At 34.7% G+C, this 144179-nt stretch overlaps 8 protein-coding genes, 1 long non-coding RNA gene and 1 pseudogene across 17 annotated transcripts; 4 read left to right on the top strand and 6 right to left on the bottom strand.

Moving 5' to 3' along the window:
- The first annotated feature begins 7717 nt into the window (after positions 1-7717).
- On the top strand, positions 7718-13009 carry LOC147405747 (uncharacterized). The gene is made up of 6 exons (XM_086433581.1): positions 7718-7873; positions 7948-8038; positions 10290-10644; positions 11948-12395; positions 12483-12538; positions 12703-13009. Exons 1-6 carry the CDS (start codon positions 7843-7845, stop codon positions 12745-12747), a joined length of 1026 nt encoding a protein of 341 aa, XP_086289707.1. The 5' UTR covers positions 7718-7842; the 3' UTR covers positions 12748-13009.
- A 382-nt stretch (positions 13010-13391) lies between these two features.
- On the bottom strand, positions 13392-19718 carry LOC147405746 (serine carboxypeptidase-like 46; annotated as a pseudogene). The gene is made up of 10 exons (XR_015176836.1): positions 19499-19718; positions 19307-19410; positions 18105-18200; positions 17904-17996; positions 17174-17259; positions 15844-16143; positions 14403-14536; positions 14112-14204; positions 13899-14016; positions 13392-13758 (listed from the first exon to the last, which is right to left on the bottom strand). The product of XR_015176836.1 is annotated as a serine carboxypeptidase-like 46 (transcript).
- A 4731-nt stretch (positions 19719-24449) lies between these two features.
- Positions 24450-29834, bottom strand: LOC147405745 (plant cysteine oxidase 2-like). Of its 4 annotated transcripts, none has more exons than XM_086433577.1 (6): positions 29387-29834; positions 29004-29294; positions 27070-27188; positions 26796-26958; positions 25991-26209; positions 24450-24894 (listed from the first exon to the last, which is right to left on the bottom strand). In XM_086433577.1, exons 2-6 carry the CDS (start codon positions 29221-29223, stop codon positions 24770-24772), a joined length of 846 nt encoding a protein of 281 aa, XP_086289703.1. In that variant the 5' UTR covers positions 29224-29294; positions 29387-29834; the 3' UTR covers positions 24450-24769. The 4 variants fall into 4 exon arrangements, with proteins under 4 accessions (XP_086289703.1, XP_086289704.1, XP_086289705.1 ...); XM_086433578.1 differs by having other exon boundaries at positions 29482-29834; XM_086433579.1 differs by having other exon boundaries at positions 29592-29834.
- Positions 29835-48346: 18512 nt separating this feature from the next.
- Positions 48347-57332, bottom strand: LOC147405744 (5-methyltetrahydropteroyltriglutamate--homocysteine methyltransferase 1-like). Of its 2 annotated transcripts, none has more exons than XM_086433574.1 (14): positions 57185-57332; positions 54080-54457; positions 53348-53435; positions 53099-53226; positions 52815-53006; positions 52133-52335; positions 51399-51562; positions 51234-51314; positions 50641-50807; positions 50245-50350; positions 49901-50151; positions 49735-49807; positions 49015-49143; positions 48347-48917 (listed from the first exon to the last, which is right to left on the bottom strand). In XM_086433574.1, exons 1-14 carry the CDS (start codon positions 57271-57273, stop codon positions 48549-48551), a joined length of 2418 nt encoding a protein of 805 aa, XP_086289700.1. In that variant the 5' UTR covers positions 57274-57332; the 3' UTR covers positions 48347-48548. The 2 variants fall into 2 exon arrangements, with proteins under 2 accessions (XP_086289700.1, XP_086289702.1); XM_086433576.1 differs by having other exon boundaries at positions 57181-57204.
- Positions 57333-70641: 13309 nt separating this feature from the next.
- On the top strand, positions 70642-79679 carry LOC147405743 (uncharacterized). Its single transcript, XM_086433573.1, has 13 exons — positions 70642-70880; positions 70998-71059; positions 71258-71335; positions 72981-73062; positions 73386-73456; positions 73672-73773; positions 75794-75883; positions 76175-76249; positions 76978-77010; positions 77995-78072; positions 78567-78632; positions 79048-79163; positions 79475-79679. Exons 1-13 carry the CDS (start codon positions 70826-70828, stop codon positions 79494-79496), a joined length of 930 nt encoding a protein of 309 aa, XP_086289699.1. The 5' UTR covers positions 70642-70825; the 3' UTR covers positions 79497-79679.
- Positions 79680-81969: 2290 nt separating this feature from the next.
- On the bottom strand, positions 81970-86769 carry LOC147405742 (AP2-like ethylene-responsive transcription factor BBM2). The gene is made up of 7 exons (XM_086435998.1): positions 86531-86769; positions 84973-85055; positions 84643-84731; positions 84474-84547; positions 83697-83747; positions 83520-83596; positions 81970-82547 (listed from the first exon to the last, which is right to left on the bottom strand). The coding sequence occupies exons 1-7, from the start codon at positions 86767-86769 to the stop codon at positions 81970-81972; spliced, it is 1191 nt and encodes a 396-aa protein (XP_086292124.1).
- Positions 86770-95175: 8406 nt separating this feature from the next.
- Positions 95176-114183, top strand: LOC147405741 (P-loop containing nucleoside triphosphate hydrolases superfamily protein). The gene is made up of 12 exons (XM_086433572.1): positions 95176-97077; positions 102581-102693; positions 102820-102921; positions 103533-103602; positions 104205-104260; positions 105795-105845; positions 106489-106593; positions 106757-106801; positions 109700-109805; positions 112073-112275; positions 113386-113472; positions 113775-114183. Exons 1-12 carry the CDS (start codon positions 95313-95315, stop codon positions 113943-113945), a joined length of 2874 nt encoding a protein of 957 aa, XP_086289698.1. The 5' UTR covers positions 95176-95312; the 3' UTR covers positions 113946-114183.
- A 2426-nt stretch (positions 114184-116609) lies between these two features.
- LOC147405740 (FACT complex subunit SSRP1-like) lies at positions 116610-127014 on the top strand. 3 transcript variants are annotated; one of them, XM_086433568.1, is made up of 16 exons: positions 116610-116771; positions 117594-117779; positions 119252-119357; positions 121276-121412; positions 122656-122739; positions 122829-122923; positions 123101-123209; positions 123423-123509; positions 123608-123700; positions 123880-124077; positions 124193-124338; positions 124429-124576; positions 125429-125527; positions 125637-125816; positions 126204-126282; positions 126743-127014. In XM_086433568.1, the coding sequence occupies exons 1-16, from the start codon at positions 116718-116720 to the stop codon at positions 126865-126867; spliced, it is 1926 nt and encodes a 641-aa protein (XP_086289694.1). In that variant the 5' UTR covers positions 116610-116717; the 3' UTR covers positions 126868-127014. The 3 variants fall into 3 exon arrangements, with proteins under 3 accessions (XP_086289694.1, XP_086289693.1, XP_086289695.1); XM_086433567.1 differs by having other exon boundaries at positions 125634-125816; XM_086433569.1 differs by having other exon boundaries at positions 125634-125816; positions 126727-126937.
- Positions 127015-127844: 830 nt separating this feature from the next.
- LOC147405739 (pectate lyase-like) lies at positions 127845-130336 on the bottom strand. 2 transcript variants are annotated; one of them, XM_086433571.1, is made up of 4 exons: positions 129973-130336; positions 129215-129844; positions 128728-128970; positions 127845-128347 (listed from the first exon to the last, which is right to left on the bottom strand). In XM_086433571.1, the coding sequence occupies exons 1-4, from the start codon at positions 130156-130158 to the stop codon at positions 128123-128125; spliced, it is 1284 nt and encodes a 427-aa protein (XP_086289697.1). In that variant the 5' UTR covers positions 130159-130336; the 3' UTR covers positions 127845-128122. The 2 variants fall into 2 exon arrangements, with proteins under 2 accessions (XP_086289697.1, XP_086289696.1); XM_086433570.1 differs by having other exon boundaries at positions 129215-129865; positions 129965-130105.
- A 4173-nt stretch (positions 130337-134509) lies between these two features.
- Positions 134510-138643, bottom strand: LOC147405738 (uncharacterized). The gene is made up of 2 exons (XR_015176049.1): positions 138441-138643; positions 134510-134943 (listed from the first exon to the last, which is right to left on the bottom strand). It is a non-coding gene; the product is annotated as an uncharacterized LOC147405738 (long non-coding RNA).
- Between the last annotated feature and the right edge of the window lie 5536 nt (positions 138644-144179).

The following is a 144179-nucleotide window of genomic DNA, read 5'->3' as shown; positions in this document are numbered from 1 at the left end:
GTCATCATTTGGATATCATTATGTGACTCATCTCTTTAGGATATGTGGGTTTTACATCCAAATAAAATAGACTCTTCTTATAAATCTTTCTATTATGTTTAGTTTTCGATAAGAATGTTGGAGGTATTAAATAAAGTTTTATTTTCAAGTGTGCTCAATAAGATAAAAAATATTGTAAAACATGTCATTCATACTAAATTTTTTAAATTTTAAATGGAAAGCACTTCACAATTTTTTAGTTATAAAAGATAATGTAGAAGAGACAAATGAATTTAATATCTCAATGCATTTTTTCAATGAAAATAAATCAACAAAACATATATTTTTCTTATGTCCTTATGCAACAAAATTTTTGTTGGATTGTTCTAATTCTATTATCAATTTTTTCAAGCATAGCCTATCATTTATTACTAACAAATGGGTCAGGCTTTCAAAGAACATTTAATCTCTTTGGATTTGTTCAGACTTCTTAGTATAATGATGTGGAAAATTTGGCTAGCTGTAATTAAGTAATTTTTTCTAACTTCAAGCCATATTGCATAAGTATTCTCTAATCAATTTTACACTTGGGTAACAAATGTTCATGTAACTGTCTTATTCTTGGTGATATTTTCTTTCATTACCCAATTCATAATATTAACTTTATCATGTTGAAAAAGAGATTATTTTTTTCATGCTATGATAGTGTTATCTTATAATGAGATTGCGTAAGACTTGGATGTTCGACAATTGATGATTTTAGTCAGGTGATTCTTAAGGTTGGGATTTGTTTGCGGAGGCACGTGTTCTTGAGAAAGCTATTAAGATTGTATTGTAAAATTATTGGAAGAAAATTATCTTCTACACTTACTAAGTACTCAAAGTGAAAGTCGTGAATGAAAACAACATTAATTGTCTTTGAAATTTTTTTATTACAATTCATACTATCAAAGATAATCTTTTGTGATTTGAACAATTTCAAGTGTTTCGAGTGGAAAGAAATTTAAATCATAATGCTCACTATTTAGCTATTAGAAGTTTATAGAATATCATCACAATGTTATTAATGTTAATAATTATGGTGTATATGATATTATTGATATTGATATTGTAAAGTTCAATCAATAAATCTCATTTATCCTTGACAAAAAAAATATAGTGGCTACACATGTAGGTGACATTATCAATGCATTAATGAATTCCTTGTTTGAAATCTACTAATGAATCAAATTCGTAATAAAATTTTGGGATTCGCTCTAAAATAAATTAAAAATTGAGGTTGGTTATCACTTTTACATAGTTGGTTAGTTATTTAAAATTAAATTAAATTAGTTGATAATAATTTAATTTCGATCAATTTTATAAAGTAATTATAAATTACATGTTTATAAAATAATATCTTTAATGAAGTTTTTTTTTTTAAATTAGTTTCATAATCATTGAGAAACTTTTTTTTTTTCTTATAATGATTATTATTATTATTATAAAATCTTCACATTATAGAAATAAGAAGTTAATGTAAAAAAACTTTTCAACATGTATAAATGGAGAAAGAGTTATGATTAAGATATAAGTATATAAATCAAATGAAAAAAAAACATCTATGACTAATTTAATAATATCAAAAGTCAATATTGATTTAACAAAAAAAAATGAATAGCAATAACTTAAATTCAGTAAACAAAGAACACTAAGAAAGGGAAATCGAATAAATAAGCATACGTTATTGCTACGAAAAAATCAATCACTTAAAATGAGATTGTTGCTATTTAAATAAAACGAAAGAAAAAAGCAAATGAGTAGTGTGTTGACACCAGTATCATCAGACATGACTGTAAGAATCAAAACATGTTTATTTTTATGAAAAAATCAATGATGATCCAAATCTCAACATATAAATTCGTCTATTAAAAAAAATCATTAGATATAGGAACCTCGATTTGAATTTCTTTTTTAATTTTTTACTATTACATTAGTTAATGTTCTTCATGTACCTGAAATTCAAAAGACCTTTGTATCAATTGAATTATCTGTCAAGCATGATTTTAGGTTAATATTTGAGACGGATAAACTAATTTTATTTAAGAATGGTGTATTAAATTTATAAAAAAAAAATCTTTATAACAATATTCAAATCAAGTATAGTAAATAATTTTTTTCATTCTAACTTTTTTTGTCTTTCTAATTTATAATATGATAGATTTGACCATTTTGCCACTCTTTTGTCCCATTCTCTTAAAAAAAATTCATCCATTTTAAGTTTTTGAGTGATTTAAAAACTCCTTTACCTCTTGTGAATATTTGAGATAAAGCTACCTCTATTTTCCAATTGATGACATACCCCTTTTGACTCTTTTGTCCCCTCCCTTTTCAATGTTTTTTGTAAGTTAGACACCTCTCTATCAAATTGATAAATATTTTAGATAATCCTATATTTTTACATGTCTCCTTTGATCTTGTTATTATTTTTCTTTAGTAAAAAATAACCTAATGCATTCGTTTAAAAAAAAAAATCCTTAATTTTTCTTATTCAAATCCGTTATCTTCTACCTCTATAGAAATTACTTTTTAACTTAGTAATTTTATATTTAATCAATCGTTTTAAACATCGCCTAATCTTTTGTAGAAAATCCAATAAATTTCTATAAAAAAAATCTCATCAACTTCTACTTCAAAAATCTTATATTTAGCAAAAAAAATATTTGAAGGTCGAACTAAAACAATCTTAATATTGAAAAATAGGGTAAAAAATCACCTAAAAGATTGAAGATGACTTATTTTGGGAAGATAAATCAAAAGATTTTTAATTTCAGGCTGAAGACGATGGTAATGAGATCATTTTGTATTAATCTATTGGAGAAAATCGAGATTAAGAGACATGTATGCATTCAAGAAATATTTGAGATACCCTATATTTTTAAACTAGTGAAATTGCCCTTTGACCTGAGTCTTTTTCTCACAGACTAATGAAAAATGATCAAAATATTTTTTTTTAATCTCTAGCAAAAGTACTTGAATTTTCTCCCCCAAAAAAGTTACATTCAAGTTATTCAACCTTACTTATAGTTCACCCCTCGATTTGAAAATCTTGTCTCCACTTGTACCTTGAACTTTTCAATTCTCTATATACAACGTAAAGTGGCAACAACTTCTATCCTTAACAAGTGTTTGCAACTTTATAATACATCTTAGTGGCTGAAATACCTTGTAAAACTTTCAAAACATCATACTTTCATCAACGCAATTATAACACTCACTAAAACATGGTATTTATAGCCAGATAAATAAATAAAAACTAGGTAAACAAAATATTTCACAAATTGAAAAAAAAAAACTAATTCGACAGTGTAGACACCTCAATTTGAACGGGCCACTTCTCGAAAGGGCCCAAAAATATCGATTTTCCAAATAAATGGGCCAACGGGCCTTAAGGGCCCAACTCATTGAAAAGGGACATTTTTACCAAACCGAGGCCCCTAAGACCTCTCAATGGTTTAGGAGGCCACCAAAAGGACTCGGCCTACCTTACGACTTCCCAACATTCACCGCTCCGCTTCCAAAATAAAAAACGTCAAATTTTCGATAAATTTTACCAACGGGCCTAAAAAGCCCGATTCGCCAACACGTGGCATTTTTGATCAAATTAATGATTGTAAAAAATCTAAAAAAATTAATTAAAAATTAAAAAGGTGAGACTTGAGATGCCTACCCCTCTTCTACTATCACCGCTCCGCCTCCGTATTCGTAAAAACCATTTCTAAAACCCAAGCCCAACACTACAAAGCCCACAAATCATTAACCATATCCAATTCATTATCCAACCCACAACCCACAACCCTAACCCATAAACCACAACCCACATCAACCAATCACTCTTTTATCATCAAAAGATGACACATGTCATCACCCCATCTCACCTCCCTCACCCAACTACCTACCCCATTAATTTACTTTAAATCTCATCTACCCACACATCAACCCATCACCTTTTCTCTCAAATCAAACACATCTACCCACACCCCTAACCTATACCTCCCCTAATCTACCCTCATCATTCCCTACAAAACCTACATCTACAACCTAAACCTACACCATCCTCTCAAGTCAAACACTCAACCTCTCCCATCAACCTATCCCAACCCTTCATTTTCACCCACTTTAACACATGGCATCATCTCCTTCATCCTCCCAAAATATCATCAACCACCTCTTTAAATCCTCCATTCTCTTAAACCAAACACCATTTAATCTCAACCACCATCTTAAACTTACCTCACCAAACACTCCACCCAAATGGGTTGGGTAGGATCCAAACCATTTGGGTCAAAACTCACCCATTTAACCCCCCTTCCCTAAATACCCTCCAATCTCCTCTAAATTACACCCACTTCTCTCTCAAACTCATAACCATTCTACCCATTTTCTTCACTTCACCCCATTATATCCCTAAAATAACTCCTAAACATCTATAAATACCCTCATCCTCTTCCCAAAAATGGCCCCCAACTTCTCATTACAAAACTTCTCCCCAACACTCTCTCTACTAACAACCATCACCAATTCTCACCAAGTTTACCAACTCTCTCTCACAAATCCTCTACAAGTCTCACTAAAACAAAAGAAATCCCTACTCTCTCTAATCACCTCTTCCCATCCTCATACTCTCATATTATACTAAGGACTCAAGAAGACTCAAGCAAGAAGAAGAAAAGAAGAAACAAGATACAAGGTGGGTTTGAAGCACACCCCCCTCTCTTTCTCTAACCTTCTACTCTTTCCCTCTTCTAACACCCCCTTCTTCTATTTTATTTTACCCTTTTTGATGGTTGGGCCCCAAGGCTAAGGTTCATATGGGTCATTTTCATTAATGAAATGACCCTATGATCAAGCCGAAAATGAATCCCTACTTAGGGAACAAATGCACCCACGTGGCACATTTTTCACCTTCTTTTAAAAAAACAAAATGATCGAATTATTTGAGGTTACCGCCACGTGGCGGGGAGGAAAGGGTGCCTAACACCTTCCCTTTTCTTCAACCGAGCCGCTTACCCAAATCTCGAGGTTTGACTACCCCTTTATCCATCGTGAGTCACTAAACGCCAAAATGTCACATTTTCTAAAAAAATGCACATCGGGTGACCATTCACACCCACTTACAAAATGAATGGTGGCGACTCCAAACCATTGTAGATGTGGTCGTCGTAATGGCGAAATCCCGCGTCTACAGACAGTATTACCTATGCTTGTTTAATATTGAAATAAATAAAAAGTAATATTTATGGTTTTATTATGTATCGTTTTGGTGACACTTATAATATTTATGAAACACTAGATAATATAGTTGAGGGGGGTGAAGAGGAAAAGTAATGAAGTAGATTAATGTGGACTCAATATACTGTAGCTAAAGGTGCAACTTGGTTCGGTTAGGAACAAGTTGCGGTTTGGTTTCGGATTACAAAAATGGAGAATCGATCAATTTGGTTCGATTTTCGGATTAAGATTGTATAAAACCGAACCAAACCAAAAATCGAATCCTTATCCTTATGTAATATATATATATATAATATAATAATTATTATGAATTATTATAGGAGTTGAGACTTAGATTAATGATATTTTATGGATAAACTAATGACTTTTTATGGATAGACTAATGATTTATTTTATGAAATTTTATGTTTATTATAAGATTGTTTATTTATTAAAAAATGCTACTTATAATTTATGAAATATTGGCAAGTCATATACCCGAACCAACCTAAATCGACTGTAGTTTGGTTTGGGTTGGTTTGGTTCTAATTCTTATTTAATAAAATCGACCTATGTCAGTTCGGTTTTAATTTTAGCTCATACTTAACTCAACTGAACTAAGTTGCACCTTAACTGTAGTTGGAGTGACAAATATACCCACAACTATAGTTAGAGTTAGATTCACCATATATATATATATAATTTGCATCATTATAAAACACTAGACGAAGCTCCCCTACATTTCACATCCACATGGTTAATATGCAATGCAATGAAGCACAACCCTTTGATAGGCCTTCATGTACTACTATGTAGTGTAGTAGGGATCGGAGGTGTTTCTTTCTATATATTATTGACTTTTAAACCACCCATTTCTCATCTTCTTCACATACTTGAAATTTTCAACGATGATCACAATTATTTTCGACTCTTTTTTTATGGTGAATTAAGAGTGAAGAATAATATACTCCTTATTTTGAACATTTAGATGTGTTTTTTTTTTTTATTTATTTATTTCTACAAGTTATTAAAAAAATCACAAACAATATCGAAATTTTAAATTTCGCAACTATGCTATATGCATTTTAGATATTCTGAGAAGAATTATTAAGTGTCTACGTGAAAATAAAAAAGAATCATAATTATATTTGCAATATCAAGCTCAACATTATTTTGTTGTCGAATTCAACATGTTTATTGTTGTTGAGATCAACAATTTTATCATTGACATCAATATTTTTATTGCCGAGGTTAACAAATTTATTGTTGATTGGAATAAAATTGAGAGATTTACACGACAGACCCAACTGTTACAATTTTATTACAAAAACTTCCTTGGGTTTTTGACAACTCCTAGGGAACCTTGTATTATGAAGTTTGTTATCCACCAAACCTCACTTTATCAAGTTTGTTACCTAGCAAATCCTTATTGTGGAGCCACGTCCTAAAATTCAAATTTATGACATTAACTTGTTACTTAACATACCTTGGAGTGGCTTCTAATTGCATCAATTTGTGGCATTTAAAAACATGATCTAACGTCATCGGGTTATGAAAGACAAAATTCTAAGAACTATAAAAATATATATAAAAAAAAGGTTAATTTTCAACGTTGAATTTTAGTTTTAAATTTGAGAGTATTGTAACCATCAACTTTCAAACACCAATGATCAAGCTAAAAAACAATTTTATTTTTGAATTTCTTCTTTTGAATCTGAGTTTTTCGATGAAACCTAAAAGGTTATGTTGTTGGATTTCTAATTTGACAATCCATGTTGGGCAAAAGACTCTTAGTAAGATTTGTAATCTTACTAAGTTATTCATTGTAACATGACTCATAAAGTAAAGTTTGTTCATGTAACAAACTTCATAAACTAACATAGTTTTTATAATAAAATTGCAATAGATAGGTCTGTTTGATAAATCTCTCATAAAAATTTGTAATAGTTCCAATTTTAATTTTACTAAGATCCAAAGCATCAACATCCTATTATAAATAAGAGTCGTGTTGGAATAACCTCAGCAAAACACATGGAGGACACCTTGACGTGGTGATACATGCATGTCTATAGATGTATTTTACTTGTATCTCGAAGAAATATATCTACGGGCATGCACGCCTCCACATTAAGATGTTCCCATGTATCTCACACTGATCATCAAATCAAGCAATCCAAGATTCCTATAATCAAAACGAGGAGAAAGATCAAAGAGTAGGATTTGAGGAGCCCACACCAACCATCTTATCGGATGACTTTCTCTCACTTTTAAGTTTTCAAAGGTAATAGCGACCTGGTAACGGACTAACGGTAGTATATAACGGCAAGTTACGTTTGAAATTTGAAATTCGAACTCTGGACAGTTGGCATATTAAGTGGGACCCAAGACGCGGGAGAGGTTTCGGCTTTGTTTTTAATTTTAACTGTTTCTAATCATTTTTGACCGTTGGATTTCTTTATTTTGAGTTTGTAGGATTCCTAATTTTCCCGCTCATAGACGCCATGGCTCTTTAGTTTCTATAAATTCTCATTTGTTGCTCTGTTTCTCAATTCTCATTCATCATCTCTTTGTTTAATTTGGTTTTTTTTTCTGATCGCGAGAACAGTGTGAGATATGGACGCCATTACAGATCAATCTGCTGTTGGTGAGAAACATTTTGTGCCCTAATCTCTCTCTCTCTCTCTCTCAGATCTTTCTCACTGATTTGTCCTTTTTCAGCAAACTCGACGAGATCGAGGCTGCGATATCCTCTGAGATCTGCAAGTAAGCCTAAGGAGGACACATCGACGACTGCTTCTGTGCCAAAGAGGTCTCTTACATCTTTACCCATCTCTTCGTGTTTTAGTTTTAGGGATTGTTGGAATTTCTAGGGTTTTTGTTTGGTGCTAAATTGGCGATCCAAATTGTGGCCTTCAATTTTTTGTTTGATTCTGTGCTAAGGTGTTTACGATCCTTTTTTTATTTTTCTTCTTCCTGAAATATCATTAATTGATGAATAATTCTTTTTCTCGTATATGGGTTTAATTCGTGAAAGGATCTAAAAGAACAAAAAGAAAAAAAAAATCATTAAAAAAAGAAGAAGATATCTCTCACTATTCATTTTGGATTACTTGTTAAATTAAAAATAATAATCAATTTAGAAAGTAATTATTTGGGGAATCCTATTTATTTTTGTGATTTGATTAGCACAACAACAGCAACAACAACAACAACAACAATGATTTAAAGCTTCCATTACATGTTAATTGTAAAATGTATGAAATAAATTTTAAATTATGGCTCATATAAGACCAAACTCCAGTCCCAAATCAACAAGAAAAAAAACCAATAACAAATTTTTCTCGAAAAACATTTAATTTAATTTTTTATAGTGCAAGTACTCTTCTTTTAGGTACTTTGGTGCCTCATCCACTCTTGTTTATAAGACCCCCAAATCACAGATCCCAAAATCCCCTGTGAGTAGGTTTCTGTTTGATAAAGTATAAACTTCAACGGTTTGACTCACTATTGGTTGATCCATGTCAGACCAACCCAGAGTTGGTTTATCGAACCCGAACTCTGTTATCTATCTCTTTATTGTCTTAATCCCTTTCCACAAGCGTCTTTGTTTTCAGAACATGTTTCATTGAAGATAAAAATAAGACCCTTTGAACAGGCACAATCAGTGACATAAGCAGCTCTTCTAAAACTATAAACATGATTATTGTGGAGAATCTGACGATGAGGAGAACAATTGTCTCCACATTCACACAGTATGGGTGGCCCATTATTTATGTGGGAACTACATGTCCTTGGAGATCTTTAAAGCTTAACTGCCTCATTTTCTGCTTGTTAAGAGTAATAAGTTATTATTAGTAGGGGTAGTATCGCCTATTTCTTTACGATATATAATAAATTGTGCCGCTAGGGTTGGAGTTAATTTCAACTCCTCCCATGTTTCTCCAATCTTCTCTTCTATTCTCCTCTTCAATCCCTTAATCTACACTGCTTTACCCACACCATCATCTCTTGTAGTTCCTGATAGCTAGAGCAAGCCCCTGATGTTAGGGTGTACTATCTCATATTTATATGCATTTGGTGGTAATGGCTATAACACCATTCAATATCTGTTAAATGTGATTCATTTCCGTAATAATTATTGAAGAAAATAAGCCATGATAGGATAAAACTAGTTGTGCAAATAATGCAAAACTTTTCTAACTTGCACGAAACATGATTCAGATGATCAAATATAATCTGACACCTTGAAACTAAATAAAGGAAAATCTTTTAAGTTAACATAGGATAAAATTTACTGTGTGATGAGTACACCAATTTTCAAACTAACATGTAACTTGATTTAAAGGACCAAATGATCTGAATTATTTTGATACTAAAGCATTGTTGGAGAAGTCACCATAGGATTAAACTGATTGCATGAATAGCAAATTTTTTTGAACTAACATTAAGCATAACTCGGATGGTCAAAAAATCTGAAAATATGGCATTGTTTTGATTTTGGTTTCACCGTTCTGTGTTTTCCTAAAGATAGGAGGACTATTAGTGTTTGAATCTCCCAGTACTCTCTGATCTTTTATGGATTTTGGTAAGATGTGATCAGTTCCATCTTTGAAAATCAGTATTATGTGACCTATCGATGATTTTTTGGTTCATTGCAAATTGCAACACTCATCCAAGATGAGAATTGTGGGATTAGTAAAAGAAAGATTAAAGGGTTTGATGGCTAATCCAGAAGTCTTCACTTCTATGGTCCTTTCTGTAGAGTGTTTTCTTGTAAACTTGCTATGTAGCAAATATCAAGAATGCTCAGAAGAAAGACAAGGAGAAACACATAACCCATTTTTGTTATAATCTCCCTTAACCATTGAAATCCATACTAGACTTGGACTCAAAACTGTGGTATAATTCTAAAATTCTTTGTGCCCAATTGCATATTTTTCACACCCAACACTGTAAATGTCTACTATCTAATGCTTCATGCTATTGTTTAATAGCATATGCAATCATTACTACTTGCGAAGCACATTTAATGATTGATTTCTCTCTGATGTGTTTTTTAGGGTGAAACCTGCATCAAATGTAAGTAAAAGTGTGAGTGTTCTTGATCTCTCTGGCAAGGAAAAGTCTGCCAAGCCACCTAGAAGGCTCTCTATTCCTGCCAAATCTGCTGTCAGCCCACTTCCTAGACCAACCAGCACCACCATAACTCCAATATCAGAGACCAGAATGAAAAGGTCAAATCAAGGGAAGAGTGGAACACCAGCTTCTGATGTTTCGAAATCCATGATTCAGCGGAAGTTCAGTGTCCTGTCCTCAGCATCATATTGGCTATCACAGATTAAGCTATCCGAATCTGCTGCTAAGCACTCAATTTCACTTGGGTTCTTCAAGCTTGCCTTGGAATCCGGATGTGAGGTACTTAAGCTGACAACTTCTGCCTGTTTGAATGTGTAAGGACATTTTATGAGACTATGTCAGTGAAAGCGATCCATTTGGATAGTTCAAAGTTGTAACAATATAACCCATTTAGTATATATATATATATATATAGAACAGCGTTCCTAAGACTCATATTGGGACTCACATTGCGACACACCGTTTTGTCTTATATGGGCAAAAATTTTTGGATTGGGCTGATTTTTTGTGAGGATGATCTCTATGGTGAGGAGATCATCCTTGCCAAAAATCAGCTCATTATGAAACTTCTAGACCGTCCAATTTTTGTTGAAAAATTATAGACCGTCCAATTTTTGTAAATCAATTTTGATGGGGTTAGAAGTTTTGGAATGGGATGATTTTTTGCCAGGATGATCCCCTCATCACAGAGATCATCCTCACAAAAAATCAGCTCATTCCAAACATTTTTGCCCATATAAGACAAAACGGTGTGTCGCAATGTGAGTCTCAATATGAGTCTTAGGAACGTGACCCATATATATATATATATGTATGGGAAATGTTCAGCACCCTAAGTTTTACCACACACTTTAACAAACGTTTTTTGTCCTACATGGGTTAGAAGTTTTGGAATGAGCTGATTTTTGGTGAGGATGATCTCTATGATTAGAAGATCATCCTCCTCAAAAATCAGCCCATTCCGAAATGTTTAGCCCCATGTTTACACGTTGAAAAATCGTGGACCGTCCATTTTTTGTAAATCAATTTTGATGGGGTTAGAAGTTTTGGAATGAGCTGATTTTTGGTGAGGATGATCTCCTCACCATAGAGATCATCCTCACCAAAAATCAGCTCATTCCGAAACTTCTAACCTATGTAAGACAAAACGCGTTTGTTAAAGTGTGTGGTAAAACTTAGGGGGCCGAACGGGACCCTATATGTATATAGGGTTTTGTTAACCTGTGCCCTAAGGGCGCAGGGCACACGTTTAGGTCATTAAATGTGGAAATTGAATTTCCTACCAAAAATGCCCTCAAAAGATATTTTTTATTACCAGATATACCCTCAAATGGTTATTTCCAAGGTGTATTTAATGCACCTTAACGTGTGCCCTTAGGGCACATGTTAACAAAACCCATATGTGTGTGTATGCGTGCTTGTGTGTGCGTGCGTGTGCATTACATGTTTATTTACATGCACATAGTGCCTAGTAGGCTGTGTATGTGTTATTTGCATTTTCCACTAATTCCTAGTGTTTGTGATTCTTTAGTGAGTGTGAGATATTTATATGTTTTTTTTTATATATATATCAAATGTGCAGCCCCTTCAGAAAATGCGTGATGAGCTGAAATCTTATGTACGTCGACACAACCTTGTTGAACTTGGAGAACCCGTGAAGGAATTATTTCGAAGCTACATGTTGGGTGATTTAGAGCAGGTACAAGTCTCTGAGGCCTGTTCCCAAATACCCGAGGGAACTCAATCCTCCGACGAAGATGTTCACAGCTCTTCTACTACGGGAGCCAGGAAACTGAAACCCAAGTCCTTGAATTCAGAAACCTTTCAAGTTTCCACAGTGGCCGAACCAGCTAAGAAGGAGAATAGTCAAAAGAAACTTCCTGCAAATAAAAGCAAGGGATCATTGATCAGGAACTCTGCAAATTTGAAATCTGATATACATAAGAACTCTGAGAGGCCAAGTAAGCAAGAAGTGAAGAAAGAGAAGGGGAAGATCAAGAATCAGGGAAAGAAATCTGCCGCTGAAAAGGGTGAATAAAAGCTTTGGAGTATCTTTTATAATCACTATATTGTTCAACTTGGTGTGCAACTCATATGGTTTATTTGTTTTCTTTCAGATCCAGCTGACTCTTTGCCCATTGAGAAGACACAGAAAGAAGACAAAGAAAATATGGTAAAGTAAAATTGTCATTTTTGAATGATAGGATGGTTTTGCTCATTAGATTAATGGGGTGTTTGTAGGTGTTACAATAGAGTTAATCACTTTAGTGTTTACATATATGAACTGGAATTATTGGTTTAACTCTTATATTCAATCCCCCGTTTTAATTTTTGTAGGACGCTCAACAAATGGAAGAGATCAGCTTGGCTGAAGTTGTATAATTCAATCTGCACCATACATACTGAATTAAAATTGAATACAACTACTTTGTTTTATTGGTGTTTGTCTTCAAGTTTTATTAATGGGGATTTTGTAGAGAAGGATGGATGGGTTGGAGGGGAAAGTGTTTCAGACTAGTGGAGTGAGAACTTCTTCGTTGTTGTTGGGAAGTTATTGCTTTCCAGTTCTTTTATTTTGTGTGGTGATTGCACAATTTACTGTATTATATCATAGTTTTTCAAACATGAATGATGTTTTTCTACCTCTTTGATTGTTTGTTCCATATATTTTATTCGATGCTCTCATTTTATTGTGTATTAAGGAAGAAATAAACTGTCAAATATACTTCTGAATACCCAAATTGTGCAGGCTCTCATGCAATTTGTACTTCGTTCTGACTCTGAGGAACTTAGATTCTTTTTTCTGACTTCAAATTGTTTGTGATCAAATTAACTCATTCTATGTTAAATAATTGGTAAGTCAAACTAGTTCCATTGATTAAGCTACCTATCTAAGTCATTAATTTTTCTATTGATCCCCAAAACCTGCATTCATCTCAAATTGTACTAAATTTTCAGTAATTCAGTCAACTTAAACAAAACCTAATTAACATCGATGAAATGGTGGTATTGGCAAGATTGTGCTTGAATCCTTAATGATTAATGAATTTCATTTTTCGAGACCCACTTACATCCTCTTACATCATCTTAACAGTACATTATAAATCTTGTTACAAAGCATATTTCACTTAATATTATTCTTTTATGAGGGGAACAAACATTAGACCACAATAATGCAAATCTGACTAACTGCTGCTTCCAAAAACACTCAAACCATTAAGTATGAGGTGTAGGTAATGGAGATCCACTAAGAAATGCTTGGAACAAAGTCAGGGCCTGTGATGGAGATGTAAAGGGAACTTCATGTGCCGCACCTCTAACTGTTGCAAATGTTAGGTAGGTCACATTCTTTCCGTCTTTTAATGCACCAAACGATTGAGCCCACCCGCCAATCTGCGATAGAGACAATTTTTATTGGATCATTACATTTGCTCAAATCACATTCTTTCCTTGTTTATAACAATTTGGGTCAAATAAACAAGACTATGGTATTGTCCTCCTGAAGTGTTATAAGGTTATATGAGTATATATACCTGCTTCTTATTGAACCAATTACCATATTTGGTGAAGGGGACAAGCTTTAAATTTTGAGCAAGCATGTTAGCAATGATCCTTGTTTGTGTGAGTGGAATCTTTGTATCTTGGTCTCCACTGCAGTAACAATGAGAAAATATGAACTTAGCTTCCATTAATACAAATAGAACCAAAACACTTGAAATATGCACATAAGATATGTGATCACAGACCTGTAAAGCATGATGGGGATGCCTGCTTTGAGAAGATCTGTGACGAGGGGTATGAGGTTCATATCGAAGTTATCTTCTTGGTAGACAAGAGGCCTACAACATAAATGTTTCTTTACTACATTATTCACTTGTATTATTATTATTTTTTCCATATAAGCAAGCGAGTTAGTGTTTAGTAATTAGTAGGTGAAGGTGGGTTTTGAATCCAAATTGTTGCTTAGCAAGTTGGCTCCTTCGACATACCCAAATGAATTATAAATTATTAGAGAATGAGAAAAAAGAGACCCATACCCAAGGCAAAAATCCCAATGGAATGGAAGATGAGTTGTGTTGGCATAAAGTGCTTTTTGAACCTGAGGCTTGTTAAGGTAGGTGAATATTCTATCTGTAAGGCATGGATCTCCACTGGTACTTTTCCTTGCAAGCTGTCCACATTCACCATTAAAAAAAAAAAAAAACCCACAATTATAACTTAAAAGTGCTTTCAGGAACTACAAAAGATAATTTGTGTCGATGAAGTTTGGCTTGAGTGGTCAAAGATGCTTATGATTGAAACTGCCTCATGACCCAATGCCCCCCCCCCCCCCAAAGAACAACTAACACACTTCAACCCTACAATCGTAAGTGTCGTGTATTCTGTCGGTGGTACGCAGTGTTGCGGGGGTGCAGGGGTAATCACTCCCCGACCCAAATGTTTTAGGGTTACTAAAAGGGCAATCATGTTTTTAAGGGGTTTTTTGCATTTTGGGGAGATAGATGCGTTTTAACAACTCTCAATTTTTTAAGTAAATATCTCTAGGACTGTAAAACCAAGGGGAAAAGGGAAATAGTAATTGAGCTGTGATTTTCTGGCTTGAAAATTTTCACTTGGTCGACATGGCAAGTGCATAGAACCATAGATTTTTCTTCGGGATACACAAGGAAAAGATCTGCAGCTCTGTGCACTTGCCACGTTAACTGAGTGGAAATTTTCAAGTTCGAAATTCATTAGTGATAGTAATTTTCTTGATCTGATCCATGGATGTAGGTTGGCACACTGCCGAACCACATAAATCTTGTGTGTGTGTGTGTGTTTTCTCTTTACCGTTTCATTGTTTCACAGTAGAGTCTTCGTAGGGGCATGTGTGAAAAACTAAACAACAAAAGAGAAAAAATTGTATCGAACACAAGGATTTACATGGTTCGGTAGTGTGCCTACGTTTACGAATCAGATCAAGAACAATTATTATTTTCTTATAAGTTTTAAAGTCCTAGAGATCTCTATTTAAAAAAAATGGGAGTAGAAAAAATGTGTCCCTCCCCAAAAACAAAAACCCTCAAAATAGAAAATTCTTAAGAAAATATTACATAATCGCTCTTTCCAAAACCTTAAACGCAAGGGGCAACGCCCCTGCACCCCCCCAGCTCAGCATACCCCCAATAGAATACAAGACATTTACGCAACAACATCAGTTTGTTCCATTAGTCTTTGGCCCAACAAATGGAGGCCCTCCATTAGGGGGTTCAAGCGTGTCAAGTTGAATCTTTGGTAGACGGATAGGGGTAGTAAACTCCTCTCTCCCCCTTTCCGACAATCCAAAAAGAAGTGACACACTTTAACCTAACAAGCGTACGGGACCGAAGCGTGTCAAGTTGAAATATTGGTAGTAAGTGGGAAGGGGGCAGTGTGACTCAAATAAAACAAGGTTGTGGATTCAAAACTTATTAAAAGAAATTAACTCGAATGCAATACCGTAGCGTGTATACTAGCGTGCTTTCCTTTAGTTCTAAATTGCTGGGCATTATTTGACGACAAGCATATAGGCAATAGTAGGTCACTACGATCGATATTTTCGCCAATTTCATCTCCAACTCTATTAAAGACATCGTTGCAGCCTTGGGACCATTGATCATGGAAATACTCCCTAAGGTATCTCGAGTCGTTACACACTGTCCTCTCCAACAATAAGGTCTCATCTGATATTGCTCCATGAGACCACAAGTAATCAGCTGCATTCACACTTATGTCCAAGTCTAGAAGTGGATTCCCCAACTACACACATAGAAAAACAAAAATTAAAAATTAAAATAAAGGATCGAATTGGTAACAAATTTATACCAATCTGATAAAACATTTATGAGACCGAGACCCATGCGGATTCATTTTAAATCCAGACTCGATCCAATATGATATGCATTATCCTAGATCCAATCGAAAAAATCAGTACTAATCGATTTAATTTAATAAAAGTATATATAAAATATACATCATTTATATATATCAAACACATTATTCCTTTCAGATTGGAAGAATGGTTGATCCAAAGCTATTCTGATAAGTTATATAAGAGCTAGACTAGCCTTACCAACTTAGTAAGGGAAAATGACCTTACTAAGGCTCATCCACCGTCAAAAGAAAACCTCAAGATTCATCACAAATCTTGAAAAGTAACTTTTTTTTTTTTTTTTACTTTTGAAAGTAAGAAAGTTAAAAAAAAAAAAGATCGTTTGGATTCATTTAAAAAAATTACTTTTTAAAAGTAAAAATTTTAATATTTTAAAATACAAAAGGAAACTACTTTTTACTTTCTAGAATTTACTTTCTACCAAAGTAAATTTCTTTCTAATTACTTTCTACTTTCTATCCAAACAGGCTTTAAATTAATCAGGAAAGTATTTTTCATTATAAAATTTGTTTTTTATCGGATCAGATTTTTATCAAAACCCAAATCCTAGATCAAGGCCCATAGTTGTCAGATTGAACTTCAAGTTTGATCCCATCCATTGATAGCTCTATGGAATATAGTTTGAAGGATTACAACAACGGCGTTGAGTTTGATCAGTGATATAATGGGATTTTTCCCAAAGTTACTTTCTTCCTAACTACTTTCTACTTTCTACTTTCTATCCAAACAGACTCTAAATTAGTTAGAAAAATAATTTTCGTTATAAAATTTATTTTTTTATTGAATTGGGTTTTTATCGGAACCCAAATCCTAGATCAAGACCCATAGTTGTCAGATTGAATTTTGAGTTTGATCCCATCGATTGATAGCTCTATGGAATATAGTTTGAAGGATTACAGCAATGGCCTTGAGTTTGATGCGTGATATGGTGGGATTCTGGTTGTACTCCACAATTAGTGATGCAAGCTGTGGGATGTAGTGGCCTGCAATTAAAATAAAGACCCTTAAAAGTTCAAGATCTCATATCAATAAAAAAATATATAAAAAAATAAAAGTTCTACAACTCACTCGTTGAATTTTGAAATTTAAAAATATTTGAAAACTCATATCAAGATACACATGTTGTATTTAATATTCCTTTTCAGAAAACAGAAATAAAATAAGATTAAAATAGGGTGTTTTATGAAGAATAATGAGTATTTTGCAAAAAATTACTGAATTAACCTTTTTTTTATAAAATATTTATGAAAATGGCCATGTACTAGATTTTTTAGTTATGTATAATGGTAAATTCATCAAATTGTAACCCTTTTTTTTTTTTTTTTTTGTAAAAATAATAATCACAAAATCATGTATATAATATTTTTGAAAATATTATAAAAACATGTTTTTTCTAATGTACCCATCTTCATAAATATTTAAAAAAAAAAAAATTGATTGGCCCACTAATTTCACCAAAATATATAGCTATTTTAGCCTTGCGAAATTATTGTATCCTAGAAAATTCCCTTTCTTAATTAGAAAATTCTAATTAAAAAAAATATTCATAAATTTTGCACCATAATTATTAATTATACTCTAATTTGTTATATTTTTGAGATTAAACAACATCCAATTTGTTGATTACCTGCATAGCTCTCCCCAGTTAAATACAAGTCCGAAAATTTGTATTGTGGGAATTCTTGTAACCACTTAATGAGGAACACCAAATTGTCCTCAGCTGCCCACACCAAGAAAAATTAAAAAATTAAAAAAAATTAAAAAAATTAAAAAAAAAAAAACCTAAGATGATTAATAGAATTTTCCTAAAGATTAGCTGGATACTTACCAGTTCGAGTATCGTTCCAGTCAATGTAATTTGAGCTCGTGTTTGAGTACGAAAATCCAACACCAATGGGGGACTCCACATATAACATGTTAGATTCTGTCCAAAATTTTGATTTTTTTGAGTTCATAATCATAACAGGAAATTAATTCAAGTATGATTGTGTGGGAAAATAGCTTCTGTTTTTTTTTTTTTTTAAGAAAATGTGATTTGGAATTATATGATTACAATTTTTCATTAAAATTTCCATTTTGATAAGAAAATAGTCTCTATTTTGACACCCCAAGAAAATGATTTTCTCATCAGGATAGAAAAATCCTAATGTTATTCTCTTATGATAATTCATACCCCTATGATAAAAAACCCTCTTTTAGAAAAAAAAAGAAACCCTCTTTTTTATAGCAAGGGAGGAGGGAATGTGGGAAAATGATTTTGCTTAGAAAATATAATTTGCAAGTGTATGTATAATTTAAAGTTTTGTACCATTTTGGAATGTTTCTTTCGAGACATTCTGATTCGACTGTGATTGTCATCATGAAATATTGAATGTTTCGGGTTGTCTCGGAATGTCTCAAAATATTTCATCGGTACTGTCAAATTTTCTCTCAATTGAAACATCTTATCAAGACGAGATTTTAAATCGATGCCCACCCTAAAACTAAAAACCAACACCTATTAGACATTTTCATAGGAGCAATCAAACACCGTAATTCATTTTCCCTTGAAAATATTTTCTAAGCAAGCAAACGAACACTTTTTTTTTTTTTTTACATGGGTAAACCAGACTTGAACCCACAACTTTAGAGTTGCTTTTCAATGTGTCAAACCAAGGTATATATGTGTCACGGACCAAGCCCCACCCCCACAATCTAGCTCAAGTCAGCCTTACCCCCACGTGTCGTAGGAATCACCCCAACTCACGTAGGCACACACAATCATAAGAGAATATTCTCACACACATTTGTGTAGAGCTTAGAAACTTTATAGCTTCCAAAATCTACACAAGTGTGTGTGAATTCTCTTGTGGTTGTGTGTGCCTAATAAGTGAGTTGGGGTGACTCTTAAGATATATGGGAGAAGATTGATTTGAGCTAGATCACGGGGATTAGCTGAAATACTGCACGGCCGCTAGGTAATGAGGGGCTAGGTCCATGACATATGGGTTTAAGCTTCAATCACAAACACTTAGTAGAGGACAGCATTACCCAAATTCCACGATATTTGTTCTTGATCAAGAGTCCATTTTCGTCGGGTTGGAACGGGCCATGTTCCATAAATGCGCCGAAACCAAGAGAAGAACAACCAGGACCTAAACAATCGGAATTCAAATTGAAGAAATCAAATAATAAAATGAACAACATCTTATAACATGATCGAAAAAACAAAAAGAAATGAACCTCCATTGAGCCAAAGAGTAAGGGGAAGTGAGAGTGGATTTGGTGAATCCGCTTCTACGAAATAATAGAAGAGCGCTCGACCATGTTTGTCGTCTGTTACTATGTAACCTGAATATTGTTTAAAAGCAACATTGTTGGGTTGCCCTGGAAGAGATGTTATAAGGTCACTATAACAATTTGAGAAGAAGAACAAGAAGGAGAAGAAGAATAACAAAGCCATTCTCATTTTGACTTTAATTAATATAGAGAGATAGATATATGAAGAGCTATATATAATGGTTTGATTTGAAAATGGCATTGGAGACAACGGTACATGGACGGTCGATTCGTCTAAAACTATGTTAAAAATAAATAAATTAAAGTGAACATCCTTATGTTTGTTTCATTTGATTATGATTCAGACTAACTTGACTAACTTAATAAGATTTTAAATCTTACTATGGGCCATTCCACTCTCATAGATTATCAAATTGGCAAATTCAATGTCCTAGACTTCTAGATTTCATTAAAGACACTCAGATTCAAAAAATAAATAAATAAATTCTTAAGCTTGATCCAAGATGTTGAAATTGGACGGCCACTGAACTCTCAAAAATCCCAAAACTTAAAAGTTAAAGTTCAACTATGAAAACTAATTATTAATTTTTATTTATTTTCAAAGTTCTTAGAATTCCATTCTATACAAACCTATATATTGAATCATGTTTTTAGATACGAGAAGTTGATGCGGTGAGGAAAGTTTCGTTTACTAAGTTAGTAAGAAAAGTATTTAAAAAAAGATAATATTCTCGTTTTTGTTTCATGTGATTATTGGGATGCGGTTCATTTTAAAACTTATCTGATACCGAGATGATCCGACATTGGTGCTAACGTTTCTTGTATTAAATAAAGAGTAAGACTAGCCTGAATTACTTTGTACGATTTCTTATCTTACTAAGGGTGTCATAGGCTTGCATGGGTTACCGCATTGGCAATCCAACATCCGAGTCCCCTGGATTTTGTAGAAAACTCGGATTCGAAGAAGAAAATAAATATATCTTTTCTAGGCTTGGTCTAGAATGTTGAAAGTGGACTGCATCGAATCACAAATTTAAAATTAAAATTCAAAGTAAAAAATAACTTCCTTTTTTTGTTAGAATTTTGTCCTCTACATCTTTGTGATATCAGATCATGTTTTTGGATGCACGAGGTGATGCGATAGGAAACTTTACTTACTTAGTAAGGAAAGTGTTTTTCTTAAATTAAAGAACATAAGGATTATTTGGCCGATTTGCCCCAATGTATTTAATCAAAACATCCCGAGAACATGGATTAATGATGGCAACTTGATCCCACAAAACAAGGATTAAACAGTTAAATTCTAAGGATTTGTATTTTAGTTGGATGTTTTACCAAAATGATCAAGTACCTTGCAAAAATTACTAATTCAACCATATTTTATAGATTGAGGATGATCTCCATGGTAATGAGATCATCCTCGTAAAAAATCAGCTAAATCTGAAACTTCTAACCCCCTCAAAAGTGATTTAGAATTTTGGATCTTCAATTTTTCATTGGTAATTTGTAAATCACTTTTGATGGGGTTAAAAGTTTCAGATTAGGCTGATTTATTTATTTATTATTATTAGTATCTGTGTGATGATGATCTCCTCGTCATAGAGATCATCCTCACAACAAATCAGCTCAATCCGAAACTTTCAAGAAATGTGATATGAGGTTCCAACTTGAGGTCACTCGTATATATATGAATAGAGTTGTTTAGACTCCGTACAACATTGAGCTCGACAATCAGCTGACATGGTAGAGTGAATAAAATCATAGATTTTTTTCTCGATATATAAGGAAAAAAAGGAATGATTTTGTCCACACTGCTATGCCAATTGAGTGTTGAGTGTCGTCAATTTCATCATTTTTCATTGAATCATGATAATCTGACTACCCCACGTGACAAACTCAATCGATTACCGTGATGTGACAAGTTTGGGAATCGTAGATTTGCACTCTTCGGGATACACGACTACACTTTCCCATAAAAATTGTATCTCAAGGGAATCATGTATCTCGAGGAATGCAGATCTATGACTCTTGAACTTGTCACGTCAGGTAGTTGATTGAGTTACTGGTTAACATTTTTTTAGTGGATCTAATGATATTCTTATTAGTCCCCATAATAAGTATATCATCCACATAAAGACCAAGAATTATACATGTATTATCAATATTTTTAAAATAGATACACTTGTCACACTCATTGATTTTGAACCTATTCTGTATCATTACCATGTCAAAATTTTCATGTCATTGTTTTAGAGTTTATTTTAATCTATAAACCGATTGTATAAGTCGGCACACTTTCTTTGGTTGCTCCATATAAATTTTCTCATTTAATTTACCATTTAAAAAGTTGTTTTCACATCTATTTGGTGTATTTCAAGTTTATATAAAACAATAATTATTATTAACATCTTAATGGATGTTATTCTTGTAATAGATGAATATGTATCAAAATAATCAAAACCTTCTTTTTGTTTGATTCATTTGGTAACAAGTCTTACGCTATATTTATCTATGGAACCATCAAGTTTCATTGTTCGCTAGAAAATCCATTTGCAACCTATTGGTTTGCTTCCTAGTAGAAGATTTACTAACTCCCATGTCTTATTTTGCATAATTAATTCAATCACACAATTCACAATCTCTTTCTAATATAATGCTTTGGGTGTAGATATGACCTCCTTAAAGTTTTCGAATTCATTTTTTAATAAATAAGTTAGAAAATCTGAATCAAATGACATAAAGATCCTTGTTCTCTTACTGTGTTTTGGTTCATTATCATGATCTATATTATTATTGTGATTTTTATTTAATGAAAATCATGTGCTATTTTATTAAAATATACATCATCTATAAGTTTGTATGAAAACTTATTTTTTAAAAATACTGCTTCTCGTGATTCAATGATTGTTTCGTGATTCTTACATTCGTTTTCTTGTGCATAAATCAATGTGATTAATGTGCATACATACACACGCACTAAGGTTTTTCGGACCAATGGGTCCAAATTCCTTTTAAAACCCATGGGCCCACACGTGTGCGTGGACTTGAACCATATCTTTTTCACACTACTACACTATGGTGTTGTTTATTAAACTGAAAAAAATAAGTGCTGAATAGCATTAAGCATTGAAACTTATAAGCTTGAATTTAAGTACTAAAAAAGTTGTTTGTTTAGATGTTAAATCATATTTGTTACACATTGCTAAAGCTAGTAAATTGTTTTTGTTACCCTTACAATCATATTATACATTGTTTGCATGTTTCAAATACCTATTTCTTATCAAACACAATAAAATATATTATTTCTTATAAAATTAAAATACAATTCATTTTGAAATAATAAATAATACTCAAATCTTTAATTTATAAATAATAATTTCTATTTATAAAATCCCAAAAATTTCAAATTAAAAATAATAATGTCATACAAGTCACCAAAATTTGAAATCAACATTAAAATAACTTAATTTTGGATGAATAATTTTCGATGGAAATGAGGGATGTGTAATTATAAAAGCACCCTATGAATTAATAAGGGCAACCCACACCATAACCAATTTTTTTTGTTTTATATGGGTTAAAGTTTTTGGAATGAACAAATTTTTAGTGAGGATGGTCTATATGGTCTAGAGATTATCCTCACCAAAAATCAATCCATTTTGAAACTTCAAACTCGTCAAAAATAGTTTTAAAAAAAAAGGGGACGATTTACGGTTCTTGAATTTGTTTTGATAGGGTTAGAAATTTCAGGATGTGCTGATTTTTAGTAAGGATGATCTCCTCATTGTAGAGATCATCCTATTAAAAATCAACTTATTCTAAAACTTTTAACCCATATAAGACAAAATAATTTAGCCATGGTGTGAGTTTATTAATTTGTAGGGTGCTTATATACTAATGAGGAGATCATCATCACCAAAAATCAACTCATTCCAAAACTTTTAACCCATATAAGACAAAATAATTTAGCCATGGTGTGGATTTATTAATTTGTGAGGCGCTTATATACTTATCCATAGGATATAAGAGGTAATATCCTTTTAAGAATAAGGGCATACTTGTCCATGCTAAAAAAACGAAGGGCATACTTGTCCATGTCGAAAAAAGTAAAGAGCTTACCGCTTCAGCACTTTTTTTCAGTATCAAAATAGTGCTAAATTTTTTTCACTTATTTTCAACAATAAGCGTTGAAAATATAGAGTACACAAACGCGTAGAATTTAATTTTTTTTCAACAATAAGCACTGAAAAATAGCGCAAACAAACATTGCTATATATAGAACTTCTATATAAAAATTATACTTTTAGTTATTTATATTCAATGTGCGACAAAAAATTTTACACAACTTAAAACCACTTAACACTTATTTTAACTTTTTTACTTCTGCTCTTATTTTCTTTCACTTCCAGTCAAACATTAAGATAAATCCCACATCAATCCAACAAGTAAATCTTTAAATATATATATTATTTAATATATTTTTATTACTTTGGCTAAATCCATCGATTCGAGGAGTCCAACTTTAGCCACTTCAAAATTTTGGAGGAACCCTCATTGTTTCTAGACACATGGTTTTTTGTATTTATTTTGCGCCCCTACTTTTTCCTTAATATTTCAAATACTTCCTTGGAAACGCGTGTAAAGAAGAGGGTTCAACCGAAATTTCGAAGTGGGATCACTACTTCAAAGTTTTTTCTCCAGTAAAGTTTTCGGGTTTTAAACCCATGTTTATTACCACCACCTTCAAGATCTATTGCACAAAAAAATTAACATTTGTATAAAGCTGCAGATTGGCTTTTCATGCTTTTACATTATACTAACATTGAACAAAAAGAATGATTTAAATAAAAATAAAAAAACAGCCATGTTGTGGTTCGAAGAAAGTGAAGCATACTTTGTACTTAAGAACAACTTTTTTTTAAAATTTTTTGAGTAAGTAACAAGGTTGAAGCTGGACCTAAGTACTGTACAGGCTCCAGCAAAGGTACATTAACCAAGATTTCAGTAAAGGTACATTAACCAAGATTTTGATACATAGATTCTCAATCACCTCTATGTGTGTTTTCTTTTCTTCCCTTCTCTTTTGTTATGTACAAAACCAATAGAGAGACATAGAGAAAGAAACCTGTTTGCCTGACATAGTAGGGTAGTTGGCTGTATGGAAATGCAGGACCCATCGATAACGTTGAAGAAACGACGAAGAGTATATGAGATTCATTTCTCAACAATTTTTGGGCCTCTGTATTTTGGTACATCGACAATGAAATCCTCAGGTTTCTCCATTTCTTCAAGCCATGCATACCCCTCCCTTTCGCCTTCCTGCACCGACCCTTTCTCACCTATTAAAGCAAAGAATAATAAACATCAACAAATTTTCCATAAATGGTGGAGATCATAAAAGGTGTCTGGACAAGACCAAATGTTCTATAACAATTTTCTACTTAAATGTTTTGTGAAATCCACCGGGCATCGAAATGTGTAAGGGGAATTAAAACACATGGTATGGTAGGGCTTGACATAAATGTAAGAGATATTTATTGGGAATTCTTTGATGATTTTAGGTTCACTTTGATAGAGTATTTATAAAAGGTTATATCATGCGAAGATATAGAAACTACGTAAATATTACGATCCTACGTTCCTAATTAGCCTAAATCATTCCTATTATTTAAATATCCTAATCAGAATATTTCCTAATATAAAAAATACTAATTCATATAGTCTTCCATTTATGATGAGATGCAGTGACAATGATACGATGCACCTCATGCATCTTTGTATGATGCTTCTCATCGGGAATCTAGATGGTCATCTATCAAATATACAGTTCGAATTGGAAGATGTAGAAACATTGAATGAAATACTTCTAGAAATAGAGCCAAAGGTTGAATTTTGAAGAGAATCAATCCTCAAATATCTCTAGGCAATTTGAACAGCCATGTGACAACAAAAGTTTGTGACATCCCGAAAAATGCCACATATTGTCACTTTCGGGCCCAATTGTAGCCATTTTTTAAAATTTTTTTTGCTTGATTGATGTTTCTTAACTTTCGGATTTGGGCATTAACAATGGTAAAATAATAAAATATACTTTCAAGAGTATGATGAGATATGCTCAATCCCAACTACTAAAAAATGGGATCATCAATCAGATCAATTTTCGTGGTGACAAGTGGCATTTTTAGGGCCATACGTTCAAGCAGGCACCGTCGTTTACATTGAGTTGTGGGTATTTTGGAAACAAGTTGAGATGCTACTTTCTAATTTTTCTATTTGATCCTAATGAAGTCAGCCAAAATAAAAGGATGAAAGCAAGCAAATGTAGGGATCTGGCATCCAACAAGGGAAACATCAAGAATCTTTTTTTTATTTTATTTTAAATATGAATATATTATGTCTAATAAAACAAGAGCACTACTAAGCAGAAAAATGTACCTAAGAAACGGGTGTACGGGGAGACTCGGTAGTAAGTACAATGTCTTCCTTCAGGTTCAGAATACGGTGGGCCCAGTACGTCTAGCACCGCACATGATGTCAACGCTGTGAAACAGTGCATGTTACCACCAGCAGCCGGGTAAAGTATGGTGGTATTGCATGGTGCAGTAAAGATGGAATCAATCTTGATGTTTGCCAACCGGACTCCAGGAGCCTTGACTGCAAGCATTAACGAAAAACAAATTTAGACAAATTTCGGTAAGGTTGAGGAGCCATCATTGGGACAGTCGAGTGAGGCACAGCTCAGAAAATTCCAGATTACCTTCGCATTAAAGTTCAACGTAGCAAACCCTTTTCAATTATTTCTTTCTTTTATGGGTTTTTTTCACCCCCAGAAGGAAAGATCCATACATCAAGACTCAATTCTAAGAAAGACATGTAGATGTGAGTTTTAACAAGGTGATATGAATGTGAGTAACTTCGTCCACATGAATGCTTCAAATCTTGAGACCCTTCCACATGAAGAAAAAAGAAACCAAAAACGGGGGGACGGTTGGTTGACCCTGAAAGGTTGGGTTCAGCACGAGCTACTTATACCGGTTTGCCTGGTCCAAGATGAGAGTTGGGTTATGTGGTTCGGACAAAGGTTCAGTTCATGTGTCCTTATAGAAGAGGGAACCAGGTAAGGGTGGTTCCACATGGGGGTATTAACAATGGTACCACCCCCATTCACCTAAAAATGGGATCCACAACAAGAGTTATACCCAACCGAAAGAAAGAACAATTGACGAGAAGGGTGACTTACTTTGTGAGGGATTGAGATTCTCATTTGCATTACGAGGTACATCAACTGTCCAATCATATGACTTGATGTGCATGGACCCAAAGAGAAGCTTACTGAAAACAGTCATGCCTGGGTGGTTATGAAGTGGAATGACGCCCGATGGTGGCAAGCAGAAGATCCCAATCTGCACGAGTGCAAGAGAGTTTTAGTGTGAGACAAATATAATTAAATTCATTAAAGTTGATTAATTTTCTCTCATATATTTAAATGTAAGCACCCACAGAAGCTGATATACCGAGAATCTGTTGCATTCATATAGGTGTAGATATGTTATAGGAGGGGCTTCTTCAGTCTCAATCGTCCTGAAATACGGCATGTTCGGAGTCAGGCCAACATGTGCTGGTTTCATGCTATCTACAAATGAGAAATCACGCTTGTAAGCATAAAGGGCTGCAACATAAAATAAAACCTAGCAATAGAATATTTATGTAGAATTATACACAAGTAGAGAATTCTAGACTTGAGTCCTATAGAATCGAAGTTAAGTTTTCCTTCTAGTAGCTTACTTATAAGTGCATAATGATGTATACTTGCATGGAGTTTGGAAATGTTAAGGCCATGGTAAGATAATTATATCCTATTTTGTTGAATGAAAAAATTTAGTTAAGGAAAAAAAGGAAAGAATAGGGTTAATAAAGATAAGCTTGTCATCAATGACGTTGAGAACATGGATTAACATCAACCGAATACAGATAGCTCACACTTGAGTCCTCTGTGTCGGCTTGGTATAATACTTTTAAACAAATAAGTATAAAGATCCATAAACAAAGATTTCATGATTTGCAAAAGCATTGTATGAGAGACTGGGTTTCAGAATGGAATCGTCCAGTCCCGATCCCAAGTCAACTTGGCCGATCTGGCTGATCCCATGTGATCCCAAATCCTAGATCAAACTCAGAAGGGACCGAGAAAAAGCCGAGTCATACAAGATCTTCGGCCCAACAAGGGCCAAACCCACATTGGATCGGGTGAATCAACTCAAGACCGGCTGATCCCTTAAACCATGAGCAGGTACACATACATGCAAAGGTGTCCTCATCTACATAATTTAACTCGTAAAACGTTTCCACATACATTGTATGTCAAACATTCACAAAAATAACATGACCTAAAAAAGAAAAACACACACACCAAATATAAGAAAGTTCATATAGTAAACAAACAACTATAGTTCCCTCAAAAGGTTTTACCCATACTTTTGTTTTTTTGCTGCCCAACAACAGGAACAAAAGCAAGAGCAAGGGCGGGAGCACCAAATCTAATACAATCCAAAATATTTATGAAGTGTAAGAACTCAACTAGCATCATAGGTCTCTTTCTACACCAACCACCTTCCTACAATCCTTGATCAAAACTATTACCCATTAACAACAAAATTTGAATTGTTCAAAATTAAAAATCTTCTGTAGTTGGATGTTTCAACTGCTGCAAAAAGTAATTAATTAATTAATCTCTCTTTAAGAGGTACAAAACTATGAATAAATAATAAATAAATAAATAAAATGGGGTTTTTCATGTCGGCTTCCAAGAGAGAGAACAGGTCGACAAGGTGAGCGGAGTGACGTTAGAACATTTTAAGGGTGTGATCCAAATAAGTATCCGCTCCCGAACAGATGAATTGAGGTCCCTTAGCAGATTAAAACTCACAGGAATTGAGATGCAACATGGTTTAATAATAAATTTCTTATAAAGTTTTTTAATCTTCCATTGCATGCTTCTCACTCATAATTCCTCCCACACAAGTTAGTAATCAAGATCTCCAAATGATATTAAGAAATCACATCCAAAGAGTCTACATTCTTTCTTCCTCTATTTCAGACATCTCATCAAAAGTTTCTTATTTCCAATAACAATTAAAAAGTTCAAACTAACATCTTTTAGAGATAGATTAGAAAGAAAAAAAAAACACTCAAAAGTTTCAACCACAAATCAAGTTTCCTTTGAATTAAAAAGCCCAACTCAATTTTCAAAACTCCAAGATTCCAAATGTGATTCCAAACATGAAAATACCAAAACTATTAACAGAATTTGATCATCAAGTTGTAATTTTTTGTGCAAAACTTGAAAATCTGGGACAAACCCAGATAAACAAACGACCAACAAAACACAAACATCAAATGTTCTACTAATTGAACTCGAATTAAAGATAGATAGAGAGAGCAAAAAGACCTAGAACCAAGCGTAAGCGTTCCTCGTCAGCATGAGATGGAACAGTTCCAGTGCCACTATTGGCAAAAACTTCCTTACAAGTCTCGAAAAGCTTCTGAACAACACTCGGCATCGATTTCTTCTGACGTCTACGAACCTTCTTCGACTTGTTGTCAATCTTATTGGGCAATTTGCAGAGTTTCTGTTCGTTTTGGTCAATCAAACTCGCTTCAATCCTCATTCAGACAAACCCATGAACCAATTTCCTCAACAAAACGCAGCAGAGAATCCGAAATGGGTATTAGTAAAAACCTGAAAAAATGGAAAATTTCGAGATGGGTCACGAAGAAATCACCAAAAAACATAATAAAACGCAGATAATCCGAAATGGGTATTATAAAAACCTGAAAATATGCAAAATTGTGAGATGGGTAACGAAGAACTAATAAAAAAAACAGTAATAAAACGCAGAGAATCCGAAATGGGTATTATGAAAAACCTGACAAAATGTAAAATTATGAGATGGGTAACGAAGAACTCATAAAAAAACAGTCATAAAAACAAAAGATGAAACTCTGTTGAGGTCGAAAGCGAAAGAGAAGCTAATACGTGAAATATACTGTATAGTTTTGCTAATTTTTGTTGCCTTGGCAAGAGAGAGAGAGAGAGTTGGGTTTGCTGTTGAAGGTGATGTGGGTTTTTAAAAGGAGACAGATAAGGGAGGGTTTGATGGATAAAAAATAAAAAATAATATTTATTCTAATTTAATTTTAGGAATCAAAACCAGGGGCCATGCAAAACCCCCAATTCCAGTGGGCGTCACAAACAGGCGGATTTGGATTTCTCTTCTATTTTCCACCCCATCTTTAAAGGAGCTATTTGAACCCATAGACCAATATATATACTTTCAAATTAAAAAAAATTTAAAAGCAATAATAATAAATATTACTTTATTATTTTACAAATATTTTAATTATAAAATTAATATTAAAAAAAACAAAATCATACTCACACCTAACCCACATAACTCATGTGTTTGGTGTCGATGAATTTAAAATTCTATTGGATCAAAATGATCTTTGAAGAATGATTTAAAATACTGATTTTGCATCTCGAACAATTTTAAATGATTTCAGTGAGTCATCTCGATCGAAGAGAAGATTTTTTTTTTTTTTTTTCAAATTTATGAATCAAGAGAACAAAGAATAACACGATGAAATGAAGAAGGTGAAGAAAGCAAATATCAATTAAGACATACTTGTCCCATTCACAAAAGATATTGAGCGTTGAGCGAATCATTGCCATTTGAAATCCAAGTTGATTAATTTATTTTAGGGTTTTTTTTTTTTCTTTTTGAAACTTATAATCTCAATTGTATCGATTAATTTGGATTGGTTTGTGCTTCTAATATATTTTAAATGTTTGTGATTAATATAAAATAAAATATTGTGATTGTAATATTTAATCTGAATTATAGTAAAATATAAGACTAATGATAATCTGACTTGAAAAGACTTACTCAGTCCATTCACCATTGATGTGGTAAGTGTGCACAATCGTAGATCTTTTTTCTTATGTATTTCGAAGAAAAAGATTTATGATTTTGGAGTGGGGATCCTCTGTAGCGCGTTTACTCTCTAGGTCCAGCCAACGGTTGAGGGTATGCCACATCATCAAGGATGTTTCATCCAATCGTCAAAGTTTAGGAGCTCAGCGACCGTCCAATTTCAAACACTAGATTAGAGTATCAAAAAAAAATCTTTTTTGATATTTTATTGGAAATTTAACCTAAACCATGAATCCAAGAGATTTGTGGTGTTATTGTTATTCAATTTGATGTTATATAGCTTATAGAGCAAAAGCTACAGGGGAAACGTGCTACAAAGGATTTGTTCACATGGTTTTTTGCACTTGCCACTTTGATCAAGTACAATCGAAATATCACGAGTCTAAAAATAATAATAATTTTTTACTTCATTGAGTTGAAATGACCTAAAAACCCATTTTGAAGACAAAGTTTGGGGTTTTAGATTCGTGGTTGGGCTTCAATCTTGAGTTGAGAAATATATTCATTTAACCGGCCCCAAATCTTTGAGACAAGTCTTTCTTATTGTTATTGCTAAGTTATTATTGCAATTATTTCAAGAGTTGGTCTAAGCATCAAGATATTTGTACATAAAAAAAGAAAAGGATAAAATATGAAGCAACATGTAGCCAATTATTCATTCTCTGAAGGGGTCATGTGGACCTCAGCACGTGTTGCAACATCAAATCATCTACTTGGTGTTATTTTATTTAGTTTATATAATCTTTCTAGATTATTTCATTTTTTCTTTTAGATTAAGACACTCGAATTTTTTGAAACTCTACATTAAAAACAATTATTTTTAACATAAAAGAAATATTAATTAAATTATCCACATATTACTCATATAAAATCGTTTAAAAATTTGCATATTTTCAATTAGTTGTACATGACTTATTGTCAAATTGCATTTCATCATTTGAAAAATCCTCTATGCAATCCAATCTTCCTTCCCTCTAAAAAATAAAAAATAAAAAAAGATTACACACATTATTCTTCTTTGCTAGTAACATTGAAAGAATGTGAAAAGATGACGAAGAAATGGATTGAAGGAGATCGTAGAAATTCCCTTGTAAAGTATAAATAATAAGTTAAGGTAAGATTTTTTATGGGACCGACTAATTGCACACCATCTATGACCAATTGCACCCCATCACTTAAAAAAATACACTTTTGCACTCCATTTGGATGATTACACTTAAATATATATATATATATATATATATATTATGATTCAGGTTTCGTTTACAAATATATTTATTCATATATCTACAACGTATTTTGAGATCATCCTCACCAAAAATCAGTTCAATCTGAAACTTTTAACTTTGTCAAAAGTGGTTTACAAAAAATTGACGGTCCACGATTCTTCTACTAATAAATATGGGATTCGAAGTTTTAGAATGAGCTGATTTTTTGTGAGGCTGATCTCTATGATGAGTAGATCATTCTCATAAAAATTCAACTCAATCAAAAACTTTTAGCCCACATAGGACAAAACACGTTGTAGATATATAAGTAGATATGTGTGTACATGGATCCTGATCATATACATAGATGTATATGTTCTTCCTCAACTTTTCCCATCAAAATTATTGTTGGTTTAGTAATTTATGTAATAAATACTTTATCGTTTCGAAATCAAGTTCAAAACGTTACATTCCCTTGAAATACACAAATTTATATTAATTTACAAACAAATATTAAAAAATCAGTACCTGAATTAAGTTGGAACAAAGAGAACATGAGCAAAATCAATTGTAAAGTAAGAATGAGCAGAGAATACAAAATTGTAGGTCAAACCCTAAAAAGTTAGATATTGAAATGCAAGCAGTAGGTTAAAATAGAAGTCATAAAAAAATAAAGAATTTTTTAAGATTGGGACCAATTAGTTGTCAATGACTTGGCATCAATTGCATTTCATCATTTGAAAAATCCTCTTTGCAATCCATTTAATTTAAAAAAAAAAAGAAAAAATAAAATTACACACGTTATTCTTCTTTGGTGGTAATATTGAAAGAATATGAAGAGAGAATAATAATATGGATTGAAGGAGATCGTAAAAACTCCCCTAATAAACTATAACTAATAAAGTAAGATAAGATTTAAAAAATAAAAAATAATATTTTTATTTTTTTAACTTACGGTATAGTTAATATGTCGTTTATCTACAAGTAATCAATCCCTTTCCTTTTAAGGTGAGGTATTTGATTTTCAATTTATGGTGCATAAGATTGGTGGAAAAATCCAATTTGTCCACGCTCACCTCATCATTTGCAAAGAAAATGGTTTTCCTACCAACTTTGATTTTTAAAATTGAGTCGTGCTCGAGTGATTTGAAGATTGTACCTCGCATCGTAATTTCCTAACTTGGAAATATCTAAGACCCATAGATGTTTTTTTACTTGTATCTCGATGAAAAGCATCCATGGTTCTTGCACACTTCCTCGTCACGAAAGTACTTCAGAGGTACAATCTTGAGGTCACCTCAGTATTATTCTTTAAAAAATTATTCTCTTAGAAAATTTTGATTGTTCTAATATAGTAGAAAATCGAGGTTGACCGTTACTTAATTTGGATGAATTTTCTATCAAAGACAACTTTTCATGTGTAATCTAGAACCAAAAAATCAATTTTCTCTCTGATTTTTCAATCAATCTATCAGACACGTCCTTAGTCAAGTCTTCAACAGAGCGTATATTCTCCGCGCATGCACAAGTTGGCACTAACTTGACAAATTTAGACATATCCTCACTCTTTTGTGAATATTTGAGATACCCCCTATTATTTTCAAATTGATAACCTACCCCTTGATCTTAGTCTGTAATTTGTTAAGATACCAATATAAAATGATTTAAATGCCCTCACATTTTTATTTTTGTCTAAAATCTCATCATTTTTTCTTCTCAAAACATTTATCATCTTCAACCTGAAGATTCTCTCTATCGTCTTTCAAACTTCAAGAATAAAATTAGATTTTTAGAAAAGTTGAACAGGAGAGATTTTTTAATTAAAAATTGAGATTTTTTAACAAAGAGATTGAGGATAAGGTTGAATATGATAGATTGTAGGACGATGAATAAGTAAAAAAAGTAAAAATAAAGTTACCCTAGACGTCGAGAACTTGAAGAACTTTGATATGACCAATTTTTTTTTTTTTTTTAAGAAGAAGCAAAGCTTTTTTTTTTTTGGTCATAAGTTAAAGAAAAGGGTATTTAAGTTATTTTATTAAACTTTCATAAAAGACTGAGATCAAGGGGTAGTAATCAATTATTCACCAAAATGTGGAGGGTATATCTAAATCATCCCAAGCTGCAAGGGGCGGTTAAGTCGTTTTCATAAAGATGGCCACAGGTGTTAAACAACTGGATATTTAGCTTTTTTTAACAACTTTTATTTTCTCGAGTCAACCAAGACAATTGTCCTGGTGACTTTCAAAGTATGTTTATCATATTATTTTTTTTACTTTGTTTGGATTCACAAACTTCTTTGGCTTTATTTGGTTGTTATATTGCTCAAGGCCGAGTTAACTCGTCACACTTTGAGAAAGCTGGATGTACCTGATTGTAGATTTTAGGTTTTCATTTTCTAGGTGTGTTTGGCTTCACATTATGAGAGAAATTAGAAATAATTAATGGATAATCACAAAGAAAATAGTGAAAATGACTGCGAAGGATTATTTTTTGAGAATATGTATCAAATAGTCCTATATTAAAAAAGTAAGATTTATTTAAGATTCATTTTATAAAATATTAGTCTGCTGAGAATTTAAAAAAAAAAAAATACCCTTTTAACAATTTACAAAATTCAAGAGCATCGTGGTTTGATCGAAAGGTAACTCTTTGTTAAAAAATAAATGAAATGCCTGTTCTCTAATTTTTTTGGTAAATAATATTTCTATGAAATATAAAAATAAATATTTTTCTTTATTAAAAATTATTTTTGAAATATTCTTAAATTCAATATACTTTGATTTGACTCATTTGAGTCGACTTGCTATTTTTCAGTTGAATTTATTCAATGAATATTCAAGTCGAGGTTTAAAATTAGAATAATGATGAATGCATGTGGTTTTGGTATGCGGTTAGGTAAGCAACTAGTGTGGAAAGGGTACAGAAACACACATCTTTTTCTTGCGTAACCCGATGAGAAAGATTTATGGTTTTGTGTCCTTACCATATAAGTCGTATATCTAATCGCGTGCATTCATCACGACTCTTAAAATTATGTTTTAATTATTTATAAAATTTAATAAATCTAATATACATAGATCAAATGAGTTTGATAATGATGACCATACTCATCTCCATCTTCGTGATCATCACCGCCATCACCTTCATTGTAGTCATCGTCATCATCTTTGTGGGTTAAGCATATTAGTTTTGAGAAAAGAAAACAAGGTTTTTTTTTTTTTTTTGTCATTTTTATCTTTTTTTTGTCATTAATCTGTAAGAGATGACCTTTGTCAAAGGGGTGTCATTAATTTTAAAACATTAGAGCACCTCAGATAGTCTCAAATAAACACATTTCTTTAAACATCAAAAGTTGTTAAAAGGGTAATTACGGTATTTTCATTTAAAAAATCCTTCTTAGACTAATATTTAATGAAGTGAGTACTAAATAGTCCACATTTTTTAAAGAGAACTTTTTGATACATATTTTCTAAAAATAGGTTTTTACAGTCATTGTCCCATGAAAATATACCGAAAAATGACATGAAAACCAAAAAAAACTACCCTCCAATAATAATATATCAATTTTCTTTAGTGTGATTCAAGACGTAAATGAAAAAAAGTAATATTTTACAAAAAAATTCTTTTCTTACATTTAGAAATTATCACGAGCATCAATTGATTTAGTAATTGGGTCGTATCGGTATATATTTTAACAATAGGTGTTCTTTCGAGAATAGTATAAGCTAATGAATCATAGGGTTCGAATCGGAATTGGGACCTCAAGAAAATTTGGGCTTTTATTGCTTGGACCCTAGTGAAATATAGTTTAAAAACTTACACAAGTCACAATGTATTCAGTGGTGACTAAGAGTTTGACAATTGGAATCAAAGTTGAGTCGACTGGTTTGAATCATAGGTTACGAATTCATCAAGTTGATTTCAAACTTGGTCGAGTTGCTTCAATTGGATTTCTAGGTGACTGAACTCTAAACTCGATGGAATAACTCACAAAGTCTCATCAATTTACTCGAGACAACTCGAAAATTAAATAGTCAATTCAAAAACTTGATGAAGTTGCGTGAATACTTATGTCCAAAACCTCATAGGGTGTTGAGTGTGTATTTTCCTCCACTCTCGTGAGTGTCGTACTCATACTCTAATTAAGCTCAATGACCCTCTTATATTCATAGTTCTTCCCCTCTTCAACAAATTGATTTTTTGGAGTAGTTGATTGTGTTAACATGATATCAAAGTGGTAGGTTTGTATAAGTTACAGGTTTGATTCTTTCCACCCTTATAGATGAGGAGAATTGTTGAGTGTGTATTTTCCTCCACTCCTAAGTGTGTTATACCCTTATTAAGCCCTCTGCCGTTATAGGTGGTGGGTATTTTTTTATATATATAGGATACTCTTTCTTATGTTTTTTAATATAAAAAAGGGCATTTTCACTTATTGGATTGTATTTTTGTAAATACAAAAAATCCAAATAATATTTTAGTTCTTGTGCAGTTAATATTTTTTCAAGAACTTCATTGAGTTTCTTTTTGTTTTTCAATATTTACAAAAGTCGTGTTGGAGTGACCTCAGGATTGTACCTCATATAGTACATCTTGACATGAAAGTGTACAAGAACCATAAATGTTTTTTGACTCATTTATGAATGAAAATAATTTATGGTTCCAACACTTTCCCGTAAAGATGTTTGGTATGAGGTACAATCTTAAGGTCACTTCAGCATTATTCTTTATAGAAATGTTAACGAAAAAGTACCACCGACACTTAATGAGTAAGGGGCTTGGGTACTCTAGGTCAAATAAAATCATAACTTATTGATAAGAGCCCCATTAAATCAAAGCTCAGTTGGTTTGACACATTGCAAAACATTTATTAGGTAGTAGGTTCATGTCCAACTTACCCATTAACAAAAAAATTGATTTTATTTTATTTTTTTTGGTTAAGGAAACTTGATTATTTTCATTGCTATTGTATTTGAACAAAATTTTAATTTTTACTTAACTAGTTTTAAGTTTCTTAAGTATAGGATTTAGTTATGAGCCGTGCTGGAGTGACCTTAATATTGGACTTCATATCACACATCTTGACGTGAAAGTGGATGGGAACCATCACTTGTATCTCGCGAAAAATCATCTATGTTTCCCATACACTTTCATGTCAAGATGTGCGATGTGAGGTCCAATCTTAAGGTCACTTCAGCATTATTCTTCAATTAATATTGTTGTTTGCAAATTGAGTACTACTATGTTATTTCATGAAATTGATATCTGATATAAAATATTTGTCGTATCCCATTGTGTATCATTATTATACATTATTTAGCCTAACCCAAAATTTTAGGATATATAATATAATAGAGTCGTGCTGGAGTAACAATGAAATTGACATTGTTTCATACATTGGTGTGCACAGAACCATAGATGATTCTCACTCGTATTTCGATGAAAAGCATTTATGATTCTGTACACACATCCACATCAACAATGTGTGAAACGATGCCAATTTCAATGTTACTTCAACATTTTCCAATATGATATGATCAACAATGATGCTGAACATGATGAATTTTATTTTATTGTTCTTACAATCCAAGTGAGTTACGTCAAATACAAATTAAATTAAATATACTATTAATTCAGTAAAAAAGTGATTTTCTTTTTAATTAAGCAAGATTTAGCCTTAGTGATTAAGCAAACAAAATTTCCTATAATAAGAACTTTAACAAGTCAAACCAAAGGGAATTGTTATTTTCATTTTTCTTGACTTTAGGTTGTAGAATTTTTCTACTTGTCAAGTTTTTATGTATATTTATTTATTATAGATATATTTAATATTATGCGACATTTTTCCGTTAGAAGTTATGATTGTATACGCCTTTAAAGCAATGACTTCTCCTTCAATGTGAATGGGTCCAAGTGATGCTGAGGTCAGGAGTTCGAGTCCTCGTCAAAACTTTTGATAATGAATTTTATAGTGGCACGCCAAACTTTTTATCACACACCAATTTGAAATTACATATATACCGATACAAAGTACAAACAGGAGTAAAGAATATAAGTAATAAAGGAGGCTACAATTAGGGGTGCAACTTGGTTCAGGTTAGAGTAAAATTAGAACCGAATCAATCAAGATCGGTTCCATTATATAAGAACCAAACCAAATCAAATTATTCTAGAACTGAACCAACCCAAATCGACTTTAATTCAGTTTGGTTCAGTTCGATTCCATGGGTTGCCTAGAGATTCCATAAATCGCAGCCTCAGGTCACAGCAGCAAATCGCAACAGCAGGGAGAGAGGAGCTGGCAGCGGGTCGCAGAGACGAGACAAAACGGAGGCACTAGTAGTCGGTGGCAGTGGGTCGCACAGACGAGAGAGAGAAGGGTTATGTTTTATAAAAAATTAAAAATCAAATATAAATATAAATTTTATTTTAAATTAATATTAATTCGATTTTCGGTTTGGTTCGATTTTTTATATTACCTGGACCGAAAACTGAACCGAATTCATCGGTTCTTTATTTTTTAAATCCGAGATCGATCCGATACCAGTATAAATCGAACCAAACCAATCCAAATCTCACGGTTTGGTTTGGTTCTCGGTTTGAACCGAATTAAGTTGCACCCCTAGGTACAGTAGCAACCTTCAATTATATTTCTTCCTCGTCATGGTCCCATTGTTTGCTTTAGAATTTGGTGTGGTAATATAAATTTCTTTTAATAAAAATATTTTCAAATGGGTCGAATCCAATGGTTGAGATTTTATATATATCCCATTAATACTTATCTCAAGGATAATTATGAGAATAATGTTGAAGCGACTGCAAGATTGCACCTCATATCGCTCATCCTGACGTGAAAGTGTGTAGGAGCCATAGATGCTTTTTGACTTGTATCTTGAAGAAAATCATATGTGGTTCCTACACACTTTCACGTTAGGATGTACAATATGAAGTACAATCTTGAGGTCACTTCAACACGACTCTAGTTATAATTCATTGGAATTTATGTTTAACTATTAACGTCGTGTGTAATTTCTTGAGATAGTGAAATCCCACTCTTTTCAAATATCATCCAATTGTAATATTTTGGCTTTGGATAATGAAATTGTTCAATGTTAATTTTTTACAAATCCAAACAATCTATAATATTATAATTAGGGTACCTAAGCGGGTTGGTCTGAATTCAACCTGATTGATGGGAGAGCTTGGGCCAAGTTATGTAAAAGATGAATTGAGCCTGGGTTAGAATATTTCAACCCGACATCAATTCGGGTTGAGCTCAGATTCCTGGTTCGAGAACCCCACTCAACCCAAACCGATGCTATATCCTAATATGTAAATATTTTTATATTAGTTATAATTTTTTATTCCATCTTATAAGTATGGGCATGTAGACAGTTGGATATTATTAATATAGACTTTGGTTCATGAAGATTTGTCTAAATATGTTTTCAATGAAGAATTTAAAGGTTGTATACGATTTTACTTACCAGTGATTTTGATTTTGAGATTGTATTTATTTTTTAAAATTATAAAATTTATTTGCTAATCAAAGTGAAATTACGACTATTCAACGAGCTCAACCCAACCAAACTACCCAAAATTCGGGCTAACCAATTTTAGAGGATCAAGTTTGGAATAAACTTGGGTTAATGAGCTTAGGCCCGATGGTCGGATTGATTTGCTACTTAGGTTTACCTTCCAACCTATCCAAATTACAATCATAATAAGAATAATGATTTTCTGACACCCCACTCTGACATACGCTTCCTGACATGGCATGAGTTAGAATCATAGATTTTTTTCTCGGGATACACAACTACACATATTTATGGGGATGTGTAGTTGTGTATCCCAAGGAAAAATATATGGTTCTAGCACATGCCACATCAGAGGGGGCGTTAAGAAATCGCGACTCTAATCGCAGTGAGTGAAGGCGGAGGAATAGAGAACTATAGACACCAAATTTTTTTATATCAAAAATGCCCTCACAATACATATAAATTGCCTTATTATTGTTTTTTTTTTTTTTTCTTGGAAAATACATATAAACTGCCTTATTATTGGTTTATTTTTTTTTCATGGGTGAGCTGGACTAGAACCTACTACCTTAAAGTTGTTTTGAGGTTTGTCAAACCAAATGAGGTATGGGTGTGAGTGCTAACTTTTTAGGATTTTTTTTTTTATCAAAAATAATAAAACTGCAAAGCCACCACTCATCTTTCCACATTAGTTAATTTATTGAAATTACAATTTATCTTTTTAAATTCAATATTATAAGGGGAAAAGAGGGTTAACTATTTTAATATTTAGAAAAAAAAGTTATTTTTTTTTAAATTACCAAAACGAATTAAGTCCTTGGACAGTTAAACGTTTTAATATGTTAAAACATATTATTTTTACCAAAAATATCCTTCAAATACTAAACACTAGACTGTCCAACATTTTAATAGCTTACTTTAACACCCCCAGCAAGTAGCCTCCATTTAAAATACTGGACAGTCCGATGAATTACTAAAATGTTAGATTGTCTAGTGACTTAATTTGTTTTTGATAATTTTTGAAAAAATAATTTTTTTTTTTGTAAGTAATAAAATATTTAACCATTTTTTACTAATTTACCTTTTTATAAAAAGTCTTCATAAAAACTAAAAAAAAAAAGAAAAAAACACACACTCTATTGATGTGGCAATTGCACAAAACAATAGATTTTTCCTCCAGGTACACAAAGAAAAAAAGTCTATGATTCTACGTATATTCCACGTAATTGAGTGTATCTAAATTAGAAATTTGTAATGAGATAAGGGTCTCTTGCAAATTCTTATCCCATTACAAATTCAAAGTCTCCGTGGTAAATATTTGAAATTATAAAAATACTTTATGATTATAATATTTATTTAAAAATTTAAAATAATTATTTAAATTTGTGATTAAAAAATTATAAAACTTCTATTGGCACCCTAACTTTTATTTCCCACAGCCCAATCAAAGATTAAAACCCATTGTTCAAAGATTATATAAAGATTTGGCTTAAATTATAATCTCAACATTACAAAATATTAAACAATCCTTCAGACAATATTAATACTTATTTACAATTATGATTAGTCTAATATAAAATCCTAAACCTAAAAAATAGATATTTAATCAGAAAAAATGAGATTTTTTCTGTTGGCACCCCAACTTTTATTTATTCTCAACTTTTCATTTATTTTCTTTATTTTTTAATTGAGGTGTAATAGATAAAAGTTGTCTTGCCAATTACATTTTTTTAAGTGAGTTATTATTGGCACACCAATTCCGATGTAAATCATCAAAGAATTGCACACAAATGGTATGGTGTTAGTAAGAGTTGGTGTGGCAATAGTAGCTTTCAAAAATTAATCTTATAGTTTTTGATGCCCCATCATTCATAAGGTTAATGGATGGCACGTAGGGTATTGGGCCGTCAAATTTGATAAGGACAACTTTATCGAGGTTTGAATATTTTTCCGTTATTGGTACACACGTGTCCCGCGTGTTATTGCTGACGTAGACATTATCTAACAAAGAAATTGAACCACTAGATGGTGGGGCCCTGCAATTAAGTCTACACTTTCACACCTATCAAGAATAAATGATCCGTACGACAGCGTCCGACGACCACATGTTTCAACGATTGTAGTCTGCAGAGCTAAATCAACCCGAAAATTAAGGATATTTGGTGGGCCATACTCTCATGTAGATCGGATTAGCACCGTTCAACTTCCCCCATGACCCATATATATTGGTACCAATTTGTATTTGATAATTTTAGGTGTAATAAGGTAACCTTTCCACTAAAGTTTATATAATTTTATTTTATTATTATTATTTTTTTTAATTAGAAGGGTATCTGGGTCAGTTTGCGCGTACCAACTATTTCATCCTCTGGTCGGTGGGAATCAAACTTGAAACCACAGAGGGAGTACATCCCTTGACCTATAAGTGCTATCACTCAGCCACCCATCTGGTGGTTAAATTTATATAACCTTCTCTTGTCATTTAAAAAAAAAAAGAAGAGAGGGTATTTTAGTAATACAATGCAAGATTAGGTTTACCCCTTTATCAAGTTATTCAAATATTAATTTAATAATTTATTTATTTTTTGATATTTTAAATAAAATCAAAATTTTACTATTAATTCAACGACAAAAAGGAATGTTAACTTTCAATTAGAGGAATTAATGGGTACCTATTTCATCGGAATCGAAACTTATAATTTTGATTCCAATTCCTTTTATATTGGAATTGATGAGAGTCAGGTCTCAAATGAAATCAAATTGGTGGGAACCTGAAATTGATTTATTTGTCATTTTGTTTATACTATGATTAAAAATAGATTGATGAGGCAAAACATATGCGACTGACAATGACAAGGGCATAGAGCATGTAGACACCTCAATTTGAACGGGCCATTTCTCGAAAGGACCCAGAAATATCGATTTTCCAAATAAATGGGCCAACGGGCCTTAAGGGCCAAAGTCATTGAAAAGTGACATTTTTACCAAACCGAGGCCCCTAAGACCTCTCAATGGTTTAGGAGGCCACCAAAAGGACTCGATTTACCTTACGCTTTCCCAATATTCACCGCTCCGCTTCCCAAATAAAAAACGTCAAATTTTCGATAAAGTTCACCAACGGGCCTAAAAAACCCGATTTGCCAACACGTGGCATTTTTTATCAAACTAATGATTGCAAAAATCTAAAAAAATTAAAAAATTAAAAAGGTGAGACTTGAGATGCCTACCCCTCCTCTACTACCACCGCTACGCCTCCGAATCCGCAAAAACCATAGGCCCACCTAAGGCCCACATGCCCTCAACACTTTCCTAAATCGATTTCTCATCTCATCTCTGACCTAAAATCAATCCCACATCACCTAAAAATCTAAAACCAACCTATACCCTCAAAATCCATTCCAAAACAATCCTCAATCAATCCCTAAAACCCAAAATCATTTCTAAAACCCAAGCCCAACACTACAAAGCTCACAAATCATTAACCATATCCAATTCATTATCCAACCCACAATCCTAACCCATAAACCACAACCCACATCAACTAATCACTCTTTTATCATCAAAAGATGACACATGTCATCACCCCATCTCACCTCCCTCACCCAACTACCTACCCCATTAATTTGCTTTAAATCCCATCTACCCACACATCAACCCATCACATTTTCTCTCAAATCAAACACATCTACCCACACCCCTAACCTATACATCCCTTAATCTACCCTCATCATTCCCTACAAAACCCACATCTACAACCTAAACCTACACCATCCTCTCAAGTCAAACACTCAACCTCTCCCATCAACTTATCTCAACCCTTCATTTCCAACCACTTTGACACATGGCATCATCTCCCTCACCCTCCCAAAATATCATCAACCACCTCTTTAAATCCTCCATTCTCTTAAACCAAATACCATTTAATCTCAATCACCATCTTAAACTCACCTCACCAAACACTCCACCCAAATGGGTTGGGTAGGATCCAAACCATTTGGGTCAAAACTCACCCATTTAACCCCCCTTCCTTAAATACCCTCCAATCTCCTCTAAATTACACTCATTTCTCTCTCAAACTCATAACCATTCTACCCTTTTTCTTCACTTCACCCCATTATATCCCTAAAATAACTCCTCAACATCTATAAATACCCTCCTCCTCTTCCCAAAAATGGCCCCCAAGTTTCACTACAAAATTATCTCCAAGTCTCACTACTAACAACCATCACCAATTCTCCTCAAGTCTCATATAAAAAAAAATAATTATACTTCACTCATCTCTCTCATCATCTCTTCTCTACTCCTTCAATCATACAAGAATTGTATTTTCATAAAATATTAAGGACTCAAGAAGAAGAAAAGAAGAAAGAAGAAAGAAGATACAAGGTGGGTTCAAGGCAATCCCCCCCCTCTCTCTTCTACACCCTCTCCTCCTCCCTCTTCTATCACCCTCTCCCCTTCATTTTATTTTTTAGGATGAATGGACCCCAAGGCTAAAGGTCTATAAGGGTCATTTCCATCAATGGAATGACCCTATGATCAAGCCGAAAATGAACCCCTACCTAGGGTACAAATGCACAACACGTGACACATCGTTTTTCGTATTTTTTTTAATCAAAATGACTAAGTTGAGTTGAGGTTACCACTATCTAGTGGGGAGAAAAGGGTGCCTAACACCTTCCCTTTTCTCCAACCGAGCCGCTTACCCGAATCTCAAGAATTGATTCATCTTTATCCATCGAGAGTCACCAAATACCAAAAATGTCACATTTTCTAAAAAAAATGCACATCGGGTGACCATTCACACCCACTTACAAAAATGAATGGTGGCGACTCCAAACCTTTGTAGATGTTGTCATCGTAATGGCGAAATCACGTGTCTACAGAGCAGTTGATCTTTTTTCCTTGTGTATCCCAAAGAAAAAGATCTATGATTTTGTGCCCTTGCTACGTCTGCCATGTACAGATCGTATATGTTTTGCCATGTTGATTTATCATGACTCTTATACTATAGATGATTTAAAATTTTATTTCATTTTAAATACATCTTATATGAATTCTTTAACTTTCATATAAACTATGTAATGGAACTTAAATTGGGGTATTTTTTTGTTTTGACAACTTATTACCCATAAAGACAATAAATTAAAGAATTTATAAAATAAAAAATGTTTTCTTATATCTTTAAGAAAAATTATAACAAAATTGATAATTTTATAGATAATATATATATATTTTGAAAGGAAAGATCTTACAATGATTCAAAATGTTTATTTTCTCAAATCAATTCTTGAGATTCAGAATCAATGCGAATTCATGCTTTTGATGATTCTAATTCCATTTATTTTATAACAAAAATCTACAAGAACCGAAATTGAAAATATATATATATATATATAAAAGTTTTGGTTCTAAGTACCTTAGGAGCCGAATTGGAATTGACCCATTGACGCCTCTACTTCCAATCAATGGTAAACCTAACCTTGCAATTTGAAGAAATAGAAGATCAATGAATTTTCGCTAAAAAAACTTTATGATTTTTATAAGAAATTGAAAACAAGATTGAATAAGTGAGAAATAATTTATCCTAGAATTTACTAGTATTTTTGTTTGAGAGATTTTCTAAAATATATTATAGAGGAGATGGATTGAAAATGGCAAACTTTCTAGGAGAATAATTTGGCTTGAGATTGAAGATATGAGGGGTATATGATCTGTTTGAAAATACAGGGGTATCTATAATATTAACCAAATGCAGAGGGTGCATGTTTAAAATCTAAATCACACTTTAAAAAACGGTATCTACATGGATGGAGGGAAAGATAAGGTCTGGAATCCATGGGATTTAAGGAACTGATGTTTGGCAGTAATGATGAGCTGTCCTTAAAATAATATTTGTTTATAGATTCCGTAATAAAAGAGTACTTTGATAACATACGGCATGACACGTGGTTAACATGGAATGCCACGTGACTTCCAAGTTCTTTTATGTTACCTGAATCTACGTATCACTTCATTTGATATGACGTGGCATACATTCATGCACTCTTTTAATTAAATTTTTTTTTTATGCTCACGCACTCACACGGAATCCACATGAGTCCGCATGTATTGTATGCATTCTCGATTTACGTAACTACCCTCGATAGGTTTGACGTGGCACGCGCTAGAGAGTCTGCAGCACTGTAACTAAAAATTTTGTGAGCAAAATACCCTCCTATTTTAATTAGTGCTGGGCTATTTGCACCCACCCTTCGTGTTCTTCTCACCCACTTACTCTTTGCATCTCTCAAAAGTTAGAAATACCATTTTCATTGGGGTTGGATTTACAATGGGGGCACTTGCCCTAGGGGTGGAGTCAAGATTTTATGGTAGTATAGTTAATGATACAATTGAAGAACTTGAAGATGAATGGTTTGAAGAGATATTCACAGGTTTTTGATTAAAAATTAAAGAAAATGATATTTAAGTAATTAATTTATGAGAGAAGGCCCGATCGTGGCAATGTCATCTTAAAATTTTGAAGGAGATGGAGAGAGAGAGGGTGTGGGGGTGGGGGGCAAAAATTAGAGGGAGGTGACCAGATGGGGGCAAATAGGGAAGGTGGTGAGGGAGTGAGAGCATATGAGGCATGTAGTTAGTTGAAAATATACGGTTTTGTGGGGGTAATTTCCCCCCCCCCCCCCCCCCCCGCATGCTCCGTATTAGCTCTGCCCATGCTTGCCCCCACAAGAATTTTAAAACGTATGAAAGTCGCATAGTTGTCCCCATGTGATGGTGGAGTTAGTCATATAACTTTGAAACAACCTTGTATTTTCAGCTAATTACATACCCCATTTGCCCCCACTTCCTCACCTTAACCCCACCCCCCCGCGCGCGCGCACACACGCAGAAGATGACGTTGCCTCTTGATTGGGCCTTCTCTCATAGACTAATGGGAAATGACCTAGATATTCTTTTCTTTTTTTTCAATTTCTAACTAAAAACCTTTGAATTTCTTTCCAAAATCATTCATTTTTGAGCTCTTCAACTGTATTAAACTTCAGGTTTAGGATTATCTCTTATCCCTTCTTGCATTGAGAGGGTGACAAACATATCATGCTACCTTTATCCTTGAACATAGGGACTTAACCCATTAGGGCTGATCGAAGAGCTCAACCCAATCGATTATGTAGAACCAGACATATATGAATATACAATACTTGAGTATGGAATTCCTTGAATAGTAGCGAACGATCATGCTACAACCTTCGTCTTAGGCTATTCCATAGAAACTAGAACTCTATTTTTCACTATATATAAGAAACGTGAATGCTCGTCACTTATCGAGAGTTTAGGCTACTACATACCATGTTCCAAAGACAAACGTGAAAGCCCATCTTTATGTGTCGCAAGGATCTAGACATGCACTCTATCCTTCTTAGATCCAATTATGTCAAACCATACATTAGATGGATGACAACTTCTATATCATCCAAAACCAACAAAAAGAGATGGACTTGAAGGATTGGTACAAATTATTTAATGAAATGGTGATTAGAAAAAGCCATTGGCGAAAGGGGCCGACAGTAGTGGCATCACTAGCCGAAGAACTATATGATAGGAACGTCTCCGGTGGCAGTGCTACTAAATATCGTTTTTGAGATTATAAAGTGTGTTGAGTTCAGTCCCAAATGGGACACTCATTGCCTCTTGTCTCTCCTTATAAACTCTTGGGCCTCTCCACTCATTTGCAATTGATTTTGAGTTGAACCCCCAAATTTATTATGCTATCAGAGTAGGTCTTTCTCTCCTCCATGTCACTCAATTCATATTTCCACGTGCATTGACCCAATCTCCCCACACATGCAGGGGCATGTTGAGTTTAGTCCCACATGGGACACTTATTGCCTTGTCTCTCTACTTGTAAGCTCCTAGGCCCCTCCACCCATTGTCAATTGGGTTTGAGTTGGACCCCAAAATTATCATTGAAAATGCTGTATTTGATTTCAAAAAAATGTCATTTATTCTCAACCAACAATCATTTTACGATGCTACATGTCATACTTTGAAATAGGTTAAATTCTTAATGAATTTTCTTTCTTTATTCCTGGATAGCAAGCGGTGGTCTTGATCCATGTCAATCTTGCTTACTGAACCCTGGCTGCTGTGACTCGTGAGCTAAGCGGACATAGTAAGGCCCGATTAATAAGTGGTAATCGTCTCTCTTGGCACAAGATATAACATATGTGCTATATTTTACAGTGGTATAACACATCCATTGTACTTTTTTTTACCACGTCATTGGATGTACTCTTTAAGGACGAAGATCAATATAAGACAAGTTGCATGATCTACTTTGGAACCACATTGAAGAATTGTACTATATTGATTCTTGATCTGATTTGATAAATGAAATGTGAAATAATAGAATCCTAACAAATATGAACTTTTTGTTAATACAAAGAAACTTAACTTAATTGGTTAGTGAGTACAACGAATGAGCGATCATTGAACTCTTCCTTTTGAAGAGATCTTAGGTACTATGCCCAACACACTTGTTATTGAAGAACGATACTTTGAAAAATATAAAAATATAACCTACAAAATAATATCTCATTTGATAAATTTGATCATTTTAAAAGAGCTTGAAAACTTGACATAGCTTGTAGAAGTTAAATGAGAGGCAAGATGTAAGGTCTTTTTATAACCACAATCAAATTTTAAAATATCTCTTACGTTGATCCCATTCATATAGGGAATCTTTGAACAAATTTATTTTAACTCTCGAACATGCAAGGAAAAAAGTATAGGAATCAATTTTAGATGCAAATACAAAACTATGACATACAAAACTAAAGGTAGAGGCCACTGCCAAAACCCAACCCTACCAAATCAACTGGGATCAACTAGACTTCAAGATGGTTTTATTGATTCGACAAGAATGAAAAAATAAGGTAGTGTAGTCTCATAGAAGAACTCCTCTTAGGTTATTGCCTTGTTAAATTATATAAATTCAAAATTTTCTCGAGTATGGGATTTAGATATAGACACAATGACAAAGGTAGAGAACCCCAATCATCCAGCTAAGATTTATAATTAGAAAATATATCAACAAAATTAGATGCTTTTACCTCCAAAAATTATTGAATATTTGATCACACCATGCCATAAAAATAACATAAGAAACTTCCAACATTTTAAACAGAACAAAAAAAAAAAAAAAAAACTTCATAGAGGTTGCCGATTACCATATATAAAGAGAGATCTCTCACTTTGCACTGGACAACTGGGTCCGGAGCAGTTTTGCTGCAGAAACCATGTTGGTCAAGGCTGGTTTAACTTCACCATATTTTCTGGTTTTCAGACCACAATCAGGGTTCACCCAGAGAACATTCATCTCGAGAACAGCCAACATCTTGTTGATGCGGTCAGCAATCTCCTCTGTCGTTGGGATCCGAGGAGAGTGGATATCATACACTCCAGGTCCAATCCCTGCTCCATACTTCACTCCCTCACGGAAAACTGAGAGAAGTTTCTCATCGGATCGTGAATTCTCAATCGTGATCACATCAGCATCCATGTCGATGATCGAGTGAATGATATCGTTGAAGTTTGAATAGCACATGTGGGTATGAATCTGCAGAAACATCAATCAGAAATTAAGGTTAATGACTCTTGAGTTTCGATAATCAACTTTGAGGGACCAAAAACAATAACATTGTAAAATAAAAAACCTGTGTCGTGTCCTCAGTGCCACAGTTTGTGATCCTGAAAGAGTGGACAGCCCAATCTAGGTAAAAAGGCTGCTCTGATTTGCGGAGAGGCAGACCTTCTCGCAGCGCAGCTTCATCAATCTGGATCACCTGGATATATAAATTGGAAATGTTTCAATAAGTTCATGAGAATTCGTACAAGTATGAGGCCTAGTATAAAAAAATTGGATCAATAAGTAAAAACAACCAAGTTGGAACACCCTATAGGAGCTTTCCATCATGGATCTAGTGCTTCTCAAGGGATCAAACCCACCAAACCAACTCAACAACAAGAGAGATGATTTTGACACCCCCCAACTTTTACTTATTACACCACAATTAAAAATAAATAAATAAAACAATTGAATGGTTGAGAATAAGTAAAAGTTGGGGTATCAATAGTATCTCTCTTTTCTGTTAGATTTCTAGTTTTACGTTTATGATTTTATACGAGCCAATTCCTAATTGTAAACAACTACCGAAATTGTTTGAATGAGTATTATAATGTTTTGTAGTGTTGATTAATAACTCCCAAATCTTTGTAATGTTTGAATAGTGTGTTTTAATCTTTAATTGGAGTGTTGTGATAAATATTTTAAGAAATTGGGATGCAATAAGTAAAAGTTGGGGTGCCAATAGCAGCTCTCTACAGCAAATACCAAAAGGTAATAATTCTTTCAATTAGGTTTAGTAGCTACAGACCTGAATACCAGCAGATTCCAAATCTTCAACCTCATTTTTGATTGCCAAGGCAATCTGATAGCAAGTTTCAAACCTAATGACAAACAAAGAAATGAACTCCAATCAAACAAACGAAAACATCTAACCCGAAAATTATATAAAAATGAACTCATAGAAGTGGACTAACCTGGGCTGATCATTCCTCACAAAAGACCAGTTGAGAATTGTTACTGGCCCGGTTAGCATTCCCTTCATTGGACGAGAGGTCATGCTTTGTGCAGCGGTGGACCAAAAAACGGTCATGGGTTTGGGACGGCTCACGTCGCCATAGATAATGGGTGGTTTTACACATCGTGAACCATAGGACTGAACCCATCCATTAACAGTGAAGGCAAAGCCCTTCAACTGTTCACCAAAGTATTCCACCATATCATTCCTCTGCAGCATTAGAAAAGAGAGAAGTGATTGTCAGCTTCGAATGAATATTGATCAATAAATTTGATCTGAAACAGAGATTATAAAGCATGCTACCTCAGGCTCTCCATGTACAAGAACATCAATGTCCAAATCTTCCTGTAACTTGACAACCTTGTTGATCTCTTCTTTAATGGCCTTCACATAACCTTCCTCAGAGATCCTGGAATGATATAAATGCTCAGAAATAATGCATTTTTAGCTTATTATTTTAGATAATATATTTTTAGTAAATTACAACTAGTAAGAATTTGTGACATTTTAAAAATTGTACAGTTCTCCATATGAACCCACCAAAAGGATTTATCAGAAACAAGGCAAATTCTTCAGGTTGAGAAAAAAGATGTCCGTGCTTAAAAATTTAAGTAAGGGCACACTTGACAGGCATGAGTACAACTAAACAAGTATACACTATAACAAGAATTTTCTTTAAAATTTAACAAAATGACTCACTTGTTTGCTTTGTATTCCCGCCTGACCCTTCGGAGATCCATGGTTTGAGGAAACGACCCAATAGTTGTGGTTGGAAGAATTGGGAGATTCAGCTTCTTCTGCTGTGCATCGAGTCTAGCAGTCACGGGTGTGGCACGGCGGTGGTCAGATCCCCTCAATGCAGAAGCCTGTGGTTTGTGAATTAGAAACCAAAAAGTGATACCAATGCATCATTAAAAAAAAAGGGTATTTTAGAAATACCCATGTTAAATTCGTAATATTAGGCTTAGTCCCTTGCAAAATGCAAGATTAGGTTTACCCCCCTTGACTGTAAGTCAAGGTTGAGTTTTCGTGAATGATTTAAAGGTGAAATTTTGAATTTTTTTTTTTTTTCCCAAAATGCTCTTCAAATACTTAATTTACTAAATCAATTTTTGGGAAGAAAAAAAATGTTAGTGTAAAATCAGCAAGAAAAAGTAAGGTAGACTTATGGTAAGGGGGTAAACCTAATCAGGCATTTTGTAAGGGGATAAACCTAATATCACCAATATAACAGGGGGTGTTTCTAAAATACCCTAAAAGGGGAGGAAGTAGATAATCTCCACAATACTTACTGCTTTCTGAACAGCTTCATCATTCACCCTAGGAGATGATTTTCTCGAAGCTTGGGTTGCAGCGTTGGCGGCAAAGAATGCCTATAAAAGAAATTAGATATAAGAAACCGTACAGTGATCATGATTGCAAGCAAAGAAAATTTATCTTGTGTGGGCTGAGCATACCTCATCCTTCTCACCAGTCAATGCCTTAGCCAAGGCATTCACCTCAAGTATTTTTTGTGCAGCAAAGGCTAGCCAAGATTTGATCTCCTCATCCAACTTTGTTTCATTTGCCAGATCAACAGCAGTGTGCATAAGTGAACAGGAAGTAGAAACCGTGAGTTTCTCTGCAATTGACAATCATCCAAAGTTTAGGGATTCAAAGGGATGACTCAAACTAGTACAATTTTTTTTTTTTTTTGAAAGGTAAAACTAGTACAAATTATATATGCAAAAAGGGTAAATTCCATTTTAACCCCCTAACATTTTGACAATTGCACTTACCTCCTCTTTCACAGATGGTGTTAGAGTTCAGATGTTATTTTCCTATTTTACCCTCACTTAATCTTTTTTTATACAAAAAAAATTAAATTTTAAAGTATAAAAATGTACCCGTCTAAGCATTCACAAGTAAACCCATTTTTTCACAAGGATATTTTTGTGTATAAAAAAGAATAACATTTTAAAAAGGGTAAAATGGTCTTTATAAAAAGTAAAATAATTTTTTTAACTGTTTGGCTAACGGCAAGTAAACGGAAGAGAGGGGGGGGGGGTAAGTGAACCTGTTAGAAAACTATAGGGGAGGTAAGTGCGGTTGTTGAAACTTTAGGGGATCAACATGAAATTATGCCAAAGCGTAGGGGGTGAAAGTGTAATTTACCCTATGCAAAAGAATATCGTGAGTATGCCTAACATACCTTTACCAACGATGCCTTCAAGAGTTTTCAGGATCTTGAGAGAATCTTCAAGATCATTAGCCCAAATATTTCTTCCGTCAACCACCCCAGCAAAGAGATGCTTATCAGAAGGAAAACCCAAGCTCTTGACCAATTCAAGGGTCTTTCCTCCACGCACCAGATCCAACCCAATTGAAGAGACCCCCTTCAATGACATGATGGTCCTGAAGCCAGATTAAAAAAGGCAGTCAAAAGAGAACAATGAGAAATGCTAAATATCCAATGGTCAAGTTAAAATATAAAAATAAGAGCAAATTACCAAAACAGTGAAGTAAAATTGAAAATTTACCAAAACAGTGCACTGTTCGTTTTAATTCCAAAATCGGTCAATTACCGTTTTCGGAATAAAAATATTTACCGAAATAGTAAAAAGATTTTCCTGTTCTATAAAACAGTAATTACTTTCCCTGTTTTAATTTCAGTAAAACAGTTCCGAAAAAAAAAAAAAAAAGTTTTGTTTTATAAAACAGTGAAATTTTTTCCCCACTTTAATGAAAATATTTTAATTGCGAAAACAGCAAATTACTGATTTCGGAATTAAAATGAATACTAAGTCATTTTGGTATAAAAATAAATTTTAATTTTAGTGCATGGTTTGTTAAATCACCCTAAAAATAAAGCATGTCTAGAAAATCCAACATACTTGTATGCATCAACGGGGAGATCAGCAAAGTAGGTCTCAACAAGGACGTTCAACCCGGATAATGCATCTTCCAACTGCCCATAACCATCAGTAAATGCCTTTAATTGATGAGAATCTAAATCCATCACAAGTGTTGGCTCGTCAAACTGAACATAAGTAGCTCCGGCGGCCTTCAACTCAGCCAAAACTTCTCTGTGTAGGCAAGCATAAAAAATGAATTCGAAAGAGGAAAAATTCAGATATCCAAACCTTAGATAATTCTTTTATGAAACCTAAGAACTTACTTGTAAACAGGAATGATCTTTCCAAGCAATGAAAGAAGGGAAAAAGATTTCTCGACACCCTTCACAGGTTTCGACAACAACAAGTAAGAAACAGGGCCAACAAGAACTGGGACTGTCTCAATTCCAAGCTGCAAATAGGTGATAAAGAATCAGTATAACTTCAATAAAATTATTTCTTTGCGTAATACGCATTGCTAGACACCACAGTAGCCTAGTAAAAAAATTACACAGTTATATCATATCATGTACCTCCTTTGCCTCCTTGTATTCAGTCACCGCCTTATGAGAAGCATATGAAAATGTCAGATCAGGACTCAATTCTGGCACTATGTAGTGGCTGTATCAAAAACTGATGTTAAGTCGAATCTGTGAAGATGTTTATTGCATAGTATGAAATGGGATGTAAATGAGAATAGGGGTGCAACTTGGTTTGGTTTGAAGGCAAAATTGGAACCAAACCAACATGTGTTTGGTTCTACTAAATAAGAACTAGAACTGAACTGAACCAAAATGCCAATGGAACCAAATCAACCCAAACCAAACTAAGGTCAGTTTGGTTTCGTTTGGTTCGGCTCAATTCTATGAGTTGCCAATAGTCAATAAACTTGCTCGCCAACATATTTTTAATGAAAAAACAAATATATAATACATTAAATTTCATTTAATAAATCATTAATCTATGTCTTAACTCCTAAAATAATTCATAGTAAATTTAAACATTACATAAGGGTTTGGTTCGGTTCTACACAAGCCTTGAACCAAGAACCAAACCGAATTGATTGGTTCTCCATTTTCTTAACCCAGAACCAAACTGCAACCTGTTCGAAACCAAACCAGCCCAAGGCTATCGGTTCTCGGTTTGGATTGGACCAAGTTGCATCCCTGAATAAGAAATGTAAAAGAGTTTACAGGTCTCATTGATCCGACTAAGACATTGTATAAAGACAACAAGACTTGGCTAATTAAACCAGGTACACTTACTAGTTGGTATCAAACCACTTAGTCATTTCCATAGCAGGAAGAGTGGCGTTCCCTCTAGCCATGGAGAAATAAACGTCAAGGCCTATCTCACCTCCTGCCCATCCATATCTTGGCGGAACTGCCCCAAGCATGGCAGTGGTATCTAAGACCTGGTCATAGTATGAGAAGGTATTGCTGGGAATGAACTTGGTTCCTGCACTAGCCATTTGTTTCCAAATAGAAATCCGTAGATCCTTTGCGACCTTTTGCAGGTCATCCGCAGTACTCTTTCCATCCCAAAAAGATTCCAGGGCGAACTTAAGCTCTCTCTTTGGTCCCATGCGAGGGTATCCAACAATATGCGATGCCATGGCTCTTATAGAATTGAATCTAGCAAAACTGCAACCAAGCAGATATCAGAAAGATAACTCAACAATCATGTGAAACCAAAAAAGCAGAAAAATATTGAGGAGCAAATTTATTATAACTGCTAGCTATAGTCTATAAGACAAGACACGGGCCCATGCACATTGGTATAGATATGAAGTGTGTCAAGCACATTGACTCACAACTAACTTGATAAACAGATAGATCCAAATAGTTTATTCCAGCATTTGAGAGGAGTATTTTTTAAGATAATTCAGCTTATGTTAAGTGTTAAATATAGAAAGAATGAACTTAGGTAAGCTGAAATCAGTTACAATCAAGTAAACAGTATTAGGGGTCAACTTGGTTCAGTTTGAGGTCAAATTGGAACCGAACCGACATAGGTCGGTTCCACTAAATAAGAACCAGAACTGAACCAAATTCCATTAGAACCAAACCAACGCAAACCGAATTAAAGTCGGTTTGGTTCTACGGATTGTCAATAATCTATAAATTGTAAGTAATATCTTTTAATGAAAAAACAAACATAAAATTTCATTCAAATCACAAATCTATCCATGAAAAGTCATTAGTTTATTCATAAAAGATCACTAATCTATGTCCTAACTCCTAAAATAATTCATAATAATTATTATAAACGTATATATTTATTTATTGCATAGGGGTTCGGTTCTCTGTTTGGCTCGATTGTTTACAAGCTTGATCCAAGAACCGAACCAAATTGATCAGTTCACCATTTTCATAACCCGGAACCGAACCGCAACTTGTTCCAAACTGAACCAAACCACCCCAAAGCTATCAGTTTGGTTCTGTTTTCGGTTTGAACCAGACCAAGTTGCACCCTTAAACAATATATAAATAAAAAGCTGAAAAAAATATTTGAATAACTAAAAGATTTCTTTTGCAAGAGAGAGAGAGAGATCTGAATCTAAAAAATTTGGTCTAAAGATTCAATAACTGCAGCATAGATCAGGGGGTGGAGCCAAGATTTTGTCTACGTGGGGGCAACAAAGACACTTAAAATTTTTAAAATTTCTTGTGGGAGCAATAGCTGTGGATTTTTCTTTCTACCGCTGTTATCCATTGCAATAGCATATAAATCTTATAAGCTATAAAATTCTTGTGGGTGGAGGCAACAGCCCCCTCTGTAAATCCACCCCTGGCATAGATTAAAAATACAATCTGGTTAAAGAAATGGAAAATTCAATTCCTCGAGTACAAATCTCATGCTTTTGAGTGAAGCATATACACAGACAGATCACAATGCATTCATTGAAATACGCAAATCATGCCAAAATGCTATAACACATTTAGCATATAAATGAAACTAAACTTTCAGAATAAAATACAATGCATTGATTCGAAAGTCAAACAAAAATCTATATGAATCACTTGTACATGCTAAAACAATTGATTAATTTTATGGGACAGATCTGAGAAGAAATCTACTTCCAGGGGCAGAGCCAAGCAGGGACAAGTATGGCTATAGCCCCGACTGAACTTTTTGAAAAAAAATAAAATAATGATTTAACCTCCCACATTTTAATTTATATTTCACATATACCCGTGTTTTTTCAAATTGACAACTTATATCCTTACACGACCCTAGGCCCATTGAACTTAATTTATAATAATAATAATAATAAAAGATTTAGCCCCCCATTTTTACTGATATTAAAAATATACCCGTGCTTTCAAAGTGATACATGCCTCCCTTGAAATCTTACTAGGCTATTTGGACCCACATGGATTCCCACATTGGCAATTCAACACCATGACTCTCTAGATTTCATGGGAAAACTCAGATTAAAAATAAAATAAAATAACAAAATCTATTTTGGGCTTGATCCAATGTGTAGAAAGTGGACCGTTAATGAAAATGAATTCATGGTCCTCACCTTCAATCGCTATTCAATATTCATTTTCAAGAAACATAGTAACAAAGTTTGGATTCGATAATTATTCGGAGAAGATTCAATATGATTAATTCAGATAAATTCGGAAAAGTTTCGTTAAAGTCAAAATTTTGCTTAAATCCATGGCTTTAACTTGAATCTTTTTTCACTCTTATAGTGATCATTGGCCAATGATTGTTTATTGTGACAAGCCCAACATTTGCATAGAAGGAAACGCGGCCATTGTTACCACTTAGCCCCCACTGATCAAAAATCCTGGTTCCGCCCCTGTCTACATCTGATTAACTTGATTTAATAGATCCAAACCACCAACTCACATATCAAGCTTAAAAACACATGAGAGAGATAGAGACAGCAATCTGAATCAAAAAAATCTAGCTGTCAACCAAATGAATGCAGCATACATTAAAATACAAATCTCACGCATTTGAGTCAAGCAAAACCACAAACAGATCACAATCAATCCAGAAAAATATACAAAATCAAGCAAATATAGGGTAAAACATATCGCATATAAATCAAACTAAAATGTATTGGTTCGAAAACCAAAAGAAACTACCGACAAAAAAAACAAATATAACACGCGATGATCAGATCATCATCAATAACTTAAAACACTAACATGTTCGAGTAATTCTCTGGAGCAAATATGATAATAAATCTACATATTCTTAGCTCTTTATTTAACGAATCCAAACCATAAAATAAAGGAAAACGAGATTAACAACTCAAAAGAACTGGTCCAGATCAACAGATTCAGGGAAAAAACAGAACTAATAACTCTAAATCTCCATGAAAGTTCAGAGAAGCTGAGCTTACTTACCCTCGATGAACCAAACGAGAGATTGAAGGAAAGAAAGAAGAACGATGGTGTCGAATTGGTGTGAGAAATGAGGGTTTTATACAAATCATTCCCCAGAAAACAGTTTGAATTATTTTTTTTCTTTTTCTTTTCAAATAGTACAGTAAAATTCCATAATTACACCTGGTATCTTTTTCAAATTACTAAATTACCCTAATTCCCATAAAGCAAATATACTTATCGGATACGTCATATAACGTCATATCTTTCGAAATGTCTTAAGGGTATTTTCATAAATTGAGCTAGTGCGTTATATCCGAAAATCGCACTTTGAAGGAAGATGGAAGATGTGACAATACCGTCCACCTGACAACAACGTAATATCTTCGTCCCTAGTTCTAAACCGGTAGATGTTCTTCGAGATTTGTGTGATTTTATCGAGGATTGTTTGGGCAGAGGATGCACTACAAGTAGGTTGGTGGAGGTCGACATCACAAGCGGGTGAATATAGGTGAATATGCTTTTTTGAATATGGCTTAAAATGGGTTAGATTTTATTCGAAATTCAAGTGATTTGAATTTGCTTTTTAACGGATTTAATCATTTAAAGTATATCCGAATTAAAATGTGGATCAGATATGGGTTGATGTCTATTGATCCGAGTCAAATACGGGTCAGATATGAACTCATCCCTATATTCATTTATATCCAAATGGTATATTACTTTATGTGTTATATATTATAATTTTTTTTTTTTTAATCTACAATTCATTAACAAATAAATACTAGATGTAGTGAATAAAGTTTTTTTTCAGGAGAGGAGAGGTCTTGAATTAAATCACATTTTTTAATAAATTATTTTGTAATAATTTGAAATTATCCAACTCGACCGGTCCAAATCAATTAATTCGGTCAGATCAGATCTGGATATGAGTTTAATGAAAGTAAAAAAACGGATATGGTTTGAACTAATAAGATCTAGATTTGGACCCAAATTAAAAATCTGTATATGAATATGGGTAGACACATATCCGACTTGGACCCAACCCATTTTAAGCCCTATTTTTGAATTAGAGAATAGATAAGAGAATATCCAATACTCACGTGAGTTGATTAGTTAACCAACTCTCCATCTCTAGTTGTCCATCAATTTTTATTATCGAACCTGTCACTTTTTAACATTGAGTTTGATAATTTTTTAAATTTTTGAAAACAAGCTATTGTTGTGGATATATCTGTAGATGTAGTTAATATATCCGCCACAATAGCTCGTATTATCAAAAATCATCAATTTTCAAAAATTGTTGAGGGGGAAATTTTGTAAGAGCTATTACGACGGATACATCAACTACGGTGATAGATATATTCATCAAAATAGCTTGAATTCAAATTTTTAAAAACAGTCGAGCTCAACAATATAATGTTGAACTCGACAATACAAATGTTATTAGTTTTTTCATTATTTTTTTTCTTTTTCGACTTTGATACGGAATAAATCTTCTTGAAATACCAAAAATGCTAATATTATAGTTGTGAAGCAAACACTTAAATCAAAAGTTACAATGTAATCTTTAAAAAAAAATTAGAATCTCGACTTTGTTCTTCGTTTATTTGTATAAATCGTCCAATAAATTGAAAAGAATACACATAATTGTCTTAAATTAGGAATATATCATTTTCCATTTGTCAATCACGATAAAAAATCGATAAAATGGTTGCAATCATCATTAGAAAAATTAAGTATGTAAAGAAGTTGACAAAAAAAAAAAGATAATTTGACTTTAGGTATTTCAAAACATTATAAAAGGGACATGAGATGAGGTCGATGGAACATCAAGAAATAAAATATCTACTAAATGGACTATCAAGCCATTGCCCAAAGTTACGAACTATGTATAAGAAGAAAAAATCCCATAGAGTCAATTTAGTAATTTCCTCATTCTTTTTTCTTTAGAAATAGCCAATCCATCATTGGATATATTTTCTTAAATGACCAAGAATGCATATATCATCTTTTTACAATTAGGGTTTAATCTGATTTTTTGTTTCACTGAGAAAATATATGCATTTGTGTATTTTGAGAGATCTATCGAGCTGTGAATTAGTCACTTATAATAGTAAACCTTAATAATATATATATATATTTTTTTTAAAGTGTAACATTCAATCCAAATGTCCATTTTGACAAATATAATATATGTTTTTGGGGTGTTTCGAGAAGGTTAATCCAATAACGAGATTTCTGCTTTACCTCAGTGACGAGCTCGTTGCTTGAAAAACCTTAAAGTGACAAACTCTTCTCCTAGGGAAAGCGATGAGCTTGTTTTTTAGAAGTGATAAGTTTTTCCACTTAATGGATATTTTTTCTTGAAATACTCGAAATACATATATTATACTGGCGAAATGGACATCCATGTTTAACCTTAATCTTAAAAAAGGTACAATGTCTAATCTAAATGTCTATTTTGCGAATATAATACATCGAAAAGATCTATCCAATGGATAATTTACCCCTACTAAAAAAAAGTAACAAATTCATTGGTTTTTTTTTTCTTTTTTCTTTTTTCTTCTTAAATCTTGGTGAAATAGACATTCAAATCAAATGTTACGTCTAAAACTTCAAATTTGAAAGTATGTTGCTCTTTAGTCATCCACAATCACAAATAATAAGAATGTATTAAAATTTACATTTAAATCTTCAAAATTATGAGTATGCAATTCACTATTCGGCAAAATAAACCACAACGACCATTAGAAACTCAAGTAATATCTAGATGATAGCAGCACTTTGAAATTTGTCTTAAAGGCGGGGGACGTATTGAGAATTAAAGATTCTACAAAATGGGTTATATTGTATTACTGTCCACATATGGGATTTATATCAGATTGGTACAAATACGATAAGAAATTCATTAGGCTCGAACTTGATTTGGATTTTGTACAATCTAATATGAAAAACTAATATTTTTGGACCAATCATGATTCAATTCGCTTCGATTTGATAAAAATATAATATAATTTACATACATTATTTATATAATTTAAAATACACCATTTGATCAACATTGTTCATCAAAAATCAAATCCAATAAGTAAACCATTTGGGTCCTAATTGAAAACCAAGTCCTTGACCTCAACTTGGATGTATGAGACATTTTGGTCCATGTGGTAATATAGTCAGTCACAACCCATATCCTTCCATGTAATCAACGTTGTCATTTGGACAAAGATCTATATGGTTATTCAGATCGTCGTTTCAGTAAGTGACAATTAATGACTTCGAGTAATCACATAATCAAGAAGCGAGCGCAAATAGGCAACTATATTTTAAATTTTGATATAACCCCTGTCAAATTACTTGACCGAACACATGAATCTCTTAAAACTAGGGTTGGCAATGTATTAGATAATATCAACTTCTTCAATTAAGTTGTTTGAGTACAAGTACATACTACTCTTTTTTTCTTTTCTTTTTTCTTGATTAAGAATCCGAGTAAAATTACATGTTATCATTTTAACTAAAGTTTTTGTATGGTCCAACGTGGATATACATCATTCATCTATCCAAGTTTAAAACATTAAAGTAATAATATGATGTATGTATATATGATTATAAATTAAGGTTCCTCGATAGATAAAAAAGGGTTCTTCCAATTTGATACATACTAGATTTGTTTGTACCTATAACACATGCATCATCTTTGGGGTTAAAGGGGCATAAAGTTAGAGGGGGTATTTGTGGCGCCCCGCCAAACGCTAACACAAATTCCCATGTCAGATCTCGAGGTAGTAGGTGGCACCTCGAAATTTCGGCATGATTTCCTCTGTTTATGTTAGCATTCCAAGGCGTTCAACCTGCATCTGATAAACGACATATAATTCTGCATACATATACAAAATATAATACTAGCAGAAGCTTATATACGTCTAATAACGTAAGAAAGAACAGAGTGCGGAAGAGTAACCAGAATACAGGATTATACAATTATTTCTCACTCTAATAAAAATCCTAACTCTCAGAACAAACTCTATAATACTTTTGGACAATTTGATACCACTAGGGGGTATAACCCCAATACTCACAAAATGACGGACTCCGGTTGTCTATCTGACCCACCAGATGATTTTCCCTCATGTTCTACACTTGCCTCGCTAAACTTCGGATCTGAAACTAAAAAAATGGAGAAGGAAAGGGTGAATAACAATGGTTACCCAGTAAGGAAGAACACAATTTCTGCTAATAATCCCTCCTAACATGAACGAATACGCATACTGAATCATTTTAAAATATATAAAATTTTACAGAAGAAACTACAATTAACTGGTACATATAGCTAGGGATTAGCAACTAAACATTTTTTAAACTGACATTACATCAATTAACAGTACTCACTATATCATTTTCTTTATATACAAATCTAATTGACCAAATAGAAATATTAAACATGGATTTCATTTTATATATCAAAATAAGCAACAGATACATAATACACAATGGTGGAGTATTGGAATTAGAGAGTTGGGATTCACGACTGGATCGCTCTCAGTCGGGACATGATGTTACAATTCTTCTCTGGCTTTTAGTTCCTGATTTTGTGGTTGGTCGCTGTTTACCACGCTTAGTTGACCATTTATCCGGCTCAGACTGGCCGTTTGACGTGACCGTAAGCAATTGATCTCTTTTCGATGTGTCAGAACGTTCGACTACTATAGATTGTTAGTGATCACTGACTAATCATCTTCGTCTATGCCTATCAGGCGTGCATGTGATTCCCAAATATACAAACCATTCGTATACGACCACCTCTACATTACAAGTTCACTGGTAAAGATAGAGAGGAATAACCCGGATTCCAGTTGTGACTCCACTCTCTTACGCGTTCCATACCACGTATGAGCTTGGTGGTCCCTACCGTACATTCCAGGATAGTACACCACTCCGGATGATATGACGCACTATCCCTTCAGGCATTCACAGACTCTTTAACAGCTCACAAAATAGTTACATATATATATATATTATTTTCATTTGAAAACAAAAGATAAATTAACAATACAAGGTTGATAATGGATATCCAGTTTCCTACCATGCAAGTGTGACCACCCGGCCTAAAATAAATAACATAACGGAAAAATACACAGCGCTTCGCGCTAACAGAAATTTAAATAAACATGCAACCATTAACATTATTCCTAGATATCTGTTCACCAACCTACACACAACACAACAACGTAAAATGCAGACATTACCCCTCAGGTGTGACTCTGACATTTTACCGTTTCATACCCTTTTTCCCTTTTTTCGATTTTTACAATTTTCAATCTCTTCAATAAAATATCCATTTTCTGATATTCATCAACTTAATATGAGTTCATTGAATATTAAATCACATTTTTCAACTATAAAATTTATTTTTTTCCCAATAATATTGAAAAAGAATACAAATTTTATATCAAAACGGGGTTCGAGCAGTGCACACGACCCAATTGATGGAAATAACCCGTTAAAATATCCTACCCACGTATAATTTGTTAAAAATTACAATTAAACATATCAAATATATAATTTCTGGCTTGAATTTTTAAATAACAAAAGAATTCTATATTTTAGAAATACATCAAAATTTTTCCGATAAAATCCTATATGCAATTTTCACAATCTACGATTACTAATAGAAATTGAGAGTTCCTTACTATCTTTAGGCGAAAGGATCGAAGCGTGTGCGCCGAAATTGAGGCGATTGGCACGGAAATCGAGACGGACTAAACTTCAAAGCGACTGATTTTCGAAATCGGCCTGGTGATTTTGAAGATCCCGATGTGCTCGTCCCTTCTCCCTTTTGCGGCGGAGGACGATTTGACCCCGAAACGGATGAAATCCGAGGTCGAAGTTACGAAATCTTTGTATATACGTACGGCTGATTTTCGACGATATGGGGTGAAAGAGAAGATGAAATGAATGGATCTTGGGTGGGTTTTATAGAGAACGCAGCTGCAGATCTTTTTCTCTTCTGTGGCGATCGTCGAAAGTGGACCGTTTGCGAGGGATCTGAGGTGAAAGATCGGACGAAAAATGAAATTTTCGTTTATATATATCGCGCTGTTTGGGTGGGTTGGAGGAGACGAAGTTTAAAAAAAAAAATTAAAATTTTTTATTTATATAAAATTTGGGATAAATTCGGTATTTTGTCAATTGTTTTGATTGACGATAACTTGACCATCCGGACTCCAAAACTGACAAATGAATATTCTATTTCGCATAATTTTTCGTTCCGGATCTAATGGTACAATCAATTTCTACAAATTATGTCTCCATAAAAAATTTACATTTTTGGCCTGAGGTGACCCCTAAACTTGATGTCGTTTTCGTTTTTTACGATAATTCGACTTCTTGATCTTCAAAAATGATAAATAAATAGTCCATGTTCAATAATTTTTCTTTAGGAACCCAATGGTATGATCGAATCTTAACAATTCTTTCTCTACCAACAAGTCATTATTTTAGCTTGGTCCGACCCGGTAATCGAGGATTTTACAACTTTTATATTCGGACTCGCATTTAAGCGTGCTTACAGGCTAAAGTATGTTTTTCGATCATTTTGAATCCAATGGTGAGGTCAGATTCCATTAAAAATGATCAGAAACATTCTAAAATTTTACCCCTAAGTCCCACTTTTAAGATTTTCTTAAAATTCAACTATTTATTATTTTCTCGAGATACGAATTGAAAATTCGGGGTTTTACAGTATTATTAAAAAAGATGGGGAGAAAAGAAAAAAATAATAAAGTTGAAGGAAAAAAAATGAAATGTGTAATAAGTAAACTTGACTCAACTATAGTAGGATGAGACATTTATACCCTACAAAATTGTAGTTGAGATTGAAATTTTTTGATATTAAATGGGTAAAAGAGAAAAATAAAAATAAAATAAAAAAAAAGATGTATTATTAAGAAATGGTAGAAGATGAAAAACAATAAAGTGAGTCAAAGAGATAAATGATGAAAAATAAGAAAGTTAAAGAGATATTATTGAAAATGAGGTAATAGAGGGATATTATCATAGAGAGGAGAGCTAGAGAGAAAATACAATAAAATTGATAAGGATGAGGAGAAAAGAGAATAGAGGGAGTAATGTGGACCCCACTTCAAAATTATAGTTGGAGTGGTCCTACAATTGTATTTAATTATATAGATTAGAGTTTGTTCATATTTGTTCGTGCCTATGTGTCACGGCCCTATTCTTTCGAAGCGGGGTCGTGCGGCGCAAGGGGGTCAAATCCACTTGCAAGCCTGTAAAATGATCGTACACCACACACACGTAGCTAGCAAACAAGTAAACGAGGCAACACGAGATAAAGCCCGAAGGCAACTTTGTTGATATAATATTGATTACACGGTGTAACGCGGTATAAAAGCAAATAGATGCGTTACAAGCAATTGATGATCCTATGACACGCGGGACCTCCACGGAGCTGGGCTTCAAGGGCTTCAACAACGTGGGTGTAGGCCGGGGATTGGGACAGCACTGACACCCTTCCTACAAAGTGTATGCTAAGTCTTTACTAGATTTCCAGAAGGGAACATCAAAAGTAGAGGCCGGTCATACTCCCTTATTACGAAAATGCCACTAAGCTAACAAGGATGCCCTGGCACGGGGCTGACACGTACCCTAAGCTAACAGATATGCCCTGGTACGGGGGCTGACATGGCTTCATAACGAGCCTTACATAGTGTTACATAGGGGCTCCCGGGTGACTCCGGGGCGAGCTACACCTAAACTCTAGGTGTCAGAGTACATGGCCGTTACAGTCTCCCCCACCTATTCTGCAGACGTCCTCGTCGCATTGTCCCTGACAAACTCTTCAATCTTCTGCTTGAATGGTTGTAGGTTCTCTGCTCTTTCCCAGGTGGCTTCACATTCTGGCAAGTTCTTCCAAGTGACAAAGTACTCCATGTGCTGCTGCTTGCTTGAACTGCTGCTGACTTGACGCTCGGCGAGAACTTGGTCGACAACACGTTCCGGCTGGATTGTTGAACGAGAAGGTGAACGTGTTGGAATGCTGCGTGCTGGATCTGCTGGATCTGCATGGAATGGCTTGAGACAGCTGGCATGGAAGACAGGGTGGATGTTGCGTAACCAGTGCGGTAACTTCAGCTTGTAGGAGACCTTGCCGACTCGAGAGAGGATGAGCATTGGACCTTCATAACGCTGTAGTAGACCCCTGTGTGCTCGCTGTACTCGGTTGAACCTTCTCAACTGATCTGTCTTGAGTAGAACTAAGTCACCAACTTTGAAACGATCTGGTCGACGATGTTCATCAGCCCATTTCTTCATCCGCTTTGACGCTTTTTCAAGGTAAGATCTGGCAATTTCATTGTTGTCCTGCCAAAACTTAGCAAACTTGTACGCCCTTGGACACTGTCCCTGATATCCTGAAACAATAGTATGAGGAGTTAAAGGTTGTTGGCCAGTAATAAGTTCAAAAGGACTCTTGTTGGAGGAAGAGCTCTTCTGAAGGTTGAAACAGAACTGTGCGACATCAAGTAGATTCGCCCAATCCTTTTGGTTGGCAGTGACAAAATGCCTAAGATATTCCTCCAACATGGCATTAAATCTTTCAGTCTGCCCATCTGTTTGTGGATGTCCACTGGTCGAAAAGTCAAGCTGAGACCCAAGTAATCTGAACAATTCGGTCCAGAATCTCCCTGTAAATCTTGAATCTCTGTCGCTGACAATGTTCTTGGGCACACCCCAATACTTGATGACATGCTTGAGGAACAAGTGCGCTGTTTCTTCTGCTGAGCAATATGTCGAGGTCGGTATAAATGTAGCATATTTGGAGAAACGGTCCACAACCACAAGGATGGATCCATACTCTGCAACCTTCGGCAAACCTGTGACAAAGTCCATAGAAACACTTTCCCAAGGCCTTTGGGGGACTGGAAGCGGTTCCAGCAGCCCGATAGGTTTGTCGCGCTCGATCTTGTCTTGCTGGCAAATGAGGCAGGTCCTCACATAGTCTAACACATCATCACGGATGTTCGGCCAGTAGTATCCTCGCTCCAAGAGAGCTAATGTGCGGCGCCAGCCCGGATGGCCAGCCCATGGAGTGTCGTGACACTCCCTCATCAGTTCTCGTCTTAGCCCGTCCGCACGTGGAACAAACATGCGGCTCTTGGTGGTATATAACAACCCATCCCGAAGCCAGAAACGGCGTGCTTTCCCCTTCTGCACCATATCCAATATGGCCTTCGCCTGGGGATCACTGTTCAAACCATTCTGAATTCTCTGCTGTAAAGTGCTGGTAACTTGAGAAACTTGTCGCTGAAGTGCTGCTAGCTCTGCTTTGCGACTCAAGGCATCGGCCACGTTATTGTTCTTTCCTGGCTTGTAATCCAAGGCCAAGTCGAACTCTGCGAGGAATTCTTGCCAACGAGCCTGTTTCGGTGTCAACTTCTTCTGAGTCAGGAAATGGCTCACAGCCACATTATCAGTCTTCACATGAACTTGTGATCCAACAAATAATGTCTCCAAACTCTCAAACAGTGGACGACGGCTAACAACTCTTTCTCCTGTGCGGTATAGCGTCTCTCAGCATCATTGAGCTTCCGACTTTCATAAGCAAGCGGATGCCCATCCTGTAACAACACTCCTCCAATAGCAAAGTCAGATGCATCTGTCTGAACTTCAAACGGCTTGGTGATGTCGGGTAGAGCTAAGACTGGGTCTTGCATAACAGCAAGCTTGAGGTCTTCAAACGCCTCATTACACTTGTCCGACCAGGACCAAGTGTGATCTTTCTTCAACAGGTCTGTGAGAGGTGCGGCTCTTTTGGAATAACCTTGGACGAAACGTCTATAATAGTTCACAAGACCGAGGAATGACCTGAGTTCTGTGACAGTAGAAGGGGTTTTCCATTCATCAATAGCTCGCACTTTCTCCATGTCCATCCGGATCTGTCCATTACCCACAACATGGCCAAGAAACATAATCTGCTCTTGGGCGAATGAACACTTCTCTAGCTTGACATACAACTGATTGTCGCGAAGCACTTGGAATACCTTGCGTAAATGTTGAACGTGCTCTTCTAAGGTAGAACTGTATACCACAATGTCATCGAGATATACCACAACAAACTTGTCGAGGTACGGTCTGAAGAGGTCGTTCATCAAGGTGCAGAATGTCGCAGGTGCGTTCGTAAGGCCGAAGGGCATGACTAAGAACTCATAAGCACCATACCTGGTAGAACAGGTAGTTTTCGGCTCATCTCCATCTGCAACCCGTACTTGATAGTACCCTGATCTCAAATCCAACTTGGAAAAGTACTTGGCTGCTCCAAGTTGATCAAACAAATCGGCAATCAGTGGAATCGGATACTTATTCTTGACGGTAACCTTGTTCAGCGCTCGGTAGTCTACACAAAGTCGCAATGACCCATCGTGCTTCTTCTGGAATAAAACAGGCGCCCCATAAGGTGCCTTCGAAGGTCTGATAAATCCAGACTCCAGAAGTCCATCAAGTTGCTTGCGTAGCTCAGCTAGTTCCGGAGGACTCATCCTGTATGGCCCCTTTGCAGGAGGCTTGGTACCAGGTACTAGTTCGATTTGATGATCAATCGGCCTACGTGGCGGTAGGGTCTTCGGAAGCTCTTCCGGCATAACATCATCAAATTCAGTCAAAACCTGTTTAACCAATGGGGGAGTTGAACTATGGTCCTGATCATCAGGTTCAACTCGCAAGGTAGCAAGAAACGTTTGCTCACCTTTCTTCAACCCTTTCTTCAGCTGAAGGGCTGAGATCATCTTTCCCTCTTCTTTACCTGTAGAGAGAGGAATGAAGCTTGGACTTTCACCTAGCAAGCCCAAAGTGTTGGCAAATGGCATCGGAACGGCCCTGTGGGCAGAAAGTCCACCCAATGATAACTCGGAACTCATCGAGTGGAACTGCGAGAAGATCTAGCTTACCCTTCCATGGACCCATCTTGATGGCCACGGACTTGGCCGACCCTTGTATAGGAGTGGCCTCGGAGTTAACAGCTTTCATACGGCTTGAATCCTTTTCGAGCCGGATATTGAGGCGCTTCGCCTCTGCAGGGGAAATGAAGCTATGCGTAGCTCCCGTATCAACCATTGCCTGGGTGGTCTTACCACCAATCTCCACATCAACATACATGAGACCCTTACGCTGACGGATCGTCTTAGTCTCAGAGGTCTGTTTCATTGCATTCAACAGATGCATAGCTCCCATATGAGAAGATTCATCCTCATCTTTCTCACTTGAACTCTCGTGACTAGGGTCACTCTGGGAAGCTAACAGTGCATTCAACTTGCTTCTCTGCGGGCAATTGAACGTCTTATGAGGACCACCACACAAGTAACACTGAATCTTGTTGCGGTGATTGTTGGACTGGGTACCGGTGTTCTTCGAAGGGGAGGAATCCCGATGGGATCTCCTGCTTGGACTGTGTCTAGATCCTCCATTTTTACCTTTGGAAGACCCATGGGTGCGTTCACTCTGCTGAGAGTACCCTTTCGACTGATTGGATACCTTCTTCTTATTCCCATCCACGGGAGAATAATCCGTCAACCGCTCAGCTGCGGCGATAGCAGTCGTGAGGTCTTGCACACGTTGCCTCTGTAGTTCTGTCTGAACCCAAGGCTTAAGCCCTTCTGTAAACGAGAACAGCTTGTCTTTCTCTGACATATCACGGATATCAAGCATCAATGCGGAAAATTGCTTGACGTAGTCGTGCACGGTACCAGTATGTTGGAGTTGCCTCAACTTCCTGCGGGCAATGAACTCCACATTCTCGGGTAGGAACTGATTCTTCAGCTCCCTTTTGAGGTCTTCCCATGTATCGATGGAGCATTGGCCACTCTCCATCTCGGTGTACTTTGTTCGCCACCATAGCTTAGCGTCACCTGCAAGATACATAGAAGCAGTTGTTACTTTTACCTCTTCTGAATCCGGACGAGCTGCACGGAAGTACTGTTCCATATCAAACAGGAAGTTCTCGAGCTCTTTCGCATCGCGTGCACCACTGAAGGCGCGTGGCTCGGGGACTCGCAAGCGCGAGGGAGGAGCATCACCACCGGTAGGCCGCTCGTTACCAACGGCTCTTACCAGGAGGCCTACCTTAGTAGTGAGCTCCGTGATCTGTTCCTGTAATGTAGCTATGGATCCTCGGGTATCTTCCTCGAGGTCAGTCACTCTGGCTCGGAATGTCTCGGATCTTTCCTCCAGCGTGTTCTGTCGATCATCCAATTGCGCAATACCATCAACTATCCCGGATAGCATACCTACCTTTTCCTCTAATACCTCAATGCGTTCCTTGTTTGTACGTGGTGCTGGTGTGTTTGGAGCGGGTTGATCCGCGGTACTAGTAGTTCCTCTTACCATTGTTCGCGTGAACTGAATGGGATCTCCGGGGAATAGCTAGGGGGAATACCAACCGTGCTCAAACAACTGCTGCTCTGATACCAACTGTCACGGCCCTATTCTTTCGAAGCGGGGTCGTGCGGCGCAAGGGGGTCAAATCCACTTGCAAGCCTGTAAAATGATCGTACACCACACACACGTAGCTAGCAAACAAGTAAACGAGGCAACACGAGATAAAGCCCGAAGGCAACTTTGTTGATATAATATTGATTACACGGTGTAACGCGGTATAAAAGCAAATAGATGCGTTACAAGCAATTGATGATCCTATGACACGCGGGACCTCCACGGAGCTGGGCTTCAAGGGCTTCAACAACGTGGGTGTAGGCCGGGGATTGGGACAGCACTGACACCCTTCCTACAAAGTGTATGCTAAGTCTTTACTAGATTTCCAGAAGGGAACATCAAAAGTAGAGGCCGGTCATACTCCCTTATTACGAAAATGCCACTAAGCTAACAAGGATGCCCTGGCACGGGGCTGACACGTACCCTAAGCTAACAGATATGCCCTGGTACGGGGGCTGACATGGCTTCATAACGAGGCTTACATAGTGTTACATAGGGGCTCCCGGGTGACTCCGGGGCGAGCTACACCTAAACTCTAGGTGTCAGAGTACATGGCCGTTACAGGCATGGGCAACCTCTTTGGAGTTAAGGGGTTAAAAACAAAAAAGTTCAAGGAGTGTTATTAAAAATCTTTGAGATTAATAAGGTAAAAAAGAAAATAATAAAATTAGAGAGGTATCATCAAGGAAGGAACGTAGCAAATGTGAGTCTTATAGTTGTGTTTTATTATATAAACAGTAATATCCGAATTGAGTATAAGTTCAAAAATAAGCAACACGTAGAATATGGGTAATTAATCGGATTCAAATATTATTGAAAAAACAAGATGTGGATATTCGGTTATAGAGTCGGATACAGTATAAGAGAGCTGCTATCACCATACCTACTTTTACTAATGCCACATCAATTCATAGCAAAATTTGGTGTGGCAATAGCAGCTCTATAAAATAACGAGGACCCGTGTTCAGTAGTACAACTCACACACGTCACACCGCCTTTGCTTCTCCTTTTACTTGTCTGAGAGGGAGTATTAAGCCTAAGAGACGGCGTCATCCCCTTGAACTATACAACACTAATTTTTTTTTCTTCCAAATAAAGGTTTGATCGCAGAAATAAAAGACTGAAAAAACTAGGGTTTTTTTCATACCACGTGGAGCGATGGCGATGCAAACCGGGATTGGGTTTTCTAAGATCATGATCTTGGTCGGGGCAGGCAAGTTTAATCTCACTCAATTGTTTTTGATCCTAGTGTTCATCAAGTTTTCAATTCGAAGGATTTTTTTTCTTCCTGATTCAATCTTTTTTTTTAAATTTAAATTTCCCTCCTTAGGGTTTACTGGTTCGGTCTTGATGAAGAATGGTCGATTATCGGATATATTAGGCGAGCTGCAGGTTTGTGATGGCTATTTCCTGTTTTTAATAATTTCTTTTTTCATTTAATTTTCGTATTGTGTACGTGATTAATTTTATTGGATAGTAGAGTGGTAGATTAAAAGTTTTTTGATTTAGAAAGAAATAATAATGATTTTAGGGATTTTAGCAAACAAGAAAAAAAAAAAAAATTCCTAATTCGGTTTTTGCTTGGTACAGTCATTGGTGAAGGGAATGGAGAAATCCGAAGATTCATCAAACAGAGACTCTGACTATTCTGATGCAATTGCTGCTCAGGTACGTTTATTAGAAATTGAGGGTCATCTCTAAGAACTTGATAATCAGGAATTTGTTCTTTTTCATGTGTTTTTAAGAAAAACCTAGGTTGCCTGTTACGTGGTTGCCTTTCATGTTGCATTGTAATTTCCAGATCATAAAAAGGATGGTGCTTCAAGTAATTCAAGAAGCAATAAAATACATTTCTTGGAATTGGAATTGGAAATGTATTATTATTTTTTTCTTTTTAGAGAATTTGCTTCTTTTTAGTATATCTTTTTATTAGTTCAAATTTAATTTCTAAGAGATCAAGTAGATACAGTGAAAAGAAAGGTGCCAGCTTTCTAAGTTGGTTAAAGTCTGTGAGTGTTGATACCACTACTTGGGTTCAACCCACTTTCTGATGTTGGGAGCATCTACAGTTCTAGTTAGAATCTTATGTAGTTTCCAATTCTAGTAGGATTTATTTATATTTTCTAGTTCTATTAGGATTTCTATTTCAACTTTAGGGAGTTTTTAATTTGTTTTCAACTTTCTATTTTAATCTAAATTTGGTTTTATTGTTATTCTATAATTAGAAGTGTTTAAATTGAGTTTTAATAGGTTTATAAAGTTAGTATTATATCATGAGTCGTGCTGGAGTATCATTGAAATTGACATCGTTTGGGGCATTGGTGTGCACATAACCATAGGTGATTCACACTCGTATCTCGATGAAAAGCATCTATGGTTTGTACACACATCCACATCAGCAATGTCCCAAACGATGTCAATTTCAATGGTACTTCAACATTTTTCTTATATTATAAATAGATTAGAAAGTCACTTTTCGTATTTTACAAGGTTTCTGAGTTGTTATAATGAAATTATCTATATAAGGAGCTTCAAAGATGAAATTCAGTCAATCCAATTCTCTTAATTAATTTTCAGCAAGTTATTGCTTGTTTATCAATTGAATTCATTGAATCACATGCTTCCGCTACATCACCTTCACCCACTAATTATTGATAGTGATCACTAATCTTGTTGGCTTAGAAGAAAAAGAGAAACAAAAGAACGGGGCAAAGTTCCGGGGAACTTGAGAAGAGAAGCAATCGAGGCCAAAACAAGAGTAAAAAGCTAAAAAAATATAGAGATTATTGAATTTCATCTTTGAAGTAGAAGTTCTTACCTAAAGGCAAAATCCCCTAGAAACAAACAAGCTTTGGAACATTTTAAGGGACCTTGGACCATAAGAAGATGAGTGTTTTGACAATAATGTTGAGCTCTTGTGCTGATTTTTTCCTTCCTCTTATAGGTTCTCCCCTTTCTCTCCTTCTAGAGACCGCAATAAACTACAAATGATATCAATCTTTACAAAGTCCTAACCTCTAGAAAAAGAGGCTGGGGAATACCGGCTTTGAAATATGGAAATAACAAATTTGGTGAAAATGAGATTTTTTTCTATCAATCATGTTCTATGTGGAAATTGGGATCCAGGGCTAGTTTTCTAATGATATGAAATTTATTATCTCTCTCTCTTTCTCTTGTCAATGGTTACTGTTTATGCCAGCATTTATGAGGGAAACTGATAGAATGACATTATTTTGGATCTCATAATAAAAAGTTATTTGAGGATGAGTTGTTTCCGTTAACTTATTTCTGGTACTGGTTTTGCTATTTGTAGGTGCGTCGGTTAGCCATGGAGGTCCGACAACTAGCCTCCTCACGCCAAATAACTGTTCTAAATGGAGACTCTAGCCAAATGGGTATATGTTCTATCATTTACTGTTAGGATGTAATTAAATGGGGACTCTTCCACAACTAACTGGCAAGATGTTACATACATGCTCATTATTGCATCAGAACGTACATTAGTGGTTTATATGTACCCACTTCAATCACTGTGTATATATATATGGGACATATTTGGCAGCCAATGTTAGGGAGACCACGTTGCGAGCCTAAATTTGTCTTACATGGGTTATGAGTAGACCTGTAATTAGGCGCAGCCAAAACTTCTACTTGTTTCCATTTTCTGGGTGAACCTGTTTGTTCTTTCATTTGATTGTTAACTTACTTGCTTTGCTAGGAAACATAACAACCCTTGCCATGCCAGCTGCAGCCTTGGGGGTATTGGGCTATGGATACATGTGGTGGAAGGTAAGGCTTTCCTGGTGTTTGCTTGCCTTTTCTTTATTTTTTTGCTATATGAAAGCATAATGCACATTAACATCACTGCAATTAGGATCAGCAGATCAAATTCTTCAAATCTTTTACTTATAAGTAAACATGATATTATTCTTGAATGCAGAAATTCATTTGTACAATCTGAAGGGACTGATCTGCTTATATTCTGTTTTTATGAAAATGTGTAGGGTTTTTCACTTTCAGATTTTATGTACGTAACCAAGCGTAACATGGGGAATGCTGTATCAAGCATGACAAAACACCTGGAGCAAGTATCTGCTGCTCTTGCTGTAAGTTTCCATTTTCCTGTTAAGAAGTCTCCATGTAGATTTTTACCCCTTCCCATACAAATGGCTAGTAGAAAAATTACTAAATTTACGAAAGATACTAAGTTTCAAATTGACACTTTGGGATATAAGTTTCAAATTGACACTTTGGGATACCATTTGTGACTCGTAGTCCCCCTTTGGGTGTGTAACTGTATTTTCCTTTGTTCTTTCTTTTATTTTTGACTTTTTTCTTTCTCTGCTTTTGGCTTGTTGGTGTTTTTTGTCTTGCTGTTTGGGGGCTATCTCAGCCTCCTTTTCTCCCTTTTCAATGAAAAATTTTATATTTATCAAAAAAAAAAAAAAATTTGACACTTTCTTGAGATTTTTTTAGATCATTTATGTTACAGAAATTGTAAAATTTGTGCTGAATTAAAATTTTTAGTATACACTTCTCAATTCTTTTAACTAATTTTATTCAGTGTTTGATGTGACACCAGCAAAGAAAAAGGATAAAACTTTCTAAAAAATTTCTCTTTCCAAATTCTCAATGTTGAGATTTATGATTTTGGTCCATAAAAAAACTTCAGGATTCGGAAATCAGCTGATTAGAAGTGTCATTCTCAAAGATGGCCAATTATGGATTCAGATCCTAGGATGGTAAAGGGGTATATACGACTCTTGATTTTCCAAAATTTGGATACGAACACAAGCTTTTGGTCCAAATATGCCAATACCATACTTTGGTTTTTTGTTTTTGTGAAGTAAAGATCATCTATTTAGTGGTATTCACATTATCATCATCATGGCTTTCTCTCAAAATGCCTAGGCTGAACGAATCTTTTTCCTTTTGATAATGTTTACACATTGAGCTTGAACTCAAAAGTGTTGCAACAAGTTTTTATTATTCTTGGAAAGCTCCTTTTCTTGAATATATATTGATAACTACGAATAGTTTTCTATGCCTTTGGATTATCTGCATCACAAGAATTGTTCCGAATCTGTACTCTTCAACTAAATGAACTGTGAACGTTCGTCCTATCTAGAGAACATTTTCCCCTTGTCACTGTCTTTTAACTGCTACTTTCCTTTTATGTGTAAACTTACATTGACTTGCTGCCCCACTAGATACTTCAATGGAAGGATGACATGTTGAAAATTTCAATCAGTCCTAACATATGGTGTTCAAATTTCTCATTGAGATTTGCTTCTTCAGGTCTCATTCCTTTTGAGTTATAAGTTGCACAGTCTAGGAAGGACCAAAGTTTTTTTTTTGATAAATCAAAGATCATTATTAATAGCATGGTCGAGAAGACCATGAAGCAAAGTACAAGGAAGGAAACAAAGGAAAGCAAACAAAGAAGCAAAACCACTAACAAACTGCGGACAACATAACAATCGATGCCACACACCCAATCTCACTTGGCTATGAAATCTTCAAAGAAGACCCCCTTCGACTCTTCAAAGATTTTACTCCACAAAAAGATGGTCCCCAAGATGGAAATAATTATTTTAGACCAAGGATTCCTTTCCCTCAAAGGACCTAAGTTCCAATGCTCCAATCTGGGACCAAAGTTCTAGATTCAATATTGGGCTTTTTGTATTTCTTCATTTTTTTTTTTATTGGTTCAGTATTTTATTCATTCATTCCTATCTTGTCAAAAAGGATATGTAACCTAGAGAGGGATAAATTTATTGGTGTTGGACATGGTTCAAGGTGTTAGGTGTTAGAAATACTGATCCTGCAAACTTGACGTAAAGAGTTGGCTTGATATATCAGGATTTGTGCTTCTAAAATATGTTCAACATTAAAAATTCAAAAAAAGGTTCCCATAAATGAATAGGAAAATGATTCACCTGGTTATATTGATAGATATTAAGATTGTATAAGATGTTAGTAATAGTGGGGACATAGACATGTAACTTTGTAAACTTATATTTTTTCTTGTAGTATTGTTGGAGTGTTCCTTTCATGACATTTTCTCTTTACATATCTGGAATTTATGTTAAGGATCTCTTCTTCTCCTTGTCTTTTGTTGGTCAGGCAACCAAGAGGCATTTGACACAGCGAATAGAGAACTTGGATGGAAAGCTGGATGAGCAAAAGGAGATGTCAAAATTAATCAAGAATGAGGTAGATTCTAATGTCTTTTTTATATCGTTGAAGAGCGATCAATTGATGTGAAATATGATCTGTATTTTTTCCCAATACAAGAAGTCAAGTCAACAATTTCTTTGACTACTTAACCAGAAGAAGTAAATTTTTTGCTTGGTCAAAATTGATTTTGCTAAACAATCCTCAGAACATTTGTTTAGATACGTATGATGATGTTGATTCAGATGAACAATGTTATGGGGGATTTTTGTAACGTTTCACCTTCATTTTTAAAGTTTTATGATAACGGGCTTAAAAATTATCAAACAGGTTACTGATGTTCGTGCCGATCTCTCTCAAATTGGCTATGATTTGGATCTACTACAAAAAATGGTTTCTGGTCTGGTGAGTTTTGTGTTGTAATATTAGTTGAACTTACATTTTCTTTTAATAAGTCCATGTACACGTAATTTCAAACTATAAATCTATTCTTTCAAACGCTGGATGGGTCAGCTGATTGGATTGGTTCTCCTGGGATCCGAGCTCTTGACTGCCTCAGGTATACCTCACCCAGAAACTACACAAAGCCCAGTGGTAAAATAAGAGAGCTTCTATTGCCACACCAACTTTTACTAATGGCATCCCTAGTGTGGCTAATTCTTTGGTGATTTACATATGAATTGGAGTGGCGTTAGCAAAAGTTGGTGTGGCAATAGAATCTCTCTAACATAATCAATCCGGCCAGTTCAACTCACTTTAATATCGGACCTGACCGAAAGCGAAGGATTTTCTTCAATTTTCTGGCCATATTTTTTTGAAAACACCCTGGAAAATGTTCTGATATGTTGTGTAAACCATATTGCAGTCCTTACCAAATGTAATTTTAGAACATATTTTTATAGAAGCACCTATATGAATTATTATGAATGTTGGATGTGGTGTCTCAAAAGTTTTTGTACTTGCTTTCTCATATTTTTTCCAAATATTTTTATAGTATTGTGTAATGGGTCAGGTTTTTTGACCCATTTGTCCAACGGATTCGCCTGACCAGCGTGACAAAATGGGTTGATGTAACTTGGTTTACTTAACATATTTTTTTTCCATTTGTTTAAGTTGCTGTTCTCTTGTTTCAGGATGGTACAATATGTTCCTTGGAAGACAAACAGGTAAGCCATGGTCTTTACTTCCATATGTTAGCATTTATCTGAAATGACTGAAAGTCGGAACATGATAGGAGGCAAAAAGTCACTACGGGAAACCAGAAAATAAAGTTATATAATTTAATTAATGGTTCGTCATCAGAAATTTGTAAATGCTCATTCTTTGAAAAGAAATTAACGCAGAAAAAAAGTGATGAGCAGACGAGCAAGATGAGAATCACTGTTTGCATTAACTACACTATTATATTAGATGCATCACCTTCTAGAAACTTCTATTGAACAGGAAATGAATGCTAATAAAATAGTCTTTTTTGTCTTTTAATCTTCAATTCGCATAATGGTTCTGTTGAAACCCTAGAACCTTCAAGAGTTAAACTCTCATTAGAAATACACAAACTGGCAGTAGCAGATTAGCAGCAATGGTCTGAAGGATTTTAACAAAGTAATACACAAGATCAAGACAAAACTCAGATATCAAAAACATTTTAGCAAATTTCATTCCCTAGATACATATTTTTGTGTACATAACCTTAGCTCAACCCATTCTTAATAAATTTAACATAATCTGATCCTAATCACATGATTATTAATTAATAAACACAACCATTTTGATGATTTCACAAACAAATGTATTTCATGTACTAATAGAATAATGTGAAACTTGGTTCACCTCTAGTTTTCACACTTTGCACAGTAGGTTGTACTGGTGAGCCATTTTATATTATTTTTCTTTCCAATTATTGTAGTTGGTAGAATTTTTTTTTTTGTGTAAAAATGCATCGAATGTCGTTTCTTAACTTTTCAAGTTTTTTGGAATGTCTCTGTGCTGCCATGTGTAGGAGTTCTTTGTTGCATTTGATATTCTGTTACTTATTATGTATTAGAAATCAAATTCTCATCTTGACATGCAGTTGTATTGGTCTTCGAATTTGTTTCTTATTTTCCCCCTATTTTTTGTTCTATAGAAAAACTGACATAATTGTGTAACAGGATTATGCAAATGCTGGCGTGTGGTATCTATGCAATATGGTTGGTGCCAAGGATGAAAAAATGGCTGCTTTCCTACAGGTTGATATGAGTAATAATTGCATACATTTTTTATTTTTTTTGTTGATAAGTAGTAATTGCATACATCAATTTATTATTCATTTGTTTTGATTTGGTGTTTTCGAGTTGCTTCTGTCGAGGGTATTCTCTTGTAGTGCAGTCTATTGGTAATAAGATTGTGTTACAAACCTATTGACCTGCTACCTTGTTTCCAATTTTCCATAGACCGCCACTCACTTCCGTGGTGGGTCTTGTTGGGGTCATCAGTTTCTTGGAGTTTTGATGCTCATCTTCTCTCTCCTTTTATTTTGAGCAGACACAACTTTCTTGTTACGAGCTCAAGAAATTACTTTTTCAGATTGCACACGCCATACTTTATGTATTTGTTTGGACTTTGGAGTATCCCTTGAGTTGGTGTAATATTTTGCTTGGGCTAGAGTTAATTCCAATCCATGGGCGAACAGTCCCATTTGTTTGCTCAAATTTATTAATATTTGACCAACTTGTTATTGCAGGCTTTGCCTAAGCCTACTAGCAAATCACGTGCTGTCCTTGGATTCACAGAGACATCAAGTCTGAAGGTATTTTCATTACATAATATGCTCCTATTTGTTACCTAAGTGGATATTTTTTTGGCGGTGGTGGGGATTGATAAGTAATAAATTTCATTGCAAAAAGGATAGGAGGTCGAGATGACCAAACCCAATATAGATGAAAAGAGATGATAAACAACCAACATAGGAAAAGACTATGAACAGTGACCCACACATGCCATATATTTTTAACATGATCCCATCTAAAGAAAAATCTTCAAAGAAGACCCCTTAAAATTCCTTAAAAAACTTTACTCTAAAAGGGAAGGAAGCAACCATAGGGACTAGTCTGCATCCCAATTTTTCAGGGATGCCCGTGTTGGGAATGATTGGTGGGAGAGTATACTGAAACACTTGAGACAGTATCCTATGAAATATCTTGAATTTCATCGTGTTCTTGCAGGGTCTTCAGCAGATTGCGGACACCATAACATCGAGAAATACTGACAAGTCGACGAGCAATGCCCTCATGCAGAATGATATGGACAAGTCGGACAGCTACCGAAGAAGTTTGACCAGGTTTGAGTTGAACCTTACTTCCTGAGATAGGTTGCTATTCCTTTCAGGATATGTATGATTGCAGGGAATTTCATTTTCTAGGAAAAAAATGGTCGTGGGAAAATGAATTCCAATCTTTGAATCCACCTAGGAAAATGTCAAAAAAGAGAGTTTTATATTAAAAGAAGAATTTAAAAAAAAAAAATAATTGAATGTTTTTGCAATAAATAGTTATTTATATATATAGTACAAATATAATTCCATCATAGCAGGCTAGCACTAGGCTTCTGTTTCAACCCTCTCATATGTTTCCCCAAACATGATGATTGCAGGAATTCTTCTATCAAGTGCTGATCTCACCATTGTCAACAAAGGAGATTGTTTCATGGAGAAAGATGAAATATGTATAAATAACTGGATTTATGAACGAACTTAAGCTGTAGAATGTAAGATAACACTGTAGAATCGTTTGCCTTCTTTTAATGGATACCTCTCCCATTCAATGAAAAAATATTTAGCTTAGACAATTTGTTTAAATTTTTGGTCCATTTAGGGAGAATTTTTATTTTTATTTTTACAGAAACTGTAATTAATGGTTAAAGCCATCCACTAATCGCTTGCATTCTTTAGTGAAAATGTAAGGTCAAAAGTGTCTAGAAATTATTATTTGTTTAAAGGTTAAGATCTTGATCAATCTGATTTTTATAATAAACAAGCATATAGGGTCCATTGATAGGATGGTCCAGATTGACAGGACTTTGTACCATTTGTGGTCAACAATTTGATTGGTTTACAGATCTTTAGTTTGAGAGAATGTACAAGGCCAAAGTGTCTGGAATGAGATAAGGATACTGATTTAATTGAAGGGGTTTTTACATTACCACTCCAATTACGCTAAGATGGGGTGAGTTTTGGTCAAAATTAGAGATAGCTCCCTATGTTTTCAAACAGAAGGCATGGTCATTGACTTGGGTCTTTCAAAGAGACTATTGTAAAATGATAAAAACACCCCATCTTCTACGTGAGAAGCACATAATCTGCAACCTCTTCTAATGTTTTTGATTTTATTTTTATTTTTAACCTATTGAATCACTTCAAGCTTTGTCTTTGACCTCTTGGCGAAAATCCCCGACTTTTCTTCCTAAAAATCTATTGTCTTGTATGCCTTCGAAAACCATTTATTGGTCTCGAGAGGGCTCCTAACTTGAAGGAATCAAAGATGAGGCCTTGGAAACGAAGACGATAGGTTTTCGGGGGAAAATCAAGGGCTTAGGGCAACATTTCAATCATCAGTGTAGTGGAAGATTGAGGTCAAATGTGTATTTCATCAGTTTGAAAACAAGGGTATCTCTAATAATCACCAAAAGCCTGAGGAGGTTCTTCAAAATTACCCTACTTCAAATATAAATGGTGTGGTTATATAATTATGAAAATGATAATTTCTCTTACAATGAGACATAAAGGATGATGTGTAGCCTATTATATTGTAAATTTGGAGTAGAATATGATGGTGTGGTATCATCACAATCCTTTGTTAATAACAGTGATAATGGTGTGGTTGGAGTTTTTCCGGTTTGAGATATGTAGGTTTTAGTGGGTTTCATCACGTAAATAAAATATTATTAGATTTTTGTTTTCTATTTTATAGGTTTTGTTAGGCACATATTAAAATGCAATAAATAAACCTTGGGAATAAGTATTTGAGGGTATTTTAGTAAAAGAATAAAATTTTTAAGGGTATTTTCAGTAGAAAATCCTATTTTCAAAGTGTGTTTATTGCACTAAACAAGACCCCTATTTTATTACCATTGGACTGCTTCTCTTTTTTGAGATCCTTTTGCCTATATATGATGAACTTGGAATCTATCGATCAAAAAAAAAAAAAAAAAGCTTGGTGTGTGGATCATATTTTCATTGGACTCGATTCCTCATACCAAACACATGTCCCACCAATTCTCAGCATCGAATTGCTAAACAGTCCTAGAGAAAACTTGTTTAAATGCAAATCTCGATATTACTTAGCCACACAAGAATATGAGGTTTTTTATTTATTTATTTTTTTTAAGTACTAATTATTGCATAAGCATTTACTATAAAGACATTTTTGAAGAAAGAAAAATCAAAATTGTTAAGGATTGTTAGAATCCTCTATGAAGCATTCCATCTTTAGTATTCTATATACATAAGAGAGTGCTAACATCTAAGGCTTTATGAGGACGTTAGTATTTTCTACCATATTCACTTTTCAATAATATCATGTTTATTTTATTTTTTTTTAGTAAAAAAGATAATGGTATGTTGATCTTTTATATAATAAATGCTTGATTGTCCAAAAAATTATTTTAAACAAGACATTTAAATCTAAAGAGTAAAATATTTTTAACATTTATTATGTAAAGACCAATATGTTCTTGTTTTTTTTTTTTTTTGTACTAAAAAGACAAATTGAGTAAGGGTATTATTGGAAAGTAATATATATACACAATTAGTGAGTAAAGACGTGTTTTGAACCCAAATCATGGTCTCAACTCACGAACTTACCAAGCTCAACTAGGTTGACACCTCCAATCTAAACAATTTATTAGCACGTATTTATAGTACTCTCAGAATAAAAGAAGACATGGATCTAGACAAAGTAGAATGAAGGAACAAGATTTATTTAGTTGACACCAATTATTTGGGATAAATCTTTTTCATTCATTTTACGATCTGAGATTGATATATTACAACTAAGTTGAATCTAAATCTCAATTCCTGATTTTATTATAATTTACATAAACGCCTCTTAAGGTGATAGTAATCATCGGTTCCCTTGGAACAAGCAGAGCTAATGCGTAGAAGGAACGCTCAAGACACCATTCCAAAGGGGTTGCTCTTGCAATTCGGGTAAGGTATTGCTAGTAGAGCACTCATAGGAGACATCCTCTATTCCTTCGTAGAACATCCCACCATACTCATCGTCGCTTCCCATCTGTGGCTGCGGTTTTATGTCATCACCTTCATTTTCGTTGTGGATTGACGTTGAATTCGAGTTCTTTTCAACCAAATCTCTAAATATTGATGATCTAAGTAGAAGGCTAAGTGCAGTAGGAGAAGAGGACTTGGTGCAAGAGTTACTAGAACTCTTTATTTGTTGTACAACTTGCTTTTGAGATCCTAAATCATTTGTGGAGAATGGGTTGGTTTGAAAGAAAGACTCAGTTTCCTCATTTGGAATGAGGTTTGAAGCGGTTGGGAGTGGTCTAGTTTCAACAATTGTTTGTTGTTCTTGTGAAGTAAGGGGTGCATTGGTTCCTGGTCTTAACCATCTGATATATGTGCTCAAGTCGAAATTGGTTACTGCATTGATACCTCTATATTCGATAGCGGCTATATCGTAGGCATGAGCAGCCTCCTCTTGGGTACCTATAATAAGTCACACCGATAAGGATGATGTGACGGATGAATAGAATTATAGAAATACAAAGAAAGATAAAATTAGAAATAAATGCATACATGAAAAATAAAATAATCAGACGTGATAATATGACTCGCCAGGTGGCATACTCAGTCGACTCCCTAACGTGACAAGATCAAGAACCTTCGATTTGTATGCCTCGATATACACAATTGTACTTCCCCATAAAAATGTATCCCGAGGGAGCTGTGTATCTCAAGGCATACAAATCTACGGTTCCCAAACTTGTCCACGCCAAGGAGTCGATTGAGTATGCCACCTTGTGAGTCATATTATCACGACTTTAAAATAATAGCCCCAATAGACAATAAACTAATAGAAAGTTGGTTTGACCATATAAAATGAAGGTTGATTACATATCCAATTAGAAGGAACGTGCAAGTTGAAGGTTTTTAAGGAATTTAAGAAGACCCAAAAGGATGTGAGTAATGATAACAAAAGTGGATACAATCACATTTACAATAAAAAATAGGTGCGAGAATTGACAGTAACAATAAAAATGAATTGCAAATCAAAATCGAAAGAGCATGCGACACAAAATTTACATGTTTCGGCAATATTATCTACGTTCACGGGTGAGGGTTACAGTCGCTTGATCTTATTTTGTCTCAAAAAAATTGACAATCCCTCGTAAAAACCCTAAAACGAGTAATCCGTCACTTGATGTACAGTCTTATGTCAATAAAAAAGTTACCTCTAATAGAAGATAAGGCACACACATAATAAATCTAAGATGGATTCAAATGAAGGAGCATTATTTTTTTTAGCCGACCTAAAAAACTTTGGGATAAGACTTCTATGATGATTTTTTGAGCTATATTCTTTGACACGATTTTCTTCGTGTCATATCATATCATATGCATCATATACAACACAAATAACTACAAGGAGAGTGATTAGTGTAGGTGGGTTGGACTTACTATAGGTACCAAGATAGAGGTACTTGTTTCCAAAAACTCTCCCTATTCTTGCCTCCCATCTCCCATTGTGATGGTGCCTGCATTTTATTTAAAAATTGTATAAATTAGCCATTAGCTTCCTTAATAAAAAAAAATTAAGTTGGCTCATCAAAAATTCAAAATCCAAAGGGCATTTACCTAGCAACTCCTCTGTACTTGGATACACCTCTTGAGAAACCACTGCTCTTTCTGTGAATAAAAGAGTAAGTTATATAGATCTTATGTGAGTGGGACCCACAATTCCATCAGTCCCATTTCAATTGTGTCATCATCATCATCAAAGCTTTATTCAAAAAATTTAAGATAGGCTCAACAAATCTCGTTCCTCCATTCAATTCTATCCAAGACTCACGATCCAATACGGTGTTCCATTCCAATTTTATAGGAACGGTTTCTATGCATGTGGCATGCTTTAGTTGGTGTTAAAACACCTCGGATTCCTAACTAAGCCGTGCACGCAGCCCTATGTGTTTAGTCTCCAATCAAATCGTGCCACGTAGACACCATTTCTATCTATAGGAACAAGACACCGTTCTGGATCACACGACTCTTATGTCGAAAGTCATCTCTTTTATTAATTTTAATGTGTTCATACCTGCTTTCATTACTTTAATTCACAATCATTTCGATCTTATATTTTTTTTCTATCGGGACCATCATCGGTCTCCATTGGAAATGATCAAATCATCTCAATCAACTTTTCTTTATTCATCACATATTGACTATTACTCCAACAATTGCTTGAATGTGTTTATTTTTAATTTTATCTTTTCTAGTTTCTCGACTAATCCATCTAAGAATCCTCATCTCTCTTGCACTCAAAAACCAACTTCTTTGGATGACTATATAAATAACTTTTCAATCCTTTTTTACTTCAAAAGAATATAGTTGAATAGATGAAAATTGCTTGAGTACCTTCTTAAAGAGGCTAAGTACTCTTCTTTTGTTACATTGTGCATTAGTTTGATCTCTTCCTCATAGTCGGAAACCTGAAAAAAAGAATTATTTGCTCTCAATCGCACTTTAGATCTCATAACTAACCCATTCAATGCACATAAACTGATCTCTATATTAAGTAAAATACCGGAAAATTGGTGAAAGTTGTTCTTCCCCAGTACTTAAGTGCAGCTAAATCATAAGCTCTTGCCGCGGATTCTTCTTCATCATAAGCGCCTAATAAATTTCCAAGCCCAACAAGTTAATTTTAATCCTTAATTTGTAACAAAAATCTTACAAGCTGAAACTGAATACTCACCAAGATACACTGTTTGATTCCAAAGTGTCGAATTAGAAGCACAACCCATGAAAAAAAAAATGATTGACGGTATAAGAGTTTAATGAAAATGACAAAGAATTATTGAATTAAATGAAGCAAAAGATATAAGAATCAAGCAATTCTAATATGGAGTTATACCTTGTTTACCCTTCTTTTTTTGTGTTACATTCCATGATCCCTTATCCCATAGGTGGGCTTCAAATCGACCTGTCCATCTATGTCTGTTTGTACAAAATTATATTCAAGTTTATTAATCCACAAAAAAAAAAAAAAAAGATATATAGAAGAACATGACTGTTGTGATAGATGTCTTGAATCTAATTGGTGATTGATCGCTGGGGAACTATTATACACATATACCCAAATTTATGGTCACAAGGGCAATTTTAGTATTATTTGTTTCTAATATGTCATCTTCATCAAACCTTATCCCAAGGATTTGGGGTCAACTAAATAAATTCTATTCTTTCGTGGCAGATTTACCAAAACATGCACAACTTTTCGTTTATTTACCAAAACGGTACACTATTCAAAATATTTCCGAAAACGGTAATTTTACCGTTTTCGGAATTAATTTTTTTTACCAAAACGGTAAAAACAGTAAAATGTATTTTTTTTACCGAAAATACCCTTTTTTATTTTTTGACTTAAATTACAAAAATAAAATTGATTTTGGTAAAAAAAAAATTGTAAATACATATGATTGTTGGATTACCAAAAGAGAGTGAATCTTTTAAGTTGGATTTTCATTTTTTTAAGGTTAAAATTATAAATACATATGTAAAACAAAAAAAGGGCATTTTCAGTATAAAAAAAATACATTTTACTGTTTTTACCGTTTTGGTAAAAAAAATTAATTCGGAAAATGGTAAAATTACTGTTTTCGGAAATATTTTGAATAGTGTACCGTTTTGGTAAATAATTTCAAAAACTCTACCGTTTTGGTCAATTATTCTAATAATCCTATTTGATTTCACTATCTTGTACTAATTAACCCTAAAATGAGTGTTATATTATATACCAGTTGTCGAAATTAAACACGTATCCCAAGAATATATCATGAGTCCTAGGATAAATCTTGATCGTTTGATTTTTCGTGTTTTAACCATCTGGATTTCATATTTTTACGCATCAATTTTCATGAGTCGTGGATCATGTAAAAGCCTAGACCCAAATCCACATTTGGGTTACGTTGTCCTCCTCTAAGGTTCATGGTTTAGAGTAGGCTTAAAACGAACTTCTTTTCCTAATCAAAGGCTTAAAAAATGAACGGTCATTGAACCCACAATTCATTCCATTCATGCTAGGGCGTAATAGTGGAGACCGATTGATATTCACGTGGCTCTGGACAAAGTGGAATGAAAGAAGAATAATTGACCAAAACGGTAGAGTTTTTGAAATTATTTACCAAAACGGTACACTATTCAAAATATTTCCGAAAACGGTAATTTTACCGTTTTCGGAATTAATTTTTTTTACCAAAACGGTAAAAACAGTAACTCGAAATCAGTTTGAGAAAGATATTGAAAGAAATCCTGAACTATAATTTATTTCCGAAATATAGTGACTCTCTCTAATCTCATCGATGGATGTAGGCACTATCAAACCATGTATGCATCTCCTTCTATATTTAAATATGGGATTCAACGTTGAAAAAAAGTAATCACGATTATAGAACATGACCAACAGAAGTTACCTGCTAACCCCACGAAATCTCGAGCTTCTCTTCACAATAGGACTAGTAGAAGACTGATTAAGTTGTTGTGGTTGTGGTTGTTGTTGTTGTTGTTCATGATGATCATCGCAACCAATCACAACTCCAAGAGGTGCTCTTCGTCTTCTCTTTACGCACTTAATCTCCGCAGCCTTGCCATCAGCCATGCACATGCGGCGCCTTCCCGGGTTCACGTCACATTTCACATTGGTCTTCTCCATGAACTCTTCTAACTTTTTCTTTCTCAAATGCAAACAAATTTGAATTGCTGCTTTGGCTGATTTAGAAAATGCATGGTTGTTCACACATATATAATAAGAGTAAAATGAGCTTTTGTTGTTACGTTGGTTTTGTGTTTTTGTTGTAAAATATTTGTTATTGGGACAAAAGACAAGAACAGACGATGATTTCGGCATTCTTTATGAGACAAAATTTAAATATTGCCAGCCATGGAAACTATATGGTTCATGGTTTGGTGGCTTTGGTTTGGGTGATTTAGACATGCCTCCTGGACTTCGTTCCTCTCATGCAGACTAATGCTAAATGACCCAAATGCCCTCTTTTTCAATCTCTAGTATTTAAAAAAAAACTTGATTGTTCTTGTAAAACCTTTTGTATTAAAGCTCTTCAATCTCTTTTAATCTATTCTATCTTATCTTCAATCCATCAATTTCAACCATTTGTATGAACACGAAAAATGTTTTGGGTGTCAGTGGTGGAGAAGGTTAAACCCGTATTTCTTTGGAGTTATAACATATCACCCGTCTCCACAGTTGACATCCACGATGGCCCACTCTGTACTAATTTCACTTAAATAATTTTTTTATTGGGCTCCTAGGTCACCCATTTCTGTTTACATCCCCTCTTGTGGTAATAATACAAACGATCAAAACAAAACCCTAGTTTTTTTTCTTTCTTTCTTTCTTACTCAAAAGTTCATCATTTTCTACTTCACGACAAACCCTATTTTACTTCGAGGCTTGAAATTTTAAGAGTAGGGTATTTAGGTCATTTTCTATTAATCTACGAGATGATAGAGTTCAAGGGGGCATGTCATCAGTTTGAAAACATGGGGGAATATTCTCAATATTCTTAAAAAATGTGGAGGGACATTTCTAAAGGAAAATTCTGGAATGACATAAAGGGAGAAACAAAGGTGACAAAAATGATGTGGTGGTGCGCACATAACCGTAGATTCTTTTTACTCGTATCTCGTGGAAAAGTATCTATGGTTATGTGTGTGCGTCACCGCGAGTTTTTGTCACCCTTGTGTCACCCCAGCCCTACTCATTTCTAAATTATCCTTTATGGCTTGGTTTCAACAGGTCGGTTTGTTTGTGAATTATGATTTCGGTTTAGAGATGCTTGGCACCCCATCTCTGGGAGAGAGTGTAGCCATATATATATATATATATATATATATATGCTTACTCCCTATTGGTAGTCGAGTTGACCCGATTCAACCATTTTGGATTTTGAGATGACTCAGCCCCTAAACTCGGTGGAACCAACTTGCTATGTTAACTCGGAAAATCATCAATTCAACTTGATTGAATCAGCTAAAAATGAGCTGAGTGATATTTATTTTAAAATATTAAAAACTATTGTTAATCATTTGTAACATAATATATTTTTATTTGACTCATCCAACTCCTTGTGACTTATTATTGACTCGACTCGAGGGGTATTTGAGTTTTAAAATTATCATTTGTACCATGGTTTTAAAACTCAGTTTGACGTCATCTCAGATGAGATAAACCTTTTAACTCGGCGTATAATGATTTATTTATGCATATTTAAATGATTTTTTATATAATTTTTAATAAAATAAAGTCGTAAATTCATATTTTATTTATAGAATAAATATTAAAATTATAAAAAATTTAGTTATTTTAATCAAAATCTACAAAATCTTAGTTGACTCGGTTGAGTTTTACTAACTCGAATGAGATTTTCAAAATATCGTCCGAGACATCTCGTTTATCTTGCAAGATGGTATGAAGATTGAGACATCGCGTATATCTGTCTCATTGGTTAACCATACTAAGATGACTTATGTAAGTCATCTCGATCTCAAACAAGATTTAAAATCATGATTTGTTTTCCTATTAGTCGGGATCACATGAATATCATGTTGGACGATCCAACTATCCTGCTGAGTTAACCTCACCAAGATAATTATCATTGTCTAAAATCAAATTATTCTAAAAATTGAGACCGAGTTGTCTTAGACGAGTTTTTCGATACATTTGAGTCATTTCGTTCAACAATGAGACAAATGAACCATGGTTTTAAATCTCATTTGATACATTTGTCTTGTTTTTCCTTGTCGTTGGTGATACCAAGAGGTCTCAAACCAAATTTAAAACCATGGTGTGAATTGTCCATCACATTGACTTGTTAGAGATCTGAGACAATATTGTTGATTTTATGAAAAGTTGTCTTAACTCTTAGCTAACTAGGGTTTGTCATTTTTTAAATAAAAATAATTACTATTTTAGTGATTTAAGTATATATATATTTTTAATTTCTATAGCATCTATTACTTAATCTATAATTAGAAAAATCATAATTATTTAAATATAAATATTTATAGAACTGAAAAATTAAACAAAATTAATCAATTTAACTCCTGACTTGAAATCATGGTTTTAAATCTCGTCCAAGACTGAGATGACTCACCCAAGTCGTCTCGGTCTCGTTCCGTAATGATATAGATTTACACGGTGTCTCAACATTCAGATCATCTCATGAGATAAACAAGATATCTCGGACGATATTTTGAAAATCTCAATCGAATCAATAAAACTTGACCGATTCAATCGGAATTTTGTAGATTTTGATTAAAATAATTAATTTTTTTTAGAATTTAAATATATATTATATAAATAAAACATGATTTTATCATTAAACATTTTCTAATCTATCTTATTTTATTAAAAAAATATAATTATTTTAATATATATATAAATCGATCAATGAAAACTGAGTTAAATGGATTGTCTCGTCCGAGACAACTTGATTTCATCCATGGACAAGACGAGACGTCAAATTGAGTTTTGAAATCATGCTCGAGATGACTCGAACGAAACAACTCAGTACCGAGTGAACACACGGGGAGAGAGAGAGAGAGAGAGAGGATGAAAAGTGTGTTTGGAGGATAGAAGAAGACGTTGCACGTAAAACAAATTGGTGTTTGGTTACTTGGGATAAGTTAAACCAAGTTTTGTTTCCTGGGCTAGGATAAATGAGTTAATCCGTCTCTTATATTAGGTTTTAGTTGGTTGCCCTTGGATACTTCGCCGAAATACGAATCCAAAATAAGGGTTGTTTGGCTGTTTAGATTCGGGTTTCCCGGGTTTAGAAGCTTTTATGGAGTAGCTTTAAACCAGGACGTGGTTTCCTATGAAAACAGCCCAATGATTTGAGCTGTATAGTTAATTAGTAGCTTACATTGAATGTTTTTTTGTCTTATTATGTTAAATTATAACCAAATTATTTATAAATGTTGGATCATAAAATATATTGACCATAGGTTTGGGATCCATAGACTCATGAAAAGTAAAATTCATAAACAAACATATAATCGCAATCGTTAAAACACAAAATCTAACCGTTGAGATAAACACACATCCCGAGGATACTTCATCTGTCCCTAAGATAAATCTTGACCATTGGATTTCAATTGAATGCATCTTCATCTTTAAAAAAAAGTTTTGAAGTATACAAAACACTAATATCTCACCTCTTTTACATTATAAAAGTTTTACAATCACGTTATTTTGTGATCCATTTGGACGATTTGTGATGATAAATGATCAACGGAGATTGACATATGTTGATGTATATATATATATATATATATATATATATATATATGGGTCCCGTTCGCCACCCTTAGTTTTACCACACACTTTAACAAACGCGTTTTGTCTTACATGGGTTAGAAGTTTCGGATGAGCTGATTTTTGGTGAGGATGATCTCTATGGTGAGGAGATCATCCTCACCAAAAATCAGCTCATTTCAAAACTTCTAACCCCATCAAAATTGATTTACAAAAAATGGACGGTCCACGATTTTTCAACGTGTAAACATGGGGCTAAACATTTCGGAATGGGCTGATTTTTGGGGAGGATGATCTTTTAATCATAGAGATCATCCTCACCAAAAATCAACTCATTCCAAAACTTCTAACCCATGTAGGACAAAAAACGTTTGTTAAAGTGTGTGGTAAAACTTAGGGTGCTGAACATTTCCCTATATATATATATATTTTAATTTAAATAAAAACTGGGCAATTCTATTGAAACATGTGTTAGTAAATAACAAATATTTTTTAATTTTCTATTTCTAGATAAATTTAAAATAAAAATAATTACAAAGAAAATATCTCCAAACTATACAAAAATGTAAAGGTGAAAATAAAATCCGACGTTTTTCTCATATTGATGTGTGAGAACATAGTAAAAGAAATAAATAGGGAGAAAAAACAATCAGATGAGAGTCCTCTAAAAACTTGTTAATAAATACATTACTATTATTTATTTTTTAAATTAATATATATATATATATATATATATATATATATATATGGGTCAGGTTCAAAGGCCATATGAGAAAACATATAAGAAAACTTTCGACGGTAAATAAAATTTTAAAATATGGGTTAGAAATTTTGGATTGAGCTGATTTTTTGTGAGGATGATCTCTATGATGGGAAGATTATCCAAAAAAAAAATCAGCCCAATCTGAAACTTCTAACCCCATTAAAAGTGATTTAGAATGTGGACCGTCGATTTTTTACCAATTTTTATCACTAATTTGTAAATCACTTTTGATGGATTTAGAAGTTTCTGATTGAGCTGATTTTTTGTGAGGATGATCTTCTCATCATAGTGACCATCCTTGCAAAAAATCAGCTCAATCCAAAACCTCTAACCCTTATTTTGAAAAACGAAAGTTTTCTTATATGTTTTCTCATATGGCCCTTGAACCTGACCCTATATATATATATATATTAAATAAATTAAAAATAAATAAGGAGGTAGAGGACAATGTTTTAACAACCGAACTAATGATGGAACAGAAATTCTACTAAATTGGTCGAACCGAGATCCAACAGGGGTAGGGCTAGCAACGGGTTGGGTAAGATTTCTACCAACTCCATACCCGAAGTAAAACATACACAACTATATCCGAATTTTAGGATTATACCTGAATCCAAAAATTTTACCCTCTCATCTGATTTTTTATTTTTATACTTTAATAACAAAAAATATATAATAAAAAATTGATTATTTACATATATTTATATATAGAATATGAAATTATACTTTTGTTGTCGGATAAACGGTAATCAGGTAGAATATGACGTATATTCATACCTGGCCCTACAAAACTTTTAGGTAAATGGGTATTGGGTAATATTACCCAAATTTTTAATTGGATTGATAAACCTTGCTCATATTCGATTTATTTGGGTCGGATGAGTTAGGTAGATGGGTATTATCCAACCCATTGCCCGCGGCCTAGACAAGGGTTTAATTCGGTTAGACCAATTTCTAATAATTAAATGATTATAATATACATTGAATAAAATATACGGAAAAAAAAAAAACAAAGAATAATATGGAAAAAATTCAAAAATTGAAGAAATCAATAAAATAAAAGGTTACAAAATAGGTTTGGAGCAAAATCCGACTCATCGACTTCCAATGCAACTTATTTTCGAAGAATGCCATTATTTTTTGACTTGGATCAAAAGTTAAGTTTTAATTAAGATTGAAGTTATATTTCACCATTTTTAAATATATAAAAAAAAAGCTACAATTTTGCCTCTCTTTAGAAAAAAGAAAAGAACAACTAGTGATTTTGCCACTTGGTGTTGATGAAATGGTTTCCTTCTTCCATCGCGTTTTGATATAAGTGCCAATTTCATTATTGTTAGTCGTGATAATTTGACTACTCCACATGACAAACTCAATCGACTATCTGATGTGATAAGTTTGGGAACTGTAGATCTATGCTCCTTGGGATACACGGTTCCCTCAAGATATACTTTTTATGAGGAAGTGCAGCCATGTATCTCGAGGAGCGCAGATCTATAATTCCCAAACTTATCATGCCAGGATAATCGATTGAGTTTGCCACATGGGGTAGTCAGATTATCACGATTCTTATTGTTATTCATGTATTTCAAACATTTCAAAATGATTGATCCAATAGCAAACACATCACATTTCAAAAACGGTGAACTCAATATTTTGTAGACTGAAGAGTTCATTGCTTTATTTATCTTCTTGCATTAATAAAAACCATTCACATGCCATATGCTAAGAAATTGGGATTATTCGGAGAACGGCCGTATGTGGTGCCAATGTGCACATGGGAATGCTTACCAGCCATGATACTCTCTTGATAACGTAAACCTAGTTCATGCCCATGCAATGGTTTCAAATCCCAGTTTGACGTCTCTTCTTGTTCATGGAAGAGTCTGGTTGCCTTGGAGTGAGTCGACTCATCTCAAACAAGATAAAGTATTTAACTCGGTTTACAATTATTTATGAATAATGCTGAAGTGACCTAAGGCTGGAACCTCATATGCACTTTTTGACATAAAAGTGTATGGGAACCATAGGTGCTTTCATCGAGATATGAGTGGAAAAGCATCGATGATTCCTATCCACTTTCACGTCAAGAAGTGCGATATGAGCTTCTAGCTTGAGATCATTGCAGCACTACTCATTATTTATTAGAAGATAGGTATGTATATATATATATATTAGAAGATAGGTATATTAGAAGATATTTAGTCATCAAATCATATTTTATTAATATAATAGATATTTAAATTTAAAAAATATTTTAATTAAAAAATACAAAATCCCTTTTGACATGACGAGTTTTATTGGCTCGGATGAGATTTTCAATATATCGTCCAAGTCAACTCATTTATCTTGTGAGATGGTATGAGAATTGTGACGTCGTGTAAATCCATCTTGGTGGTGGATATTGAGATGACTCAGGCGAGTCATCTCTCTTTTGGACGAGATTTAAAATCATGCTCCATGCACAACAAACATACTAAAATAAGAGAGTTTTTATTGACACCCCAACTTTTACTTATTACACCCCAATTTCGCAAATTATTCTTCACCTTTCACTCTCCCCCAATTAAATATTAAAACGCACTCTTCAAACACTATAAAAGTTTGGCTCAAATTATAATCTTAATATTAGAAAACATTATAACACTTGTTCAAACAATTTCAATAGTTGTTTACAAATTAATTAGACTTGTATAAAATCCCAAACTCAAAAAAAAAAAAAAAAAAAAAAAAATCTAGCAAAAAAAATGAGAGAGCTTCTATTGGCACCCTAACTTTTGTTTATGCTCAACCATTCACTTATTTTCTTTATTGGGTGAATCTTTTTTCATGCATTGAATATGATGAAATTTTGATTTTGGTACATTGATAATTTTTATTCCTAAAACATGCTTTTACAAGTGACAGTGAATCTGTCACTTTTATAATTTATGAATTCGCTGATAAAATACCAGTGATTTTGCCTTATTAGCAACTTCATTGGTAATTTATCAACGAATTTGTTGATTATAAAAGTGTCTTATTCACTGGAAAAAGCATGTTTTTGAGAATTAAAATGAATAGTATAACAAAATCGAAATTTGAACATAAGTTGCGCAAGTTTTAAGGAAAATCCATTCTTTATTTTTAATTGGAGTGTAATAAGTAAAAAATGGGGTGCTAGTAGAATCTCTCTAAATTAAATCCTAAAATCGAGGGTTGCAACTTGGGTGGGCAAAACATGAACACGCTAGGTTGAACCCAATCTTGAGTCATGTCTGGGCATAGTTAGTTTGGGTCCGATCTCAGGTTCGAGCAACAAAAAAAATAAAAATCCAACTCAAATCGAGTTGGGCACAGGCATATGTATCAATCAACCTGATTTGCCTGAACCCAAACTTAACGTGATTATAATTTAAAATATTTCTTATCATGGTCTCTTTCACACTCATAATTCACATTTCAATATTTATACTTTTATTTATCAATATTTCAAAATTAATCTGTGATTAATTATTTTCATTGGATAAATAATCAATATTTGTTATTAATATTTTGTTTTAAGTGTAATTCTACATTGTTATACAATGATTATATTATAATTTTAAATATTTTTATTTTGTTAATAATTATTTTAGTTAATCTTATTATTTTCTTCTTTTTTAAATTTGTGTATAATTTTATATGCATAAATTAATTTGAAAAACATTTAAAAAAAAATAATTGTGAAAAATATTTTTTAGAAAAATAATTGTAAATTTTAAGTTGTTTTACATGCCACTTATCTCTGTATAAATTCTTACGAATATTAAATTATCTAGTATTAATGAGGAATGTATGTTGAATAACCCGACTTAAGTAGGGTTCGGATTTGGATTCGGGTTGAACATTTCATGCCCGAGGTTGGGTTGGGCATGGACGTGGATTGATGTTTGTCAGGTTTGGGTTGTGCGGCGGGTTGATCTCAACCCGGCCCAAGCCAAATCTCCGTTAAGTGTAACGGCGTATGTTCCTTAAGTATTCTTCAGCTCTTCACGTGACATGGGCAATGATACAACAACACAGCCTTTCTTCTACGTTCTTCCTGCTCTCCGACAAAAACCCTAAATAGTGTACAACAATCTAAACCCTAATTTTGATCGAATTTCGCTATCGATTGTTTCAGATCGAGAACTAGATGGAAGAATCGTGGCGGTTTCGTCCAATTCAAGGTAACATCTGCCCTACATGTTCAATTTCTCATTTTCCTTTCTGCCCTCAACCTCTCCCTTACGATCGACACGCTTTCGGAGGCGAAGCTCTCCATCGATTCCCAAACGATCCCTCGTTTCGTAGACCAAATTTTGATCCCTTTTGGGATAATCGAGCGATGCCTCCCCCTTTAACGCAATTCGATAATCGTGTTAATTCAGTAAGGCCGATCCATGGGAGTCCAAACGAAGTTTATGGAATCTCTCAATCTTTGAGTAGAAATCAGAATTTAGAGAGAGATTCGTTTAGGAAATTTCCAGCTTCGATGCAAATGGTGGATCCTGCAATGGTTAATGGGATTCGACCGCCACCTTTTGATTATAGAGATAATGGATTTACGAGAGGAGAAGTCGTCGAGAGCGATAGAACACATAAGAGGATGAGAGTATATGAGATGGTTCCACCAATTGGTGGTTATAATTCAAACCCAACAAGAATCTCATTAGAGGATGAACGAAGATTGAATTTGGTCCGTAATCACGGGGGACCTCCCAATGTTGTGGGTTCTGTTCATGGAGGTTTCACTGAACCGGAAAATGGGTTGAATGAGTATTTCCATGAAAGTTCACTTGGGGAGCGTGGCAACTTTGATGAATCAAGGAGAACTGATTGGCAACCAATATTTCAGAGAAACAATTTGGGTGAGCCAAGGTTTGGTTCTGTTGATAGAATGGGGCCGATGTTGCACCCTGAGCCTGTCGTTGATTCCACGTACCATGTCGTGCGTGACAATGTACTTGACGACAAGAAGGAATTTCTTAGAGGGGAGTACGGTTCGGGCTTTGTTCAGCAACAAATGCAAAGTAATGTGAATGGGTTTCGATCGGTCGTGGATGATTCAAAATTGAGGAACATGGAAGGAAGTGGTAAGGATGCTATATCAAATTTGCAGAATGAACGTTCGTACTCTCATTATGGTCAGATCGAGAATCCTTCTTTGCAGAGGCACGAACCTAGTAATGTCCCAACAGATGCCTCTTTCTATGTTAATCCTTCTCGACAAAGTCAAGACCCGTCAAATCTTCGCCGGGAAGAAGAATATCAACACGTGAATTGGGGGAATCATTCACGTGAAAGGTACCATACCCACAATTTCCAACCATTTGGACCAAAAGAATTTAACCCAACAAAGGAACTCCAATATTCTCACATGGCTATGTCCCACGTGTCTTCAATGTCGAACCCACCATATAATGAAAACAATCATAATCTTCATTTCCATGGCCAGCAAAGCGATATAAGACAGCCATATGAAGTTGAACCTCCACCGTTGAAGGACAATTCAGCATCATTTGGACATAATAATATGCTTTCTTTAGAACAATGTGGTGCACTGAATGTGAACAAACAAGGAGCTTACTTACAAAACGTGTCTTCGACAAGGCAGAGTCAGGTGCCTGCACCTCCGCTTCCTCCTTTGCCACCACCATCTCCTCCGGTTGATCCACCAAGGCCACCTCCATTGCACATGCATCCTACATCTTCACTGCCCAACTCATCCTTTTCAGTGTATCCTCTTCAAGCTAGTTCATCAGCTACCATTCCTTTGTTGCATACATCAACTCTTGAAGGTCAACCAAAGCATTCGTCACCAGATAAACCAAGGGTTATTGATGCTTCTCACCTATTTAGGCAGCCACATCGAGCTACTCGTCCCGATCATATTGTGATCATTCTTCGAGGTCTCCCAGGTATAGCTTCTTTTCTCGAATACTAAATGATTTATGTTGTGACAAAAAGAGTAATCATTTACAGGTTTTCATATTCATTCTTATCTTAATAAATATTATACTGTTTCTGCTTTTACATTAAGGCTTGCTGGATGAGTTTGTCTGTCCAATTCCAGGAAATTTTCTTTTATCTCTTTGGGTCAGGATGACATTGTGTGCATCTCTCCTTTTGCATATGGGTCCTGTTGATTCCATTTGCTAGTTGGAGCAATTTTTTGTTTATTTATTTTTTTTTTTTTTGTGATGAGTGAAAACTTTTATTAACAAAGGGGAATGGTCGAGCAGACCACTCCAAAAGGAGGACAGAGAATGGGAGAAAGGAAAAGACAATAAAACCACTTAGGGACTTCTTGACCGATGCAGACCCAATTCTTATCTCAATAAATATTATACTGTTTCTGCTTTTACATTAAGGCTTGCTGGATGTGTTTGTCTTTCCAATTCCAGGAAATTTTCTTTCATATCTCTTTGGGTCGGGATGACATTGCGTGCATCTCTGCTTTTGCATATGGGTCCTGTTGATTCCATTTGCTAGTTGGAGCAATTTTTTTTTTTTTTTGATGAGTGAAAATTTTTATTAACCAAGGGGAATGGTCGAGCAGACCACTCCAAAAAGGAGGACAGAGAATGGGAGAAAGGAAAAGACGATAAAATCACTTAGGGACTTCTCGACCGATGCAGACCCAATCACAACGGACCTTTTGGTCCTAAAAAAAAGAACCCTCTAGATTTAATAAAAACCAAGCTTCAATGGAATAAAAGACCTAAGACTTCAATGATAATCTTTTGAACTTCTTTCTTTCCCTCGAAAACCCTTGTGTTCCTTTCCTTTCCTTCCACACACATCCCCCTCCAAAAAAAAAAAAAAAAATTGGCAAAGGGAACAAGGCTCCACAACTTCTTCTTAAAAGCAAAGAAACCCACGCCCAGTTGAGACCAACTCTACAATCCACCAAGTCTTTGGAAAGCAACCCTTCACCCTGGACAATCCTAGAAAATAGGACCAAAGTTTGGATGCCAACATACAATGAATAAGGACATGATTAATTGTTCTCCATCCACCTTGCACAACCTGCAAAAGTGAATTGAGATGAGATGCCCTTTTTCAACAAGTTGCTATTAGTTTCTCCAGGTCCTCTGTTCCAACGTCAAAATATCATCTGATCTTGTTAATATCTTCTTTTTTCAAAAATAATTTGTTGATTGCAACTTTAGTGGCAGTTGTGAAGCAATCAATCGATCAAAAAAAAAAAAAAGTTGTGAAGCAATCACATTGAAGAATGAAATGCTACCGATTTTTTTTTTTTGATAAGTTAAATTTTATTTTATTGATGAGAGGGCGAGAAGTCCTCAAAAAACCATCTTTCACTACTAACAATATCCCCACCTAAACAAAAAGTCTTCAAAGTTTGATGAGAGGGTGATTCCCGTGGCATCTTTTATAGTGCCTACGTCCACTTAGGTTTAGAAGTTTCGGAGTTGACCAATTCTTGAAGAGTATGATTTCTTTCTTATGGTGACCGTACAACCAAAAAGTAACCTGAAAGTTATCTTCATGTAGACCTTACAAGTCTGTGTACAAAATCATATATGCGAAACCACAGATGAGTACTAAGAAATATTCACTACAACTTTTATAAAAACAGATTAACAATAAAATGGAATCTAATACAAATATTAAGCTGGCAATTTACTATTTGCTAAAAATAATAATATATTGTTTTGAAGGTGCCATCTCAGTTTGATGGTAAAATCTGTGAGTGATAACACTACAGTCCTGAGATCAAAACTTGGAGGCTCCTTCTGGTACTTTTTTGTTTCGTCCGACTATTATCAAGTTGACGTTAACCTTTTTTGTTTGTTGTATAATGAGACTATTGATAATGATGGAGGTCGAGAAGACCTGCATAGATACAACTGATAAAAGCACTAATTATCCTGGATCTATGCACAAAAGATCCCATTTAAGCAGAAAATCCTTGAAAAATACCTCTTTGAAACCTAAAAAAGTGAGACATTAATTGTTACCAAGGTTAAGAAGGATCAAGTTCTATGTGATGTAGGACGATATCTTGTTAGAATTGAAATGTGTTTGGTGGAAAATTTGACTAGGTAGTGTAGTAGTGTAGAGCTATGGTGTTAATGAGTCATTTTTTTGTGTGTTTTGACTGAAGAAGGAAGAAAAAAAATGTATTCAGATTGATGTAATATGTGCTGATTGAGTGGAGAGTGGCCTTTCTCCTCCTTTCGTTTTGTGCTTTCTTTTGATTTCTTTGTAGGGTGGCTAGCTTGGCCACTCCCTTTAGTTCCGTTTTTTATTTTTTAATAAAATTTTCATCTATCGAAATATTGATCTCTTGTTTTTAACTAAGAGGCAAATAGGCAGCAAACCCTTTCATTTTATTATATTTGGAAAATCTTTTACTTCAGTAGTAGTTTCCTAATGAGAGCAATTTCTTTCTTTTTTTTGATAAATCAAAGATCTTTATTGATAGCATGGTTGAGGAGACCATGATGCTAGCAATAAGCAAGGAAAAGAAAGAAAAGATACACAAACACACAAAGCGACCAAGACACACCAAGAATAATAACCAGCTAAACAATAATGCTACACACCCAATCCCACTTGGTTATGAAGTCTTCAAAATAAACCCCCTTTGACTCGTCAAAAACCTTGTTCCACAAAAAGATAGTCCCTAAAATAGAAGAAATAATGCCTTGAACCGAGGACTCTTTCCCCTCAAAGGTCCTAAGATTTCTCTCCTTCTAAATTTCCCAGCAAATTGCAAACGGAGTGATGCTCCAAAGTTTTCTCTTAAAAGCAGAAAAATTCCGCCCTATGTGTAGCCAACTTTCCACTTAGTTTTGAAAGGACCTTAGAGTGCACCACATTACCCCGAATTGCCTAAAAAAATGAGACCAGATCTCTGTAGCTCCCTTGCAATGTTTGAGTAAATAGTCAATTGACTCTCCATCCTCCTTGCATAACCCACAAAAGTTAACCAAAACACTCTTCTCATAACGTTATCCATGGTCAAGATCTTACCTAAGGAAGCTACCCACACAAAGAAAGCAACTTTAGAAGGAACCTTAGGACCCCAGACCTCCACCACAAGAAAAGAGGTTGTTAACATCCCCACCAAATTGCAATAAAGGACTTAACCGTAAATAAGCCATTTCTACCCGGATCCCAAATGCGTGTATCCACTTCCGACAACGATAAGGTCATCGACTCTACACCTACAACGAGCCTACCCACACGCTCCACTTCCCAATCATTAAAGACTCGTCTGAAGCCAAAATCCCAAGCAATACCAGTGCTCGAATGTCTCAAGAATGAAGCCACATTTTCCCCTTTCCTCAATGATAAGGCAAATAGATCCAAGAATTGGTCCTTTAATGGGCTAGAGCCATACCACCGATCTTCCCAAAACTTGACCAAGATCCCATTCCCAATTTTAAAACTAATCTTGTCTTGAAACAATGGGAGGATTTTTAAAATTCCTTTCCAAACACCACAATCAAAAGCCAACTGGGGAGAACCACTAACTCAATCGAAACTCCCTTCGCTATACTTTGATGATATAACTTCTCTCCAAAGACTAGTGCATTCTGTGCCAAACCTCCATAACCACTTCCCTAATAACGCTTGATTTATTATTTTTAAATTCCGGACCCCAAGCCCTCCTACCTTCCTTGGAAGACAAACATTCTTCCAATTCACAAGATGAAACTTTTTGCTCCTGTCTCCCTTATGCCAAAGAAAATCTCTAAACAACTTGCTTAATTTCTTCTTCACCGAACTTGGCATGGTAAAAAGTGAAAGAAAGTACACTGGTATGTATACTCATCATAGTACTTTTTGACAAGGTTAGCTTTCCCCCTTTTAATAAATACCTTGCTTTCCACGAGGTCAGTCTTCTACCTTCTCTCTCTCTAAAATTTGATCCCAGATTGCAATGCTAGATTAAGCTGCACCTAGGGGTAACCCGAGAAAATTCGTAGGTAAGAACCCTACTTGCGAACCCGTTGTCGTTCCAAGCATCTCTATATCAACCAGCTTGCCCATTGGAAATACCTTGCTTTTGCTTAAATTCAAAGGAATACCTGAGAAAACTTCAAAGAAAATAAGAACACCACACAAAAATAGAACCTGACGCTCAAAAGCATAAAAAAAAATCAATTTGTCATCCGCGAATTGAAGGTGGGAAACAACCATGCCTTGGGATCCCACTTTGAAACCTGACAAGTCCCCGTTAATAGTTGCCTTACCCACCATCCTCTTGAGAGCCTCGACCATAATAATAAAAAGAAACGGAGACAAGGGTTCACCTTGTCTAAGCCCTCTAGAACTCTTGAAGCAACCGGCCGGCTCCCCATTAACCAAAATCGAAAAGGACGTTGTGGAAACGCACTTCATGACCCGATCAATCCAGCTCTGAACGAAGCCCATATGCCCCATCAAAAACCTCACGCTATTCCAACTCATTTGGTCATATGCCTTTTCAAGATCTACTTTGCAAACAATCCCCAGAGAACCCGATTTCAATCTTGAATCAATACATTCATTTGCAATCATTACCCCATCTAGAAATTTGTCTACCTTTAACAAAGGCTCCTTGATGCCCGATAATACCGCCTAGAACCACCTTCATCTTATTCGCCATCAATTTCAAAATTATTTTATAAGTAACACCCACATGACTAATGGGCCTCAAATCAACAATGTCTTCCACTCCCTCTTTCTTAGGAATCAAAGTGATAAAGGTTCCATTTCAACCAAAATCTAAGAATCCATCTGTAAAGAAGTCTACAATCACCGTCATTAAATCCATTTTAATTACCTCCCAGCAAGCATTGAGAAAACCCATCGAAAAACCATCCGGCCCCGGAGCTTTATTGTTACTCATACTTGACATCACTGACCAAACCTCCTCTTCCTCAAAAGGGCACTCGAGCCACCCAGGTTGATTCGAGGAGATAGCATCAAAATCCAACCGATCTAAAAGTGGTCTTGACAAATGATCTTCTGAGTAAAGCTTTGTATAAAAGTCCACAACCCCTTGATTGAGAGCAATTTCTACTTTTGAGGTACGACAAATCTCTCTCTTTCTCTCTCCATATGTATATACCCCCACACCCACCCACCCACTTTCCAAAGGTGGTGAAAGGCTTTAATCTTGGAACGATTTGCGTGTCTGAGCATCACACACCCTTTTACAAATTTTCTTTTATCCTGGCCATCGGGAAACAAATGTGATTATGGTCTTTTGGAACTGTTATAAGAATTTTGTGTTAATTGGGACCTCTGTTACCTTTATGCATTCTTCTATCTCCTCTTTGTTATCTTCCACAGTTCGATAATGCTTCACATACAAAAGTATAAATTTATTTGGAGAATGTTTGTTTACTCATATGACCATGTATATGGGAAATTGATTGCTTTATATTTTACTTTTATCAGGTAGTGGAAAGAGCTACTTAGCGAAGATGTTGCGTGATCTTGAGGTTGAAAATGGGGGTAACGCACCTCGAATTCATTCCATGGATGACTATTTCATGACTGAAGTTGAAAAGGTGAGCTACCAGTTTTCTGTTTGTTGCTGATGCTCAACACATATCCCACATCTTCACTGGTGAAATACTTTTCGTGATTTCGCTCGAATGATTCTTGTGTTTTCGTTTATTGTCTAATGTTCTAAGGTCGAGGAGAGCGAGGGTTCCAAATTTTCTGGTTCTGTCAAAGGCAAGAAAAGAATTACAAAGAAGGTGATGGAGTACTGCTATGAACCTGAAATGGAGGAGGTGATGCTGGCCATCCTTTCTAGAACCCTTCTAATCTTCTTCAATTGCAAAAAAAATTCTGTATTCTCTTCTTTTTATTTGTCTTTTCTTTGTATTTTTATGTATTTCATTTATTTGACAAAATTTAAATTTTCAAGCAGAATTTTGTTCAAATCCTTCTCAATTTTTTATGTTTTGATGCTTTATTTATGTATGGGCAAATCTTTTTTTTTTTGTTGGTTTGGAATCAGAGTATGACAATCTAGGAAGATTTATTTACAATGTATTTTACATATGTAGCATGGATGCCCCACGACAACTGTTGTTTGTGCGTTGATTTGTACATCAATAGAATGTTCGTAGTTTAAATCACAACTACGACCTGCTGCAAATTTACTTAAACACTATCTATTGCCTTGACTGTTTTGATGTGAAATACTTTGTTCTAAAGAAGTTCTACCTGTTTGTCACTATATTTTTATTTTTGAAATTCCATTTCTGTCTTTTGAATTAGAACCATGATTGCAATATTATCTTTAAGTGTATGTACTATGGAATTTCTAGAAATATTTGTACGTGATCACGCCTGTTATAATGGTTTCAGACCCTGATATTGCATACCTCTATGACAGGCTTATCAGTCAAGCATGTTGAAAGCATTCAAGAAGACCCTGGAGGAGGGTAATTTCACCTTTATAATTGGTATGGATCTTATAAGAACTGAAGTTCTAATGAAAACAGAAAGTCCTTAATGTCCTGGCACAGTGGCACCATTAGGCATTATATATCTTTCTTTCATTGCACAGTGGCACCATATGGCATTATTTATCTTTCTACATGTCTTAACTACTTCTTATTGTTATTATTCTTCATTTGCTCCGAGATGTGATAGTCTTGTGTCCCATTTTGGGAATTGTTTTCATTTTTCCAGTCTTGCAGTTTCTTTTAGTCTGAGACATGTAGGTATAAATGTTTTGGGGCAGTGTACTTTTGGTATTCAAATGCTTCTGATACTAGTGCCAGCTCCAATTCAAAATAGTTTTCTCTGTAGGCCCATTTGGTTTAGGAAATTGAATGAGCACTTAATTTCTTAAAAAATAGTTAGCCTGAGATGTGTGTAGAAGAGAAATTGTTGAAAGGTTCTCGTAGTTATGCTAGCCCATTACATTGTTCAGCGACTTCAATGTTTATAGATTAAGTGGTGGAATGTGGTGCCTGTGCACTGCCTTCATTTTCACTAACTACAGATGCAGTTTTGTTTGGCAATTGACCCATTTGTTGCTGGCATGTGTGCCTCGTCTTAGTGGATGACCGCAATCTGCGGGTAGCCGATTTTGCTCAGTTTTGGGCAAGTGCAAAGGTATACCCTCCATTCTCTCTTCTTACAACATCCGAGTATTTGTGAGTATTTCTGTTCGCATTTTTCATGTGTCAGGAAAATGTTCAACAGTTCTAAGACTCTTAATCTTTGTTATAGTCTCCCCCTTTTTTTTATTGGTATAATTGCCCTTGTGGTTGGACGAACACCAAGTTTTTTTGTTGCATTTGCTTATTGATATTTTTAATACCACCTTTTCCACTTCTCTTAGTTATTTGTTGTTTCTTCCAAATTATTGGATACTTTTCTCCTTTTTTTTTTGTGCGTGTGTGTTTCTTTTTAAGTTATTGTTGTGCCTGCTTCCGTTTGCTATATTTTGTATTTCAACATGGCCATGGACATATCATGCCTAAATATAGATTCCTAGCCCTTGTGTTTGTGTCCAAGGCGGACTTCACAGCTAGGTATAATACTGAAAATGAACCCTTTATCACCAAGAGTAGTGAAAGAGGATGGAGGTTATATATATAAAAGAATGATAAAGACAGATAGAAAGGAAAATCTTCAATCCCCGTATGTCCAGCTCAAAACTTTTTTGCATCATTTTCTTGTTCCCTAGTTACCACCAAATTTTCCTAGGGATTACTTTCTGAGAAGATTCTATTGGAATGTTTGGTTAGTTTTGTTGATTCTATTTCCTGGAGCCTGAATGTGGCCTTTTTTGGTGACTTGCACTTGTAGTGAACAAGAGGATGATTTTGGTAAGGCTGTATACATGATAATAATGTTATTTTGGGTGGTTATAATGAATTGAGCCAATTTTTGGTTTTCCATCCTTCAGATCTTGTGAACGAATATGGGACAACTTTGGGCAAAAGTGTCGCTTTCATATTAATACTAGGTTGTGCTTTGTCCTAACAGTCATCCCAAAAAAATTTTCCGAATGGCTTTTGCCTAACGTCTTTATTATTTATTTAATTTTGTCTTATGTATTTAGTTAGTCTCCCATTTTATGCTCCTTGTCAGGTGGTGCTAGGATCTGATACTCCCTGGAGTAAAGCACATGATTAGCTTTGGTTAAGTCATTACTGTCCTTTTAGGGGTAACTTTGTGGTTTACGTTGTTGAAGATTTCAACGATTAAAATTCCCATAGGTCCAAACTTCACTAGTTAATTTAGTCGTTGTTGAGCCTTTTTCAAGTTCAAGCTTTCAATGGATTGTAGTAGTTGTTATGATCAGAAGTCTGAGCTATGCGACGACTTCTAGTTTCATATGTTTGAGCTGTTTTGTGAATGCACGAGCACTTTTTCTTTTATGTTTTTTCCTGCTAAATGTTATCAAAGATTTACTATGTGCCTACTTTAGTACTTGGTGAGCTGAACAAAATGATGAAGAAACAATTAATATAAAACCACCATTGCAAATTGTTCATTGATATTTGGATTCTGCCGTAGTTATGCTTTATTTATTTATTTTCTTTTAGCTTAAATCTTTGAACTCACAAAGCAATTGCTTGGGGAACATTCATTGTTGCTTTATTATCTTTAGCTCATTGTTATTTATTGCTGGTATCAGAGGTCGGGCTATGAAGTGTACTTGCTAGAAGCTACGTACAAGGATCCCGTGGTGAGTATTCTTTGCTCTGTTCCAATTGTCCGTTCTTTATTTTTTAGACACAATGTTGGAGTAGGCCTGAGAAATGTTTGGAGGTTTTGTTTTTAGATATTTGGGCATTGGAACAATGTTTCCCGTTATATTTATTCCCTAGTAGATATATTAATTTACAATTAGCAGGCATTCTGAACTGGGTCATCGGTGAATGTTATCCTGAGAAAATTATTATTTCATTTAAAACATTGGTTACATTGTTACGTGTTCAATGTTCAGCTTCACTGCAAGCTAAGCCTCATGTTAGAATTTGATCCTTTATTCACAAAAGTATGATTTGCCAGATTGCGAAATAGTGGCAATGCAGGACTGATATTCCCGTTTCAGTGAAGTACATTGATTCTAATATCTGGAGACCAAGTTTAATATTATATACATAGGTGATCCAAATGTGATAGATCAACCATTGTGTGTGACAGGCACAGGTTGCTCTCTTTTTTTTTTTTTGGGTGGCTTTTAAGTCCCAAAGTTAAACTTTTCCTCCTTATGTGTGGTTCCAACCTTTTATTGCACATCATTAATATGTATTATATAGTATAAATTGTAGGAGGTTTGTATCAGTTTGTAATTTTGGCATGATGTTGTTATCGTGGAGTGACAGGGTTGTGCTGCTAGGAATGTACATGGTTTTACTTCAGATGACATTCGAAAAATGGCAGAACTGTGGGAAGAAGCTCCGTCTTTATACTTGCAACTGGAGATCCAGGTTTGTTATAATTTGTTGATCTAATATCTAAGATGAGGACAAAACATTTTAATTGTAAATATTTGAAGTTTTGCTTCTGTTAACTGCGACAGAGATGCTTAGATGCATTACTTACCTGATTTTGTACTCACCTTGTAATTCCCTGTTTTTCATGACAAGGCAGTCATTATTCCATGGAGATGATCTGAAAGACGATGGGATCCAAGAGGTAATTAAATCTGTTGTAACTTTTAACACTTGCAATGTTTTCCAATCATTTAAAATGTGTATGATTGAATTAGCTGAAACATGATGGGCAGCCTTGATTCATAAATGCCTTAAGTGTGTCCATTAACTACAATTAGGGTTGTAGATTGGGCATCATTATGGGAAATAAACTGGGAGTAATGACCTTATCACCCACAGTTCGCAGATGATGTTATATTCTTTACTAGGCCCTATTGAGATGCTTTAGAATTATTTTTGGTTTCCTGGTCAATCTATCCAATATTTAGAGTATGGAGTAACGGAGGTGGAAAATTTGTAGTAGCATGTGATATGCATGAGATGTCATAGCGGTAAATTTCATTCCATAGATGTCGGTGGCCAATCGATTGGAATTCTTGTGTGGAGACATGGAGAATCCAGATAAAGTTCTTGTGATTTGGGATAAAATTTGCATTCTGTAAGGGGAAGAAGGTCTTGGGCTGATATGCTTGAAGAAGATGAACAAGGCGTTGCTTGTTAAATCACAATGGAGGTACACTGAGGAGTGAGGCAATCTTTGGAGGAGGATGATTGACCACGAGTATGGAGATGAAGGGAATTGGTGGTTTTTTTAGACTCAGTTTTTTCTTGTGGGATGGAAATATGGAAGGGCATTGTTAGAATTTGCTTTAGAATGGCATCCAATTCAACGTGGATTTTGTGGTGTGAAGGTTCCCCTCTGAAGTTTGGTTTTCCTTCAATATACTCTTAACAGAGTCAACATGAGTCTTTATTAAGCAATACATTAAGGTTGACTATTTGGGACAAACTGGGACCTTGGCATTGGAAGAAATTTTAACAATTGTAAAATAGACCTCATATGTCTCCCTGAATGGCAATTTTTTGATCAAATCCTTACACAGGGAAGTTGCTCGGAAAGACTCCCATCTCAAACTATTTCCATTCAAGTTTGTCTGGAAGACTCCCATTCTTTCGAAGGTAGCCCTTCTTTGCCAGGGTAACAATGCTTGAAAAGACCCTAACCATGAACCACTTGATTGGCTGTGGCTTCACCATTCTCTATATGTGGACCGTTTATACATTTTTGTTGTCCATTTGCTCAGATTGTATGCAAGAGATATTTTTGAACTTTCATATTCGATGGAAGCTCCTTAGTCTGGTGAAGGGTCCCATTGAACGTTGGTTGATGTAGGGAGGTGAGAGGCTAGACGTTGAAAAAATATTTGGGAGACAATACATGAGTGCACTTAACAGGTTTAGGGGTATAGAGTAGGGTTATGTCTGATGGAGGCTTTGAAGGCTGTGGATTCCAGATCGGGGTGTTGAAGGAATTTGGATAGGTTTTTGATGCCTAGGTAGGCTTGGTTGGTTTTTTTGTGGTCCAATAAGGGCTTGGCTGGGTTGTTGATGTATCGATTAGTGAATATGGTATGTATGGTTAGAGTAAAAGTGGGTTAGGACAGATTCAACTAAGGTTTTTTTCTGCTGTTTTGTGATGGTAGCACATAGGAATGAAGGATTACAAGGTTTAATAGAGGATGAGTGGTACGGTTAGGATTGAGATTGGCTTGAAGAAGGTTTAAGGCTTTAAAAGGGTGTGCGATTAGGGATAGGGTTGTTGTGAATGATGAACAACAGGGTTGAAAGTATTTGGGAAATAGGGGCAGCAAGTTTTCTAGCTGTTGTGAAGGTGTGCCAGCAATATGGAAGGATTAAGGTGGCTGTAACATATTTACATCAAAGGTTTATGGTTTGGGGAATGGATCTAGGGTTTCCAAAACAGAAAAAAGATATTTAAAAAGAAGATGTATTTACCTTTTTTTTTATAAGTAAAGATGGGTTAGCCGTTAGCATAAGAAGTATGGGTTCAAGGGGGTTTGAACCCAGGACGTGGGAACAACTCTCCACACGTCGTATCACTTAGCTAAGTGGCACATCTTCTATTTACTTTGGCATCACATGAAGGGGGTAATGGCCTCACACCATTAATGAATTCACACCATAAAGCTCTCGTGAAGAAAATCTGTAATTATTATTATGTTTTAAATTCAATGATGCCTGTTTACATTACACCATTACATAACGCGCATTTATAATGGTTCTTAACCCTAGTGACTGAAGAAGAAGCGAACTACCTAAACTACCCTCTTAAAACTAAGACACCACTTAAGTGGTTGGTCTACTTAATAATAAAAGAAAACATGAGAAAAACTTTTGGGCCAGCAACTTATTAATTTAAACATTAAAATGGCCCATTAAAAAAAAACCCTATAACATCAAAAAGATCCTAGAACATAAATGAAAGAACCTTAAATACTGAGTGTAGACTATGATGTCCCCACGTTACATGAAAGTGTTAGCTTAAAGAGGGAGGGTGTATCGAATATTCTTTAGTTTGATATGTGTTGGTACATGAAAGCGTTAGCTTAAAGAGGGAGGGTGTATCGAATATTCTTTAGTTTGATATGAATAAATGAATTTTTCATAACAAGGGGCCTACAAATGCCATCTTCGCAAAGTTATCTATTTTAGTAGACTTCAAGGGATGTCACTTTGATGAATTCTTTTAGATTGGAATCTTTGATCATGGTGTAATTATTATATCCCTTGTATCCTTCTATTTTTCTTTTCTAGTGATCTCTATCACTAGAGGGTATTTATCTTTCTTTATTGTTTTCCCTTGCTCCAATTTTTTTCACTGATCAAAAATAAAAAATGAAAAGAGGAAAAGACAATTGAAGAAAGAATTTGAAGTATTTTTCTCACTTTAATATCGTTTCCCCTAAGAAAGTAACATTCTGAACTTCAGAAAACAGTCATTTTCTTAATAAATTTATTCCTCCTTCAGAAAAGATATTTTGGCTGGTTTGATAATCAATTTCTTTGCTGTACCTGCCAGGTGGACATGGATATGGACACGTCCTGTGATGAAGGACTGCCTGGGTCGCACAACAGTGACCTTTTGAGAACTATGGAGCCAAATGTAGCAGATTGTGCACCTGATGGTATGCTTAATCTGAATGTTACATAATCTTTAACACATAGTGACTAAGTGAGGTTATAATCTTTGGTTAGTATTCTATGAACCCTTCATATGATCTAAGTAAGGTTTGGTTTCCATAACTAGACAATGGTACGCATAATGTATATTTTTGGCAATTTTATTGACATGCCATCATGAGACTTGCATGATGATTAGACTTTCATAGATTTGACTTGTATATTCATAGTAATAGATCGTTATGAAGAATGTTGATGCAGGACACTAGAACCTTGAGCTTGTTACTAAAATTAATAGAAACTTAAGCTATGATACCAAAGTTGATGTAGGATAACCGAGGTTTTTTTGATTCTAGGTCTGTTCTACTTTAGGAAGGGTGGGGAAAAGGCTAAATAGGCGGTGAAGAAGAAAGAAAAAATTATAAAAAAGGTTTTATGCGCCAAAAGTTTATTGGCCATTGTGGAAGGTTTTAGAAGGCCAATTGACTATATTAAATAGGGTAATTACGAAATTTTGCAATAGGGTGTTATAACTAGATTTAGAGGTATAAAATAAGGTTAGGTTTGATAGAGGGACAGTTTGAAGGTTGTAGATTTCAGAATCAGATCTAAGATTTGAAAGAGTTTGGATAGGTTTGGGTGGTTTCTTGTGGACCAAGAAGGGCTTGGTAAGGTGGTTGTTGATTTAGGGGAATGTTTTAGGGAGTATTTGGTTGGGGATAGGGATGAGCTAAAAATAAATAAAAATAAAAATGGAGAAGATGAAAAGATGAAGAAAATGATATATAAGAAGATAGTACCTCCGCAGGTTTTTGGACTCACTCCAAGATGACTTTACATCAATATCCAGTCACTTGAGAAATCTATAGAAGAAAACTGTATTTTTTTTTAAAATTTATAAACTGAGAAAATCAATCATAGTAGCCATCTCCATTTTGTTACAGTTTTGTGGGGTATAAAAATTGAGATGAAGGAGTGGGATCCACACAACCTCACTTTATTGTCTTTTCTGTTCTCCCCCCTTCAACTTTATTGTCTTTATCTCCTCCCCCATTTTTCAATAATACCCCTCTAACTTTACTATCATTCCTCTTTTACCCCTTAAATCCCGAAGATGATGCCTGTGCCTGTGCCTGCTATATATATAATAAAACACAATATATATAATAAAACACAATAGTAGACCCCACTCTGTTACAGTTTTGTGTGGTATAAAGATTGAGGCAAGGGAGTGGGGTCCACATAACCCACTTTATGGCATTTCCTCTTCTCCCCCTTCAACTTTATTGTCTTTCCTCTCCTCCCCCCTTTTTCAATAATACCCCTCTAACTTAACTATCTTTCCTCTTTTACCCCTTAACCTCAAGGTGTACAACACGGACAAGCTCTAGTATATATATATATATAGGCTCTCATATATTAGACTCAAACTCTAATTTTAACATGATTTAAAATTTGACTTTTTTGGCTTGAGATGCAAATCTTGTGAAAAACTGATATTTTATCAATATTTTGGCCATAACTTTCTCAAAACACATTGGAATTGCAAAATCTTGAACTCGTTGGATAGGTAAACGAATAATCTTTCAAATGACATTAAAATTAATATAATACGACAAAATTTTGACCTTGAAAATAATACCTAAAGGAAAGTGATAAGAATAATATTTATACTCGTATTAGACTCCTAAAATTACTCTAAAGAAAAAAGAAAAATGGAAAATGGAAAAAATTTAAAACTATAATTCAAAAATGCCATTAGAGACCATACTTGTCAGCTTGATTTGCGCCCTACATTAGATGCTTTTCAAGGATGATGTGTTCAGATGGAACTTTATTGTTGAGGGTAAGGGATGGCCTTTCTTTGAGTTTTGCTTTTTTATTCTTTTGCAGGTCATCCTCTCAGGTTGTGGTCGTATATCGTTTCATGTTAATCTTAATAAATTTATAAACTTTTGAAATATATGTTGATGCTTCCATTTATTACCTTCTTTCTTCATTTGTATTGTTGAAACAAGCAAAATCATTTGTGGAAGTAGTGTTTCTGTAAATCTGTAGTTATATGTATTTTTCTTCATGATAACATTTCAAGAGAAAAAAAAAAATTGAAATCTCCCTGGAATTTCATATTGGAAAGATTCCCAAGCATGAGGTTGTTGGCTCACCTTGTTACTCTTTTTACAAAGGCACTATAATATTGTCCTATTATATGAAACTGTATCTGAGTTTTTCAAAATTCTTCTGTTTGTACTTTTATCATGATATTCTTTAGGCTCTTTCAAGGACGAGGAGAGATCGGACGATGATGGGGATGATCCGACAGGGGTAAAAGAAATAAGGAGGAGTAAATGGTCACATGATGTGGATGAGGAGGATGTTCAAAGGCCTGGTGGTGTTAAAGGGAATTCAAATGCTCTTTCGGGGTTGATTCAAGCTTATAGCAAGAGAGATAAATCTGTTCATTGGGGTGACCAGGTATGTGTTCCATGGTATACATTAATTATATGATACTTCACCTTTACATCATCATCATACTTAGAACCCTTATCCCAAAGATTTGGGGGCTAGTTCACATTTAAATAATCATTTAAAACTTGTTCATTTTTTTATTTTTGTTTGATGAACTTGTTCTTGTTGTTATATGTCTTTCCTAGGGCTGTCAATGGATCAGATCGGACCAAAATCCTGTCCATTCCGATCTGATAACTTTAGGTCTGGATCTATGATTTAGATTCCGATAAGGACCTGATCCGATGAAATGTTAGAAATTATATAAATTATATTATATATTTATTTAAATATATGAAGTTTATTGAGATTGTGTAGTTCAAATCTTCCAATCCAACTGTTATTGGATCGGGTTTAGATCTTGATATTGAGATCCGATAAAAACCTGGTCCGTTAAGAGCCCATACTTATCAGATCAGTTCTGGATCAGATCTGATCCTTATTGGATTGGTGCCTGTCGACCCCAAACCCGAACCTGAACCATTGACGACCCTAGTCTTATCACATTCTTCTATTTTTTTTTGTGGGGTTGGCGTGCAGTGGAGTGTGTGCACATGTGTAAAATGAACAGTACAAAAGAGCCCTTGAAGGGTAAAGGTACTTCGCAATTGATAAGATTATTTGCTGATAAATTGCCGTCATCTGAGGACAAATCTCCATTCTCCAATTCACCCAGAGAACCACAAAATTATTGAGCACCGTCTTCTGAGCAAAAACTATCTCCAGCCTTGTCGCAACCAAATCATCGTGGGAGAGAATATATTGTTAGGAAAATTTTGGATAATATGCTTTTCATCAACTTACCATGCCTATTTTCATTCAATATAGGCTCAATGATTATGACAAACACTGGGCTCACACTGGGCTCAAGCTCTGATTTAGAACTACACTATGGCTCACTTGAATTGCCTTTTATCTTTGCCCATTGTAATTTTGCTTTTCAACATTGCCCCTTGTATTTCTTCCTTCATCTTATATCTGATCATATTAAGGACATGGGCAGTGAATTTATTTAATGAACTATTGTGGAGCTAGTTATATTTTTTATTTATCACCACTAAATTTTATTCATTTCAGGTTGGCAAGACTGGTTTTTCAATAGGTGCAGCAAAAAAAGCTGATGTCTTGAGTTTAGTAATTGGTCCTGGTGCTGGATACAACTTGGTTAGTAACCTATTTTTGATCATGTTGGTTATTTTGTTTCTTTCAGCCTAGATTAGTAGACATGTTTGATTCAGAATGTGAGTAGTTAATTAGTTTCCATGTTATGGGTATCAACCTTCTTAATTCTTCTTGATTTTTCTTTTATTGACTATAAACTGGTACGTTTACATAATGCTTCCTCTGTCATCAAACATTGATATAGCATAACTTTATTTCAAGGGTCAATAAATGAACCTTTTAATGTCGATAGTTCTCTTAATAAAGATGTCAAAACTCTTAATCAGTCCCTTGCTCTCTTTCAGAAGGCAAACCCATTATCGAAAGAGGAGACTATGGTTGCAGCTGAGATTAGTTGGGAAACAAAGAAACGAAGCGTGTTTCAAGATCAACTCCGTGCCGAGCACGAGTCCTTCCGTGCCGTTTTTGACAGAAGACGACAACGGATTGGTGGATTTGAGCTGGACGATGAATAGTACTTCTCCTCCTTAGCTGCATTCCATAACATATATTTTATTTTTTTTCATGTTCCTTTGGTTAATTTTGGCCCTGAGAGCAATAGTTTGTGATCTCTTGGATTTTACTTGCAATTGTATAGTCCAAGAAAAGCTGAGGAGTTGTAATTCAACACGTAAAAGAACTCTTTTGAGGGCATTCCTTCTAATATTGGAAACAATGTTGTGGTTAGTAATCATCTTTCTCTTGTTATGTAAATCTCTTGAGATTAAAATGGAGGAAACACTAGTGATGATGTGATGGTTATATTTGTTGGCATTGTCCTTGAGAAACTTCTAATATCAAATTAAAGCTCATTCAAGTGAAAATAAATAATATGTTAATATGATTTATCTTCTATATTATTATAATCTAATTCGAATTCAGACATCAAATTTTGTTGATGGATAGATGCGGATTTTCTTGTATTCGTTTTGACTCAAATGTGAGAACCCTACTTATGACTTACCTGTTAATGAACAATTCATATTAGTTTTTCTTAATGTGGGGAGTTTACTCGTTGAACTTGTACTAATATATTCATATAGTCATTAGTCCTTGGTATTCACCTCACACGAATCTTTGAAGTAGGGCTTAAAATGGGTTGGGTTTGAGACGGATATGAGTATGTCCATTTCCATATCTGGATCCGAATTCGACTTCGATCTTACTAGTTAAAATCATATCTGAGTTATTTTATTTTCATTAAATTCATATTCGGATTCGATAGAATTAATTAATTCTTTTGATGATGTCAAATCGTTCAAGGTTATTTAAATAAAATTGTTAAAATGTGATCAAATGGTGATTTGAATTCAAGATCTTTTTATGAAAAATGATTTGAAAATATAAAAATATAATTTGCAAAGTAACATATTATTTGGATCTCGTTGGGTATAGGGATGGATTTGTGTCCAACTCGGGTTAAGGGACATCAACTCATATCAGAATTATATTTTAATTCAGATATACTTGATGGAATCAAACCCACTAAATTCTAATTTGGGTCACTCGAATTTCAGATAAAATCTGTCTCATTTTAAGCAAATCCTACTTTGAGGGATAAAATATTTATCGAAATGTGGAGGGATGTTGAAATCACCATACTATTTATGAGTAATAAGAATTTAATGTTATTTTAATGATTCTATTTTAAATATTTTGAATGTAATTGTATGGTTTAGGATTCAATTAGTTCATATGAGAAAACTGATGATCCTGACTGTCTAAACAAATACAACGATAGAAGTTTATTCTTAAGATAAGTATCGAGTTGTAATAATCTGACGCCCTCCTCTGACCTAGGCTCTTATAACAAAATCATAGATCATTTGCCTCGGGATACACAAGAAATGATTTATGATTCTATGTATCTTGAGGCAAATGATCTACGGCTCTATGATGGGGGCCTTATGTCAGAGGGGGGCGTCAGAAAATCATTATTTATAAGTATCATTGGGAAATCTATTATCTAGATACGTATGGATCCCGATAATTGACTTTTGTGGTCTCACGGTCAAGATCATGTGTTTTATAATGAGTCATGCGAACTCATTTTCTAATTGTAATAAATATACATTCATGATCAATTTATTTTCATAAAGAAAATGTATTTGATAAGATGGATATCCATTTTTCAACATTTTAAGGTAGATTCCATTATTTTGGAAATAGGGGATTTAGGGTGAATATCTTCATCTGCTTTCAAATTGATGACATGCCCTCATTGACTTTAGCCTTTCATTATAAACTACTGAAAAATGACTTAAACACCCTTAACTTTAACCTTCAACCAAAACCCATCTTTTGCATCCTAGAAAATGTCATTTCAAGCTCTTCAACCTCTATGTTCACTAACTTTTAATTTAAGTAAACTTATCTAAAATCCTTTGCTGTCAACCTTACCTTAATCCATTTTAGAGAACCTTGTACTTTTTTTATATTTTCAAAACTCTGTTGTATTTTATTTCTCCAAAAATCATATCTTGACGTTTTAACATTTTTGTAAGTTGAATAAGGTAGAATCTTTTAGGTTGAAGTTAAGGGGAATTTTTTTTTACCAAGAGGTTTTAGAATACAATTTTAAATTTCGTCCAATATCGAGATGACTTGCCTGAGTCATTTAGGTATCTTTTACCAATGAGCCATATTTACATGGTGAGATAAACAATATGACTAAGATGATATTTTGAAAATCTCGATGGAGTCATTACAATTAGATTGAGTCAATGAGATTTTGTACATTTTAATTGAATAATTAATTATTTTTGTTTTGAGAACTTCAATATTTATCATCTAAATAAAATATGAATTTATGATTAAACATCTTCTAACCTTCTCTATTTCATGAAAATATTTATTTTTATATAAATATACATGATTAAATGCTTCATCTCGTTGGAGACAAATTGACTTCTTCAAGACAATTCGGTCTCATCCATGAAACCATGATTTAGAAGAAAAAAAAACAAGGGGTTTATTCTTAAAATGTTGAAGATGGGGTCACTTAAGTCATTTCTTATTTGTCTATAAGAGAAGACCAATGTCAAGGGGTATGTCATGAATTTGAAAACATGGGAGGGTATGCCTAAACCGCCCTTTAAGTGTGGCGCCACGACCACACCAAGGGCGCAATACGCACCTTTCTAACTCCATACACAAAGATCACCTCTTTAGACTCTTAATACTAGGGAGTCCAGACTCCAGAGACCGAGTAAGGTTCAGAGCTCCATTTTCTCGCTCGATTCTTAGCTATGGCGGACGGTCATCACTTCAATAACATTCTACTTGGTGGTCGTGGTGGAACTGTGAGCTTTCTTCCTCTTTCTTTCTTTCTCTTTGATTGATCGATCGATCATTCGGTTTTTTTTTTTTTTTTTTCCTTTCGAATGCATTTCTCTGATTTTTTATTCAAACTTTGAGGATAATATTTAAGAATTTATGCTTCTGTGATCTATATTTCAATTTTTCTAATTTTGATTACTAATATGGAATTGAAAGACAAATGTTTCCTTAGCTTTAGAGATTTTTCGTTTTTTTTTTTCTCTCTCTCTATAAGTGCAACAATGAGAGTTTAAGAGAAGAACATCTCTGTAGCTTTTGAGAGTTTTTGTTTTCCCTCAATTTCGGGAGTTTGGACGATTAATGAGGTTTTTTTTTTGGTTGTAGTTTTAGTTTTTATTTATTTATTTATCGAGGTTTTCTTTGTTCCGATTCTCAAAGACTTGGAGATTAGGGTTTTCCCAACCCTAGGAAATAGAGTATTCTTTGTTATCCGTGATGTTCTTGATCGATGGAGCAAAATTGTCCTTGTATTATTACTTATTTTCCTATTGACCTTAAACCTATTTACTCGCCATTTTTGCAATTTACTTTTTGAAATTTTAGTTATTCTATATTGATTTTCCCAAAAATTGAGCATGCAATATGAAAATTTCACTTCTAGTTTTGGAATTCTGGTGCCTACAACTCCCCACCACCACAAAGTTTCTCTTTCGAATTTGATCATTGTTACTTTGCCAACAATTGCAGCGTTTTGTGTTTTATTTTAATAACTTGTTCTTCATCTTTTGGGATTCTCATGTATTGGAAACTTAATATTTTGTTTTGTTTTGTGATGGGAATTGCAGAACACAGGACAGATGAGAGTTCATTCAGGGGGCATTATATGGAAGAAGCAAGGAGGTGGAAAGGCAGTTGAAGTTGACAAGGCCGACATCACTGGCGTGACCTGGATGAAGGTCCCTAGGTCTTATCAACTTGGAATTAGGATTAAAGATGGCCTAAACTATAAGTTCACAGGTTTTCGTGAGCAGGTGTTTCTTTTCCCTCTTTATCTATAGGCCTCTCTTTCTGTTTTATGATTTACCATTGTTGTTGAATTCAATGTTGTCAAATAGCATATGCGATCATGTGCGACCAGCACATGCTGTTCACATATGCGATTTCGCACATCGCATATGCGGTGGCATATGCTACAAGAGAAAAAAAATGAAAAGAAAATGCAGAAAAATATGCCATCGCACAAATCACATATACCATCACACACATTGCATATGCCATCGCACACAAAAATATGCCATTGCATATTGGCAGATAGCATAATTTGAGGTATGCGACTCTAGCACATGCGACCTCATTGGACAACACTGGTTGAATTTTTTATGTTGTTTGATTAATTGACTTTCTGATATTGTAGATTTTGGAGAACTTTTTAATTAGTTCTCTTGTGAAACGGAAAGAGATTATAAGAAACATTCTTAGTTGTCTATTAATGAGATGACAAGAGAAGAAAATGGTTCTGTTAACATTATGTTAAGATGCATTAAATATACCTCCAAATTTTTTACTACCTAAATTGCCCTAAAACGAAAATACTCCTTCCAAAAATAACCTGAAATACTTATTTCCAAGTGTATTTAATGCATCTTAACATGTGTCCTTAGTGCACACGTTAACAAAACCTGAGAAGAAATTAGGCAACAATGCAAAACTTTTGTTCCTGTTGTTCTTCTTTGCGAGACTTAAAGCACAATTAATCATGTGACAATTCAGCATTTGCTATGATTTTTTCAGTACAAAAATACATTTTGGACAGTTTTGGTTCACTTCCCAAGATGATTTGTTGTGCTTGTCTTCTATTTGATGATTTTCTATGGAGTAAATCAAACTTCTCTCTATAGTATAGGAGTTTGGTGTAATTTATTTCCTTCCTGCACTCAAATTTTACCTTGTTTAACTTTTGTCCAAGGGTTGATTATTCTACCCATTTTGCTATCAAGCATCATTACAATGAATTTATGTCTTGTTTTGTATGCGTTTTGAGTTTTACTGTTTGACATGGATTAATTCTGAGACATTGCATTTTGGTTATGTGATATGTCATGAAAAGCTTGTTCTATTGTTTCCAAGCCACTAGAGGATTCTTTTTCTTGAATGATAGTTAGGCTTGGACCCATAGCTTATTTGGTTGGTATGGCAATGCAACTTTGAGGTCGTGGATTCAAGTCCAATTGAAGAAAAAAAAACATAATTGGATAATTTTTCATCATAATATGAAAATTTGCACCCTATGGTTTGACTTCTAGATTTTCTCAAGTAGTGAGCCTTAGTTCTTTAGAAATTCTTCACTTTTTAGGGTATTCTATTGAAAGGTTTATGAACCTATATTTAATAAGCTTCTTGGGAGATCTTTCCATCGAGGTTCTTTCAATATGTTTATTATAATAGAAATGTTCTTGTTACTTGCTAATTCTTGTCTTATGGGTGCTTCTTTCTTGTTATGTAGGATGTCAATAGCTTGACAACATTTATCGAAAACAATATTGGTGTAACACCACAGGAGAAGCAACTTTCTGTTAGTGGCCAGAATTGGGGAGAAGTTGATTTAAATGGTCTGTAATATTTCTTTCTTTAAATATTTGTTCTTGTCTTCACCTCTCTTGTTCATTTTGCTAATGTAGTTTTTTGGTTACACCTTTATTGGAAAAAGGATTATATGCTTATGCTATTTCCAACCCACTCTACTTGCATGTTTGTTAGTTGTATGAAAATTCAAATTTCTACTGCGCAATTTATATTGGAGGAATTCTACTTCTCGGAAAGTTCAAAAGTCAAATAGGCAAAAGCTTTTAAGGTCTTTTAACATCATGGTTCAACTGGTTCTTTATCAAGTCTTTGATGTTCATTACAAGAGTCATTTCTTTTGCAAACAAGATTGGGACCTGCAGAAACACTAGTTGTAGGAGTTGGTAAAGCACTGGTATTATCCCCAGTGCTTGTTCCAGCAGAAGAGTAAGTAGAGATCCTGAACTGTTTCTCTATCTCCTTTCTGTCAAGGCGAGGTGTGTGCTTCTTCCATTGCTACCTGTGCCTATGCTCCATAGCCTTTTCAACGGCTTGATATTCAGCTGCATCGATCGATGATCACTAAAATGGCAGCTTTACCGACTGACTCAATCAACATTGTAGAGACTAAGGGCTTGGACCCATAGCATAGTTGGTTTGACACATTGCAAAGCACCTTTGAGGTCGTGGGTTCAAGACCATCTTACCCATCCAAAAGAAAAACATCGTAGAGACTATTATTTCAGCTAGATAACTGCATGCCACCGACCCAACCATTGATTCCTCTGCCACATCCACCCCGCTGCTGGTTTAAGCATTACTGAGGATTCTTGATCGGAGCTGCTTCTGTAACATTAGCTATTTATGCCCCACCTTGTAGGAGTGGTTGGGGTGCATAGGGGCAAGCAAACTGCTCAGACATTCCTGCTAGCTGAAAATATTCCTTGAAATTGAGGTGCCTCCATCACTTCTATGAACTTTTATGGATCTATCAAACATCTTTACTTTTGCTTGGGCCCAACTGCTAAGTAAATTAAGGTTCCAGGTGTCTCTCCCAGCTCCAATCGAACTGGATGTGGCCAGAGTGCTCGCGTCTGAGGCTATCGCTTCCATCCATACACCTATCCCTCCTTTACCTTTCTCAATACTAAAACCTTTGACCTTTGTATTCGTTTGCCAAATCTTGTTCAGATGGATCTGTACCCTACTTTTAGAAACATAACTGGTGAACATCGACTTGGAATGAACATCAGTGGATGATGATTCACATAAGTTTCTTTATAAGTTTTTTTCCCCCTTTATTTTTAAAGGGGAGGGGAGGGGGGGGGGGATTTCATTCATTTTTGTATATAATTCTCTGTGTTCTTGGGTGATACATATTATGGAACACCTCTGCACATAAATGTAGCGTATATTTGTTCCAGAAAATGTTAGATCTCATAGGACCATGAAGGGCGTAACTATGGTTTGTTTATCTTTCCCTCCTTTTGTGGTGGGACATTAGGAACATCCACCAGGAAGGGTTTGCTGATGGCCACTTGAATCAGCACTTCAGCATTTAGGTTTTAGGATGAACTTTTCTGGAGGGGGATCTAGTTCTTCTGTCTCCCATAATTTTCATTTCTCATTTAATGTTTCCGAGTTGTAGTATAGTAGGGACTCTCTTTTGTGCTCTATTCTTGTTTCACTACTTGAATCATCTTATGGATATGATACAGTGTGTTCTTTGACTCTTCTTAGCTTCTATGGTTGACTTTCACTTTCATTTTTAGTTGAGTAAAAAATTCTTTAAGTTTGTCATTTTGCATATCAATGGTTTTTATGTTTTGTGACTTCTACAGCTGACCATCTTAATTCCGTGAAATTTACTCTTCAGCCACTTTTTATACTCTTATTTTGCGTTTTTTTTTTTTAAATTTGATCTGTCATTCTGAATATTGAGGGAACCTTATGTGTGCCTTGCAGGGAATATGCTGACTTTTCTGACAGGTATGAAGCAGGCATTTGAGATATCTTTGGCAGATGTCTCACAAACACAGCTTCAAGGAAAAAACGATGTTTCCTTGGAGTTCCATTTGGACGATACAACAGGCGCTAATGAGGTCTATCACCATTATCTGTTTCTCCTGAATAACCACCTACCTGCAGCCTTGCATATCATTCTCTCTACAAATTTTCTATGCATTTTTCAAATTCTAAGCACTATACTATTCTGCCAATGACGTATATTTGCATCCTGGCAATGACTTTTTTTTGTGTGGATGTTGTGTTTTTAAAACTTTTTGTTGTTGATCAGGTCCAAATTTTAGATTTATAGTAGGTGGGAGAGAATTAAGAATATAACAGTTATGGGAATCAATCAAAGATGGAAGTAGGAAGGTTACATGACACAGGAAGCTAATCCTTTGGAGATGTCATAGTATAGTCCAAAAATAATATGTTCATCTGATTTCTTTCCCTAGCTTTTCTTCTATTTTGTTTTAGTGAAATCCTGTCTTAGTAAACCCCCTTCCCCTGCTTGCAGGTTGTCTTTGCTTTTTTTAAGCTTAAGCTTTCAAGTATGAAGCTATGAAACATATTTTGGAAGGGTTCGCTGTTGTTGTCTAGAGCTAATACTGGATTGGATGTCCATCCCTATCAAAAAGTCTAGTACTGAAATCATGATCTAATTAGACCTTTTTTTTAAGTAGGCATAAGTGTGAAAGCAGGATTTTGACCCCAGATTTATGGTATTACTACATAAAGACTTTACCACCTCAAAGAGGTGGTACTGTCATCTTGAGTTAGACCAACGGTTGATTATTGTCTTCTTGGGGCTTGTTTCGCCTCGTTTGATAGGTTTTTTGTGTCTGTGTATCTTCCAGTTGGTCATCTCAACCTTTGTTCTAATGAAATTATCTTTACCTATTAAAAAAATAGATTATTGTGATATTCATTAAAATATTTTCAAACCCTGTACAACATTATATTCTACCAGTTCACTAGAGTTGTCACACAGAATTCTTACCTCATTTATTTGGGTTGTTTCTTCTGTGCTTATACTTCACTTATCACTTCTTTCTTGATGGGTAGCTATCATATGATATGTACTGCATTTGGTCTATATATTTTAGTTTCATCCTGTCAAGGAGAAAAATAATTCTTGGCACTTGGCTGCATGTTGTAGTTATTTCTTGGAAACTTGGCTCTAGTAGTTTTATGACATGAAAAGAATAGGGGAATTGAAATGCCAATCTTTCTTGTTGCGATGTGCTGCATTTATGTGTGTAATTCATCATATTCCTTTGATTTTCTTTCTTAGAGTAAATTTTTTGCTATCTGAGTTTCTAATCCCTGGTTATACAGAAAGATTCATTGATGGAGATAAGTTTTCACATACCTAACTCCAACACTCAATTTATTGGTGATGAGAATCGCCCTCCAGCTCAGGTGAGTCATTGACCTGGTTTGATCAAACTTGTCTTGGTAAATCTCCGACGATCTTGCATTCATCATGTATATGAACTTCTTTTTCTTAGGTTTTCCGTGACAAAATCATGTCAATGGCGGATGTTGGTCCATCTGGTGAAGAAGCTGTTGTTACTTTTGAGGGGATTGCTATTCTTACACCAAGGTACATATTTTATAATGCCAGACATTAAATAATGCATTCCTAAGGAAAGTATCTATTATTGTTGTAATCCTTGGCTCCTCTCTGTTCACTTCCTTGAAATCTACGTGGTAGTAATGTCCTTGTTTATTTTACCGTTCCTTTTATACGAAAGCTAACATATAAACATGCTTTCTTTAGGGGACGATACAGTGTTGAACTTCATCTTTCATTCTTGCGGCTCCAAGGACAGGCAAATGATTTTAAAATTCAGTACAGCAGTGTCGTTCGCCTTTTTCTACTGCCTAAGGTTTGCCCAGCTTCTCAAAGCACTCTTGTCGACACTCTTGATCATTTATTTCACAGTTATCTTCTTAACATTAACAAATTTTCCGCCATTCTGCCTAAGAATTGATTTGTTAAAGGTTGTTCCCTTCATACTATAGTGCATTTGTGGTTTTCTTTAAATTGTTTTGCTTGTCTTGTTCAGATCTCATGTTGACTTGTTTTCTGTTGCGCGCAGTCTAATCAACCACACACCTTTGTTGTTGTTACTCTTGACCCACCAATACGTAAAGGGCAAACTTTGTACCCACATATTGTTTTGCAGGTATTATTAGTTAATTTATCTTACCAAGGATTCTGTTTTGGAAGGCTTATAGTTTCTAATACTCATGCTTTCATGCTTTTGTTTCCATTTCTGTACAGTTTGAAACAGATTATGTGGTTGAAAGTACCCTGTCAATGAACGAAGATCTCTTGAATACAAAGTATAAGGACAAATTAGAAGTATCGTATAAGGTAGTGTATGAATTCCTCTCTTAATTGTTGAGATCCAGTTAGTAATGAATCTCTGATGTGTTTTGGCTCTCTAGGATTTGTAACTATGACACTTTTGGCACATTAAATTGCATTTAATCCAGTGCTTATTTCTTACGTTTAGTTGCACTAGTTTTATTGGATTCTCAATAATCCTGCAGGGGCTCATTCATGAAGTCTTCACGATGATAATGCGTGGCTTATCTGGCGCCAAAGTTACTAGACCTGGAAAATTCCGTAGTTGTCAAGATGGGTACGCCGTAAAGTCATCATTGAAAGCCGAAGATGGAGTATTGTATCCACTAGAAAAGGGCTTCTTCTTTTTACCAAAACCACCAACCCTCATTCTTCACGATGAGGTATCATTCCCCATTCTCATAACATGCAACATATGTCATCTGACAGATCTAACATGACTGGATTTATAGCTTACTTCATTGGTGGTAACCTTTCCTTTTTCATTTGTAACACTAGATCGATTATGTGGAGTTTGAGAGACATGGTGCTGGAGGCTCAAATATGCACTATTTTGATCTTCTGGTAAAACTAAAGAATGAACAAGAGCATCTCTTTCGGAACATCCAGAGAAATGAATACCATAACCTTTTCAACTTCATTAGGTGGGCCATTATGAATTTAATCACCCTACGCAATAACCATACGTGGTGTTGGTTATCTGAATCATAAGTATTCAATTTGATTCCTTGCAGTGGGAAGGGCTTGAAAATCATGAACCTTGGAGATTTCCAATCTCCGGATGGCGTTGCTGCTGCTCTTCGAAACGAGGATGACGATGCTGTTGACCCACATCTTGAAAGGATTAAAAATGAAGCTGGTGGTGATGATAGCGACGAGGAGGTACACCTCAGTTCTTTTCATTTTTCGTAAATTTCGACAATCCTGCAATAGTTATGCAATTTGTTTACATGCTTTTAGATCTGTAGTATCTTATTGTAAAATAGATATCTTGTGAGGAATTTCTTTTATGTTTCCCGAGTTGTGAATGTCATGAAATTTTATTCTGATATATATTGCATGTATATGGGTACGAGTGAAATAGTCCAAGACGGGTACAGACTAAGTAATATCTGAACAATGGGATTCGCGAGATTCTTCATTATATTTCTAATCATTTAAAATCATCAGTTTTATATAATAAGATAGGGTAATAATGGATTGTGTGATGATGTTTCTTATGATATGTATCATATACTTGAGCACCAAAGAATACATAAATAATATTATATTTGCCACAAATAAAGTTTCAGGTGTAGAAGTTATAGCACATAATCTATGACATGTAATCATTACCTTGCAAAAAGGAAAGAAAAAAAAAAAAGTTGAAGCTTCAGAAATTAAGCTAGTTTGAGATTTTCCCAGAATAACTCAATGCCCAATCTCTTGAGAATGAAGATTTGTTTTCATCATCATTTTCTTTACATCTATTATGCATTTTCTTGTGTGGGAACCTAAGCTGATATCCTTTTAGAGCACACGTGATCAGTACATTGCAATAAGGAAATAAAAAAATTGGAGATTCAGAAATGAAGCAAGTTTAAGATCTGCCAAGAATAACTGAATGCTCACTCCCATGTGAATGAAGATTTGTTTACTACACTGTTTTCTTTACATCTATTATGTATCTCTTTTGTGGAACCTAAGCTGATATCTTTTTATATTTATCCCTTACTAATTTTACTACACTTCCAGGATGAGGATTTTGTTGCTGAGAAAGATGATGGAGGCTCTCCTACAGATGATTCTGGAGAAGACGATTCTGATGCAAATGAAAGTGGAGATGACAAAGAGGTAAAACTACTTTTTTTAATGTTCTTTTCTAATCTTTAATCGGCAATTATCTGATAGGTGCATTGTAAATGTACATTGCTTTGCATAATCTGACTTGCCATTTCAGAAGCCCACTAAAAAGGAAGCCAAGAAAGAAGCTTCTGCTTCCAAGGTATCTTCAACTAAGAGGAAATCAAAAGATGGAGATGAAGATGGTTCAAAGAAGAGAAAACAAAAGAAGAAAAAGGATCCAAATGCACCAAAGAAGGCAATGTCCGGATTCATGTTTTTCTCGCAGGCTGAAAGAGATGTAAGTCGATTAAACTTTTACCCTTTGTTCTGTATGATACTTATGGTTTTTATTTCAAATATATGAGGGTTGTTAATCAGTTACGCGTGCCATATAATTCATATTTACACACTCATTGGTTCACTTATGTTCTACATGCATGAATGGAACTTATCAGAAAGAAAATAATGCATGAAAGAACATATGCTAACATTTACAAAACCCAAGGTGTCTAATCCAATATTTTGCATAATCACGTGATTGGATCGGATTATTTCTATTTATCATCTTTGTTTGACAGTGAAAGAACCCTCATATAGACCCTCTCGAGACATTGACTTATTTTTCTCATCCAATTCCTAATCTTTGAGACAAGTATCATTGATTCCCCTGATTTATATTCTACAGAATGTAAGGAAAAGTAATCCTGGAATGGCATTTACCGATGTGGGGAGAGCTCTTGGAGAGAGGTGGAGGAAGATGACAGGTAATGTTCATTTTAAACTGATCATATATTAGTTAATAGGTTCCGTTTAATAACTTGTTCATTGAATTTCACTGGTTCCATCAAGTTTCACGGACTCTGATGTGGTTCATCACGTCAGACTCCTTGGTGATTCAAAGTGGTTGTGGGCTGTGGGCAGAGTCCTACTTGACACTATAGCTTGGCTCATTTGAATTTGGAAAACATGGTGTTCTAGGCTCTTTTTTCTTAGAGCTTCTATTGCCACCCCAACTTTTGCTAATGCTACTCCTAGGTGTGTGCTAATTCTTTGGTGATTTACATATGAATTGGAGTGGTGTTAGCAAAAATTGTTGTGGCAATAGAATCTCTTTTTTTTATTTTTTCCAGATTTATATATTGGGGTGGTGGTTGATCCCATTACCCATGGCAATAGAATTATGAATCTTTTTGTCCTGATTACTGTAGTGACTTATGTGATCAGCTGAGGAGAAAGAACCATATGAAGTAAGGGCTCGAGCTGATCAGAAGCGTTATAAAGAGGCCATGGCCGACTACAAGAGTGCTCCAACAATCATAGATTCAGGGAATGAATCTGACAGCGAGTAGTCTTTTTTTTGCTGCAGTTGATAAAGTTGGATTTATTTATAAAATGAAAAGGAGCTACTTTGATACTGTACTCCGGCATTCCACGAATATCATATCAGAGCCCTTTGGTTGCTTATATTTAACTATATGAAGACATTTATTGCCCTCTTTTTTGGTTTCATTTACATATACATTTATCTGATTCTTAGATTGCCAAATTGGTGGGACGATTCCATGCGCAACATATTGATGTTGGATGTGGAGGTATGCCTCATCAATGTTGTATGAAGGTATAACGGATCTAAAACTGTACACACATATGTTTTTTAGAGCTGCTATTAGCACCCCAACTTTTACTTATTACACCCTATTTTCTTAAATTATTTGTCATACCCCCAGTTAGAGATTAAAACACACTATTCAAACATTACAAAGATTTGGCGCCAATTATTGTCTCAACATTACAAAACATTGTAACACGTTCGAAGTTCAAGCAAATTTCATTAGTTGTTTACAATGAGTCACAAAATCCTAAACCCAAAAAACATAAATCTAGCAAAAAAAAATAAAAAATAAAGAGCTTCTATTGGCATGCCGATTATTACATTCTCAAACATTCATTTGTTTTTGAGATTTTTCCCAAAACCTGCACAATTTTTGTCCACATTTCAGTTTTGACATTTTAATTCTCAAAACATGCATATGGAGTGAATTCGTCACTTTATAATCAATGGATTCGTTGGTATACCTAAGAATTTGTAGTTGTTAAAAGTGACAAAGTGATGAGTTCAAAGGTTTTAAAAATGATGAATGCATGTTTTGGGAATTAAAATGAATAGTGTACTGAATTTGGAATTTCGTTATATTCATGAAATGAAGATTCATCCTATGTTTTCTTTAATTTTAATGGGGGGTAATTAGTAAAAGTTGGGGTGCCAATAGCAGCCTCTGTCTGTCTGTCTCTCTCTCTCTCTCTCTCTCACCACCCAAGAGTGCAATTTATCTCAGAAAGAATCAAACAAATGAAAATATGTGTACATATTTTTTTATGTTGTCTCACAAGGTAAATGAATTAAACAAATGAATATATATTTTTCTAAGTTGAATTGTTTGTCTTCCTCATTTCTCTCTCAAATTACTCTCTCTCTCTCTCTCTAAAAGCCAAAGAAAAATATATAAAATACAACAATGACAACTAACTCATTTCATCTCCTTCTCTGGGACGCTGATTCTTCTTGTAATGGGTTAGGGTTAGGCTCCATTAATCAAAGAAAATTTAACAAGGTTTGTTAGGTTTGCAGTTAAGAGCACCAGCAAAGCGTGTGAGCCGAGTCACGAAAGACCCAGGCTTTGCACTGATCATCTGCTGCTTCGAGTACAATCTCTTCTTGCTTGGGTTCCCAGATTCAACGAAGAAGGCACCGTTCATCATAAGATCTCCCTCAGATCTCCATGTCCAATGCTTCCACTCGCTCTCATCTGCGTAGTCCCTCTTAGTCACCTTCAGTCCACCCCACAAAACAACGAGACCAGTGAGAATTCTCCACAAGCAACTAATTGTAGAGATTATTATGAGTATTAAGGGGTGATATTAAAAATATGAGTCGTGATAATATGATGTGCTAAATCGTATGTGATTGATATGACAAGTGCACAAAACCTTTGATTTTTTCTTCGAGATACAGAAGGAAAAAGATCTACGATTTTATGCACTTGCCACATCATTTTAGCGTTAGTCTAAAAATATAGATGCATTATAATAATGCGCATGAGATACATTATATGATACATATGATTGTATACAAATATACACATATGTGCATGTACGTATGTATGCAAATACACGGACAATAGAGAAAAAGAGAAGAGTAGGTTGCTTACTTCCTTGGCAGCCAAGTTGGGAGGAGCGATAAAACGGTTACCCTCGCTTATGATGGTAGGATTATGGCTACCACCAATGGCATACATGAGCCAATGTGTATAGTCATTGTTAACCACATGGAAGAACCCCCAACGGCACCTTGGCATCCTTTGCACCAGTCCCCTCCCAAAGTGGTTGAATGCAACAGTTATTTGCATGTTCGCATCACCTGAGTAGAAGTCGCTTGCACCAAACAACATCACCTGTACCATCCCGTAGTATATCATTGATCGTTGCATAAGAGTAAAAAAGTGTATTCAATCTTCTAACATACATGTGTCACCTTGGGATTTAAAAACCCCATTTTCAACTCTGTATGTGAATCTCAAGTTTGAGACCTGACTCTTAATACCCGATTCCCTAGCCAAGTTGTATTTCGTGTGCTAGGGAACGGTTAAATATTAATGTTTGACCGATTGTGCATTCTTGAGCATTAGATTACATTACCTCATTATGTTTGGTCATGTGGTTGTTGGAGATTGTAATGGCTGTGGATCCTTGGATAACATCAATGAGTCCATCCTTACAATTAGATAGAGAGAGATGGTCAATCCAAACATGTGACGATCCAAAGATAGAGATGCCATCTCCATCACTTGCTGTCCTATAACCGACGTGTAAGACAGAGTCCCTAATCATGCCACCACCACCAGCGTTGATGTCGTGAATATGTATGCCATGGATGATGACATTCTTGATGAATTGGATGGTGATGCCTGCTCCATGGGCTATATGGACTTTAGCACCACGGCCATCGATGGTCTTATCACTTGTCATGATGAGCTCTTCGTTCAATTTGATTGTCATGCTACGTGCAAATATGATCCATAGTGGTTGTTGTTGGATCACAGCGTGTCGTAGGGTCCCGGGATTGGGATTCACTAGGTCATTGTCCGAGGGGTCGGTCACTACATAGAACCTTCCGAGCTTCCCTCCAATGGTTTTTCGACCGAATCCAAGGGCGCAATCAGCCAACCTCTTACGGTTCGTGGACCAATCCTTACGGCACCTCCAACATCGATCAATGGGTTCGTTGCCAAGCATAGGCTGTTGTATTTGTGTAAGATTCTCCTTGTACTATTGGCTCCATCCAGTGCCCTGCATTACATAATTACAACACTTAATGAATCAAATATCAATTAATATCAACCGTTGATTTTGATCAATCAAGTCTAGATTCATTCAAAATGGACCCACTTGTGGACATGTAGGTTCAAATGTTCGGTGACTTCTTCGGGATTTGTCTCATAGGCCTCTTGGGAGGCCTTTTTAGCTTCTTCAGCTCGCTGCTGCCATACTTCATCAAAATCAGCAACGTGGGCTCGTAACATTGAGACCATTATAGTAAAGGAGAAGAAAAAAATATGCAATCTGGGCTTAATTGTCTCCATTGCCCTCCAATTCTTTTCTTTTAATTTTCTTCTGATTTTTTGGTTAGTTTTTCTGATTAAGAGAACTATATGTGATGGTCAAGGTCTAGGGTTGACCCATTTTCACACTAAAGACTAGACCCTGCCAAGCCGATTGAACCCAAATTAAATTTGGTTCTTTTGAGGTCTAAAAGTACACATGAGGGACTATATAAGTAGGTGAGAGAGGCCAATAGAAGAGAAGAGAAAAGAGAAAGAGAGACATTAAAGCGAAGAGAGAGGAGTGCCATTTGAAATCAACGGTCAACAGTTAATGTCTTTAGTTCCCCATTAAGATTTTCAGTTATTTCGGTTGTTAAAACTTGGGAGGATAAAACATTCAAACCTTTAAAAGCGTAGGAACCAGTGAACCACTAAGGCACTAAATCAATATTTTTTTTTCTAGACCTCAAAACCATGTACTATTTACATATTCCCCCTTAAAGTTGAAATAACTCTGGGCAAACCTTATTTTTTCAACTTTCTTAAAAATTAACCCCATTTGCAACAATTGATAAGAAGATAATTTTGGGCGTATTCGAGAAGTTAAGAGTTTACCGCGAGAATCCAATTCTCGAAAGTTGAGATGGGAGTTAATTATAACTTTAGTGTTTGGTTGCCAACAAGAATTTACCTTAGAGTTGCAGAGAATCCCAACTTCTTTGAAAGATCGAGAAAAAAAAAAGGGTGAGAAGAGGAAAGATATTTAACATGCATATGACACATTTTGATGCTAATTGCACTATAATTATCCTTTATATAAAGTTTCAAAAATCGAACTAAATCAATGGCCTGATTAAATTTTGTAATAAATTCGGTTTGGTTAGCGAACAACTAGGGTTGTCAATGGGAGATTCGGATTGAGCTTGGTTGAGACCTAACCTGGCCCTCAAAATCCCCTTAACCAGCCATGTACTCCTATCATACCAAAGTTGTTTATTTTCGAGCCCAATTGGCTCAGATTGAATAGTAATTTGAACACCCATAGTAAAATGAAAGTCCTTGATTCATGACATTGATTAGTTTGAGTTGCTTTGTTCAATCTTGAAAAGTTGAGGTGACTCTCTTTTCCCAATTGTCCTGATAACTAAGAATAATGCTTTTCTGAGCCCCCCCCCACCCTCTGACATACGCCTCCATCACAGAATCGTAAATCATTTTCCTTGGAAACACAGAACCATTAATCTTTTTCTTATGTGTCCCCAACGCAATCGATGTACGATTTTGGGATGGGGTTGTATGTCAGAGAGGGCACAGATTATCTCGACTTGATAGCTAATAATAAGTCATGCATATCTGACTTATTTTACGTGATTAGAATGATTATGAATTTGAAAATCAAGTTGATGTAGAAAGATATGAATGATGACCGGTGATAGCGAGCTGCCTGTGGTATTCCTATATCGATGGCTAGGTAGCTTTTTGACTTTTTGTTTCTTTTTGCTCTTTTAGAAATGAATGAACCAAACTACAAGAGGGTGGGTCATCGATATACTGATGAAAGAGCGAAAGAAGACCCAAGTGATCAAGATTCTCAAAGCAACTTACATTTTCAAGTTGTATAAAATAAAATAAAAAGTAAATTCATGCATGTTTAAAATTATTTTAAACCATTCGATTTTTTCTCCCCATCAAAATAGGGGTCCAATATATATCCTAATTGAAAATGATTAGATATTAATGCAAATATTATTTATAATATGTTTTAGTTATCACAAAAGTTTGCCCGTGCTGGTTGAGGTTAAGGTTGTAGAAGAGGAGAGGCAATAGAGTTGGAAGGTATCATTTGAAGAAAGGGAGAAGTTAAAAAAAAAAAAAAGACAATAAAATTTGACGGGTATTCTTGGAAATGAATTAAAGAGAAAAGTTAATATATAAAGTTGAAGGTGATATTCTTGAAAACTGAGGGTAGAAGAGAAAATGGAATGAAATTGGAAAGGTATTCATGACAAAATTAAATTCCAATTTCTTTTTTTATGGGGAACTAATTAATCCCTAGTCCGGCCTGGATTTAACAGGTTTAAAATTTTGAGTCCAACCCTACCTTTTGCAAGTTTAAGATCAAGGCCCTAATGTTTCTTCATGAATCTATACTTTATTAAAATAAATGCTCACTCAAAATAAATAAATAAATAAATATAAACTTATCCAATCAAAGCCTCTTCTATCATTGAAAATGGAAAGTGTGTTTATATCTGCTTTTACTCTCTCCATCTATTTTCTTTTGAATCTTCGAATGCTTTGTTTGAAGTTTGAACCTTCAATATTTCTACCTTTTGCAAGTTCAAGATCAAGGCCCTTATGTTTCTTCATGAATCTATACTTTATTAAAATAAATGCTCACTAAAAAAAATAAATAAATAAATATAAACTTATCCAATCAAAGTCTCTTCTATCATTGAAAACGGAAAGTGTGTTTATATCTGTTTTTACTCTCTCCATCTATTTTCTTTTGAATCTTCGAATGCTTTGTTTGATGAACCTTCAATATTTCTACCTTTTGCAAGTTCAAGATCAAGGCCATAATGTTTCTTCATGAATCTATACTTTATTAAAATAAATGCTCACTAAAAAAAATAAATAAATAAATACATATAAACTTATCCAATCAAAGTCTCTTCTATCATTGAAAACGGAAAGTGTGTTTATATCTGCTTTTACTCTCTCCATCTATTTTCTTTTGAATCTTCGAATGCTTTGTTTGAAGTTTGAATCTTCAATATTTCTACCTTTTGCAAGTTCAAGATCAAGACCCTAATGTTTCTTCATGAATCTATACTTTATTAAAATAAATGCTCACTCAAAAAAAAAAAAAAATTAAATTAAATAAATATAAACTTATTCAATCAAAGTCTCTTCTACCATTGAAAACGGAAAGTGTGTTCATATTTGCTTTTACTCTTTCCATCTATTTTCTTTTGAATCTTCGAATGTTGTATTTGAAGTTTGAACCTTCAATATTTCTTGAAGAGTCCCCCCCCCCCCCCCCCCCCCCGCCTTTCTCTGACGCATGCACCCCCATCACAGAACCTTAGATCAATTGCCTTGGGATACATAAGAAAAAGATTTATGATTATGCATATCCTGAGGCAACTGATCTAAAAATTTATGATGGATGCATAGCGGGGCATGTGTCAAAGGGGGGCGTTAGAAAATCATTACACTTTCTTAAAAGCCCTATTTTAAAATTCAGCTCCCTCCACAACCGGTTCACCACTAAAAATTACCTTGTCAAAGTTTATTAAATTCATCATAACTACCACTTATTTTGTACCATTTGCAGTTTCCTTATATCACTTTTGAATTTTTGACAGAATTGATTCCAGGAAGCATAGCTTCTTAATCTAACCAAGATGTACATATTAAGTTTTCTAAACCCATTTCAAAGACATGTTTCATAAGTAAATCAAAAAGGGTGAAAATGGGTTTTGACCCAAGCCCTGGCATTACCACTCACAAAATTTACCAACAGCCCAAGCTGGCACTTTCATCTGCAATTTCCCATTTTAATTAAAGGTAAAAATTTAAATTTCAGTTCAAAATTAAGTGATTCTTACAATGAACATGGCATTCTATGTTCCATCTCCCATGGCTAGACTTTTTTTTTTTTTTTTTTGATAAGTAAAATTTTATTGAAAAGAGGAAAAGATGTCCTCGAAGAAGATATACAAAGTAGTTTAGTTCATTACAAACAAAATCCCACCTAAACAGAAAATCTTCAAAGAAGAACCCTCTAAATACCTTAAACCTAAATAAATAACAAACTCAGGATACTAAAGAGTAACTCTTGCATAAAATTTTCCTTTCCATCAAACGTGCACCCATTCTTTTCCTTCCAAAGGCCCTAACAAATGGCAAAAGGAGTGAACTTCCAAAGAATTTCACACTTGCCAGAAAATGATAGGGAATTCCAATCAAGCAACAAAGAGATAATCAAACGAGGATGACACGAAGTGACCCTAATAAAGACAAAAAATGAGACCAAACACTAAAAGCCACCTCACAATGAACAAAGAGGTGATCAATATATCCCCATTCACTTTATGCAAACAACAAAAATCCACCAAGAGCAGTCCCTTACGCCTAAGAAGATCAATCCTAGGGAGTTTGTTCATAGCTCCCAACCACAAAAAAAAGGATACTTTTGTAGGCACATTCGAGGACCAAATGAATGATAAGGGAAAGAGAATATCCTGATTCTTTTTTAGAAAGGAATAAAACGACTTGACAAAGAAGTGACCGTCGCGAATTCCTTTTCCAGATCCTACGTTCCACCCTATGCGGGGGTGATGATATATCATAAATATCATCGTGTAAGCAGAAGCTGTTTAAATTGACGAGAAATGCACAGAAAAAGAAACAGAAATTTGCTTTTTCTAGGATACAAACTATATTGTAGTAAAATAAATAATTCAATGGCAGTATAGTCCTTGCCAAGATTTTACTACAAGTATCATTCCATGCAAAGAAACCTAAAGATACAAATCATCAAAATATGGTTCCTAAAGATTTGATGATATTTACAAGAAATCACCCATTCTTTACATCCAATATCTTATGTGTTTTTTCTTTTTCTTTTTTGTTGGAGACTAATATCCAAAAGAATAATTAGAAAATCAAGGGCACCAACTAGGCAAACCTCTGATGGAATGTGTGGAAGATGGTGGATGAGTTTCCCTTTTAATTCTCAGCCCAAAAAAGCTCCATGCCTCTATGTATTCATTCTTCCAGCCCTCCCTCAGCTCTGTGGAGTCCATGTACCACTGCCTGAAAAGTAGTTCAACTGATTTAGGAAAATTGGTTATCAAGATTAACATGAGAGGTAAAAGTAGAAAATTGAATTTGAAAGTCAGGTCGGTCATATTGAGAACTTTTCTATCTAGAATTTTTGAAATGTTCAATTTGTTGATTCAATTGAAGAGAGAGAGAGAGAGAGGAACATATAAAATACGATTAATATATAATTAAAAAATAAATTAAAAAAAATGGAAAAACTAATGGGGGCATCTGCCTCAGCCAAAAGGCACACGCTTCATTTGTTTTAATTTTTCTTCCTCGCACCTGATAGCTTTTTCAATGAGCCTCACCATGAGGTGTATGCCTCAACTATTTTTACTTTTCTTCCTCACTCCTAAAGATTTTTAATGAACTTTAACCTGAGGCACCCGAGGGTTAAGCCTCACATGTCTTTAGAAACACTGTTCAACCAAATTGCCTTTAACTAGTACAACACATTTTAAATTTCATAAACATATACCCCAAAAGTCCATTGAAAAATTATTGCTAACTATTACCATGTCAATCCACACAATCCTATTATTGTGTAAGAAATAAATGAAATATCCATATTATCTCTGTTTTCCTATTTATTGTTGACAATAACCCAATCTTTTATCCTCAGAAACTTCTTTACCTTGTTGAGACCATTCTTTAGCCCACTACTCACCAAAGCTCATGCACTATTTCCCACACAATTCCCATCCGTTCTATACCCACTGGATGACATTCAACCCATGGCCCTCTTCCCTCATAAAAGATGAATTTCCCAATAACCACCATTTGCACCTTTTGCTAGAAGTAATTTATTTTGGAATTCATCCATCCATGCATCTTACAATCCTATGTTCTTGAGAGGACAAATAATATTAAAATCCAGTGTCACGTCATCAAAGATAGGTAAATTTTGGTTACCCATAATAAAAGATCCCATTTATTAAAAGTATAGAAAAGCCAACCACCTATTGATTTTCTTACTAACACACTTGGAGATAAAAGTTTTGCTTATTCATGAAGCATGTTTGCTTGAAGGTTAGAAAGTAAATCTGAACATTCCAGATATGAGTTGGAAATTTTATGGACCATCCTTCTATTCTTCCCAAAAATCAAAAGAGGCATCTATTTTGTACACAATTTGTTTTTTTTTTCTTTTTCTTATCGTGGTTATCCCCACCCTTCAGGTGGGACTAATCCCACGGTCACACGCACTGCCCTCTCAGAAAGTCCTATGTGCACCTGGTTGAATCAAGGGTCGACCAAACCTTGGAGAGTGGCCCCAAGGAATTCATTGCTTCGTGGGGTTTCGAACACTTGACCTACCCTTCCTGAGGAGCTTATCAAGGTTCAGCTTGCCACTTGGCCAACCCCTTGGGGTTATATTTTGAACACAATTGGTATTCACAGAATTGAGGTATTTAGGATGTTTAACTGTCTATAAATTTTGAAGAGTCTTTGCATAAGTTGTAAAAAGTAACAACAAGCTCATTTGATACATAACTTGACAAAAGCCATTAGTAAAGCACCTTTTTTATGTGGAGAATCAATATCCAACCTCCTTGTGCATATCATAAAACAGGTCCAGCTTGAAGGGAATGGTATCATTAAAGGGCTGTCTTAACTTGATTTAGTAATTCTCGGCTGAGTATTTTTGTTTAGTCTTACACAATAGTTACCTGTTCTTGTTGTACATTCCCAGACCCCATTAACCAAGTTCTTCACTTTTCTTCTCTAAATTCTTGAACTAAAGTTTATGATCTATCTCTTCATTCCAAAGATGTACCACAAGAAGTAGAGATAAGATATTCTAGATTGCTTACTTGGGTGCTTGTAATTTTGTCTCTAAAGCAAGTTCTTATAATTTTTACACAAATTGAACGTCAAACCGTATTTTTTATAAACTCCTGTGATGTTATTGTAGTAGCCAGTTTGGACCTAAAGGAAGTTGGGAGCATTTTAAAAATATATATTAAACCATCTTCTCATTTCTAACTAAGTACAACAAATTGAACTTCAAACCGGTTTTTATAAACTCCCGTGACATTATTCTAGACAGTTTGGACCTAAAGGAAGTTGGGAATTTTTTATATATTATATTAAACCCTCTTCTCATTTCTAACTAAATACAATATTTTTTATCTGTTAGATTATGTTTCAAATTTGGAAATACGAATATTTGCAAGTTGGTAGAAAATATTACAATCATTAGGCGTAAATCGCTTCTTCTATTCTTCTCCTCAAACTCTTAATCTACAACAATAAACATAATGATAGCTATTTAGTGACACGAATGAGTGAGTTGACAGTGGTTGAGCCCATAAGTGGGGATTTTGGCAGAGATCTTGCCTTCAAGCCTCCCTATTCATCATGTGCAGTGTGGGTGTGCAAAGGGAGGGCTTGAGAACATGGCTCCTTCAACTCTTTCCCTCATGGGTTGCCATGTGGATGTCAGAGACTAGGTTAGAACGGAATTTTGCTAAAAATGCCAATAGAGACTAATCCAAGAGCTACAAAATCTCTCTTTGAAAAGATAACATAGAAGTAAGGTTCTAGAGAAGAAACTTTCTCTTTTCCTTCTCCTCTCGTGACCTAGATTTTTTTATTTTATTTTTCTCTAGAATATGTTTGTGTTTCTTGTTTTTGATCAAGAAGCAATCTCTTGTCCTTGATTCTGATGGGGGACAGTATAATCGTTTTCCACTTCAGGGGGGGATGACTTAGTTGTTGAATTCGTTTAACTAAAAAGTTTGACGTAATTGAGTCTCTATTTTCGAGCATAAATCCTAACCACGTTTCTCATGAAAATTTGGACTCCTATCAATGATTGAAGCAGATTGTACCATCTTTTATTGAAACATAATTGAGTCTCTATTTTCGAGCATAAATCCTAACCAGGTTTCTCGTGAAAATTTGGACTCCTATCAATGATTGAAGCAGATTGTACCATCTTTTATTGAAACATAATTGAGACCAAAATTATTATCTACAATTCTATAAATTTATTTCAGTCCAAGCTTATTGAATCCCGGAGATGGATCCCTGGTTTCATGTGAAAAGCTCCAACTCTCTTCAAGAAGATTTGATGCACCTTAAATTCAAATTCAACATATTTGGATTTATCAGATTTTTTAAAATAAATTTATTTTATTTCAAACCACCAAAAAAGAAAAATTCCTAATTTTGGATCAACCTTAACTTAATTGAACAATAAATTTGCGCTAAAAGGGGGAATTACACACTTAAATCAAAAGGGTCTCTGTATTTTACTTCCAAAACTCCAAATTCATACAAAATCAAGGTTGCTTTTACAACTGAAAGAAAATCCATATCTAATTTTATATTTCACAGAGACATTCTTCCAAATTCAAACAAAAAGATGCAAACTTTAACTACAATTCAGAGTAAATAAGTGATGGGTATTAAAGGAAGATTAAACGATTACATGGAACCATTCAGATATATATCAAAGATGATCAGTGTAGAAGACTTACTTACTTGCAGACGAGAGAACAGTGAAGAAGATCGATACAATCGAGCTGAGAGAAGATGCGAACAATGAGATCAGTTGGTGTTATTAGAGCTGGTGTTGGAAGATTGATTTGGTTTTGATCTTCGTCTTGGGTTTCTTTACTTTCTCGTGCTTCCATGGTCTCCCACTGATTCCATGAAATTGCCCAAAAAAGATTATTTCCAATCTCCGTCATTTGTGGCCCCACATCAGTTATGTTATTTTTTTTGGGTGATTTAGACATGCCCCCCTATTTTTTGCTAAATATTAGAAATACCCCTATGTTTTGAAAATGATGCCATGCATCCCTTGACTTCAGTTTTGCTACATAGACTAAGGGGAAGAGACTTGATCACCCTCATATTTAAACCTCTAATAAAAAATGCGGATTTTTCTGCTAAAAACCAATTATCTTAAACCTCATTAGATAAAATTTTTTAACTCTCATAAACTATCTTAAGATTTTATCTACTTCAAGTCTTCAACTTTCAAATCTCAAGGTAAGATAAAACTTTTTAAGAAGTTTAAAATGATGAAATTTTGAGTAGAAAAATCTAGGATTTTCTACAAAGAAGGCAAAGTAGAAAATGATGGATTAAAATAAGGTTAAATAGATTAAAGTTATCCTAGAAGTTGAAGAGCTTAAAGATGACTTGAATTATGAAGAAAAAATAAATTTTTTAGAGAAAATTGAAAATGATGAGATTTTGGGTAGAAAATTTTAGGATTTTATGCAAATGATTAGTTCTAGGTAGAAAATGATGAATTGGAGATTAAGTTTGAGTAGATATACAATGAAGGTTGGAGAAATTGAAGATGATTGGTTTTAAAAAGAAAATCTAGGTTTCTAGCTAGAGGTTGAAGATAAGGGCATTTTAGTCTTTTTTTTTCCTTAGTCTATTTAGAAGACTAAGGTCAAGGGATGCATGTCATTAATTTCAAATTAGCAAAATATGGCAGGGTATGTCTAAGTCAACCTTTTTTAGGGATGTACATTCGGGTAAACCTAAACTAGACTGAACCAAATTTTTGGGTTCAGTTTGGGCAGGGTTGAAATCGAAACCAACTAGAAATATGTCTCTTCGGGTTCTAATTCCAAATGTCGAAATCGAACCCAAACCAAACCGATTCCTTTGGGTAAATTTTGGGTTTTTAGGGATGTACATTCAAGTAAACCCAAACCGAAATTTCGTGTTCAGTCTGGGTAGGGTTGAAACTGAAACCAACCCGAAATATGTCGGTCCAAGTTCTAATTCTAAATGTTGAAATCGAACCCAGAACAATTCGATTCTTTTGGGTAAATTTTGAGTTCGGTTTAGGTAAACCTACATTTTGAGATATTTGTTTAAATTTATATAGGGGGAGTTGAGAACCAATGATCTCTTATACAAATAGAGACAAATCACAATTCCTTACAAACAAACCAAGAAGCTTATCATGTTAGACATTTTAACTATTAATATATTATAATAACTCAGATTTATAAACATATATAAATATATGTTAGAGGGACAGAGTCAAAAACAAAGATCGTGACAGAGAAATCCAATATCGCGCGATTCAACTATCTAGATTGATTAAAAACAATTGTAAAGCACTGAAAACAAAAGCACAACTTTATACATAAGATATTTCAGATTATTTATAAATAAGCCCTTATTATTTGCAACCACCTCCTCCATTATCCCGTCGTTTAACCTCATCTTCATAACTCATCCTTCACCACCGAATCAGCAACCCTACCCTCCATTGAAGACAAAAATGACACAGGAACCTCTAACCCAACTCCCTACTCGATTAACCTCATTTTTTACCTTCCATTGAAAACAAAAACGACCTAGCCCTTTCCAAATTGAACAAACCTTTGTGTGTGTGTGTGTGTGTGTGCGCGATTTCAATTTCAAGTCTTGACCAACCATCTCTGGATTTTAATGGAAAATGTAGTAACTTTTAATTTGCAACTAGTTGCTTATATTATTTTCTAGTAGTCTAGGTGGTGTGAAATCTTGGCTTTCAATTGAAATTTTGATTTGGGTGTTTGCATTTCTCTTATATTGATTTTTTTCCAATTAGTTGATATTGGCTTGAGATTGAGATATGTACTTAATATCTTCATTGGTCGCAATTCTTTTGTGTAAATTCCAATTTTCATCTATAAAATGTGTCGTAACACACATATATGGTATATTTTGAATTGAAGTTCATAAATCAGAAGTTAAGCATATTTTACTAGATGTATTTTGTAATAAATTTTTATTTTTTATTTTTTTATTTTTAAACATTTTCATTACATCTCTTTTTAATATATTTCTAGAAATACTTTCAAAATTAGGAAAATACGTTTTTGAATAAATTTTTTATAATGTATCTTTTCAATTACAAGAAATGACATTTTTTCCATAATAAAAAATTTAATGGTTTCCCGTCGCGCCCTTTCGACATCATATGACCACGTGCTTATGTCGTCGGTGATTGCTCGATTAAGTAGATTTTGAGTAATATCGAATTATTTTTTTCTTGGACACGTATTTTTTATGTGTTTATTCATTGTACTTGTTCCAATAGATGTACTAAAATAAGCTAGAATTTTTCCACAATAATTACATTTTACTTTTTTCGTTTTACTTCCATCCAGGTTTATAACATTTATTAAGGTAAATGTTGCCATGCCTCAGATGGAAATCTTTTTTATTTTTTTGAGAGATTAGGATTAGAGAGTTACAAATCATTACTAGCCGCTCGCAAATAAATGAATTAAAATCAAAATTTTGAGATCGTTAAAATTTTGAAAATCATCGATATTAATATTTTAAGGATCCATTATATAAAAATTAACACTAAAATTAAAATTAATAGAGGTTAGTTAGACTTCACTTGGAAGTAGAGAAAAAATATAAAAAGGGGAGGAGAAGCTTAATCAAATAATATTAAGAAAAAAATTAGAACCACTACACCTTATTTTGAAAATTTTGAATTTGATTGGCTGATTGTGTCATGTGTTGATTTGATCGATTGATCTTGCCGCGTAGAAGAAATTCTTGATCACTTGATGACTACTTTGATTATGATTACTTAGTGATGACTTCGATCTTGATCACTTGATGAAGACTTGGTTTTGATCACTTGATGATAATTTAATCACTTTGATGATGATTTGATCTTGATCTTACCACGTAGAAGAGTATTGATCACTTGATGATCAAATTAATTGAGAATAAATCTCAATTTACTAGAGATCTTAGATAATTTAGTACAAAATTATAAAAATAAATTAAAGAGATTAAGAGATTTATAGAATTTTGAGAGAATTTGGAGTAGTGAATAATGAAATTCATTTTGAGGTATTTATAAAATAAAACATTCGTATTTACTCTCACTCCTTCTCAACGGTTTAAAAATAGTAATAATTCTGTTGGGGGGAGGAGGGGATGGCAAAATTTTGAATTTTTTTGAAAATTTTCAGGTTTTCAATCTGGGGTCGGTCCATGTTGGATTTAGGGTAACGATTCCCAAACCGGGTCTGGTTTAGTCTTAGGGAGGGGGGGGGGTTCAAACCGAACTCGAACAATTTTTTTCATGTGTTCAGGGTCGCGGGTAAAATGTACATCCCTACCCTTTTTAGAGTTGCTAATGCCACACCAATTTTTACTAACAACACACCAAATGTGTGCAATTTTTTGTGATTGGTATGGCATTAGTAATAGTTGGTGTGGCAATAATAACTCTATTTAAAAAAAAAAAAAACCAATTATAAATATAAGAGGGTCAAGAGTCGAACTGGGGAACGTTACGTGAGCATGTAACACATAGGAGCAGAGGTGAATAACACAACACTCCCCCTCACCCATAAAGGTGTGAAATTCCATCTAGAAGATTCAAACCTGTGACCTATACAATTCTAGTGCTCTGATATCATATTGAGAATCATTTACTCCCCAAAGAGTGATCTGATGAGAAAGGCACAACTATAAATATAAAAGGTCATGGGTTGAATTGGGTACGATATGTGAGCACATGACACTTAGGAGCGGAGACGGATAACATAACACTCAACAAGAAAGTGTGTATGGAACCATAGATACTTTTCATTAAGATACGGGTGAATAGCATCTATGGTTATGTGCACACCTCCACATAAGCAAAGTGTGATTGAGGACAATCTTGAGGTCCCTCCAACGTGACTCTTACGAGTGAAAACCGTCTATGGTTCCTTCTTATTCAACAAAATGTGAATCAGGATTAATCCTGAGGTCCCTCCAGCATGACTTAAAATCGAATAGGTTGGATCATTGGGTATTGTTAACATGTGCCATAAGGGCACACATTAAGTTGCATTAAGTACACCTTGGAAATAAGCATTTGAGAGTATTTTTGTTTTAAAAAACAAAAAACTTTTAAGGGTATTTTTGGTAGAACGTTCAATTCTTGTACATAAGGCTAAAGTTCTAGCTACTCTTTAAAATGACTCATGAACAAAATACATAATCTCGAGAGTGTAAACATGAAATCCAATAGTTGAGGGTTTATCCTTGAGATGAGTATTCCAAGATATGTATTATCAGGATATGCATAAATAACAATCGTTGGATCCGTGTTTACACTGTTGAGATCATGTATTTTAACATGAGTCGATTTCCATGCCGTCTATGTATATAAAAGCGTTATGATGATTGTATGTGTAAAATTCTCCCTAACACCTCAATAAGTGTAATAAAGTTCGGAGGTTGATATTAATGATCTTCTTCTTTAATCGCTTCTTTCACTTGGTACATTCGACACCTAAATCATTATTTTTTCCATAGAATATTAGTTTGACTCAAAGAGAATTGCATATTTCAATTTTCTTCAAACTCTCCTTTTATAGGCATTTAGACTAGATGTTGTGGACAATAATTGTCACCTATCAAAAATTTAGTACACAATTTTTTTTTTTTGATGAGGGGAGTGTCCAAAAATACGTCCAACTAGGGGGACCGGAAGAGGCAAGATCAGAGCAAAGGCATATGAGTCCCTCCCCGGGCATGTGCAACGTCTGCACATCACACGCACCAGGTAAGTGAGGGTGCGCCCTCGTGAGTGACCCCAAGAAAATACTACTCATACTGGGTATCAAACTTAGCGACCTCCGGACTCTCACCACTTATTGGGTCATCCATTATAGCCCACACAAAAGAGTACAAAGGTATTAGGTGTAGGGCGGAGGGATAAGAATAAGTACAAATTAATTCATTAAAGAATTAATGGATCCAAACTTTATCAGAAGAATATAAAAGATATTTTAAAACTGTTGTCTATATGAATTTACAAAAATTAACTTTACAAAATTGTCATAAATAATAATATTATAATAAGGTATAAGAACAAAGAATTTTGTGTTTTTGTTTTTTTTTCTTATTTGAAAAAACACAAAAATAAAAAATAGGCCTCATGTTGATGGACTTACAGACATACAAAAACAACAAAGCATGAAAATTAAACCAAATTTAAGTAACCAAACAGAACAGAAAAAAAAAAAAAAAAAACAGGCTACCTGTTATATGATGAGGCAAATTAGTAAAAGAGCAATTCTAGAACAAGAATGACCTTCAATCCAATAAGGAAAAACGAGACTACCATTCTGCCGAATTTGATAACAAATGTGGGGAATGAAGCCTGGTCCGAGATCAATGCAAAACTGAATGAGAGACCACATGCGCGATCTAGGACCAAACTTTATTCCCAA

This window comes from Akebia trifoliata, chromosome 3, assembly GCF_017979445.1.
Source record: "Akebia trifoliata isolate Shusen 1 chromosome 3, ASM1797944v1, whole genome shotgun sequence".
NCBI classification, from domain to species: Eukaryota; Viridiplantae; Streptophyta; class Magnoliopsida; order Ranunculales; family Lardizabalaceae; genus Akebia; species Akebia trifoliata.
Note: the sequence above shows the minus strand (reverse complement) of the source record. Positions and strands in the feature narration are given on the sequence as shown.

Bases quoted from the DNA above. Each gene is read 5' to 3' on its own strand.
- LOC147405744 (XM_086433574.1), bottom strand. From the start codon at position 57,273: ATGATTTGTATAAAACCCTCATTTCTCACACCAATTCGACACCATCGT. The intron at 53,007-53,098 runs GTAAGTTCTTAG...TTGCCTACACAG, and splicing joins AAGATCATTCCTGTTTACAA to AGAAGTTTTGGCTGAGTTGA. The intron at 48,918-49,014 runs GTTTTTTATTTT...ATGTTTCTGCAG, and splicing joins GCACTGAGGACACGACACAG to ATTCATACCCACATGTGCTA.
- LOC147405740 (XM_086433567.1), top strand. From the start codon at position 116,718: ATGGCGGACGGTCATCACTTCAATAACATTCTACTTGGTGGTCGTGGT. The intron at 123,210-123,422 runs GTTTGCCCAGCT...TGTTGCGCGCAG, and splicing joins GCCTTTTTCTACTGCCTAAG to TCTAATCAACCACACACCTT. The intron at 125,817-126,203 runs GTAAGTCGATTA...TATATTCTACAG, and splicing joins TCTCGCAGGCTGAAAGAGAT to AATGTAAGGAAAAGTAATCC.
- LOC147405745 (XM_086433577.1), bottom strand. From the start codon at position 29,223: ATGAGGATTGAAGCGAGTTTGATTGACCAAAACGAACAGAAACTCTGC. The intron at 27,189-29,003 runs GTCTTTTTGCTC...TCTCATTTGTAG, and splicing joins ACGCTTACGCTTGGTTCTAG to ATAGCATGAAACCAGCACAT. The intron at 26,959-27,069 runs GTATATCAGCTT...GCACTCGTGCAG, and splicing joins ATGAATGCAACAGATTCTCG to ATTGGGATCTTCTGCTTGCC.
- LOC147405741 (XM_086433572.1), top strand. From the start codon at position 95,313: ATGGAAGAATCGTGGCGGTTTCGTCCAATTCAAGGTAACATCTGCCCT. The intron at 97,078-102,580 runs GTATAGCTTCTT...TACTTTTATCAG, and splicing joins CATTCTTCGAGGTCTCCCAG to GTAGTGGAAAGAGCTACTTA. The intron at 113,473-113,774 runs GTTAGTAACCTA...GCTCTCTTTCAG, and splicing joins CTGGTGCTGGATACAACTTG to AAGGCAAACCCATTATCGAA.
- LOC147405739 (XM_086433571.1), bottom strand. From the start codon at position 130,158: ATGGAGACAATTAAGCCCAGATTGCATATTTTTTTCTTCTCCTTTACT. The intron at 128,971-129,214 runs GTAATGTAATCT...GGGATGGTACAG, and splicing joins ACATGACCAAACATAATGAG to GTGATGTTGTTTGGTGCAAG. The intron at 128,348-128,727 runs GTAAGCAACCTA...GGTGGACTGAAG, and splicing joins CCAACTTGGCTGCCAAGGAA to GTGACTAAGAGGGACTACGC.
- LOC147405742 (XM_086435998.1), bottom strand. From the start codon at position 86,769: ATGGAGAAGACCAATGTGAAATGTGACGTGAACCCGGGAAGGCGCCGC. The intron at 83,748-84,473 runs GTACTCAAGCAA...TTTTATTCACAG, and splicing joins TACTTAGCCTCTTTAAGAAG to AAAGAGCAGTGGTTTCTCAA. The intron at 83,597-83,696 runs GTAAATGCCCTT...AATAAAATGCAG, and splicing joins AAGTACAGAGGAGTTGCTAG to GCACCATCACAATGGGAGAT.
- LOC147405747 (XM_086433581.1), top strand. From the start codon at position 7,843: ATGGACGCCATTACAGATCAATCTGCTGTTG. The intron at 12,396-12,482 runs GTGAATAAAAGC...GTTTTCTTTCAG, and splicing joins GAAATCTGCCGCTGAAAAGG to ATCCAGCTGACTCTTTGCCC. The intron at 12,539-12,702 runs GTAAAGTAAAAT...TAATTTTTGTAG, and splicing joins AAGAAGACAAAGAAAATATG to GACGCTCAACAAATGGAAGA.
- LOC147405743 (XM_086433573.1), top strand. From the start codon at position 70,826: ATGGCGATGCAAACCGGGATTGGGTTTTCTAAGATCATGATCTTGGTC. The intron at 71,336-72,980 runs GTACGTTTATTA...TGCTATTTGTAG, and splicing joins CTGATGCAATTGCTGCTCAG to GTGCGTCGGTTAGCCATGGA. The intron at 78,073-78,566 runs GTTGATATGAGT...TTGTTATTGCAG, and splicing joins AAATGGCTGCTTTCCTACAG to GCTTTGCCTAAGCCTACTAG.